The sequence below is a fragment of the Ixodes scapularis genome, unplaced genomic scaffold, assembly GCF_016920785.2.
Source record: "Ixodes scapularis isolate PalLabHiFi unplaced genomic scaffold, ASM1692078v2 PGA_scaffold1__304_contigs__length_218370807, whole genome shotgun sequence".
NCBI classification, from domain to species: Eukaryota; Metazoa; Arthropoda; class Arachnida; order Ixodida; family Ixodidae; genus Ixodes; species Ixodes scapularis.
In genome coordinates, this window is record NW_024609846.1 from 33,451,131 (window position 1) to 33,595,309 (window position 144,179).

Here is a 144,179-nt window from a genome sequence, read left to right on the forward strand (position 1 = left end):
TGTCTACAGCGCTACCGGATTCGTCAGCGACCAGTGGTTTGCGGCGACGGTGACTGCTCCTCGGGCTTTGCCAGCCGCCTTACCGTCATCGACATCACCTGAGATACGAACCCACGCCCCCCGCCGGCTTTTCGTCAGTGGGCAGGGTAGCACGGCAATGAGACGGACGTGCCTGAACCCGCTTCTTTTCCTGCTTCAGGTTGGTGAGCCTTATTGCATTCCCATATTCAAGAGCAATCGTCTATGTCTTGTTGTGCTGCCCTGCCCAAAAGTGTTGTGTGCGAGTGTTACGGGTTGCTTTGACACATTCTGTCTCTTAGTCTTACTCCTAAGTGGTGATGTCGAACTAAACCCCGGTCCCTCAATGCAAGAACAGCTCGCTGCAATTCTGGAGAACCAAAAAGGCATTTCCGCTGATATAAGCTCAATGCAAGCAAAGCTTGAGACGCACATGGCCGATTCCAACAGGCGATTGGAGGTGATTGAATCCAGATTGAACGCGTTAACGGCGACTTCCCAAAAGGCAGAGCAGTGTGATAAGAACGTAAGGCAACTCCAGGATATTGTAGCGGCATTAACGGAAAAAGTTGACGACCTGGAAAACAGAGGAAGGCGAAATAATATAATCATCCACGGAATTGAAGAGTTTCAAGATGAAAATACAGAATCGCTGAAAGGACTGGTGCTTACCGAAATTTTTGAGAACAAGCTAGGACTTAAGGTTACCAGCGTCGAGCGTATTCACAGGATTGGGAGAGCTGATGGTCACAGGCCACGACCTGTGATCTTGCGACTCTATGTCTTTAATGAAAAACTGAACCTGCTCCGCAATTCACGTAGGCTGGAGGGTACGAGAATATTCCTATCCGAGGATTTTTCCCGTAGGGTTCAGCTTGTGCGTAGGCAACTCTGGGACAGTATAAAGGGCACACGTACATCAGATGATAAAGTCTTCTTACGGTACGACAAGTTATTTATAAATGGTGAAGCATTTACGTGGGATGAAACAACACAAACGCCGAATTAAATTACAAAACTCTGCACCCGCACTACAGGGAAGCGCATAACTAGGCTTGCGGAAAAGGCTAAAGTTAAGAGCTAACCAGTCGAACCTCGATGTACTTCTAATCAACTGTCGGAGCATAAAGAACAAAATCGATGAGTTTGCAGAACTTGTATCAACAACAGAACCGTCCATTGTAATAGGTACCGAATCTTGGTTATCAGAGGCTATAAGTGACGCTGAGATCTTTCCTGAGCAGTATGTTGCCTATCGCAAAGATAGAAACACGCATGGAGGCGGCGTCTTTGTTCTGGTCTCCAGTGCCCTTCAGAGCTCGGAATTAAATGTATCCCGCCCAATTTGTGAATCTGTCTGGTGTAAAATTTATCTGTCCTCTGGAGAGACTCTAGCTGTTGGTTCATATTACCGGCCACCTGGATCAAACAATGAGTCACTAAGGTACTTATCCGAAATACTATCCTCTATTGCAAGTGATTACCTAGTATTGGGGGGAGATTTTAACCTACCTGATGTTACCTGGCGTGATGGCCAAGTTAGTGACTGCAACTCTTCAGTATTGTACTCCACATTTTCCCATCTTGTTTCAAGCTTTGGACTGATTCAACACGTTACGGAACCGACCCGAGCTGACTCGAGGCTCTCGAGCACTCTTGACCTTCTTTTTTGTAATTTCCAGACAGCTATATCCTCAGTCACCCACCTTCCAGGAATCAGTGATCATGACATAGTAACTGCAAGAGTGAAGTGCAAGCGTGTTATGGCGGTACGACCATGCCCACGGAAAGTACATTTTTATAACCAGGGAAACTATGCTGATCTTGCAGATGAATTGTTCGACTTTTTTGCCGAATTTGAAATGAGCTCCTACGAGATGGATGTTGACAATTTGTGGAAACTCTTGAGGTTTAAGCTCATAGCTCTAATGGACACTTATATTCCGAACAAAGTAATTAGACCCAAGAAGCGAAACCGCAAACCATGGATAGATAAAAATCTGCGCCGTTTATTACATAAGAAGCAACGTGCATATCTAACACATCGCAGAACGTCTAATGCAGCATCACTGGCAAGGTTACGTAACCTAGGGAAACTATTTAAAGTCAAACTAAAAATCGCTAAGAGGATTTTTCATAGCACTCTAGGTGACCGCCTAAAGAGAAGTCCCAAGGAATTCTGGAAGTTGGTAAAGAGCAACAAGAAGGACCAATTTGGTATCCCGCCGATTGATGTATCTGGTCAGACCCTGCACGATGGCCCGGAGAAGGCAACTTGTTTCAGTAGTTACTTCCAGTCGGTATTTTCTCCATCTCCTGGCTCAAATGATTGTCCCGCTATGGCCCCTACCGCCACCCCGTTACACGATATGAAGGAACTTGTGCTTAACTCTGATGGTCTAGTTAAACTTCTACAATCACTTAACCCCAATAAATCAACTGGTCCTGATGGCATACCAAATAGGGTTCTCAGAGAATGTTCAGGTGTGATTGCAATGTTTTTATATGTCTTGTTCACTAAATCACTCTCTGATTGTACTTTGCCTAGCGCTTGGAAAGAAGCATATGTAGTGCCCGTACATAAAAATGGTCCCAGAAACAAAGTAGAAAATTATAGGCCTATCTCGCTCCTTAGCACGTCCTCCAAACTGATGGAGCACGTCATTTACACCAGCATTGTACAGCATTTAAACGCTAACAATTTCTTCACCCCTTTCCAACATGGATTTCGCCCGGGATTGTCTTGCACAACCCAGATGGTAGAATTTTTTCACGAATTGGCACAAGCATATGACAAGGGCCTTCAGACAGACTGTATTTTTCTTGACTTTCGGAAGGCCTTTGATCTTGTACCACACAAATTTATTCTCCATAAATTATCAGCCCTCAAAATATCTCCTAACGTTTCTGGATGGCTCGTTGACTATCTTAGATCTAGGACTCAAGCAGTGGTAATTAACGGGAAATTGTCCGATTCTACCCCAGTTACCTCCGGTGTGCCCCAGGGCTCCGTGTTGGGACCGCTTCTATTTTTGATATTTATTAATGACATTGTTGAAAACATTTCATCTTCTATACGGTTGTATGCAGATGACTGTGTTATTTATCGCGCGGTACGAGATTCCGATGAATGTGCTGTCCTCCAGGAGGACATCGATCGTATAGCGAGCTGGTGCTTCACTTGGGGAATGGAATTGAATGTAGCGAAATGTCACTTTGTGAGGTTCACGAAGAAACAAAAACCTGTAATTACCACGTACAATATAAACAGCATTGTAATCAACTTGTCACTCAAAGTAAAATACCTGGGCGTCTACTTCTCTCATAATCTTTCGTGGAATCACCACATAGAATATATGACAGCTAAGGCAAACCGGATGTTAGGTTTCATCAGGCGTAACTTTAAAGATTGCCCACGCGAAGTAAAAAATACCCTTTACCTCACGAACATCAGGCCGATTCTTGAATATGCCTCCGAGCTATGGGACCCTTACCAACAGTACCTCATCAACGACATAGAGAGTATTCAGAATAGGTCTGCCAGGTTCGTTCTTAACTCCAATAATTGGCGTCAAAGCGTGACCGCCTTAAAAGAGGAGCTCAAGTGGGAGCTTCTCCAAACTCGCCGTAAATACCTTCGATTAAAACTACTACACGCGATCCATTACGAACTCTCTGGAATTGATAAAGGAACATACTTACTTGAACCACATTTCATTTCCCAAAGACGTGATCACTCGAGGAAAATTAGACCTTTCTCATCCAAAACTGACATTTTTAAACATTCTTTCTTCCCGAGCACTATTCAGAGCTGGAATGAATTACCGGAGGAATTAGTGTTAGAGAAAAACAACTCGAACATTTTTCAAGCTCTGCTTGGCCTTTAGCACTCAATGTATGCTATCTTCGTTATGTGTTATTCCTTGTTACGTGTATATTGGTGCAACAATGAGCGCGTTTCTCTGCGTTACATTTTCGCAGGGCTGGTTTCATGTTGTTCTATGCCTTGCTGCAGGCTGCGAGTGCTTTTACTTAATGTTCTGTGACGCCCTTTGTTTTTCTTCTTTTTGCCCCTCCCCCACTATAATGCCTTCACGGGCGCTGTGGGGTACATGTAATAAATAAATAAAAATCTATCTTTTGCTCCCCTTTTGAAACGTTGCAGTATAATCTTTAAACTTTAAGTGACGGCGCAAGGATTACTTTTTTTAATATATTGTGCAACTACCAATTACAATTAATTCCTGAGTTTCATAACCCACAAAACACACGTTGGTTATTCTAATTGTGCGATGAAAGTCAAAGGAAAAAATGCTTACCGAAGGATTTACAGGAGGAAAGGGTAGCGCTAACGCGGATCCCTTCCTTTTTGTTTGTTTTCTGTTTTGCTTTGTCTATTTTTGCTCCCCCTTTTTAACCTCCTTACGGTGTCAGTGATGGCGTTTTCTAAAGCAGGACGTGTGCGGCGTTTAGAAAGAAGTCATGTTAAAGGGATGCTGAACCGAAATCTGGATTCCACAAAACACGCGGCAAAAGCGTGCAGCGGGATGCTCCAAACGCCAAAACATAACTCATACAGCGATATCTTGAACGGATGACCATATTTTTGAAGAAAAGGAGGCGCGTTCGGCAGAAATGTTCACGTCATGTTTCTCGGAGAAGGAAAGGGAACCGCCTCGCGACTTTTCCGCCTCGCGGCCTTGAGGGAGCGAAGCGAAGAGAGGAGGTAACTAGGTATATACACGCCACGCGCCTCGTCGGCCTGGTTCAATCTCGACCTCTTTTTCCAAAAATACTGCCCTCCATTCGAGATATCGCCTTACGAGTAGTGTTGTAGGAATTGTAGCGTCCCTCCTACATCTCCTGCAGTTTCTTTTTTTTTTTTTTTTGAAATCCAAATTTCGGTTTACCATTCCTTTAAGGCATTCCATAAGAATCTTCCTGAAATATTTTTTCCCTGCTTTTTTGTTCTCGGCTTGCCAGAGTACGTCGACGTCCTTAGATGCGCTCATCCATACCACTCGGGGAAGGAACCGGATCCATAGCTTTAACTACACACACATATAACAGCCCACACACCCCTACTACGGAAACCCAGAGCGAAGAACAACCGGCGACAGCAGAGCGGCAGTTGAGCACGCCTGCATTCTACCGCGCTGCGGCGTCTCCTCCTCTCTGGCACCGCGCCAGCTACACGACGTTCCTTTGATGAAAACGAAAACGCTCGTTTTAACGAAAACCCAACGTAGTCTGTAAGTTTGTCAGCGCCGGGGAGAGAAGGAGAGGTTGACGCGTACTAACGTCAGCGTTTGAGACCCATAGGAGCATAGCACACATCACCCTTACACCTCCTTCTTTCTCTCTCCCCAGCGCTGACAAACAAAAGTCACCGCCGGAGTTTTGTCAAAACGAGCGTTGTAATGTTAACGCATTAAAACCAGCAGCGTTATCCCCCTTAACTCGCAGCCAGAAGAAGCAGCTACGTGATCTGGAGCCGATTGTATCCCTGCCGCCAATGCTTATCATAGCCACCCGCTGCGGTTGGTAAAGCACAGGACACGCGATGAGTTTGAGTTGCTGTTAGGGTTCGACTATTGTCGCCACTGAAGCGATTGGTCACGAGCCACTACCCGAATACTTATCGAGCTATTGGCTAGGTTTATATGAATACGATCGTAGCGCATCGAGTAGAGCAGGGACCAATCGCACGTAGCCTGTCTTCTTACCTCTTCCTCTTCTGCCCATGTACCAATCAAAAGAGTCAAATCTCAATTCGGAGCACTGCGGTCGCATACGTGCAAATGTAGCCAATGACCATCACGAGCCCAAATCGAGTGCACACGTAATGCACGGGTCAAGGTCGCATTCAAATATCGTCACCGGTTGCCTTATATCGTCACTGGCGGACACTGTGACCTCCTAACTACGACCTCAAGTTTTGCTAAAGAGAGATTGAAAGAAAAGACTCGCTTTTATTCTTGGAGATACACCGCAACAAAGAGGTTCCTTGGTCAATGGCGTTGCGTGGGAGTATACTTGCGTCCTTTTAGCGCCAGAAAGCTCGTGTGGACGTAAGAACAAGCCAAGTGAATATCGTTCCACCGCCCCCTAAAAGTTGTTTTTATAGTCAAACATAACGCGCGCGCTTTCGACGTCCTGATGCAGCGTACGCGTCTGGCAGCATTCGGCGCTTACGGGTATCCCCCGGCGCGAAATGGGTTTGTATTCTCTTTTTAACCCCCTGTGGCAATGAAGATAAATTTAAGCAGGTGGAGCCATCAAGTCTGTGTTATTGCCCCAAGTAGTTAGAGACTTTTGGTTCCAGTTATGGTTTCGGCGTGACAGACATGCATTTTCCTACAGTTCATCTCTTCGTACCACGATCGCGGTTGGGTGGGAGTGCTGAACCGCAGTCGCCAAGCGTATACATGCATATCCTCGTCCCTTTCCCTTGTCCAGTTTCGACATACAATCAACGCCGTTACCGAAGCACTCAGATTGACTTACAAGAAAAAATTACACCGTTGTCGATCTCGTCAAGTTCCATTCGTTCTGCGACCGCCGCAGATGTGGCGTCCAAGTAAAAATCGCCGTGAGTTTTATCAGTACTAGAGTTTTTAGGTAATTAATACATAAACTCTTCTGGTGTTGAAAAACGACAGCGAAGTCAAATCTTACTCGGATCCCTGCTAAACACCGTTTCAGCTCACGTACGACAGCAGCGGACGCTACGACCCATATCTTCCAGTCCAGCAATCTTAAATGAAAAAGTAAAATACTGAATAACGACCTAAAACAACTTAACAAGGGAATAAAACTGGAAGGCTACCCTGCTCGAGATTAAACACCTTCTGCTCTTTTCGAGCTAGTAAGACGAGTGAGTTCGCAATACAATATTTAAGCATACGACCTTTATTATTTTTGTAATTTGAACTGACGAATACCACTTGGCGCAAAATTTTGTCCCTGTCTACATAGTGTGCCCCTTGCACATAACACTAGTTTGTAGCTAAAAAAACGCACGAAACAACCAGAAACTTAGTTATCAATTTATGTTTCTTTGTTATTAGAACAATCTAGCTCACACTGCTTTTCATACACTCTTTCAATAAGAATCGGTCTTGCGAAATTACTTCTGGCTTGAAAAACGCGGGTATGCTAGGGCGCCTAAATGTTCTTCTGTTAAGGGTGATAATTAAAATAAGAGCACAAACTTGACACAACACAAAAAAAACTATTTCATTAGACGTTTTGCCTTACATGCGGGAGGCATCTTCAGTAGTTACAAAGCAAATGCAAGGTTCAACCTCAAGTAAACGCTATTTATCAGGAATGTCCGTATAAGCTTCGTGGAGAGTGCCGCGGTTCTTGTTACACACGCATGTGTCCATGCGAACAAACCACGATTCTAGGAGTTTCCGGGGCCCACATCTGTTGTGTCAAGTCGGTGCTCTCATTTTAATTATGACGTCTCCCGGTTTTAGCAGTATTTTTCCGTCTAGGCTGATGCCATCCTTCGCAATACCTGATGTCGACAGTACCATTCACAAAAAAAGTAAACAAATATTGCCGAAAAAAATGGCGAAGTTTCACATTAAATGCGAAGATTGCTTGCATGAAAGCGTGCTTCTAGGCGCTCTAGAAAAAAATAAGAAAAAGAAAAAGAGCGTTCGAAACAAAATTTTTAGATATCATCATTTTAGCGAAATACACATGAAGGCTCCCTGGTCCCTAGGATATACTAGACTGTTTTGAACAATGCATATGCTTTAAATTACTTGAAAAGTTGCCTTACAAGAACCTGTAAATGCTTAACCAGATGGGACTTCTTCAAGCGCTTCGTTCTCGTCAGCGTCACCTCGCGTGAGACGCGGCGACCCATGCCGATATCTGTCCCGTCCAGATTTCGGCATCACATTGTTGTGGGTGGCCTCGAGCGACGCGCGCCGACCTTGATGGGATCTAGGCGCGCAAAAAAAAAGGCTGACAAACGCAACCATGATAATTTTTAACACTTATATTTAATTGTATTTATCTCCACCCCACAAAGCTACACATTTTTGTAGACGGTTCTCGAGTAAAGACATTGCCAATCCATTCATTAAATATCCTATGCTTATTCCGTTGAGAACACCTTATTTACTATTGGTATTCTGTCCAGCACATCCCCAAAGAAGGGAATAAAACTGAAGAACCCCTTCTTTTCTTCTTTAGCGTCTTGGGGCAAGCAGGCCTTTTCACAGCCGTCTGTACCAGGGCTGCAGGTGGACGTCGTACTACACTTCCAGCCGAAAACGTCTTTTGAGCACGATCCGGACTTGTGCTTCTGAGGACAACCTGCATCATAGGGGCAATACATTTATTCTCTTTAAATAAATAAGTGAAAAAATGTAGGGCGATACAACTAACAGCGGTTTTATTCTTTTAAAAAGAATATCCGTATAAAAAAGTATAAAGTCACGGCACCAACGGGGTGTTGCATATTACTAGAATATACAACCCCGATACTGCAAAAACAAAAAGAGGGAAAATCTAACCTTAGTTACCGGAATATCGTGCCACAAAGCCGAGGTTTTTTTATATTTAGTTTTACAGGTAATAAAGTCAAAGCAAGCGAGATTGGATAGAAGTGTTACGTTATTCTTAGAGCGAAGCTCTTAGGGGCCCGTTTCCGGCTTGAGCGGCGTCGGCGTCGCCGTCGGCGTCGGCGTAACCAAGGTCACCCCAAGGTCACGCGGCCCCCAAGGTCATCCCAAGGTCACCCCAAGGTCACGTGACCCTCCCCCAGGGTCACGTGACCCCCAAGGTCACGTGACAGCCAAAGTCACGTGACCCCTCGAGGTCACGTGACCCCCCCCCCCGAAGTCACGTGACACCCCCCGAGGTCACGTGACCACTCCCCAGGGTCACGTGAACCCCCGCCGAGGTCACGTGACCTCCCCGATGACGTCATCGTCACTGATGACGTCACCGGCATCCGCATCGTCATCATCACTGATGACGTCATCAGTGACGTCACTGATGACCTCACCGGCATCCGCATCGTCATCGTCATCATCACTAATGACGTCATCAGTGACGTCACTGATGACGTCACCGGCATCCGCATCGTCATCGTCATCATCACTGATGACGTCACCGACATCCGCACCGTCATCGTCATCATCGCTGATGACGTCAACAGAGTCCGCATCGTCATCGTCACTGATGACGTCATCAGTGACGTCACTGATGACATCATTAACATCGTCACGTGACCCCCCCCCCCCAAGGTCACGTGACCCCCCCCCCAGGTCACTTCCCCCCCCCCCCCAGTACCCTAATTCGTTGTTAAACGAATTAGGGTACTGGCTCTAATTCGTTGTTAAACGGAGTTGTAAACGGCTTTTTGAGTGTAAGACCGACGATATATTTATTCAGATGCGTGGATCAATTCAAGAGCAGGCCTAACTCCAGAACTGAAAGTGATAGAAATGGTGTATGTGTAGGTCCTTTTTCCTTCTTGGTAGTCTCGGGGCTGTGCTATGTCTATTAAAAATAGCCTTGATTTCAGAAAGCCTCACTGGTTCTAAATGGGCCATTTTTAATATTACTAACCTTTTAGTATCTTGCGTGGCAATATCAGAATCTGACCTGCTTAAATACAATAACTTGAGCGCGTATATACCATATTAAAATGTATTGGTTGTCTGGTAGCCCTGTGTGCGTGACCACCTTGGCAGCGTCAAGTTTCTTGAGTTTCGGTTTCTCAGCATTTCCTTGGCAGAGACGCTCTGCCGCTGATTTGGATTTCTGAACTTTATTATTGTCTGAATTCCGAACCCCCAACGTGGACAAAGGACTTGGCTGTCATGCCTTACATCTTTAAGGACGCTCTCAATTCTTTTTTGGACACGAAGGCGCTTGATGCATTATCAGGTTAGAGATAGACTGTTTCACTCCAATACATGCAACCCAATGTTAGTTACTTTTTTAAGCGGTTACTGGCGAAAGATTTGATTGGTATAAAAGCTTTGCGTTCCTGTAAAAAAAAAACTGTTCCCTGGGAAATCTTTTTCAGGCATTGCAGGAAGCTCAAATTTGTTTCAGACAGCATCGACCACACGCATAGTTGATGGTTGTCACGCTGGTTGATGAAAATTTGTTGAGCACTGGCAGATTGACAGCATTGAGTGTTTCAAAACTATACCCGAGTTCCTTTGCGCTGAACGAAATTTTATCCTAGGACGCGACACAAAAAAAAGAAGAAAAAAAGCAGTCGTGAAATAAAGTTAGCATCGCCGGTGTTGCTCAACCCGATGTCTGCAGCGTAGCTTTTTACTGCCGCCGACATCGAAGTTTTAGCCACGGCAATGAAACTAAGCAAGTGATGTAATCAAACGTAGCGACAAAAAAGACAGCGAAATCCGGTATATGTGATCTTTTAAAGCAAAGACATCGTGTGCGTCTATTATGTTTTTTATCGAGTATAACCGTGCTTTAAATTTTCAAGGATATTTCATCTACAAACGCCCCCGCTTAGTTTTAGAGGTATTTCACAAACCTCGCTTACCAACGACAGATCAGGTCTATAGAAATAACTGCTAAGCAATGCGATTGCTTTGTGGCTGTCCAAACTAGTCCCCTACTTCTTTTTTCATGCACGACATTCAAACAAGGGACTCTGTTGTACTATCAGCTTTTGCTGTTCACTGTTAACCCCATGCATCCTCGATGATGGTGTGCGGCGTGGATTATTTAAACTCGTCTTTTTGAGTTGCTTCATAGCCTTGGACTCGTCCGCACATATTAAGCTGCCTTAGTAGAAAAAAAATACAAAACAACGGTGGCCGAGAACGTAACATGCACCAGGAAAACATATCTACAAATTTGAAAATAAATGCGGTAAAATTTCGTGTAAAAGTAGTGCCCAGTTCAATGGTTGTAAACGGTTTCGCCGGTTGCGATAACGTCCGCATAATTTTTCACGTTGTCGGCCATTGTTTTTGTCAAAAGCTGCGTGTGAAATGTGAACCGTGTTCACGCTTGCGTTTACGTCACGCACAAATCGAAGGCATATCGCTGCTTCCACAGCAGAACGCAGCAAGCGTTGGCAACGCATCTCTCGCACGAAGCGCGGTCGCTTCTTTACATGGGTTCTCTGCCGGTTCTGTCACTGGTTTCGTTTTCTCGCCGCTACCAAGATGGCTAAGGTAGTTGTCGGCGCGCTGCTAGATGGCGCTCTACATTTCGCATATCGTTTATTGGACACGAGAGCTGCGTCAACGTTCAGCGAGGACTCGTATCTGATCACACGATTCGTCACCAAGAAATAGCTGCCGATAACGTTCCACGATAGAGTTTTGAAAAGGGTTAATTGACATCGCAACATGCGTTATTCTATACGAGCCTAATTTCTCATTGCTTTTTGGATGCAAATTAGTCAATGACTATTCAAGATACGACAAGAGCAAATATATTTGAGATCAGGTGGCTAGCCTAAATTACTAATTTATTTGAACCTACATAAGTTAGTTGGAATCTGGCTGGGAGGATAAATATTAGGGTCCTACTAAAATTGTATTTCTGAGCCAGCGGATCACCGATGTACTTACTCTCCAGAAAGGCCAGGACGTATTTCCTTCTCCGCAGTTTGAAAAAAAAAACAGTGTACAGCGACCGCTATGCGGGCGCAGCGATGTCAGAAAGCTGAACTATGGGGCCCTATGCTACACGGCGGGACCAAGGGACCAGGACAAAGCCGCCGGCTGCGGTTGGTCAGCGGCGCGGCGCTGACCAATCACAGCAGGCGGCGCAGCAGGTGTAGCATAGGGTCCCTGGTTGAAAATATTAGTAGGTATAGATGCAAAGCTAGCTGCCGCCTTCTCCACTGCATTCGTCGGACGCGCTCGAACATTAACGCCAAACCCCGGATGCCAGTGTTCTGCTTCGTAACGCGTTCGAACGAGGCAATTGGTACAAAAGCTCCTTTTTTTCTACACAGCACTAGTTGAACGAGGTAGAATGCAGGATGTCGACGTCCGGCGTTTGCCATTCGCGTTGATAATGCCTTCGACGAGTGCAGGTTGAGAAATGCAGCTAGCTTTGCCCCTACCCACTAATCATTCTAACCAAAGCTCGGTGTTCCAACGCCCCTCGCGCACTCTCGTCTCCTCCTCCTCTCCCTCCGTTTCGTCCGGCATAGCTGCTCAAGGTTCTCCCACCTGCCCAATCAAACGTGAATGAACTCAAGCACGAAACGTAGCAGCCGTTTGTTGATCACCTCTTTTGTAGTCGGTGGTCCATTCGAACACTTCCATTGGTATATATGTTGCGCCATCAATAAGGCTGTTTTAATACGTTAGCATTAGTACCCTGGTACACCCGTGAACGATATGAAGGTGAACAGCCCTCTTCTTGTTTTTGACGCTCCTGCAAGTTTCGGAACAAGCTCCGTTCCAGAAGAGGGCTAGAACGCAAAGTTTAGACCCCAAGCCACGTACCATTTGAGACGTTGAGAGTTAATATAGCTTTTGGGAGCCGTAAAATAGGCAAGAAACCAGGTCAGGTGTTCACCTTCATATTGCCGGCGGGTGTACATACGCTGACCTTGGGCCGGTTAGGAGCACACGTATTCAAAGTTCGCAACGTCGACACGGGATGGCGCCAGAGTGCAATGAGAAACTGGCTTGGGAACATCTTCTGCAAGGTCCGACAGTTGGCGGCAGAGTGTATTTTTATTGAGGCTATGCGATAGGACGCATATATAGCAACGGAGTCCACATTGAATTGGCTGTTTATAGGAATCGCCATGACGTAACACCTAGCACGTAGCAACCGAGGAGCGCCTGCGACATCCTAAAGTCCATTGATACTTCTTTTACAAGTAACGACAACCAATACAAATGACAAAGCACATTCCATTGGAAGCAAATGGCTGCCTTCAGTTCAAACCTCTGCTGTTCACTGCCATTCGCTTCCTAAAACCTGCACCCTCACGCAGTCGGCCCTTCAAAGAACGTTGTTACTTGTAGGCAGCTCTTATCTAGGGACTTTAGCGACATCCCCCTCCGCCAATTTCAACGCCCCTCATTGAGGACTGAGGGTGTATTACTGGGGTGCGTGTCAAGTTCAATCCCTCACTGCATCCCCCCAAATCGTTCACGTTAGTTCAAGCTGCTTTGCGGCGACAGTCTACGAATGGCTCATTACGAAATATTGCCGCGCTCAGAGCCAAGCAAACAACGTTCGGTCACGGAATTCTAGAAGATTCCAGATTCCAGTTTATTCTCAGTCGGGACGTACCTTTTATCATTTCGCCTTTGTTTCTTCTTCTAGAAAGTGCCTGATCATTCTCACCCCGAGCCCGCGACGCTCGAAGCCTCCCTCTTTGCCGAACATTCCAGATGCCAACGCACTCCAGATAAAGAGAGCCCCGCGACCGCGACCTTGTCGAGTCAGTCTCGCTTTCGCTCTCAGCTAAGCCGCCGCGGCGAATCACCCGCTTTTCGGCTGCCTCAAAGCTCTTTCTTGCTTTCTTTTTTTATTTGGCAAAAGTTCGCCGATTAGACCTTTATTTTCAGTTCACTGTTCATCTCCTCGTCGCCTTCATTCGCGACAGTATTAACGCACCTTGGGCCACCCGTACACTTTTCGTCGCGGCGCCCAGGCGGCGGGCCAAGTACGCTCTAATCCCGCTGTCCTCCACTGTACCTCGGTTGTTAGGTGCTACGTCACGCAGCCAGCGGGCAAATGCGCGCTTCCGACGCCCCAGGAAGCTCCTGCTGCCGGCTTTGGAGACATTCAACATTGTAAAACCCGAGACGTAGGACAAAAGGAGAAGAAAACAAGGGACAACACAGACACAAAAGGCGAAGAAAAAAGGGGACAACACAGACCTGTTTCTGTGTTGTCCCCTTTTTTCTTCTCCTTTTGTCCTAAGTCTCGGGTTTTACAATGTTGAAAGTTCACCAGCTCGCTTGCATCTTCTCTTTATTTTTGGAGACATGTTGACGCACACTGGCTGCTCTTCCGTTCCTCGGCCTGCTACACCGCTCTTGACGTGCAGTCGTCTTACCATGTCAGCGGGCCATAACCGTGCAGTGTCGTCGCCCTTATATGTACTACATGTATGCATGCTCAACAACGAAATGTCTCTGTCGTTTTCTGCACATCGCTCGCACGTCCTTTGTGCGCACGTTAAGTGGCCTCATCTGCTTGCACCAGCGAGAAGAGGGGTTTCGGGAATCTTCACCCCGCGGAAAGGTGCTGAGAGACTGCATTCATCCCGCTTTTTTATATTCCCTCGCTGCGTGAAATGCTGAAACATTTCTTTGAGAATCGGCGTTTCGTCAGAAGCGATTTTTTTTTTTAGTTGAAAGGTTTATATTATAAAGTCTTTTTTTTTACTTGCCTGTGTGCTCGAGTATGCATTTTTTCTCGCAGTTCTTCTCGTCATCTCCACAGACCACATTGGGTACACACTTCTTCCAACCTCGCTGGAAGACGATGCACTTTCCCCAATAGCAGCCTAAAAATAAAATTAAAAAAACAATTACTTACATTTGTTTTGCTTGTGTTTGAAATGTGGGTAGCTTAGGTCGTTTAATATCGATTCTGCTGCGACAAGAAACAAGAAAGAAAGATCAAACAAATAATACAATGCACTCGCATTCCTCTCACGTCATTTCAACTGTTTTCACGTTAAAAAAAAAAAAAAAAGTTTTTTTCTGAACTTCGAGGTTGTGGAGCTTAGCTCTAAAGGCACGTCTGTTTTATATAAAAATCAGCAAGAGTGGCGTTATTCGTAGTATTTTTCAGGAGTGTTGAACCGCGGAAGCCGCCGATAAAGAGCGGTGCGCGACGTTTTGGTAACGTCATCCTCATCAAATTGCAATCTCCTTCGAGTAGTCAGCGAAAGCTTCCCCAGTCAAACTTTTTTGTTCATTTTTATATAGCCTCGTTAATAATAATTGACACATCTGAAAGGAATAACGAATGCGAACGATCCATCACAACCTGAATAATAAAGTCAACCTTCGTCTCAGTGACCCTCATCACCACTACCGGGAGCCATGCGAAAATATTGCGTCCAGAATCGGTAACTGTCGGCTCAGTCATTCTCGAGTTTTGGCAATCGATCCGTTCGTTTAGGTACTGACCATTATCATCAATATGTGTCGCAGCAGCAGACTAATTGACAGCAGCCCTGAAAATGCAGTGAAAATTGTCCCGTTTCAACCGTGCCTTGCATGGTGTATTTATATTCTTCGTTAAGTTTTAATTGAGAGTGGGACGGAGTTGATTTTCATTAAAATGATGACAATATCTATCTAAGCAATTTACTCCGGTTGAACTTTTAAGCAGCAGTTAAACTGTTTTTTTTTCAATTGTACTCGCAAGGTTTAGTGCTGGTAAAATGTTACAATTTGGGTATTTATGTCAATCTTAAAAAAATATATGGGCATATATTAGACGGAAATATTTTTGCTTTGAATTTTAATGGAAGTATTATTAAAAGGTATTTTTATGCTGTTTAGGAGTGTCGCTTTATGAAGAAGAAGGTGTCTTAAAAAAACGAGCTATTATCCCATAAACTTTCTCTTGATATTTTTAATTGCCATAGCAGTTAGTGGGACACATCGCAGGTTTCGCGCCGTCCACAGCGCTCCACAATGACGCATGCAATTTTCGCCAATCCGGCAAAAGATTCCCCATAGACGTGATGCCAGTGACGTCACGTCGCTCGACACAACTCTGACGTCATGCCTGTTACCTACCGTCAGCTGACACCATGAGGTGTCATTGTCATGTCAAGTCACGTTGCAGAGTGACGCCAAGCCATTAAGTGACGTCAGGTGATAGCGTGAGTTAAAGTGATTTCATAACTTTACGTGATATTCTGACGCCATGACCGGACGTAGAGACATAAACATATGACAGCTAATAATGCCAGCAATAAAAACAACGCGTTTGCGCTCATTATGCGAGAAAGGTTCTCGGGCGAGTGAACGAATAAGGCTAGGTGGGTGTTAAGCCGTCGAAACCACGAGCGTGAAATTAGGTGGAGCTACACGCTTGAAACTTGACTGCGCGATTTTTTAAGTGCTCTCCAGTGATTACAAGGCGGTGTTAGTTTGTGTCCAATAACATTGCATAAGACGTACAGGCAGCCACATCAATGACAGAGAACGGTTCATGCATACACATGCGGTTTCGTCGTTCCCTGGATTTCAGGCTTCAGAGCTCAATTTGCAAAGTGTTCTTCAACTACAACAATGCAGTCCTAGTTTGTGTCCAATGAAAGTTTTTAACAGGTTCACAATATGATCTTTACTTAAGACACCCTCATTGGTTTCTAAACGCTATGGAAGTTTCGTCCGGGGTGTTTCTCGGTTTAATACGAAACGCCTAGGCGGACTCATGGTGCGCGCTCGCACCTTTATCGTTCATTTAGTCTCACTGCTTCGAAATGTCACCTTAGTGGATCCGACGTTGCACCTCAGCTGTCACAGTATTTTACCTCATCGGTCGCGTAAATGTTTACCTACTTGTGCTCTTCCAGTACAGATTGACCTCGCGTGAGGTGGAAGATACGTTCTCGCTTCCGGGCTGAAAAGAAACTTACATAACCTGAAACAAAATGATCGACGTGCAGGCGAGCTGCTGCGTAGTAGTTATCATATTTAAACCCTGAGACTGGGAAGAAAACTTGAAGATAGATTAGAAAAAAAAACTAGAAATTTCACAGACAAGCGTCTTAAACTGACGTTATTTTTTTAAGGTCGATCACAACGTAAAGCACACACACACACACACACACACAAACATTTTGTTTTTAAGATGACTCAATTCTAAATCAGTTCGTTCCGAACACACAAAGGCATGAACTTAAACTGTACGCCCAGGAGGAGCGACCAGAACAGTTCAAACCAACCTCAGTCCTTTGGCACACAGATACACCAAGGATAATAAGACCCCTAAAGCAAGCTTACAATTCAAGGGGCCGTAATTTTGGACCCATGTTTCGCATGTATGAAAACTAAAGATTTCTTTTGAACGAAGTAGGTTCGGAGAGCCCTGCAGGTATGAAATCTACTTTACTAAGCTAAGTTTTCACAACATTATATACAGCATAAATAAAGATTTGTACTCACGGATGGTCCTTATCTTATTTTGTCCGGTGACAAAAGCGAGGGCGGATAAAGCGAGCAGCAGAACGGCAAACCTCATGGTTGATACGGACAACGCTGCTGTTCCAACCAATTCAGGGAAGCCAGAGCAAACGCTTGCGCCGGCGGGACGACTCTGAGTCTATCTAAATCTTCCGGCCCCAAACGCAGTAACTCAGGCGGTTTCTTTGAGGGCTGTCTGATTAATAGCGATGGGGGGATGAGCCTGGGCCAACACTCATTTAAGAGCGTGATTTGCAGCCTTCGCGCGATGGGCTACTTCTTGGTCAGTGCGTACGTGGCTTCATGCGCCGTGAGTGCAGCTGAAGCTCTCTTCATGTGATTTGTTTAGTTTCCAAGTGAGATTCAGCATCTATTTAGACATAGGGAAGCCGGTATTGGAGCAAACGTTCGCGTAGAAAATACTCCCATTTTTTACCGTCGCCATTTAGAGTGTAGATTGACCGTTTTCATTTTCGACTCTTCGTAATTCGCTTGAAAACTATTAAACGCATTTCTGACGGCATATAACTCATTTCGTTTTTTAAATGACCAGCAGAATTCCCATGGTCATTACAGGCTATTACATAATATATATATATATGTGAAGTTAAATAATGTAACATTGAATTGTGAGCCTTTGTTTTTATAATTCGGACCGTTTTTACACTTTTCTGAAATGCACAAGCATTACCATGCTGACAAAGAACAGGAAGCACGGATTCTGCCCAACATAAACCATACACAATTTATTTGTATTATTTACTAGGGAAACTGTTATAGTAGTAAATATGTATATCTGAGAGGGACAGGGGCGGGGGAGGAGGGTGATGGCGCCGCTGACTGAGAGGTCTGATTGCTCTTGATAGACGCATACGCTGACGACGGCAATAGTATTATTTACATATGTACGTCCAGCTTCGCCTCGTAGACAAAGTGTTAGAAGATTTTCAGGACCATGTGTTGTTCGTTCGGAAGTTCTGGCGGCCTCGCCAGAATCGTCCAGGATATTGGTTTCTGGTGTTCGCTGGGATTCCCTGACTTCCTGACGAAATTGACTATCCCGCAGAATGTGGTAGGAAGGGGCTTTCTTGTTCAGGGTACATCTTGCGCAGATGTCGGACCTTCGCCCTTTACTACAGGAGGCTACTCGATCTGTGGAGATGGTGGCATCAGTCCTTATGCGTGTGATCATAATTTTCGCCTGTTTTTCGGTGCCCCTGGGAAGGGGGTTGGAGTCTGTGAGAAGGCTATCCCAGTTTCAATTTCTGTAGTTGTGCTTCATCGAAAACTTATCTTCGCACCGGGTCGTTTCACCTTGCATGTCTAGACTAGTCTGTGCCTGATCACAGGTTGTAGTGTAACCGTAGTCGTTTACGGTTGGAGAAACATCCGCGTGATTGAAGAGGAGGGAAAGGCACGCGCTTGCGAGCTGATGCGCTTTTCTCAATTATTAAATTGAGTTTTATTATCCATTGAATTGAATTTATAAAAAATGCAATATGAATCAGTAAATTCATAAATTAATAACAATTCAAAATAATACGGTGAGCCTGATTTACTTTATTGAGTATATCACATCAGGTTATGCGACACAAATTTCTCCCGCTAGATTTTGCGGAAAAACTAAATTGGTGCTGAGGTCACGTAACGTCAAGTCATGACGTCAATTTTCCCGCTAAAATTTAGCAGGGAAACTGGACTGCGTAACGCTCCTACCGTGTCGCTCCTTCATGACACTGGTTCGTGATGCTCGTTCCTGGCGTTACATAAAACACTAGCCATAAAGCACATATTCTGTTAAGATAAAACTTGCTTGAGGGAGATATGATGTTTCCATGCTCCTTATCAATATCTTATACTTCTGAACGTGTAATTGAGTGTGCCAATTAAACATTACTGCTTTCAGACATACATCATCTGTAAAAAGATTACGAACTGTACAACATCGTTCAGGCACCTTAGAGGAGATGACTAATTCGACAAGAGAGGAATCTAAAATTATATGTCATATAAGATCAATATTCTTATTTTGGGGATAAAAGGATAGCTATCGTTTTAATGAGGTTAAAACAAGTGTGCAGACGAGCTGGTTATTTGAGTCCAGACTCAATCGACGCTACGAGGGACCAATCCAGCAGCGTTAAAAGCGCAAGTCACTGTACTTTTCTTGTTCATGATAGGTTCAGAAACATAACGAATGCCATGATGATACGTATTCTTTTGTCGCTGTCTGATTGGTTGCATCAGCCCGTAGCGTCGGTTGCGTTTGGACTTAAGACCAAACGAAGTATATGCCAATATTCTAAGTTTCTTATGATGTAATTATCTATGAGCAAATCGTCGCATTTACTAGACGAAAAAAAAAGAAGGCCATCATCCGCTCAAATAAAAAAACTTTAGCTGCTTTGCTACCTTAGCGATATCATTGATATATATTTTAAAGGGTAAAAACCTTTGTATGCTACCTTGTGGTACTCGAGATTTTATTGTTTTCACATTAAAAAAAATACCCTGCATACCGATTCCGATTATTAGTAGAATTTGATAGGGAGAGTAGCATAACCTATAATGCCGTGTGTATCAAGTTTACGAAGAAGCAATTCCTGATTAATGTAATCAAACGCTTTAGTAAAATCTACAAATATGCGAATTTCTATATATTCTTTTCATTAAAATGGAGCTAAATAAATTAATCTTGGTTTATCAATCACAGGTCTGTTGAACGTTTTCTTTTTTTTTTCTGAACCCGTTTTGAGAATTGGTGATATGATAGCGGCACTTGCAATTTCGCTATGGCAAGCAGAATGTAGCAAGTTAATCTAATCTTACGCAGGTCATCGACGTTTTTTTCAACAACAGCACCCGCACCGTCTTTTCCTCAAACCAGTACCTTTTCCTTTGTGTGCCACACCACGCACCTTCATGTGAGAGTGCACTTCGTCTTATCTAGTTCCTTGTCGCTGTCTGTTAGGCGTACCGAAATGACGTACGAAAACACTCTTCGCTCTTACTCAGACAGCAAAAATGCTCTTAATACAGCCTCATTGGATCCAAAACGTTAAGAAAGTTTCGTTCGGTGAGTTTCTCGGTTTAATATGAAACCCTTATGCAGATTCTATGGTGCGTGCTCGCACCTTTATCGTTCATTGAGTCCAACAGCTTCGAAATAACAAATTAGCGGCTCCGACGGCACACCTCAGCTGTCGCCGTGTTTCAACCAACGCTACTAGAAAAATTCAGTCGGCAAACTGGCATAGAGCTTGCTTTAAAAAAGTGTTTTTTATCCGTACTCGACCACCGAAGTAATGGCGATCGCAACGTAGCCAGCCATTTCTCCCGCAGCAGCCACTCCGGGAGCTGCACGTCTGGATGTATCACTTCAGGTCGAGTCGCGCAAGGGCCAGTCGCGCCATCTTGCATTGCCATTTCGCAGTAGCAATATAAATTAAATTTAATGTTTTGACCAGAGTGTCGAACCGATATTTTTATTGCTTCGGTTCGGGTTCGGGTTCACGGCTTTCGGTTCAGTTCCGGTTCAGTTCCGGGGCGCAAAAAATAACGGTTCAAACCGGTTCGAACCGGTTCGAACCGGTTTGAACCGCTAAATTGAGAATATATTTTCCGCGTTGTTCTGTCAATAGGCGCTATTTAGGCCGTGAAACTAACTGCTGTAAACGATCTGATTTTTGCGAGAACCTATTTTTGAGAATTTCGCGAATCGCCTACAATTCGCGAAAAATGGGTCCCGCGAACAATTTCGGTAAAATGTAAACAGATTGAAATTTATATTGAGATTCCACCGCGTCGAGAAAATTACAACCCGCGAATTATTCCAAAACTTCAGCTTTGACCTAAATCGCGAAATATTGAGCCCACGAAAAATAGTCGTTTACAATATATAGTTTTTTTTTTATTGTTTGTTCAATTCAGTTTTATTCTCAGGTACCAAAATTATAAAATTCTGTTATTTATTCCCACACAACAAGAAAGGAAAATCTACATTAACATACAAAACGTCGTGTTTATACGACTCAACATCCCTTCGTTTACCAGAGTCACATATATTGAACCTGAATCGAAATGTTTTCGGAAGTGAAGTAGGTTGCCTAAAATACCCGTGATTGGTACAACTTTGTATCGCAGTATTAGATGTTGAATCGTGGTTTTGCCCTTGAACTAAGGAATTAATTACAGTGAATACAATCATGAAATGGGCACCTCGTCGCCATATATATCATGACATGTGTTTTACGGAATACGTTTCACAATATATATATGATGACGAGACGACTGAGCTTAAGGGAATACAATTTTCAAAATGTCACGAAAGTCACGGGACAAGTCCTTCCAGTCTATATTTTATAGGAACATTAAGCGACAATCGCAATGCTTGTTTTTCTAACTAGCATATTGTTTGCTCTCAGCACCATGATGCGGACGACGAATCATGCGAAAAGGAGTGGCTGAAATTGTTCACTCTAACCTATGAGCACCTTAGTACTGAGATCGAATCTGACCTGAAACAGTGCTTACCCATGTGAACATTTTCTTATATTGAATAAACTGGCATAGCCCGGATGTTGAGGTTTGCTCTTGACAAAATGCAGGTCAATTTAATTTGCAAATAAGCATCACCCTCGCTAATTGATGATTTTTGTTAAATAGAACAAAGTGGTATTTCATGCTCTACTCAATTCGGAAGCTACCTAATTGGACACTTTCTGAGAGTTTATGTGTGCAATCGTCATAGTTCCACCACTCGTTCCAGTAAAAAAAGGCGATAGTAAAAACACATAAAAACGCGATAATAAACTTCTATATATTTGAGAAGTTATATATGCGTGAGGAACACATATAGTTATTTAAATTAGCTTCAAAATAATAAAAAAAACATTATTTATATCTTTTCAAAATCACCTATAACGTGTCAATAGAGGATAAAAGCGCCGAAAAATATTTGCCGAACATCTTTCAGATAATTTAAAGGCGCATTTACTTATATATCTTGGAGGTGAGAATCTTCTATTTATGCTGCCAAATCTTCAGACAGGAATTAAGTATACTTTTATTATCATCCATAAATTTGACTTTATGAAGTTCACATAAACGCCTGAGACCGTCACGGAAGGACGATACTCGAAAATACGCCAGCTGTTGTGTCTTCGGCAACGTGCTTTTGTTAGCTGTTTTGCAGTGTAAAATAGTGGGTTGCAGGGCATGCCAAAAAACACTGTGGTCACATGATATATCGGAAGGCAAATACACGAAATGTGCACAAATAAGGAGATGACACGCAATTTGTTTCTAAATAATCCCTTACACAACGCTTTACTGCAAAAAGAAATGCATAGAAATGCATAAAATGATATTCCTAATTAAACATAGATTCCGCGCAGGGCAAACAAAGATTTTTTAGAATCCTAATATAAATCACTTTTGGGCATCAGCTTGCCTCAGCTCGAAACGTCGCGGGATACTACCTCGGGAGGCTAATGTTATCTTAGGTTTTACGTGCACTTGTTTTGAGACCTTACTTCATGACTCTGTCCTTTATCAGTCATGTGCTCCAACATTTCATTAGGCTGCCGTATATCATCGCGAGACTACTATAAATACTACACAACTTTACACATTGGACGTCTAGTGCTGGTGTTGCGAACGTCGCACTTCACCAGAAAGCTGAAGTATTTAACATGGTTTGCACGTGACGTAATCGCACTAGATACTGGTTGTCATTGCGAGTTGTTCTTGCTGAGAAAATCAAATCCGGTTTGGCAAAATGCACGCTGCAAAAGTTTCGCGCTCAGTGCAAGCTATGTATTTGAGAGGCACACATTTTTCTTGTTGGTACATCGTCGTTAGGCACGGCGCGAGTATCTGGCACGACGAAAACGTGCTTTCTGGCAAGAGTGTTTTTACAAATAAAAGTTGTACCAACTACCCATCTGTCACTATCGTTTCCAGGCCACGCTTTCTAGTCTGCGCCGAAAATGTGGGGCAGAGGAATCTTTACGACACAGTATGCTTCAAAACTACCCCCCTCCCCACTCCCTTTTTTTTTAGTGTCTCCTCAAGATACTTTTTATTCCTCAGGGATTGCCTGCTCCGTATTGAGTGGTGTTCACTCGACAATTATATTTGTGTCACTTGTTAACAGTAATTCTTCCTTGCTTTAACTTTGCACCAAACTGTGAAGGTTAAACAAAATACAGGGCGGTCGAAACTTGGAGAACTTGAGAGCGACACTCCTGTGACACTTAGAGCGGCTGCCGACGTTCGGCTATCCCCGTGAGGCCACTAGGGTCTTTCTTTTCAGGTGTCCCTCCCGTACACACTAATAGTTCCATGTAACGTCCGACTAATACGTCACATTTAGACCCTTTAACACTTCTATTCTCGGGACAACTTTCTGAGGCAGTTCAGCAATAACGAAAACATGTTTGGGAGCCTCAATGGTGTGCATACATGTAAAATGGGTCGTGCGGCATCTTTTTTTTTTTTTTTTACCTCAAGTTCAATAAATACCGCTAAGTTGTAACCCTTGACGTTGATAACTTGCAAAAGCATCCATTAGTTTGCCCCTCCGCGAAATGGCAGACAGTCGAAAGAAAGAAATGAAACAGCTTTCCCCTCCTCAACTCACAATTAGAACTATCAGCCACGTGATCTGATCCTAATATATACACCGTCAGTGTTTATCATAGTCATACGCAGGGTTGGCAAAGCATAGAGCATGGGCTGATCTTCAGATATAGCTTTAGTTGGGCTATAATGCCCGAGCCCCACTAAAGCGACAAACAGAAACAAACGACAGCGGCTAGCCTTAAACCAGAGTATTTCGCGATTTGACAGGCTTTGTAGAATAAATAAGGCTATGCTCAAACACGAGTATCATGCACACGATGGTACCATTCGCAGGCTTGTAAACACTCGTGCTAACTTCGCGAGCACCGAACAATTCAAAGCCGTATAAAGGTACCATCGCGAACATGCTGCATGTGTCTGAGGCTTGTCGCTTTCGTTTGTTTCTGTTTCTAGCTCTAGTGGGACTCGGGCCCATCATAATCTTTGAGTTGAACACGAGCGTTACCCGAATGTTTGGCGATACTGGTTGTCATGAACCAGAGCATTTGACTCGGGATCATGACAATCGGGTACATCATGGTGTCACGTGACTCTCAGTGTGAAGTTGTGATGTCATGTGACGTCACGGTATCAACAACGTTAATAGATCTAGCGACGTCCTCAATTCGAATCGACTTAACGCGGTGAGTCACGTGACGTCACGGGATCACGTGATGTGACATTACTTGACAGCATGTCTTGACATCATGACGTCACGTGACATTGTGACACATGGCTAATCATAGTGCCAATAAGAAAGCGCCGCAAAAAACCAGGATTTATTATACATTGCAATTCTGTATATGACGATTTGATCAATACGTAGATGAATACACGTGCCAATAATAATAAATTTGTAATACTAACAAAAAAAAATACCGTGAACCGTTTTGAACCGGTTACCGTTATATTTTTTTCCGGTTCAGTTCCGGTTCAGTTCCAAGATGGCGGCGAAGATTTCGGTTCGGTTCAGTTCCGGTTCGGCTAAAAATAACGGTTCTGTTCCGGTTTTCGGTTCGGTTCGGTTCCGGTTCGACACCCTGGTTTTGACTAGTCGATAAAGGGTGGCTCTACTATCGCATTTAGATTAGTCTCGGTGGACAGGACCGGTCCGGGTTTAAAGGGAGAGTTTCCAACTGAGTGTTTTAGTAACGTTGGTTTCACATTACGGGTTGCCTGATTGCTTATCTGTTCATTTTTTTTTCTTGTTTTCTTTGTGCCTCGGCATCCCGTCGTGTTCATTCAAAGCAGTAAAGATGGAAGTCTGGCGTGGGTTGGAAGGACAAGATCTAATCAAGTATGAAAAAAAGCGATTATGCTAGATGACGAGGCAACTTTAGCAGACGCTATACAGCTCGCAGGCAAAGCAAATCGAGACAGTAACCTTACGACGCAGAAGGTAGCTGCATACACGGAGACGAGACAATCCTTTGCGGTGAGGTTTTCTCGTCGACAAGAGTGTTTACAGGGAATCTGAGGGAGGCGCAATAACTTATATTTAGAGAGCCTCTTGGCGAAAGATAAACAGGTGTTCCAAAGAAAGCCGTGCATCATATTAGAATAATAGGGAACGTTTCAAGTGTTGTGTGCCGGGGGTTGCACAAAAATTTCAAAATCACTTCCAAGTTAGGACCTGTTCGAAGGTATGTCACGCGGTTTCGTAACCTTCTGTTATCGCTGCACTTTCATATTGTTGATTTTCTTACCCGCAAGATTTATGTAGTGCTACACCACTCCTCTTTTATAGCATGAAGTGTTATTCTAACGGAACATCCCCCAATATCCAAAATGTTGTCTGTACGTCCGTCTTTACTGCAACATTAAGTGCCAACTGCCGCGCCTTTCAGTGCTGGCAATGTGGCACGGGCATTTCGAATGCACGGGAATGAGAATATTTCATAACTTTTATTAGCCACACATTACTGTGCGAATCGTCATAACACTGTAATGTTCTCTAAAGTTCTTTTTTTTTTTTTCAATATGCCATCAACTGGCATTTGAAACGCGCGTGCGGCATTGCCAATTTCACGATTACCACCAAAAGTGGTGGAAGGGAAGCAAATGGATGCGAAATTAATTTAATCAAAGTGCCGGTCACTGGGCCCCGTTTTAAAGCAACTTTGCATGAGCGCCACCATCTTGGTAGTAAGGTGGCCCTTCCGTGATAGCTGACCTCCAGCTTCTCTGTGCAGTGCTTTTTCCGCTTTGCCCGCCCCCATCGGAGCTTTATTTTCGTCTTTTGTTTTCCTACGCACTTTCAAGTTACCTGGGCCCGTTTGCTCGAAGCCGGTTAACTTTAACCGCGGTTAAAAGTTAACCGCCCTTCCCTACTAGGTACCTACAAGTACCTAGCCAAGTTTGACGAGGGCTGGATGAGCGATAGCTCCGTGTTTTATTATGGGGTGGTAGCTGGTGTCACCTACTGGCTATAGCGAATATACGGGGCTTCCATGGAAAGGTTCCGGAAATGGGGGGACCCAAAAAATGCGCGCTGCCTGGTTTTCGCGACGCAGCGCGGCATACATTTGAGCTTAAGAAACAATTGTTATTGCTTGTGGTACAAATAATCGGAAAGGTAAAACTAAATTAACCCTTGTTTGGAAGTTTTCTAAATATTTGGCTGCATGAAGTGAAGAAAAGCCTCGTTGAAATTTCCTTCCGAGTTCGAAAGAGGACGACGAAGTTGAGTCCTAAAAACAACGAGGAAGAAGTGAGCAGTGAAAGGCGGGCGGTACACTGGCAGCATGGTTGGCCAGCATGTAAGAACTGTATATAACACCGTCATAAATTGAAGAACCTGTAACTCGGCTCCACTGAAAATTGACCTATTAGTAAGTTACCCAAACATCGAGAAGAACGCTGGAAGTGTATTTCTACGGTCCGTGCTCAGTGGCCTTCCACTTATAAACGACTTGAAGTAAATAATCATAATAAATCTTTGACGAACGCGCGTGCGCGGCAAAATTTGTTTTAGGCTTTTTGCTTCAAAATAGTTATTACTGCAGACGCCAGCACGTGCAGCGCGTGTAACTACCCTCGTAGCGGGAACGCTCTCTGCTTTTGTGTGCTATCAATACCCAGCCGATTGAGTAAGGCAATCCACTTTCCAAAGACGTTACCATGCCGACAACTATCGCGTTCATTTAGGCTTAGGAATGGCCAGAGTCCAAAGTCTATCTAAAAAATGCGGCGAGGTCATTGCTCATGCTTTGCGTTTTAATTGAGGTGAGGCAAATCAAAAACCTCCTGAACCATTCATTGCTGACTAACGCGCCCGCTACTGCAGCTACTGCGCCGTATTAGTTCCGAGGCGAGAGGCGCTCACACACAGGGGCACCGCCATGTTTCCCCGCCGTCCTTACTCTGCCGGTCACGTGACCGAAAATTCCTCCTCGTAGGGAAATCCGGTTGACCGCGGTTAGTTAACCATCTTCGAGCAAACGGGCCCTGGTCTTAAGTTTGTTAGATTTCTTAACTTCGGTTAATACTTTTAACTCACTTTTGAACATATTTACTGTAGTTTTTTTTTAATTTATATAAGAAACTTTGTGTGCGATTCAGACGACAACGGAAGAATAGGCCCTGAATAATATGATATTATAAGTTTTCAAAGTTTTGAAAATTCGCGTCTTACCTTAAAGATCAGGCCGTGTAGCGATCCCCAACCTACTTTTTTTTTGGCATAAACTGAAAATAACTTTAGGTGTAAAGTTGGCGCAAATTCCTCAGATTAATGTTTCAGTATGTCGCAGAGTAAGCAAGTTGGCACAAAGATTTGTGACAGCGAGATTGCTGTAATCTGAGCGAATCATATGAGCGCGAGCGATCATTGAGTGTTCGTGCTAAGGCAGACGAGCAGCGTGTTATGCGATGCAACTATGTTTTCAAATCGACAATATTCCGTTGTTCACACTTGCTCGCAACGTTTAAGCAAACTTGAAAACTATTAGGGCCGGTTGCACCAACGCCGCTTACCTTAACTCAAAGCGGCACTTTCCTAAGCCGGCTTAGCGCCCTAAACCGAGCTTAGGTAAAGACGGGTTTAAATTCCGGTTGCACCAACGTTAAGCCGGCTTTACAGACGCGCCCCTAGCTAAACGCTGGATTTGCGTAGGGAATCTAGGGACACACAGAGCAAACTAGGGAACGCTCAGAGCGACGAATACGATTGGCGGAGAGGAATCACGTGATGTAAACAAAAAAAAAAAAAAAAAAAAAAAAAAAACTGCCGTAGTAGTTGTCGTCGGCGTCTGCTTTTCGCTGTATTTCTTCGGTGAGTAACAAATTAAAGGTCTCCAAATTCAATCATTTTTTCGTTTAACTTTCAATAACAGAAGTCAAAGCTTCAAATAAACACGAATGCTCTTTACATCTGTGATTGTGTGTTTAATATCGGTTGATAACAGGATATTTTGACAGTGGTAGTAGTTTCCGTGCTCACATTTTGAGGCGGAGGAGCCATCGGGGGCCCCAAATCTCACCGAACGCGAGAAGGACACTCTACTCGCTACATCGCTGAAGACAAAACATCACGGATATAAGTAGGCAGGTAAGATGACTACTAAAACCAAGTCAAGCCTGAAACCGATGAAGTTCAAAACAGTGACGAACTCGCCACGGCAGCTGCGAAAATGCCCGGAAATCGTCGAATAGAAGTCGTCGAGAGGTCAGGTCACGAGACCTTGCATCGACGGTACTCGTTGCTATCAGCAAGGTGACAGAACTGCACTGTACCGTCGTTGAACATCCGCTGCAGCCTCAAACGGACTTCTGTTTCACACTGTCGAGTTCAGAAAAAAAAAAAAAACTCCCACTAGTACATTACATCGTGCCGATAAGAACGGTCGTCTCTTCGCATCACCTGCCCCAGCCTGCCCCGATACAGCAATGCACGAATCTAACATAGTAGTCGTTACGATTTGTCGTCGCCACGAATGAAAGATATAAAGCAAAATATTCCTAAAAAATCGCGATCACCAAAAACGTTACGGAGGACACAACAAGGCGCAACTTTCAACTGAATTTTATTGAAAACGTGTTCCGGTATATAGTCTCAACCATCGTCACAATGACAACAAACGACAAAAGTAAAGGGAAAACACCATCACAGAGCACAACTCGGAAACAACAGTATCTCGTTCTCGGGAAACGAATGAAAGATATAAAGCAGAGTATATAAAAAAAATGCGATCACCAAAAAAGTTACAGTTATGGAACGATACAGTTTTCTGAAGCCAAGATACTACTCGCGAGATAAGGAAAATTCACTGAAGATTGTCTCAAAAGTCAGAAAACGAAAGAAATTGAATTTTCGCTGTTTTATTACTTAAAATCGCCGCAATCTAATGCAAACGGCAGAGGTGTCGACCATCAGCTGATCGCCGAGATCATGTACTGCCACTATTCAACGCGCTGATCAGATTGAAGGATACGCGCTGCAAGTGTAGATAAACAAGGTGGTAAATAACAATACGTTACATCTATGCGAAAATTAGTAAGTACATACGAATAAGCTCGTTGACAGAAGAACCAACGGGAATAAAGACGTGAGCCCCACAGCTCCGTACGCTTCTCGGTTAGGGCTAACACGCCCTGAAAGTGGAGAGCCAACTTGAAAACAGGGGTCGATCAACACTTCACGCGACAATATTTTGCATCCTTGTCACAATCGAAAGTCATTTTGTCGAAACTTTCACGCTGATGTAGCCTAAAACACTTTGCACAACCAATTTCGTCCACCGCGTCGACCGTGACAAACCAGCCGCCATGTTTTCAATCAAGGATTAAGAAACAACCAGAAGCAAAGCGCCCAATGTTGGGCGCTTAAGTTAAGCGTAGTTTAGTGCTAGGTTTAGCGATAAGCGAGTTTGGTGCAACCGAACGAAACCGAAACTAAGCTTAAGTTCCCGGCTAAGCTCCGCTTTGCGCTAAGCGACGTTGGTGCAACCGGCCCTTAGAGTGCTAAAATAAACGCAAATAGGTCCTAAACCTGCGTGGCATTTACTTGAGTAAAAAATTTTTGGGCTCGTAAAATTCAAGCAAACCGATGCCGTACAGCGTAAGCCGCGGAAATTCACCCCGTTCGCGATTAATAAACGCCTCTGTGCCATCGACGTAGCGGGACTTTGTTGGGATTATTGCGAACAACATCAACTGCAACAGTCCTTTATGGTTTTCTGGATTCTTGAAAATCAATAGTCCCAGTGATGAAACGCAATGTCCAGGTCTCATTTGTTTTACCTCTTTGAGAAATTGAGAGATAATTATAAAGCTAGCGGAGACCGCAAACATAGAAAAAGGCCAGATTGAATGCTGCAGCCTGCAGCTCATATTGTCCGTGAACGTACAGCCATTGAAGTATCAAAGGAGCCATTGTCAACGCCGTTCTTCATTCTTCTTTTAATTGGGCAAGTCAGTACATTAAAAATGGGACTAAACATGAGTAGTCCTGGCGCTAGCAAGACTTGTTTATTGCACACTACATGGTTCCTGACCTTAATGCCGCCATTGAAGCTTTTGCAAGCTACCACTGGGCACGTTTCGCCAGCTGGACACCATTTACGGGCCCAATTGTGGTCATTTATTTTAAGCTACCGGCCGCAAACGACGTATTTTATGGGCTGAGGAACACGCGTGATCAAATTTGGAAGTCAACAATGGCGGCTCGAAGAGCGCGCCGACTGGCGGCGACTTGGGTTACCCATGCACCCAAGTGCGTCTATACTCTCGAAACGCATCACAGTCTGCCCGAGCTTTTCGGCTGGCGACCGTTGAGTGACGCGATGAGAGCGAGAGGCTGTCATTCCGTTGTTCGCGTTTCATTCAAACGAAACTGTACAATTTCATCGATATATTTTTTTTTTATTCTGGAGAGTGGGGAAACAAAAGCACAGGACAACACGAATCTCCAAACACAGCTGAAGTCTCTCTCACAATTGTTAGTTCGCAATCAACTCGCCTGCAACGTTCCATTAACTTCAAGTTAATTTCTGATGTATTATGGACACAGAAGTTTCTTGTTAGAATACAAGGAGTGATGACATTGGTACAAGTCATATATCACGGAAGCGTACATACGGTGGATTTCCCAGAACAAGCGGGGCATATGTTGACAGTATTGGTTGTGGATTTATTGCTCATTCATATCTCCATTCTAATTAAAACGGTAAAAAATTATTGTCTTTTGCAAGTGATCAATTTTTCCGGATAATGTTGGTGGGATAGAATCCAACCCGCTCAATATCTGCCGCAGAAAAATTCTTCAGCATAAGCTCTTTTTTTTTGCGTATTATAATTTTAATATAAAGGTCCTTGTTAAGCACCCTTTTCTATCGAAATAAAACAAACTGAATATGATAAAATAAAAGACATGGCTCGAAACACATAGGGACGGACACACAGAGACAGGACAATTCTTGCAATCAGTCACCCCTTTTATGATGCTTCCTCAATGGGTCAGCCTTTCTCTAACCCAAACCTTAAAAAAAAGAAGAAAACTAGCGATGTCAGTAAAGATAACGCCGTTACAAAAAGAGAAAAATAAAAAGAAACAAGATACTAAAATTAAAATTAAAATAAAATTTTCTTTTAAGGATTTTTTTTTTTTTTTTTGAGGGTTGGGTTAGAGAAGGGCTGACCCGTTGAGGAGGCATCATAAACGTCGGTTACTGAATAAAAAAACTGTCCTGTCTCTGTGTGTCCGTCCCTATGTATTTTATTCTTTTGTGTTTCATGTCATTCGTGCCAACCTGCTCCGTGTTCATGTTCAAAAGGCATGGAGATGCCATTTTAAATCCATTTTCCTAGGTGTTGGTATAATACTTCCAGGAGCCCTCCGTTAAGAAAACTCACAACTGGAATAAAATGACTAGATAGGCCATCGAAGGCTTTTCATATCAGAATATTTGAGACTGCAGACCAGTTTTTCATTTGGTGTCATATACGTAACCATACATTTGCAGCTAGTTTGATATCAAAAATATTTTGCATGACTGTCTTCACTCGCTGTTATTCAACATGCAAAGCCTAGAAGACTGAGTTTTTATTTAAACTCCCAAATATATTTTAAGATAAAAACATTGTTCAGTTCAAAGGTGTACTATGCTGCATAAATTTCAGTAGAACTACATGTGGGTCTAACAAGAAATAAGAGGGTGGTTAGAAATAAGAGTCCGCGCCTTGGCCACTCGTCCGCGATGTGTTGCTTTTGGCAGCTGGAGGTACGTCCACGGGCTCGTGCCGCATGACGATGGCGGGTACGCAAGAAGTGGATACCCATGGCTCGGGTATAAGTGAAGCACGTGACATGATGTCACGGGACCTACAGACCAACTCAGTTTCCTTGCGAAAGTTACCGGAAATTTTGACGTCACATGACCTATACACTAATTCGTTTTCCCCGCTAAAGTTGATGGAAACATTGATGTCATGTGACCCGACGTCACGTCACATATACATTAATTCAGTTTCCCCGCTAAATTTGGCGGAAAGCTGGATGTCAGGTGACCCGCGAAATATATCAGTGAACTAAATTTCTGTATAGTTTCACGTAACGTCGGGTCACGTGACGCCAAATTTACGTCCCGATTGAGCGGGAAACGGAATTAGAATATTCACCAAAGCCAAAATTTCTGATTCACTGCGATGCGGACACGTTCATCATTCATAAAAAAGAGCTGCGGCGCACCTTCAGAACGTGTTCCACAGACCAGGAGACAAAGATGGTTGCAAACAGAAAGCGATTATTCAAAAGGTCTACAGATTCATTCGTTTTTACCCCGACCTGGCCGCGCTAGATGCACAGCAAACTTTGAGGGACGGTTTGAAATACCGTCGCTCGGAAGATACCCACTTAAATACCCGGTGCAAAAGTTTTCGAGCATTTACCAAAGTCACCAGCGTCAACGGGTCTTCGTCAGCCTCATTTTGCTGCATCAAGACAAGCTGCGAAGACGGTAACCTACGGACCTGACCGGTGATAGGAGCTGTTAAACCTCATCTTCATCGTCACCAACCGCCATCACCAATAACACAAAAATCCCGTCAGTGACACAAGTGTAATCACGTCACGGCGCCTATAATATAAGGGGTACTCGCAGACACGCGTGGCGAAATCCACCAAAATCCACCATCAAACTCTCTCACCTAGCCGTGAACATTAAACCTCTTTTTAGAGCCCAAATATGGACTACCACCTGTCCGTCCCCCAGCCAGACCAACACGTTTAATGGTAAACTTGCATGCAGCAAAAAAAAGCAGGCGGTTTCAGCGGGGCAATGACCAAGTCATGCCGATGCATCACTGAAACACGCAACATTGTTTTATTTCCCTTTGAGCAAAACTTCCCGCCAAAGTTGTGACGAATTTTTATACTGATGATTGCATTAGTGTTGATTGATTCTTTTCGAGCTAGTACGTCATAGCTTTGCCGTCGCACCGGTAGTCAGTTCCAGTCCACAGAACGTCACAGTTGTCCACCCGGCCTTGGGAGGCACCGATATCCCACCAGTTTCCCTTAGCAATCACGTGCACTTGGCCCGTGTTTGATCTTCCAAGACGCTTGAGAGTTTCTCCGATGGTGTGACCCTTCTCTGTCAGACTCTCGATTGCTGCTGTACTCATCTCCTCTTCAATCAAAATTGGGTCACTGCATGGCAACACACTGAATTATCTTTCTTAAACAAAATTTAGTCAGGAGGCCAGCTGGTATATACCATAGGGTCGTTACGAAAACCCAAGTCCGAACGAAGATGAAATCTTCTTTGTTTACGCTACGCTCGAACATGCTTGTCTTTAATCTTTCGTTCGAACTCTATATGAATTGCGACCATTCGGCGCCGGAAAATGCTGCGTAAGATAATAAAGGAAGCGTACTTTTTCCCTCTTTCCACACTTCTTTTTGTTTTGCCTTTCCTATTGTGAACACATAGCCGTACCCCTGCTTCAGAGTTCAAACTTAGATGTTACAATGAAACAAATGCATCGTTTGCGATATCACGGTTCCTGTAATAGGGTTCTGTCTCTCTCTACCCCTCTTTCTCTCTCTCTATATCTCTTTTTTTTCGTCTCTCTCTTTCTTAAAAACTATAAGCATAAATAAGCAACTGTATAATGCCTAAACTCACTCTGGATGTGTGCTGCGGGTTCCACCAATCTTTATTCGCGGCACGTCAACAGCTTCCTGGGGATTTAGACCAAGATCGATCATAGCCAACAGCACCTGATGAAATCAAAAGGCCCGTATTAAGTAATATCGTTAATAACACAAATAAGGTGATTAGACTGTTGACCGACTTACAGATAGCAGCGGCGGTCATCTTTGTTACAACAAAAATATTTTGCTTTTATTTAGTAGTTAGTATAAAGTAAAGTTGAATATTTTTTGTTATTCATGCAGGAATAATGTGAAACAAAAAACTATGAGTCCAAAACAAGAATGCACGAAGCGCTTGTTTTCCAAAATGAAGCAATGCACTTGGACCCATGTGCGGTTCAAATACAAATTTGTTTATACGTGGCATGTTTCCACCTTATTTTCGAAGAATCCTCGACTGGTATGAATATGTGTAATAATGAATATCTGTTCGGTGCTCTAGGCGTCTCCAGCTATCTATTCTTCAAACCTTGTTGCAGCCACCAGATTCTTCTCTATATTAAGGAGTCAAAATTGAGGCATATATTACTTTCGTCACTTCGTGGAAACTTTTCACATGATGCTGAAAAATATAATGCACCTGTAAGCGAGCGCCATTCTGTGCTGGCTTTTTTATTTTATTTTGCCAAGCGTATTTCAAGCAAGCTCCATTGTGTTTTGCCTTTTTTTTTTATTTCGCTGGGCGGAAGGCTGAGTTCTCGGAAGATTGTGATTTATTCGAACTCCTCGGCGGCCAGGAATCTCGCACGTGGATGCCCGTGCCATGAAGGCGCGACTGGCTGGCGTCGGGCAGGATGCGGATCGGGTTACAGCCTTGGGCGAGACCAAGCTGCTCAAGAAAACTATGCGGCAGTGTAACAGCGGGACTCAAAGCGAGAGTGTGTGTGCGATGGTGGTACACGACCACCGATAGTGTCCGTCTTGTAAACTAAAATTGTATCGAGAATATTAAATCCAGTGTTTCTCTAATTCCAAAAACCCATTTGTCAAGACCTCATTTATTATCAAGAAAGCTTTTTTTATTCGAAGCACCATACGATTACACACCGAATCCCAAAGATACGAGACTGAGTTGAGTTGTGTTTGGTTTGTTGTCACTTCGGCAAAGTTGCAAACATCCGGCAACCAGGGAAACATTAGATTAAATGTGACCAAAATTCTGAGTTTTTCTTTGTTTTTTTACGTGCCAAATTAACGAGGACATTTTGCAGTAGAGGACTGATGAAGCATTTTGACCACCTGGGGATTGTTTGACGGGCAGCCCAAAAGTCGGTTACATGGCGCCTTCTACGCAATGAGCCTCCGTCAGACTGAGGCCACCACGACCAGGATTTCAACCCGCCATCTGAAAATCCGTTGGACGGCGCTTTGCTTGGATTCACTGAGCCGGCAGTGAAGCGGTGAAGGCAGTGCCGCCGAGAGCAGAGAAAAAGTACCAAATAAATAATAGCAGAAATAGGTTTAGTCACCTGAAGAATTGTTTGGGCCTGAGCTCCTGCCGCGCGCGAACCCATCACGGCCAACAGTTTTCCGGATGCTGTGTCAGTCATGACGACAGGCATTAACGTGTGGTATGGTTTTTTATACGGCCCTGCACAATTTGGATGGCCTGGATTCATGTTGAATCCCTCCGCTCTGGCCTGAAACAAATTTTTCTTCCATACACGCAAGCTGGCACATTCTGAACTGAAATAGAATTGACTTGTGATACTTGAACAAAATCAAAATTATGAATAAAGGCTGTTATAGTATAGCATACTACGGAAGCAAATTTTTTGCAAAAAAATAAAAATAGGTAAAAATGTCAAAACTTTTATTGACAGTCTCGAAAACAACGGCGAAAGCTTTCCTTCCAAATCCCATTTCATTTCATGTACCCTACTATCCCTCCACATATACTGCATACATAACACGGAAACCCCGCACTACTTCTGTTTCGCGACAATCCAGACTATTCTGGACTGTCGCAAAATTTAAAAGATAATAGCAAAAAAAATATTTTTTTAAACAGCTTAAATGGGGCAAACATGTCACAAAAAATTGTAAGGGTGCAGGCGAGCTGGTGGAAGTTAACCATAGTTTTGTTTAAGCCGAGACTGGGGTATTTCGGAAAAGGGACGAGAAGAAAAGAGGCCACAAGGAGGCGACGTCTCAAATTGAGACGTCGCCTCCTTGTGGCCTCTTTTCTTCTCGTCCCTTTTCCGAAATACCCCAGTCTCGGGTTAAACAAAACTATGTCACAAAACACTTTTTCCGCGAAAAAAAAATATTTGCAGCAATATTTATTGCGCGAGACTGATTTTAGTTTGCGGCTATTTCGTCCGTTTTAAATCGCGCGCCACAAAGTTGGCATTATACGTCACGGAGTGGCTGCTATACGTCACGGGGTGACGTGCGATAACAACTCTTTTCATTGGCTAGATATTGATTGACACCTTAGATCTTGGTTGTTAAACCTTAGTGATATGTTGCAATTTCCTTTTGAGCGGCATATTTTTACGTTTAAAATATAACCCATGTAGTGAGAGTTATAATTCTTTACAAAAGGTTTATAAAACGGGCACTTTTGTTTGAATTCATACCATAACAAACAAAAGCTTCGCCATTCTTTCATGGCCGCCAAAGTTTCTGCTCCTGCTTTTTCGCCTACCTCAACCACTCGTTTCGACGAAGTGATCAGTGTTTCGTGCTGACCCAGGTGCTTGAGCGAGACTTCTTGAAGTGAAATAGTGTGTGTTTAGGAGCTGTCGCAGGTGTTAGTGATAGGAAGCGACGCGGGGTTTTGGCTTTCATAGTGCGGTTTGCTACTTTCGTTTTCCTCTTTGCTTTCTTAGTGTGCTTTTCTTTTTTTTTTTTTTTGCTTGCGCGTGGAAATGCTGTTTTTTTTTAGAGGTCAGCTCGTGTAAAGCGGCGCCGTTGCTCTTTAAAGTGCTGCCATATGAGTGATCGCGGGAGCGAGTCTTCTAGCAGCCATGTCGCCCCGAAAGATGACAAGCTGACTGCTATTTTGCTGGAGGCAATCGGGCGTTCGGGTAGCGACGAACGTGTCCAGATATGTTCTGGTCATTTCGCTATGGAGGCTTTCGAGATTCGCACAGGGTGCACCGAACGTCCGTGACTGAGACACAGCTGTTACATAAAAAACCCTGGCACAGCCAGGTTAATACGTAACAGCAACAGAAGTCTTCGGACGTCCGAATTCTGCGTCAGCGGACAGATTTGTCTTCTCGGCATCCAAATCATCTTACGTAAAGTTGTTTGAATGGAATGTGTAGTGTACTGGTCCCTTCCTACCTGTAAAGTGTCAACCTCCCACAACGAGTTGTATTCTTTGTAGCCTGCGACGTCGAATTTATTTTGTTTCCTAGGGAGTTACGGTGCAAAATGAAATTTCCGTCTTTCATTCCTATTCCACCTTTTCTTGGTATAACAAGTTTCTTCTAAAGTTACGGTAGTGGCCTTGTACCTGTGTGCCCAAAATGAGCACCTCGCACAGTCAGGGTATTACAAAAAAAGCTGACCCCCAAGAAAAAGAGAAATTCCTGTTGAGATTTTATGCGATTTTATTTTAGTTGATAACTAAATATTTAAACCACGTGTCTCAAATAAACTCGCCACACTCTTTCCTGGAGCAAAGTTCTCACTGGCATAATCAATATAATCGTCGAAGCAGTCTTAGTTTCCGAATGATAGCCAAGAAACAAGAATCAGCTGATTGCTTTCATTGAGTGAAACCTCCGATTTTATTTTTGTCAATAAAACAAGTTTCACACCAGCTACATGTCTTTTAGCTCTATCGCCCTCATCCGGTAAGCGATCTGGAGCACGACTGGGTTTAGGATACCACCTATGAAGTCGGCGCGATCCGTGATGCAGCGGCTACTAGCCCTGGAGGCTACCTCCGGAATTTCTAGGCAGCAGGCGCACTCGCGGGCCGTCGGAATTAGCTGGTAGTGTCCGCAGCGGCACCTGGTTGCATGCAATGTCGCAAGAGCCAATACCAACGTAAACTAACTTTTTTCTTTCAGTCTCGACAAATCGATGCAGATTGGTAACACCCAAGCCATTCAGTGGCCAATTCGTCGAAGCATGCGGCGTCTCGCACGTTAGGGTAGCAGCGACGCACTCTTTTGTTTGGCCTAACAAAGAACAGTTGGAGTTCAATTGCCAGCGGGTTTTGTCTAACCGTGCCGAAGGCTCGGGAGCCTTAAGGGCTGTCCAAACAGGACACTACAAAACGCTCGACTCCGACAAATCGTGAAAATTGAAGCGGACGCGCCCGCTTCAAGCCCGCTTCAATTTTCACGATTTGTCGGAGTCGTGCGTTTTGTAGTGTCCTGTTTGGACAGCCCTTTCAGCGGTGCGCCGTCTTCGTTTAGTGTTGTTATTGGCAGCCGTTCTCCGCGGCGTATCTTCGATAAGAAGCACCGGAAGTCGAGACGCTGCCTTCGTCGTTCAACTCCGCAGCCAAGTCAATCCAATAGCAAAACGAAGCGGGGGGGGGGGGGGGGGGGGGGGGGGGGTCGTACTTCTTCGCGCGGTTTGAAAAAGCGGGAGTTTCAAATTTGGAGAGATTGTGACTCCGACTAAATTACGTCCTGTGGTTTAAAAATTGCTAAAAAAATGTCTTTGAGGAAGATTTGTTTTGTTACATGTTTGTCCCAATTAGCCTGTTTAAAGAAACATTTTTTTATTTGCAGTTACATTTTGATTTAATATTGAATTTTCATGATTTCAAAATATAAAAATTGACAAACTTTCGGTGTATATTTGGTCAAGCTGAACAGGAATAGAATTACCCTAGACAGTTTAGCAATTGAATGACTCACCTGAACTGCGAATCCGTGCTTCCTGACGATCGTGCTACCGCAAGGGGTTCCAAGGCTACTGATGAAGCAGCACGCGTTCCCCTGAGCGTCGGCTGTTGCCATGGTAACAGTGCCTCTCTGCCTGAGAGTTGGAAGTCCTTCCGGTGCACACGACACCATAGCCCTGTCATCGTACAATTTTACGTTTTTTTGTGTGTCAAAGAATCTCATCGTTTATTCATAAGAAGCAGGTCATGGCTCAATAAAACTCTATAACATAACATTTCCAAAGTTAATAAAAAATCGAGCTGTAATATGCGCTATGCTGCCGGATAATATGCACTGTATTTGATCAATGTTGAATTTGGTACATTGGTGGTTCCCATGTACACATAACGAATAGCAACTTCCTGGCTCGCTAAGGTACATCGAGGATATTTGGAATTTTATAAAAATAATATCCATTCTCAGCACACTGCCAAGAAGGGTACTGAATTGCCGTCCAACTTCTGATGAGAAAAAACGCGTGTTTGAAGCATTAGCACTGCAGTATACGGCGGGCAAGTTCGTTTGCTCGTTGAGCACCGCGCGTGTTTGCTACCGCAAAGTCTGTCCACGTGCCTTTGTTTCTCCCTGACCTCTACCTATGACAAGGCGCGCTTTCTTGCCTCGTCATTGTGCGTTCCGTACGCTTTATCTATGTCGCCCTTTGATTGGCAGACCCCTCCTGGCGTTTCGATGCGCCAAAGACAGGTTCTGGAACACTTGTTTGCCGTATTAAATAAACGTCATATTTACAATGCTATCCCACTTTACTCTGCGGGGCGTCCTCGTTAGAGACAGCGGAGACGAATTCCGTAAACTAATGTCAGTTTAAGTTTATGTGCCTGCATGCTTAACCATAAAACGGAGTACACCGAACTCAAAGAGAGAGCTAACTTGTTTCTTGAACAGCTAGTGATCAATTAGCGTTCATTCAATCCTTCTGACTGTTCCCAGGAAACGTGAAGTACTCACAGCGCCAAATTAAGAAAACGCAGCTTGCTGGAACTTTTTAATTAAACTTATTCGATCGCTTAGCGTACTCACTTGTTCACGTCAATATCACATCTCTTCTTTCTGCCATACTCCTTGTTGATCATTTTATCAGTAGAGGCAAAACCGGGGTCCGAAATGACGGAAAGGCCATCTACGAAAGCGAGCCTCAAAGCTTCAATCAAGAGGTGGTAATACTGTCCAGGATCTGACTTGAAGTCTGAACAAAATATACCACAGTTCAACGCATTCGAATGTCGCGCTCAACAGCTACACGTGGTATTGTTTATATGACCGACACTGGTGAGAGGGAGAGCGCGAGACCGGTTAAAACGTTTCAAAGCTGAGAAAGACAGAAAGACCAGGTAAATGGGAATTCTAAAATAAGGAGTTGTTTGGACAGCGTCACATGCACCTAAGTGCAGCCCTTCTATATCCTTTACGTTTTTCAAATGTAGTTGATGACACCTTAAAGCAAAACAAAAAAAAAACAAAAAAAAAACGAAGGCATGGCGAGCCTCGATTATCAAATCATTGCTCAAAGAGGCGACGAGCTTGCGACATTAGTCTCAGAACGCCAAAAAACGAAATGCAAAGGAAGAAGCGAGGAGATATGCCACGGCCTGCCTTTATTAAGCTCTCTGTTCCGAGATCATATTAGGAACTCTACACGCAGGCACGTCAGGATCTTGTTTCGGGTGGGGGGGGGGGGGGGGGGGCGCTCATGACAGAATGCTGTACTAGGGGGAGGGGGAGAGGAGGTCCAAGCAAAATGGAAGATTTCGAGGGGGGGGGGGGCGGGCCCCATGAGCCCCCCCCCCCTCCCCCCCTGGCTACGTGCCTGCCTACACGTATATGCCCCCGCCCCCGCTATGCACTCCAAGTAACAACCATTTGTTTTCTTCATTCAGGTCAACCAATGCGGAGTTCAAGTACGTGTGCTTCTTGCACAGGGGTTGTGATGATGATAGAACGCCGATCTCTTATTTGCTGATTGAACAAAATAGTGTTTATACCTCAAAGTATCTAGCATTGAGGTCTACCCACTATTCTTCTAATCAAAGCCAATCAGGACTCGGCATCGTTCTGACGTCATTACAACTCACCCGCAAGGAGCAGAAGTTTTGCCCTCCTCATAGGTGACAGTGGAGAAGCACAGTCACATTGACAAGATACTACCCTCCCCCATCTTTTGTCACAAAGACTGCACAAATTCATTGGAGTGTGATAACGATAGTCCTTCTCATTGGAAAAACCGACTAAAGGACGATCAATGTGTACCGGTTGCTGTGCTTGCCACCTAGATTGATAAAAAAACCTAATTTAGGCTAGGTGGCGCAAGCTACCACCCATTATAAAGAGTACGACCCTTAGCGTCCATCCACCATACTATTGACACTCAGAGATCAAGAAACCCAGCGAGTGTCTTACTATATGTTAAGGCTTCTTACTTCCTGATTCGTTCTTCAGCGTTCCTATCGGCAGATGCCGCAATTTTATTGGTTCCTGAACGATGATAAGATGCTCAAAGCTCGGCATGGTCTCCTTTTCTCGAGGTGTCGCTCACTAGATGGTACTTGAATGCGAGTGTTTCAATGAACATCGGTCTTGCACGCGTCCTGTGATCCACTACTGCTTGCTACAAACGAATATTATTTTGAGTTCATTATTGGACAGCACATTGGCACTGCTAAGTGTATGAAACTTGGACGCTATAAATCAAGTAGGAGAGATAGGTAAAGAGGACAGAGAAAACATAATGCTAAGATTGAATAGGGAAAACACACGTAAATAGGTAGAAATGTAGTGACACTAAAAGTTTTTCAAAATCGAGATGACTCCATTAATAGGCTGCAAGAATGACCTTTTTAAGATTACCTTGACTAACAAATCTTCACAATTCTAAACAAATATTTTTGCGAGGCAGCTGCTTTTATCTAATTTCAAGGAAAACCATATAAATTTACATTATATTGATAAGAATAAAGGCCGATATTATGCTCTAGTGGATGATGAAAGATTGTTCAACGATTACATTTTCTTTTAATTTTAAAGCACACTGCAATTTATTCATTTACATTTACTCATACTAACATAGTATGTATGCTAAATGAAATTACATCTACTAGAATATTCTGGATCTTGACATAGATCGCATTTTTACCCTTCTTAAAGACCGCTATCACCATGCAGCTCACTGTTGAATGTCGGCAATTAATATGACGTCACTGAATTAGGAAGAATGTAGGATTGTTTAATAATAAACAGCTATACTGTGTTTCTGTTATACGTAATAAATGAGATTTGAAATTCCAGAATCATGTAAGATGGCACAATATTATTTTGTCTTTACCTAATTATTTTGTCGTCTCTCTCTTTCTTCCAACAATTTAATGTTTCATGATATTTAAGGACTTTGCGTGCTCCCAATATATCTTGCCACTGGATGAAGACGTGGTATGTCCAAATACAAGATAATTAATTGTAATCAAAACGCATACATTGAACGTCGAATCCCTCCATTATGTTAAGTCCTTCCAGAAGTATGGCGCCTTGGCTTGGTAAGGGTGGTGTGTGAACTGTTCTGCCGCGGTACGTCGTTGAAATGGTTGGCACAATAACTGGCTCAGCGGAGTTCATATGCATCTGAAGGTCGTCCAAGGTCATGACGCCTCCCACCGCCGAGACAGCTTCAACAATGCTTTCGGCAATGTCACCAGAATAGAACGCTTCCGGCCCTTCATTTCCTATTCTCTGAAAAAGTCAGTTTTTTTTCCAGAGCAACAGACACATTTTTTTTTACAAATATATTTGCATGCCTGGAAAGTGCCTTAATTGAGAAAGCGGTTATAGCGGTTATAGTCAAACTTAATCATTACTAGTTGAGAAAACAAACAGGTTGTAGCCTCAGAATTGCTACCGACCTTTGCTAAAGGACCCTGATATGGCTGCAGCTATGAGTCATTCAACAGGCTAATTTTAAAATTATTTCAACTAGCATAGACTACCACTATATTTTTATCATCACTAGTGAAGAAGACAGATGAGTCATTTAAAATAGCAATTGTTTGTCAAAAGCTACACTTAGCAAAAAATAAAGAAAAATAGGCATCGGAGCCACCAACCTTAAGTAGTCTCGCTAGTGGAACGTTGCGGAAGACATCTCCTGGTTTGGGAGTTCTCCCGCCCTCCTTTAAGAACGCGCTTCCTTCGTGCATCTGTGCGAGCCTCCGCCTAGCCCCACCCCACCAGGCGGCACTCGACCACCCCACTGGAAATCCCTCTTCGGCGTATCGGATTGCAGGTTCCATCAGTTCCGCCATTGTTAACTACAAGAAAAAAAAACATGATTGCCCTAAGGCTGAGCGATAACATTTAGCGCTCTCTGAAACATTCTATTTCAATAAAACATCAGGACGTTAAGCGTACTACATCCTTGGATAAACAGCGGGTGCCACAACCTTCCAGATGCCTGAATCAGTTGTGTCAGTGACACGTCCGAGGTCTGCACGTACACTCGGCATGAAACCTGTCTAAAGCGCGGGAGCGGTGCGCTCCGGACCGCGCGTGCGACATCTGCCGACGGACGCTGGGCCCGAGACAGTCCATTTGAGCCTCTGAGCATGCGACGCCATTGTGCTGCGCTTAGCAAATAAATCCTTTTTTTTTTTTTTGGGGGGGGGGGGGGGCGTTGTGAGTATGTTTGTTCAGCCTGAACTTTGTCTGCCTTAACATGTGACTTTACTGTTAGCTGTAGATGAGCAATTGAGCCCGGGGTCTTTAACATGCTCCACGCAGTAGCGATACACGACCGCACGCCGGTACGATGCACATCCAGATCGAAACGGGCAGGGGTGGGGAATGAACCCAGGATCCCTGGGTTCTGCAGCGCGAGCTTTCGCTCCACGTGCTCCGAGCTGGTGTGCGCTAGCTCACTCGGGCAACGATCACCCTGGGCGGATATCAACGTTGTGCTGACCCTTCTCCAGGCTCCACCGGCCACCAGAGGAGCGCTCGGCGCCTGTAGGCTGAGAAATCAAGGCGCTCGGTGCGTCGGCACACGGGCCGCCAGCTCCGCGTTATCGGGCGTTCTTCTGAGCGGAATCTAGCCGCTGAACTCGCGCGCTTGCTTTCGTTCTCGCGCTGAACCACTCATGGTATGCGCGGGAAGCTACGCATATTCTTGTCTGCGGCTAATGCGTCCTCACCGCTACGATTACAAGTGCTTGCTATCTCTGCACTTTCGAGATATCACTTTCACAACGATAACACAACCGCGGTTCGTGATTCCGCGGTTATGAACGTGGGTCAAAAGGTAAAATTATTCCGTCCCTCAAAGCTTCCCACTGCTTGTGCAAGAAGCAGCAAACTCGTAATGAATGCCACCAATTTAAGTATTTGATGGCTGAACGATGCTTCCAATCTGTAGCATGTAACAAGACGCATGGGTCTTTATGCAAATATTTTAATGCAGTTGGCTTCCATTGAGTGCAATAATTAAGAAAGCCCGATGAACAACTAAAACAAACAATGTCGTGAGAAAATACTTTCAAGTGTTCATGCTGAAGCATGTGATGTGGCACGTAGACTCAGCAGCGGATAGAGCCGCCTTGAACCGCTTTCAGGCTTACCATCCTCGACGGAAGCAAGTGCGCTAGTTTATTGGCTAAACTCCTTTCAGAGGAACGCGCGATAATGCGGAGCCGGGGGCGCGTGGGTCGCCACATCGAGCGCCTTGATTTCGCAGCCTACAGGCGCCCAGCGCTCGTCCGGCTGTCGGCGGAGTCTGTAGAAGTGCGGATGGGCCAGCACATACTTTGCCATCTGCCCAGCGCTGCACAATGGCGGAGCATGCTCAGAGGCGCGCTATCTCGGGCCCAGCGTCCGCCGGCAGATGTCGCGCGCGCAGTTCGGAGCGCTCCGCTCCCGCACTCTAGATAGGCTTGATGCCGAGTGCAACCGGAACTCTTTGTGAAAGGCTACGGCACTAGATTTCATAGAAGCATAATAAAAGAGCCTATTGGGAGGACAAAGTATGTTCCCGGCTTTTAGAGCCATCTATAAAGGTAGGGCACTTCGAGTAGTTTGCTAAAGGGCCACTGAAAAGGAAAAAAATTGTTCTGTTGTTGCACAGTCTGGTTGGTACAAGCGTGTCAAAAAATACGTTTACGCGAAAAAAATGTTTAGAACATTATTAACGGCAAAATATTTATTTTAAATTCTTCGTCCAAAGTTCATGATGTCACGGAATGGTCATTCGCTCAGCGAAATGGTAATTCGCTCTTTCCACATCAACGTGATGGCCAAGCTGATCCACCTCTTTCACGTGCCCGAAATGCCGTGAGAGAATACAAGTGGAAAGGAGGTGACCACCGACTAAATCGCGTCTAGCGCCATTCGTATAATTTTTTCATCTCGCGAATTTCTCTTTTTCTTTTTAGGCTTGTCCCAACCAGTCTGTTCAAAAACATTTTTTTTCTTTTCAGTAGGCCTTTAGGGTTAGCTTCCGCTAGAACAATTTCAGCAATCTTCAGCCAACACCTGCGTTACTTAAATTATTGTAAAAATGAAGCGACATTTACATTGAACATATGCTGACACCAGACCTGGCCTAGACAAGTACGTAAACTGTAATAAAAAAAACACAGACAAAAAAAAAAAACTCCAATTCTGGTATTTACTGTGTAAGCACACTTAAAAAATATTGTCGTCAGGGCTGCTCACAGTCGTACCATTTTAAGAGTAAATAAATACAACATGATATATTACAAAGGCAGCTGTTACGGGACCGTCCCCCCGGTTTCGCTACGGCGGGAGCGTAAACGAATTCCAATTCCCCGTTCAATTTCGCGGGAAAAATTGATATCAGCTGACCTAAACATCAATTCAATTTCCAAAATAAATTTGGCGGGAAAATTGATGTCATGTGACCTGTGCACCAATTCAGCTTCCATGCTAAATTTAGTGGAAAAATGGACGTCACGGGATTTATCTACCAATTTAGTTTAGCCGCTAAATTTCGCGGAATAATTCTTACATCACGTCACCTATGCACCAATGCACTTACCCCGCTGCCGCTGTGTAAGCGCATCACGCCGTATGATCGTCCCCCAATATTTTTGGCAGCATTTACTTGGCTATAAAAGTCGCATACTGTGCCACTAAAAGGCTGGCAGGTGCGCCTCAACGTATTATATTTAAATTAGAAGGGAACATACACCGATTCGTCCATGATCCGGTCCGGTACAAGCATTATGACAGATCGAAGTTATTATGCGGTCTCATATTCATAAAAGGCTTACACTACAATTATAATCTGTTTGCACGCAAGATAATACCGAATAACCAGAGCAATACACGTATTTATATTTAATGTCACGTCATTTAACTTCGAATAAATTAGAAACTCCTTTATTATCAATTAAGACAGCGAGCACACTGGATTTCTGTAATCACCGTCTATATGAAAGGGAGACTTAGGGATCACAATTTGAATCTTGATTCTGGTATAACAAAGTCATAAATTTTGAACATTTTTACTTACATTTAAATATGTTTTACTGTGCTCTGGCGCTAAGCTCTGGTACGTATTTTTTTTTTCGTTTTTGCTAAATTTTGCATTAGGATCAAAACCACGAGGTTTTGCCGCAATATAAACAGAAAGAAGGTTTCTGTGTGATTTGATATGCACCTCGTTCATGATTTCATCACGAGATTCGGCTTAATGTATTGTTTCAAAAGTTGACATATACTTGAAAATTTCCACACCGACTATATGCAACTTTTCTTTCTGAAACTAAAATATCCGCATTCATCTTGCAATAATGTTAAAATCTCGGCTTACCTTGCCGCTTCCGAAAAAGTTGAGCGTTTCGAACCACGCTTTTACGACTCCAGGAACAGTCGCGAGAACACCCCTGCAGTCGTCCTTCACTGAGTCGCCGCTATGTCCAGACTGGAAACGTTGCAGCGTCAGCGCTTCCGGGCTTCTGCCGCTTCACGGTGAAAAAAGGCATAAGGATGTGATTTCTGGGCAGAAGCTATACTCACCTCAAGTAAATACGCAGCTGACGCTACGAACTGACGGTGGTGATCAGACAGCGTCAGAAGCGAACCGTCATGGCATCTGTTACGTTGATTCACGTGTTCCATCATCGTTGAACCGATCATTCCAAGAAAAAAAGCCTAGTGACTCTCACTTTTGACTCTGCTTGATTGTTCCGTTTACTTGTAGCGTCGGCTGCGTCTGCATTTAGCTTAAACGAAGTATAACGGAGTAGATTGCTCGACATCCTACGTTGTGACAGGCAAGATGCGATCATTTGTTTTAAAAGAGGGTTCCATGTCGGTGCGCAAGATTTTGTACCTCAGTATGAACTTTTGCATCGCTTATCATCGCGGCGAAAAAATGCTGAGTCACTGAGCTGTAGACGGATGCGCAGCGTCTGATATATCGCACAACAGAGCAACATCGCATGCTCAGAAGGCGTTCCTGAGCCCAGGAGACAAAGATGGCGGCCCGCAGAAGGTGAGTTTTGCAAAGGTCTTTAGGGCCGGTTGCACCAACGTCGCTTATCTTAACCCAAGGCGGCACTTTCCTAAGCCGGCTTAGCGCCCCAAACCGAGCTTAGGTAAGCACGGGTTTAAATTCCGGTTGCACCAACGTTAAGCCGGCTTTACAGACGCGCCCCTAGCTAAACGCTGGATTTGCGTAGGGAATGTAGGGACAAACACAGCAAACTAGGGAACGCTCAGAGGGACGAATATGATTGGCGAAGAGGAATCACGTGATGTAAACAAAAAACTGCTGCTGTAGGCGTCGTAGGCGTCTGCCTTTTGCTGTATTTCTTCGGTGAGTAACTAATTTAAGGTCTCCAAATTTAATAATTTTCTCGCTTAACTTTTAAAAACAGGAGTCAGAGCTTTAAATAAACATGTATGCTCTTTACATCTGTGATTGTGTGTTTAATATCGGTTGATAACAGAATATCTTGACAGTAACAGTAGTTTTCGTGCTTACATTTTGATCGGGGCCCCAAATCTCACTGAACGTGAGAAGGACGCTCCACTCGCTACATCGCTGAAGACAAAACATCGTCGAGAATGAGTAGGCAGGTAAGATGACTACTAAAATCAAGTAATGCCTGAGACCAATGAAGTTCAAAACAGTGACGAACTCGCCACGGCAGCTGCGAAAATGCCTAGAAATTGTCGAAAAGAAGTCGTCAAGAGATCGCCGCGAGGTCCTTGCAAAGATCGTACTCGTTTCTATCAGAAAGGTGACAGAACGGCACTGTACCGTCGTTGAACATCCGCTGAAGCCTCAAACAGACTTCAGTTTCACTGTCGAGTTCACAAAAAAACAACAAGTGAATTTTTTACTCGATGTGTCCCGCCGCAGGCACACATTACTTGTCAACTTTATAAATGCCCCAGTACGCCAATATCCTGAAAACGGCAACCACGGTGACCGGTTTGAGCAGCCTTGGGATCCTTAAACCAATAACTCAAACCCTAGTCGTTTAGTTAGGGTATAATCGAAGAATGCACTAGACAAATTACACAAGACTTTCCCTGTAACTTCTTTGTGACCTTGACTGCATTTATTGCAAATTGCAAAAGGTTGAGAGGCGGTAGCTAGGCTGTTGGCGTACACGAAACAAGCTAATACATTCACACTCGGGAAAATTTTGAGCTTTCTCGGTCACTGAAGCTCTTATATTATGAACTGTAAACTCTCCAATGTATGTCATCTCAAAAGGTGGCTTGAACTAGTCGGAATAAAGTTCTTGTTGTTGCTTATTCTTATGGCTTTATACATAAAGAATCGCCCTTTATTGAAAGCTTCATGCTGTGTTTTTTTATTTTAATATTTGTCTTTCTCACTGTTGTCTTTATTTGTGAATTACCAACTAACTCAAGTTACCATTTCATAAAAAACACATTTGTTGAATTATGCAAATATGTACATGTCTAGTGTATATGTAATTAAAGAGATTTGATTCTCCATAAAAATTACACACACTTATATAAACAATTATGTGAGCTTCCTTTGATGGTTTGTCTTATTGCACACTCTTGAAGTGAGTTATACGAACTACACAATTGAAATTCTACTTATCAGGCTACTTTCTAGATAACACTGACTAAATAACACTGACTACAATCTGAGGATGACAACCATCCCGTGTTAATTCTCAGCACTTCAGTGCCGTCTGGAGGCAAGTTGGGTCACCAGATGGAAAACTTTGTTGTAAAAGTACCATCTAAGACCAATGAGTGACTACAATCTGAGGATGACAACCATCCCGTGGTAATTCTCAGCACTTCAGTGCCGTCTGGAGGCAAGTTGGGTCACCAGATAGAAAACTTTGTTGTAAAAGTACCGTCTAAGACCAATGACTGACTACAATCGGAGCATGACAACCATCCCTTGGTAATTCTCAGCACTTCAGTGCCGTCTGGAGGCAAGTTGGGTCACCAGATAGAAAACTTTGTTGTAAAAGTACTCTCTAAGACCAATGACTGACTACAATCAAAGCATGACAACCATCCCGTGGTAATTTTCAGCACTTCAGTGCCGTCTGGAGGTAAGTTGGTCATCAGATAGAAACCTTTGTTGTAAAAGTACCGTCTAAGACCAATGACTGACTACAATCGGAGCATGACAATCATCCCGTGGTAATTCTCAGCACTTCAGTGCCGTCTGGAGGCAAGTTCGGTCATCAGATAGAAACCTTTGTTGTAAAAGTACCGTCTAAGACCAATGACTGACTACAATCGGAGCATGACAACCATCCCGTGGTAATTCTCAGCACTCCAGTGCCGTCTGGAGGTAAGTTGGGTCACTAGATAGAAAACTTTGTTGTAAAAGTACCGTCTCAGACCAATGACTGACTACATTCTGAGGATGACGACCATCCCGTGGTAATTCTCAGCACTTCAGTGCCATCTGGAGGCAAGTTGGGTCACCAGATAGAAAACTTTGTTGCAAAAGTACCGTCTAAGACCAATGAGTAACTACAATCTGAGGATGACAACCATCCCGTGGTAATTCTCAGCACTTCAGTGCCGTCTGGAGGCAAGTTGGGTCACCAGATAGAAAACTTTGTTGTAAACGTACCGTCTAAGACCAATGACTGACTACAATCGGAGCATGACAATCATCCCGTGGTAGTTCTCAGCACTTCAGTACCATCTGGAGACAAGTTGGGTCACCAGATAGAAAACTTTGTTGTAAAAGTACCGTCCAAGACCAATGATTGACTACAATCGGAGCATGACAATCATCCCGTGGTAGTTCTCAGCACTTCAGTGCCATCTGGAGACAAGTTGGGTCACCAGATAGAAAACTTTGTTGCAAAAGTACCGTCTAAGACCAATGAGTAACTACAATCTGAGGATGACAACCATCCCGTGGTAATTCTCAGCACTTCAGTGCCGTCTGGAGGCAAGTTGGGTCACCAGATAGAAAACTTTGTTGTAAACGTACCGTCTAAGACCAATGACTGACTACAATCGGAGCATGACAATCATCCCGTGGTAGTTCTCAGCACTTCAGTACCATCTGGAGACAAGTTGGGTCACCAGATAGAAAACTTTGTTGTAAAACTACCGTCCAAGACCAATGATTGACTACAATCGGAGCATGACAATCATCCCGTGGTAGTTCTCAGCACTTCAGTGCCATCTGGAGACAAGTTGGGTCACCAGATAGAAAACTTTGTTGTAAAAGTACCGTCTAAGACCAATCACTGACTAAAATCGGAGCATGACAATCATCCCGTGGTAGTTCTCAGCACTTCAGTGCCATCTGGAGGCAAGTTGGGTCACCAGATAGAAAACTTTGTTGTAAAAGTACCATCTAAGACCAATGATTGACTACAACCTGAGGATAACGACCATCCCGTGGTAGTTTTTATCACTTCAGTGCTGTCTGGGGGGACGTTGGGTCACCAGATGGAAATCTTTGTCTCAACAGCATTGTCAAAGACCAATGATTGACTATGATTTGGGGACGACGACGATCACGGGATAGTCCTCAGCATTTCAGTGCCCTCTGGAGGTCCCCCAATGCCCTGCGGATGTGTTTCAGCACCTTGCAAAATGAGGCTACAAGAATGGTTCAAGCATGTCCAGCCTCTAGAGGCACTTAACACGACTATACTGATCTTTTCTCTCACTGTGGCAGTTGCAACTATCTATAGAGAAGAGGTTACAGGTTCCGAAAATCACTGGTCTAAAACAAAAACCTGACTCATTGAAAGAGAACACCATTCAGAAATGGCAAAGCACAATCTAGCATCCATGCTCTCTGGTGGGAGCAGTAAATCTGTCAATAATAAACTGAAGAAAAAAGAGGAAAAATCTTAAATACAAGGGTGATTAAGAATGATTCATGCCTGTAGATTTTATTTAGATAAAATGTTTCAAAACCCAAGCCTGCCATGAATTATGACATGCGAAAAGCCTTGGCTGATTCGCAAATTATTTATCATCTTTTACTGACACTCGTCTATCCGGCAGAATGAGCTCACAAGCAGGCTCACTGTCGTCATCAGTCGTCGACATGCACGGGCATAAGCTCCGTTATGGCTGACACTTGTGGATCCTTCATATAACTTCTGTACCCATTCAAACACACTTCTTTTCAACAAAACATTTCCATGATATATATTGTGCACAAAGTTTTTGATAGATATTGGCACCAGACACCCCTTCAGACCACGGAAACAATGACTCCTCCACTTGTAGATAGACACATAGATATTTATTTCGGCAATTTGACGATCAAAAGTTTGAATAAGCAAGGCATGACTCTTGGGCTAGTGCCGAGCTATTAGCCAAGAGTAATTTAAGCAAAAATATCTATTGAAATGCGAACTGCAGCCAAAATACTAAAATACAGCACTCTGTCTGTCTGTCTGAAAAACTTTATTACAGGTATATGAGGGAGGTAGTTTGAGGTGGCCCGGAGGGGGCCACCTCTCACAAGCACTAGGTCGGCTCCTTAGATTAGGTAATCACGTCCTTCACTATATTCCATTGGATATATTCCATATATATTCCATATATATTCCATTATATTCCAGTGGAGTCCGAATTGAGGAGAAACCCAAGAAAACTCTACCGACATGTTCGTTCTCGAGGAGGAAAATTGATACATCCTGATATTATACTTAATGAGGAGAATGTGACCACGTCCAGTGTATGCGATATATTCGCGCGTCATTTCAGTTTTGTATATAAACACAATAGGAGTGGGTACCAACGGCCGCCATCCCCTAGCGTGAACGAATCCATTTCCTCCCTGCCTGTGGATGAGGGAATGATTCAGGAATGCATAAAAAACTGAGGCCTACCATGTCCACAGGTCACGATGGTATTCCAGCAACACTTGTAAAAGCATTTCACGAAATTTTTACGCCCATCCTTTATGATATTTTCAACAACTCCTTAAGAGCAGGAGTGTTCCCTGATATGTGGAGGAAGTCAGTCGTAGTCCCAGTCTACAAGTCTGGAAGTCGTACCACTGCATCAAACTACAGGCCAGTGTCTCTGCTGTGTACATTTTCGAAGCTTTTCGAAATGGTGGTCCACAAAACATTGTCCTTTCGTTTAAAAAATGTATTAAGTTCCAACCAACACGGATTTGTAGCAGGACGCTCGACAACAACAAATTTGATTTCATTTATGTCCATTGCATCCAAAGTTGTGTGCCAAAGAGGCCAGCTCGACGTGGTCTACTTTGATCTGAGTAAGGCGTTTGATGTGGTTGACCATGACATTCTTTTGTCAAAACTTTGTGGTATTGGTGTCTGTGGAAAGCTACACAACTGGTTTCAGAATTATTTGTCTAATAGAACATGGGTTGCTCGTGCGAACGGCGCGTATTCTTTTACGTACACGGCCACGTCTGGGGTACCTCAGGGATCAGTTCTGGGCCCGCTTCTTTTTTCTATTTTTGTGAACGATATGTGTAAGCAGATTGTAAACTCGTCTTTTTTGCAATATGCTGATGATATTAAGATATTTAAGGAGATTAGAACTATCTCAGATTGCAAGTTTCTACAAGAGGACATAAACTCATTTAGCAAATGGTGTTCACTGAACGGTCTCCTACTAAACAGCTCGAAAACCAAGGTCATGTCCTATAGTCGCAAAACGCAAACGACGTGTTTCCCTTACAGTGTTCGCTCAGACGTATTGCGCCGTTCTAGTGAAGTGCGGGACTTGGGAGTGCTTTTTGACTCCTCCTTGAGATTTGATAGCCATCTGGCTCGTATAAGTACCTGCGCCTTGCGCGCGCTCGGTATCGTTTGTCAAACGACTAGAGTATTTAAAAACCCCACAACGTTTGTAACCCTGTACCGCGCTTTGACAAGGTCTCAACTCGAATATGCATCTCCTGTATGGAATGGCAGTTGTAAAACTACCCTCCTAAGGCTGGAGCGAGTGCAAAACAAATTTTATCTATTTATCGATATCGATATCTGCGAGATGAAACATCTCTATCAAAGGGTAAAAATATATTGGACGTCCTACAAATGAACAGCTTATATCACCGTCGAGAAAAGGCAGATCTGGTTTTCCTTTTCAAAGTCCTTCATGGTATGGCCGACTGTTCAGAACTGCTCTCACAGATATTTTTGCGAGTTCCTCGGACAGCGACCCGTTTGACAACGTCTTTTTACTCTCCTCGAACGTTAAATATCTTGGACCCGATGTTTCGTATGTGTCGGGCATATAATGGCATTGGAAGTGATCTTGATATTTTTTGTGTCACTGAATTTGTCAGATCTCTCAGATTCTTGTATGGGTCTCTCTGAACCTGTCGGTGATTGTGATGTTATTATATATTATTTTAAGAAGGTATATTCGTTGTTGTGGTAGTCTTCCTACTCTGCGTTCGGACCCTGTGTTCCGTTCTTTCCTTGTTGTGTATATCGTATCTTTGTGTCAGCATGCGTTATATGTATCATATCTTTTACTCAATGTTTTGAGTTTTTTATGTTTTTTTCCTACTTTTTTGTAGTGTGTAAGTTATGGTGTGCCAGCACCAAGACCGCATGGTCGTTCCTGGACACCTAATAAAAATTATTCTTGATTGATTGATTGATTATAAATATTAAATCGAATTTTTATCTCTGGGGCATGCTTTGTTGCAATGCGCAAGTGTTGTGTGGTGAAGTAGGTATCATGAAAACACTCTATACTCGGCGACAACTTTTCTTGGCAATGCAGTGAAAAGGAGGAGAGCCCGCGCACAGCTTTATTCAGCGCTCAAAATGGGAGCGGGAACGCGTGCCTGTACCCTCAAGTGCATTGCCAAAAAACGTTGTGGGCCAGTGTAGGGTGTTTTCTTCATGCCTACTTCACCACACAACACTTGTGCATTGCAACAAAGCACATTCCATCGGTGAAAATTATATTCAATTTTAATAATGAAAAGGAATATATTGAAGGACCTGATTACCTAACGATTGTTAGCTTCTACGATACTGAACAGCATGTGGGAACATGTGTACCGAGAGGGCCATGGCATATATGCTGTGGCACAGTACACTGACCACAGGGTGAATATCATTCTGATACGGTGTGGTTCTAGGTACACATATGAATGCTGAATTCATTATTGTACCATTCAAGATGGTATCCTACGTTAGCATATTCCCCATACTCGTCACTTTTACTAGAGGTTTGTAGGTATGAGTAAAATATTGTGACTATAGGTTTGGCTTGTGCCACATTGAACTTTGTATATGCAGTTTGGCACTCATGCCATCACCTATTGATAACAATATGTCTTATGTGCTTCTAAGCTCAGTATGAACCCAATTTTCACTTTCACAGCTTTCACATATTTCCTAGTTCCCATAAACTAATGGACTCTTCTAACAGTTGCTGACTACTCTGTTGAAAATACAAAGAAAACACCTATGGTATTTCTAACATTAATTTTACTATATGGTTAGGGAATTATTAACAGCTACAGGAAGAGACCGAGACAAACAACTGATAGCCTAGAGACAAGCAAAACACGAGCAATAGGTGAAACACCAAGAAAAACGGAAGCAAGCACTTACAACGTTGACAATCTAGGGCTCCATCCCAGTTGTTTCCTGTTTTTCTTTAAAGTTCATATTTCCAGTGAAAAACTTATCAATATGCAAAGTAAGTAGTTGTTTATGGCAGCAGTTTAGGTAGAAGCGGGTGGGTGCCAAGTTTTGAAAGTGGCTCTAGGCAAGTATGTGATTCAGATATACGAAACTCCATGTAATCAAAGGAACACGGATCCAGAAGAAAAACCCAGAGAATGGAGGAGACACTGACCAATGATTACTAGAAGATATTGATAGGAGTAGACGCCTTCATAAAGAGAATTGTCGACTTCATCCAGACTGATATGTTTTGTGCTGCTCTGCTTGTCTGTGGGGTACTGCACCAACAAAAAATTTTCATTGTGCTTGAAATGCATCAAAAATTACTTTACTACAACCAAGTTCAAACTTTTGTGCATCTCATCGTTAGACGGCATTGTAGACCATAGTAACTTCAACCTCATACAAGTTGTTACAGAGTGGCTGTTGGTAACCACCATTAAGAATACCCTAGAACTGGCGTGAAACAATCTGTGGGCATGTATGTCTATGCGAGTGTAGGGGGAGGCGGCACTTTTAGACTGCCTATGGTGGCAAAGTGTTAAGTCCACCACTTCCTTATTGCAAATATGAGACTAGTCCAACTTGGACTTCTGGTCTATCAATTACAAAATGAGATTAGGGACAGTGACAACAGTGCAAATGATGTACCAGACCACTCGCACAAATAAATTTTAGGAGAATACGACTGCAGAAGCTGCCCCATTATACATGAGCACAGTAAAATGTATTACTTATAAAAAAGCTAGTTGTGAAATTAATAAAAACTAAAGGTAAACATGATTCTCTACAATACAGAGCATCCACTTGTTGACCAGAAAACTTGTCAAAGGATGGTGTTGCTCATGATACCCATTTAGCATTTTGAAGCCATGCCTAGGAGCACTTAGGCTTGTTGTAAACACACAGTTGATGAGAATGGTCTTAGTGTTGCTCTTATCAGAGCCTGCAAGGCGACTCTTCGGTTGGCATAGCTAGGAAAACACACCAATGCCTTACAGCTTCAGATCCACAGGAAGTACTGCTTCGATCAGTTCAAGCACCATGTTATGAAGAATTGCTGTTGCCACAATGCCAGAAAGGGCAGTGTCCAGTTGACAGGCTGAACTTGAAATCAGGAAAACAGCCATTTCTCTACATCCTACTGCCCTTCCATAAGGTGGATATGTCTATGTATGCATACACACAGCCACTGGTGTAGCAGGCATTATATTTGGGGGGAGGGCTTTGTTTCCTATTTGCGTATAGTAGTCAATGTACTGTACGACTGACGGATACAGGCACAGCCGTCGCAAACCTTCGGGTGGTAGTCCTTCAATATTTGTCTTGGTTTACTAACAAAAGAAGAAAAAGTGATGATTTCAAAGATGGAGTTTGGGAGGGGGGGGGCAGGTTTGACCTTTCAAACTACCCCCTGCCTGTGCCACTGCACACAGCATTTTAAGCAAACAAAAGGGGAGCACATAGTTGAAGGGATGTTGAACAAAACTTTAATGCATGTGGTAGTCACAGCATGCAACTGTTTTCAAGGGGGGTCTTAACCACCAACATTAAGATGCAAACATGAGCCTTGTCTTTCCTCCCTAAGGCAATCGTCTCTGGTGCTGCAACTAGTGTCATGATGTCGTGTAAACAAACGGAGCCTTCATCTCATAGGAAAAGACCAAACCTGATCTTGTTCAACATCTGCCTTAAAAGCCCATTTGTTAAAAACAATGCTCCTATCCAGTGATTTGGATACAGTACCAGAATGCTTCCGATCAACAGCTGGTGGACCAACTTTTTCTGCACAGTGCGCCTACCGCAACTGAGATCGGCATGTTCTACCGTTGGTGACTGCATAGAAAGGGGTGTGCAGTCACCACAGAAATGACACCTTTAAATGGCTTGATTGTGTCAAACCCTTTGGTAATGGAACTACGTATATTTTGTTTTAGTGAAGGGGAAAGAAGGTATAACTACCAATACACCAAAGCGATACTACTGGTAGATAGATCCCTTGATGATCGTACAAACTGTCAATTTTCGAACACGCAAAGGTCACCCAGAACCGTTTTTTCTTTCTTTAATTTTCTGCTGATAGAGAACCAGAAGCTCGTTCGCGAGTGATATAGGCAGATCTGGAGATCATACAAATAGACGGCGGCAGACTCCGAAATACGAAAACTCCCACTAGTACATCACATCATGCCGATGAGAACGGTCATCTCTTCGCATCACCGGCCCCAGCCTGCCCCAATACAGCGCTGAACGAATCTCGTATTGTAGTCGTTACGGTTTGTCGTCGCCAAAATATTCATAAAAAGCGCGATCACCAGAAAAGTTACGGTTATGAAACGATACAGTTTTCTGAAGCCAAGATTCTACTCGCGAGACAAGGAACATTCACTGAAGATTATCTCGAAACTCAGAAAACGACAAAAATTTAATTTTTGCTATTTCATTATTTAAAAGCGCCGCAATCTGATGCAAACGGCAGAGGTGTCGACAATCAGCTGATCGCCGAGATCATGTACTGCCACTATTCAACGCGCTGATCGGATTGAAGGATATGCGTTGCAAGCAGAAATAAACAAAGTGGTAAATAACAATACGTTACAGTTATGCGAAAATAAGAAAGTACATACGAATAAGCTCGTTGACAGAATCAATAGAGTTGGTCGTGGACAGAATAACCAACGCGAAGACAGACGTGAGCCCCACAGCTCCGTACGTATCTTGGTTAGGGCTAACACGCACTGAAAGTGGAGAGCCAACTTGAAAACAGGGGTCGATAAACACTTCACGCGACGATATTTTGCATCCTTGTCACAATCGAAGGTCATTCTGTCGAAACTCTCACGCTGTTGTAGCCTAAAACACTTTGTACAACCAATTTCGTTCACCGCGTCGACCGCCACAAACCAGCCGCCATGTTTTTAATCCAGGATTAAGAAACAACCAAAAACTATGAGCCCAATGTTGAGCGCTTAAGTTAAGCGTAGTTTAGTGCTGGGTTTAGCGATAAGCGAGTTTGGTGCAACCGAACGAAACCAAAACTTAGCTTAAGTTCCCGGCTAAGCTCCGCTTTGCGCTAAGCGGCGTTGGTGCAACCGGCCCTTAGTCAGTGACTTCAGTAGTGAGACATGGGCTAGTTGGTACATCGTTCCTTCAGACAAAAGCGCAACAAGGAAAGGACAGAAAGTAAGCGACACAGTACAAGCGCTTGGGCTTTGTCTTACTTTCTGCCATTGTCTTCTGTCGCTGTTGTAAAAAAAAAAAAAAGAACTACTGACAGCTTAAGGACGACGGGGCGTCGTGAGGCAGGGTGAACGGGTGACCAAATATAGGTTAATAACTAGTATGGAGGCATCCCCAGACTGCCGCCGCGAAGCGTCGTGAACAGGAAGGGGGGGGGGGGGGGTAGAAGATATGCAAAAAACGACGGGATATAAAAAAATGTTTAAAACATATATTTTTTTTAGATATTTAGGTTCAACAAGATCAAGTGAATGAAAAATATTAAAATAAAAAAAAAATATATCGTCAGTTAAACTTGGAAGTTTTAGACTTGTTCCCTCTAAGCAACACCCGATAAAAGTCCGCAAGTTACTCCCCTGCGTAACCTCTACGTATTACTATGGAAGTTTAATAATTTATTCGCATACGATAGCCTCAAGTAATACGGTCACCAATCGCAAAATATCAGTAGCAAGAGAAAAACACTCTTTTCAAAGAAATGTGGGGAAACGTCCCTCTAGATCGCACCGTACTTGCGCGCCAAACTTATTTTTGTCTCGTCAAATGTTTTCGTATATGTTTGCTAGGTGGCGCTGTAGTTTCGATCTTCACAGAGCCATTTATTGAGAGAGTTTGGCCATACATTGGTTTGAATAGGCGAGCATCTCGGGGTCAACCACAGGCCTCGAAACAGCCCCTAGCGGTGGTCGTGAGCTCTGGATTTGTGACACGACTAATTTAAGCCGTTTTAGCGTCGCTAGAGTGATAAGGTTTAACTCTCGGTGACTGAAAACTTTGTGCACGTGAGGTTTTCGTCACGCCAATATTCAAGTGTAGAATAAACGAACGTGCGCTCCAAACCAGGGCCGACTTGCTAGAAACAGCGTCTCAGCTGAGACGGGGAAAGAAAGCACTGCGAAAGCCGGCGCACGAGCCGAGCGGGACTTCGCGTCTCAAGACGCTCGCACGTCCCACCTTTTAATAATAATAATAATAATAATAATAATAATCTTTATTTTTCGGGTGCCCTAAAACGGCCGAGCGGCCTTCTCTTAGGTACACTAACTCGTACAATAAAAACTGGTAAACAAAAATCCTACTCATTAAAAATAAATAGATATGCATATACACTGACGCGCTATGAAGTGACGAAAAGTTCGTCCAACTGACAGCGAAATGTAGGCAGGGGTGTGGTGATGTCAACTTGAGGTGGCACAATGCTGTTATACAATGTCTGTAAACAAGAAAGAGGTGACACACGGCATGGTGAGCAAATATCAAAACAGGTGAGCTGTCTCGTCGCACGGAAAGGAACATGGAAATGGATTTTACTAATGAGCCATGAAGAATCAATGGCACCATTAATGATCTTATGCAGGAATACCAAGTCAAGGACTGTTCTTCTGTGTGATAAAAGCTTCAGCGAAAATATATTCAGTAAGCATTCATAGTCATAATACACCCGTCGTCCAATCCATCTATCACAAACAATTCGAGCAAATCTTTTTTTGCACACGTTCTATGATCAAAGCCTGTGTTACAGAAATTGAATTCCAAATCACAGAAGCAAACTCAAGCCTTGAAACCACTAAGGATTGAAAAAGATGTATTGAAAAATGGGGCTTTTTAAAATGCTTGGTCAAACGCGATATAACTCCTAGAACTTTCATTGCAGAGCTGACAACAAAAGAGACATGATTTTTAAAAGTTAATCCGCAGTCAATGAACACACCAAGATCCCTTACAATTGACACTCGTTCAATCGGATTTCCCTCAAGATGATAATTGTTATTTATGATCGTGCGGCGTCTGCACAAAGATATCACTTTTGTTTTTAAAGGATTAAGAAATAACTGATTTTGTTTACACCACTGTGCTATATTAGACACATCATGTTGTATCAGATCACAATCTAAATGACAGTGAACACTCTTAAACAACTTGATATCGTCAGCAAATAAAAGCAGTTCAACGTTCTTTACACATGACGCTATATCATTTATAAAAATTGAAATTTTGCACTGTGTTCTTTCAGCCAGTCTCAGGACGCTGTTCTGTCAAGCCGGCCAGAGCGAACAAACATCAGCAGTGCAGACAAGGGCATGGGCACGAGCGCGTGGCTTTGGAAAGTGCCTCCTATGCACGAGCTCTCGTACAAACAAGAGTGTTTTGCTGAGCTAGGCTCACGCGCCTGTGCTTTTGTCTTCACTGCAGACATTTGTGAGATGGATATCAGAGAGGCCGAGATTGAATGCTTCTATTTCACGCTTTAAATGTCGTTTGCAATATTGTGACGTCGCGGTCTCCTGATTGGTTGACGCTGTGTCACAAATTTAGTTTAGGCTCTAAGCGTGGGGGGAATATCCGGCGCTGGCGGCAGCCTTTGCTCCGCCTATTGGCCAAACTCTCTCAATATACGGCTCTGGATCTTCAAAACTGTTGCCAGGCTAAAAAATAGGAAGGACGTGCCGAAGCCGAAACTACTGAATAAAAAAATATTATTCTGTGGGTTTGTCGCTATAATGATGCACCCGCCGTCCCCCACTGCGTGCGCCGGAAATAGCGTAGGGAGTTGTCACCTGCGATCTTCGGTTGCTAGGTGTTATGTCACGGCGTCGCTTCCTATAATCAGCCAATCCAGTACGTCCTCCGTTGCTATGCGTCGTATCGCCAAGCCTCTCGAAATATGCACCCCGCCGCCATCTGTCGGCGCTTGCAAAAGGTGATTCTTAGCCAGTTTCCAGCCAATGGCTGTGGCGCCATCCCGTGGTGATGTTGCAAACTTGCTATACGTATGCGCCAAACCAGTCCAAGGTCAGCGCGTGTACTAGAACATTAATACTAACGCATTAAAGAGAAACAGGAGGGGTTATTGGTGACGTGGGCCACCAAAACCGCAGTTTTGGTGGGCATTCAAAGGCTGGCCAAACGCTCAATATATCTTTATTTTGAATAATTTTGCTTTCATCGACAGAAATAAGAACATTGTCAGACTGTCAACTTTCATAGTGTTATTTTTAAAATGTGATGACTCCAAGCTTCCATTGTGCTTTTTACACACACATCGAACTTCGTTCGCCACTGATAATAGTTAGCCAAAATTACAGCTCGTGAGGTCAAAGTTCGGCCAATTATGGCAGTGAGGTCAAGAGCTATACGGTTGTCCATTCTAAATGACGCATTAAAAAATAACAGTTTAAGTGGGACAAAGGACAATCACAAATTTCTAAAGGCAGCTAGGTAACTGGTGCGCGACTGAAATACTCCGCCTGGTCCTGCTATCGAACCAGAGACCGTTCCATTTCCTGTGGAGCGCCCTACCAACTGAGCCAACCAGGAGTTAAACGGCCGTAGAGCATGCAAGTTTTAACAGTTGTCACTAATATAAGACCTATAAGCGGGAAGAGGCTGCATTGCAATGCTATGATAATAATACCTAATGAAAAGGTGCAAGCAAGCTGGACAAGGACAACGACAATAATTTCTGGTAAAGAGAAGCAAAGGGGACAAAGGACAAACGCAAATCTCCAAACACAGCTTGGTAACTGGTGGGTTCTCGTTACTCTTGTCCGGCTCGCTTGCACCCTTACATTAACTGCGCTATTTTCACCATCTTAAAATGTAGGCCGTCCACCCTTCTTAGTGTTATAGTGTGGCAGCTGTTAAAACCCGTTTGCTCTACGGACGTCTAACTCCTGTGTTAGCGATCAGGCAATTGAAGTCCGAAGACCAGCCAAAAGCTTGTAGGTGGGCTTGACCCCGGCTGCTCCAGACAGAAGTTTGTATACGGTACCCAGCGAAGACCCGAGTCTCCATGACGGGGAGGGGCCTCCCTGCCATGAATCCCGAGCCGCACGCGCAAGCCAGCCGTAATAGCTCCGGAGCCGACCGCCCTCGCCCGTAGACAAGAAGAAGCGAGGCGGACATTCCATCTGACGACGCCGAGCGAGATGCAGCACCACTCTGTAACCTCAATCTTTATATAATCCCCCATTTAGTGTAACCTTCAAAGTTTCAATTAAGCAAATAGTTTGATGCAACCATATCGTTAATTGGTTCGCCCCAAACGCAATCACCGGGATAGCTCAGTTGGTAGAGCACTCCACTCGAGATGGACGGGACCCTGCTTTGATACCAGGACCACGCGGATTTTTTTAGCCGCGCGCCAGTCTCCTAGCTGTGTTAAGATACTTGTTCTTGACATTTTCCCACCTTGCTCCCCTTCTCAGGGGATTATTATCATTATTCTTGCCCGGCTCGTTTGCACCTTTGCACTTATTGCATCATATCATAATTTTAAAATGCAGGCTGTTCACCCTTGTTGGTGTTAGACTAGTGGCAGCAGTTAAAACTCGTTTGGTTTACTGATGTCTGACTCCTGGTTAGCTCAGTTGGTAGAACGATTCTCTAGAAACGGAGAGGTCCCTGGTTCGATACCAGGACCAAAGGGACTTCTTTTAGTCGCGAACCAGTCACCTAGCAGTGCGTGGAGATTTCGGTTTGTCTTTTAGCTTCCTTGTTCCCCTTCTCCAGGGAATAAGATCAATATTTCTGTCCAGCTCGCTTGCGCGTTTGCATTAATTGCATTCTCATCATAACGCTTTACTTTTCGGGGGGAGGGGGGGGGGGCAGTTGTTGTGGCTTACAAGTTAAGAAGTACAAGGCGCGACTTATCATGTTGGAGCATCTAGCTTCCTGAATCGTTCTTCGGCGTTCTAATTGGCTAATGCGACTATCTCGTTGGCTGCTTCCTGAAAATGATATGCACGACGCTCACTACGCCCGGCGTTTCGTAAGCTGTGAACGGCTATAGAAACCGTAAACGCGATACAAAAGTTTAATCAGAAAGGGAGACGTCCCTACGAATTGGTGGGTATTATTACGGTGCCTTACCTGCCATCAACGCAGTGCACAGTACCGGTGCGGGCGTCGTACACAACACCGAAGCAATCTCCTCCAACTCCACATGCCACAGGCTGAATCACGTGTAGAGCTGCAGCCATGGACACAATTGCGTCCGCTGCGTTCCCACCTCTTCTGATGGTTTCTGTGGAGAATAGCCGTGTATATATTCTTGCTGAGGATAATGCTTGGCAATCAGCCCTATCTATAAAATATTTCAGGTTGATTTTTGACAATAAAAAATAGAATTGGATTCGTACGATGAAGACTTTTTGGGTGTATTAGCTGCTGACACTACGCTGATCGCTAGTTTGGATAATTTCTATAGTATAACATTTTTTTATGGTCACATTGTTGTAATGTTTTACCCATGTATTACGGAAATTGTTGTTTTCAGGGCTAGTCCTTCCATAATTCCGCAGGGTAGCGCTACGTAACAGAACTTTAAAGCAACAGTGACATAACCTCTGTTTCACTGCCTACAACTTTCGTCACGAAAAAAACTCTCGTCTTTCGAAACACATTGATTGGACTTGATACGTGCGGTGTGATAGGCACATAGAAGTGCAATTAATTTGGCTCTAACACTATAAGTTTAACAGCCCGAACGTTGCTCGCAGGTTCAAGATATAAAGACATGTTTCGTAACGTGTTTTCACAATTCCGATAAGAAACATTTTTACACCTTTGTCGTACCTCGTCTTTAGTGTTTATTATTTCCCTTATTTCCTGACTCCCCCAACACACTTATCTGTCTCTATTATTTCTCAAGAAACAGCGCTCTCCATTCTTGAACTTTACGTGAGACCTAACAAACGAAAAAGACTCTGTACAGCATCAGGAAATTGTATACACGTAACCCATTTTTGTTAGTTACGGACAGTTAGCTTGATATCACAAAGCAGTGAAGCAACCCAGGTTAGTATGAAAAGATTGTTTTGTACTGTATCAACTTGATGAAATGCTTACTGTACTACATTACGCTCCCTATGCTCTTAAAGTCGACATTGTAACAACGTTTTACGCGCTTCATCTTTACGGTTCTCGCCCCCCCCCCCCCCACCCCTGCTCGTGTAGGTGAAATTCGTCACAAAAATCAAATACGAATTTTTCACAAGTCTCTCCTACCTTGACAAAAAAAACTGGGTCAGCTAGGTCACCCTGTTGATCAATTTAATTAAACACACTTGCTCGCTCCTTCAAAAAAGATCCGCTGTGTATTGTTTTGCCTTCTTGCGAAAGCAATACGGGTTGTACAACTTTATTATATTATTTTATCAACACCAAATATGGTTATCAGACTATGATAAATCTTTATTAATTACACTTTGAGCAGCGAAGGTGGTTGCGAAGTGCATTAAATTTGTATAAAACTAATTCTTACCTCGCGTCGAGTACAGATCAAGTTGTCCATAGCAAGTGAACCTAGCAAGCGTTTTTGAAGGTTGGGGTGCATTGTTTGGAATTGATTCCGGGCAAAAGTATTCCTGACGAAACACTCCGGGTCACAATTATGCCGGTAACATTTGTTCCGACAGAATGGTAAAAAATATGGTTCGAACTGAATTTTACGTTGTTGTTTTGGAAGTTCATTTTTTTACTCACTGAAAATTAACCATGCAGCAAAAAAGATTATTTTTCATTCAAATTACGGGTTATAAAAAAGTAACAATATTAAAGTGTATCCCTTCAATTTAAGACATAATGTTGTTCAGTTTATGAACCAAAAGAAAAGTGAACCATTGGCTGCATGCTTGGTCATTCTGCCAAACGCATTTAAATGTGGCCTTTATAAAGGGGGGGGGGGAGGGTGCTCTTAGTTCGGAGGATGCCTAGGGCAAGGTGACCCTTACTCCTTCAGCGTCCTAGGGCAGTGTCTTTGAAGGAGTAAAGGGCCGTTCACACACTTGCGATGTCTTAGAACCGTGTACCTTGGAACCTCTTAATGTATCTTACAACGGGAGGACTCACTGGCGCCATCTATTGGGTAGCAGTGTAAACTTGGCGGTCCGGCATATTTTCTATTTCTCTCGCGCATTATCCTTTCTTTCTTCACTAGAAAAACTTTTCTCAACGTTATAAACGCGCCTTTCTAATATGTATTACGCACATTTGACCTCGGAAATCCCTCAAAACCTTTGCTCTTCTGAAATGCAGTTCCAGGGTCAACGCATAGATGGCGCCAGAGTGCCAGCGTGTTCCCTCGTCCTAAGAAAGTTTAAGTGGTTTCAACAGGTCTCGTCTCTTTCGGTCGCACTCGGTTGCAAGAGTGTGAACAGGCCTTAAGGGTCACCCTAGGGCAGGGTGACCCTTACACCTTCAGTGCCCTAGGGCAGGGTGACCTAGGGCAGTGTCTTTGGAGGAGTAAGGGTCAGCCTAGATCAAGGTGACTCTCACTCCTTCAGTGCCCTAAAGCAAGGTGACCTAGGGCAGTGTATTTGAAGAAGTAAAGGTAACCTAGGGCAGGGTGACCCTTACTCCTTCAACGACACCATTGCATCGTTGCAACGTCACTTGATTATCTCAGTTGTGGAACTTTCGCGAAGGGAGGCATCCGCCCTCATTCCCTTCAATCCGCCTTCCGTCGGATCAGTGGCAATCTAGATGTTCGTTTGAAAACTCTGTTTCATAGAGTGCGGTGAAACGCCACGTAGATGATGTGCTTTGAAATATACGTATCCCATATAATATGCGCAGTTGCCATAACAACCGTCACCCCTTAACGGTGGGGCATCGAACGACTGGAGGCGAGCTATTGCAGGAGAATGGGGGAGAGGGGGGGGGGGGCGTACTGCGTAGTGGTGAAAAACTATCGATAGTACTATCGATAGTATCGATAGTCGCCAGAAATCTGACTATCGATAGTAAAAAACTATCGATAGTACTATCGATAGTCGACTATCGAAAAACTATCGATAGTACTATCAATAGTTGACTATCGAAAAACTATCAATAGTACTATCGATAGTCGACTATCGAAAAACTATCGACAGTTCTATCGATAGTCTACTATCGAAAAACTATGGATAGTACTATCGATTGTTGACTATCGAAAAACTATTGATAGTACTATCAATAGTCGACTATCGAAAAACAATCAATAGTACTATCGATAGTCGACTATCGAAAAACTATCAATAGTACTATCGATAGTCGACTATCGAAAAACTATCGACAGTACTATCGATTGTCGACTATCGAAAAACTATCGATAGTACTATCAATAGTCGACTATCGAAAATCTATCGACAGTACTATCGATTGTCGACTATCGAAAAACTATCGATAGTACTATCAATAGTCGACTATTGAAAAACTATCGATAGTACTATCGATATTCGACTATCGAAAAACTATCAATAGTACTATCGATTGTCGACTATCGAAAAACTATCGATAGCACTATCGATAGTCGACTATTGAAAAACTATCGATAGTACTATCGATAGTCGACTATCGAAAAACTATCGACAGTACTATCGATAGTCGACTATCGAAAAACTGTCGATAGTACTATCAATAGTCGACTATCGAAAAACTATCGATAGTACTATCAATAGTCGACTATCGAAAAACTATCAATAGTACTATCGATAGTCGACTATCGAAAAACTATCGACAGTACTATCGATTGTCGACTATCGAAAAACTATCGATAGTACTATCAATAGTCGACTATCGAAAAACTATCAATAGTACTATCGATAGTCGACTATCAAAGAACTATCAATAGTACTATCGAAAGTCGACTATCGAAAAACTATCGACAGTACTATCGGTTGTCGACTATCGAAAAACTATCGATAATACTATCAATAGTCGACTATTGAAAAACTATCAATAGTACTATCGATAGTCGACTATGGAAAAACTATCGATAGTACTATCAATAGTCGACTATCGAAAAACTATCGACAGTACTATCGATTGTCGACTATCAAAAAACTATCGATAGTCGACTATCGAAAAACTACCGACAGTACTATCGATTGTCGACTATCGAAAAGCTATCGACAGTACTATCGATTGTCGACTATCGAAAAACTATCAATAGTACTATCGATAGTCGACTATCGAAAAACTATCAATAGTACTATCGATAGTCGACTATCGAAGAACTATCACTAGTACTATCGATAGTCGACTATCGAAAAACTATCGACAGTACTATCGATTGTCGACTATCGAAAAACTATCGATAGTACTATCAATAGTCGACTATCGAAAAACTATCGACAGTACTATCGATTGTCGACTATCGAAAAACTATCGATAGTACTATCAATAGTCGACTATCAAAAAACTATGGATAGTACTATCGATTGTCGACTATCGAAAAACTATCGATAGTACTATCAATAGTCGACTATCGAAAAACTATCAATAGTACTATCGATAGTCGACTATCGAAAAACTATCGACAGTACTATCGATTGTCGACTATCGAAAAACTATCGACAGTACTATCGATTGTCGACTATCGAAAAACTATCAATAGTACTATCGATAGTCGACTATCGAAAAAATATCAATAGTACTATCGATAGTCGACTATCGAAGAACTATCAATAGTACTATCGATAGTCGACTATCGAAAAACTATCGACAGTACATCGATTGTCGACTATCGAAAAACTATCGATAGTACTATCAATAGTCGACTATCGAAAAACTATCAATAGTACTATCGATAGTCGACTATCGAAAAACTATCGACAGTACTATCGATAGTCGACTATCAAAAAACTATCGATAGTGCTATCAATAGTCGACTATCGAAAAACTATCGATAGTACTATCAATAGTCGACTATCGAAAAACTATCAATAGTACTATCGATAGTCGACTATCGAAAAGCTATCGACAGTACTATCGATTGTCGACTATCGAAAAACTATCGATAGTACTATCAATAGTCGACTATCGAAAAACTATCAATAGTACTATCGATAGTCGACTATCGAAAAACTATCGACAGTACTATCGATAGTCGACTATCGAAAAACTATCGATAGTACTATCAATAGTCGACTATCGAAAAACTATCGATAGTACTATCAATAGTCGACTATCGAAAAACTATAATAGTACTATCGATAGTCGACTATCGAAAAACTATCGACAGTACTATCGATTGTCGACTATCGAAAAACTATCGATAGTACTATCAATAGTCGACTATCAAAAAACTATCAATAGTACTATCTATAGTCGACTATCGAAAAACTATCGACAGTACTATCGATAGTCGACTATCGAAAAACTATCGATAGTACTATCAATAGTCGACTATCGAAAAACTATCAATAGCACTATCGATAGTCGACTATCGAAAAACTATCGACAGTACTATCGATTGTCGACTATCGAAAAACTATCGATAGCACTATCGATAGTCGACTATTGAAAAACTATCGATAGTACTATCGATATTCGACTATCGAAAAACTATCAATAGTACTATCGATTGTCGACTATCGAAAAACTATCGATAGCACTATCGATAGTCGACTATTGAAAAACTATCGATAGTACTATCGATAGTCGACTATCGAAAAACTATCGACAGTACTATCGATAGTCGACTATCGAAAAACTGTCGATAGTACTATCAATAGTCGACTATCGAAAAACTATCGATAGTACTATCGATAGTCGACTATCGAAAAACTATCGATAGTACTATCAATAGTCGACTATCGAAAAACTATCAATAGTACTATCGATAGTCGACTGTCGAAGAACTATCGACAGTACTATCGATTGTCGACTATCGAAAAACTATCGATAGCACTATCGATAGTCGACTAGTCGACCAGCCTTAGGTGGGAGGCTGAGTTCGTTCATTATAGACGCCTATGTAAGCAACATCAGAGGATTGATCATAAGATATATGTGGAGTCAGTGGAGTCCGAATTGAGGAGAAACCCAAGAAAACTCTACCGACATGTTCGTTCTCGAGGAGGAAAATTGATACATCCTGATATTATACTTAATGAGGAGAATGTGACCACGTCCAGTGTATGCGATATATTCGCGCGTCATTTCAGTTCTGTATATAAACACAATAGGAGTGGGTACCAACAGCCGCCATCCCCTAGCGTGAACGAATCCATTTCCTACATGCCTGGGGATGAGGGAATGATTCAGGAATGCATAAAAAAACTGAGGCCTACCATGTCCACAGGTCACGATGGTATTCCAGCAACACTTGTAAAAGCATTTCACGAAATTTTTACGCCCATCCTTTATGATATTTTCAACAACTCCTTAAGAGCAGGAGTGTTCCCTGATATGTGGAGGAAGTCAGTCGTAGTCCCAGTCTACAAGTCTGGAAGTCGTACCACTGCATCAAACTACAGGCCAGTGTCTCTGCTGTGTACATTTTCGAAGCTTTTCGAAATGGTGGTCCACAAAACATTGTCCTTTCGTTTAAAAAATGCATTAAGTTCCAACCAACACGGATTTGTAGCAGGACGCTCGACAACAACAAATTTGATTTCATTTATGTCCATTGCATCCAAAGTTGTGTGCCAAAGAGGCCAGCTCGACGTGGTCTACTTTGATCTGAGTAAGGCGTTTGATGTGGTTGACCATGACATTCTTTTATCAAAACTTTGTGGTATTGGTGTCTGTGGAAAGCTACACAACTGGTTTCAGAATTATTTGTCTAATAGAACATGTGTTGCTCGTGCGAACGGCGCGTATTCTTTTACGTACACGGCCACGTCTGGGGTACCTCAGGGATCAGTTCTGGGCCCGCTTCTTTTTTCTATTTTTGTGAACGATGTGTGTAAGCAGATTGTAAACTCGTCTTTTTTGCAATATGCTGATGATATTAAGATATTTAAGGAGATTAGAACTATCTCAGATTGCAGGTTTCTACAAGAGGACATAAACTCATTTAGCAAATGGTGTTCACTGAACGGTCTCCTACTAAACAGCTCGAAAACCAAGGTCATGTCCTATAGTCGCAAAACGCAAACGACGTGTTTCCCTTACAGTGTTCGCTCAGACGTATTGTGCCGTTCTAGTGAAGTGCGGGACTTGGGAGTGCTTTTTGACTCCTCCTTGAGATTTGATAGCCATGTGGCTCGTATAAGTACCTGCGCCTTGCGGGCGCTCGGTATCGTTTGTCGAACGACTAGAGTATTTAAAAACCCCACAGCGTTTGTAACCCTGTACCGCTCTTTGACAAGGTCTCAACTCGAATATGCATCTCCTGTATGGAATGGCAGTTGTAAAACTACCCTCCTAAGGCTGGAGCGAGTGCAAAACAAATTTTTATCTATTTATCGATATCGATATCTGCGAGATGAAACATCTCTATCAAAGGGTAACAATGTATTGGACGTCCTACAAATGAACAGCTTATATCACCGTCGAGAAAAGGCAGATCTGGTTTTCCTTTTCAAAGTCCTTCATGGTATGGCCGACTGTTCAGAACTGCTCTCACAGATATCTTTGCGAGTTCCTCGGACAGCGACCCGTTTGACAACGTCTTTTTACTCTCCTCGAACGTTAAATATCTTGGACCCGATGTTTCGTATGTGTCGGGCATATAATGGCATTGGAAGTGATCTTGATATTTTTTGTGTGACTGAATTTGTCAGATCTCTCAGATTCTTGTATGGGTCTCTCTGAACCTGTCGGTGATTGTGATGTTATTATATATTATTTTAAGAAGGTATATTCGTTGTTGTGGTAGTCTTCCTACTCTGCGTTCGGACCCTGTGTTCCGTTCTTTCCTTGTTGTGTATATCGTATCTTTGTGTCAGCATGCGTTATATGTATCATATCTTTTACTCAATGTTTTGAGTTTTTTATGTTTTTTTCCTACTTTTTTGTAGTGTGTAAGTTTCGGTGTGCCAGCACCAAGACCGCATGGTCGTTCCTGGACACCTAATAAAAATTATTCTTGATTCTTGATTCTTGATTCTTGATTCTATTGAAAAACTATCGATAGTACTATCGATATTCGACTATCGAAAAACTATCAATAGTACTATCGATTGTCGACCATCGAAAAACTATCGATAGCGCTATCGATAGTCGACTATTGAAAAACTATAGATAGTACTATCGATATTCGACTAGCGAAAAACTATCGATAGTCGACTATCGAAAAACTATCGATAGCACTATCGATAGTCGACTATTGAAAAACTATCGATAGTACTATCGATATTCGACTATCGAAAAACTATCGATAGTACTATCAATAGTCGACTATCGAAAAATTATCGTTAATCAACTATCGGAAAACTATTGATAGTCGACAATCGTAAACCTATCGATAGTGCTGTCGACAGTTTACTATCGATAGTGTTCCGACACTAGTAGCTTACGTCGCTCCCTCTTCTCTTTTTCTCACTTTATTTTTTCAAATGGGACACCAACTAGCCCAAGCACTTAAAATCCCAACATTGGTTCAGCTTTCAGTGATGACGAAGACGGGAGTTTGGGCGAAGGGACGAGGAAGGGAGCCGAGCGGCAGTGTGGCAACTGTGTTCGCTCTAGTTTTTCAAAACTATCGATAGTCTCCATAGCCGAAAGAACTCTGACTATCGATAGCAAAAAAACTATCGATAGTACTATCGATAGTCGACTATCGAAAAACTATCGATAGTACTATCAATAGTCGACTATCGAAAAATTATCGTTAATCAACTATCGGAAAACTATTGATAGTCGACAATCGTAAACCTATCGATAGTGCTGTCGACAGTTTACTATCGATAGTTTTCCGACACTAGTAGCTTACGTCGCTCCCTCTTCTCTTTTTCTCACTTTATTTTTTCAAATGGGACACCAACTAGCCCAAGCACTTAAAATCCCAACATTGGTTCAGCTTTCAGTGATGACGAAGACGGGAGTTTGGGCGAAGGGACGAGGAAGGGAGCCGAGCGGCAGTGTGGCAACTGTGTTCGCTCTAGTTTTTCAAAACTATCGATAGTCTCCATAGCCGAAAGAACTCTGACTATCGATAGCAAAAAAACTATCGATAGTACTATCGATAGTCGACTATCGAAAAACTATCGGTAGTCGACTATCGGAAAATTATCGTTAACCGACTATCGGAGAACTATCGATAGTCAACAATCGTAGACTTATCGATAGAGCTGTCGACAGCTTACTATTGATAGTTTCCCACTCTAGCAGTTTACGTCGCTCTCTCTTTCTCTTTTCTCGCATTATTTTTTTTTCATATGGGACACCAACTAGCCCAAGCACTTACCATTAGTAGTGCAAAACTATCGATAGTACTATCGATAGTCTCCATAGCCGCCAAAAATCTGACTATCGATTGTAAAAAAAAAAACTATCGATAGTACTGTCGATAGACGTATCGAAAACTATCGATACTCGACTATAAAAAAACTATCGATAGTACTATCGATAGTCGGCTATCGACAGTACTATCGATAGTTGACTATCGATAGTTGTGCCACAATATCGATAGTTTTTCCAAAACTATCGATAGTATCGATAGTCGATTTACCGATAGTTTTGCATCACTAGTACTGCGCGTACAAGCAGCGTCTATGGGCGGTTTCATAACTGAGCTCATTGAGTAACGTGGTCTCTTTGTGACGCTGCACCCGCTTCGCTTCAGCACCGCCCGGATGCAAAGCATTTGCGCTGAATTGTCTGGGTCACCAAGATAGGGAAAACGGGCTTTCCTGCCCTTTCAACTGCGCTTCGTTCCAGGCACACTACCTGTTTCTGCTTCTTTCTTTCTCGCCCTTTCCTCCCTTCTACGCTCCCCGCGCTTTCTTATACCACCTTAATTCGCACCTCCCGTTCTTGCTTGCTGGGTCTTTAGCTCAGTCACCAGTGCAGTCGGCTTGCGAGTCGGTGACCGGGGTTCGATCCGGTTGCCTTTTGTTTCAAGATATTTTTAGCTGTTACGGACTGACCGTGCTTACGCGGCTCCCAAGGTCTGTTGACCGTATAAAGCTACTTTAATAACTACACATCTATCCGCACTTGTCCCGTTATTAACGCGAAAATATAAAATATTATCTAGCGTGATTTCACTATACCTTATCAGACGCTTGTGGTGCGTGCATCATTAAGATGAAACCCGCCCTTTGTTTGTATTATTCTGAACCAACAGATGGCGATGGGATCGACCTCCAGACCGGCGCATGAACGCAATAAATCGTGTGTGGTGGCGCTTTCATGAAGTGTAGTATTTTTCTTCCTCCTGAAATCGACACATCCCCGACTGTTCCCTTTCTCGATGTTTCTCGATGCGCGAGCTTTCCATGGAACGCGGCCCGGCTGCACTAGCTCTCTTGCAAAGGAAGCGGTTGCCTACGCTATGTGCTTGCGTATCCTGCAAATCTGATAAAAAAAAAAAAAAATCTCATGAGCTAAGGGCGAGGTGATGCAAGACAATAAAACTCAGGCTTCTAAAAATTAAGATGGTGGTGCACATTTATCACCCCAGAGATCTCTAAGGTCAATTGCAGATATTTCAACGTGGTGTTTTATGTTTTCACGTGCACGTGTTTCGCGCTTTACAGGCTTGCACAAAAACGTGATGATGTAGGATACGTGGGTTTCCGGAATTTCAGCTTGAGGAATTGAATACCTCTAGAAGTAAAAAAGAGGGACGATGTGGTTTTTATCAGCTGTATCATTTTAGGTAATTGCGATTTTTGATTTTGACCGTGAGACTTGAGAACACACTCACAAAAAAATTAACTTCAGCCTTTGTAAGCATTCAGTTTGCCAAACACAAAGTATGACTGTCACAAATGTCCTATGCTTAGAGCATGACAAGAGCATTGCCAAAGTTGAAGAGTTTCATAATTATTTGACCAAATTAATTTTAAGACTGAGTACAGGGACACCTGAAATGGCTGCATCCCATCAATTATTTCAATTGTATGTATAGCTTTCTCTGAGTTTAGGCGATGTAGCAATATTAATTTGGTGATTTGTGTGGACCAGTTAGTGGTGTGGAAAAAGTATAAAAAAATATTTAAAGGCTGGAGTGTGACGTTATACCAAATATTGAGTACGTACGCACATCGCGCGCGCTGATGAAGACTGGAAAAGCGCTACATTTTACACTTTTGAGAGCTTCGAAAGTTAGAAAAGTGCTTGTACACGCACTGCTCAGACTGTAATGTCCGCATTTTCATAGTAAATTTTTATATTCAGACGGGGCATAAGCTGTGTTCCTGGTTGCTTTTAATAGAGCAAGTTGAATCATTTGGACGATAGTTGTTGAAAAAAGTCCACGTTCTGACGGTTGGCAATATACTCGGTCAAGGGCTTTCGACAAAGCGCCCGCTGACAGCGAACGCTCGCCACGTTGTTTTAGAGTGTCACGATTGTTTTTGCCAGACAGCAACGTTTACCACACGAGCGGCCACATGTGAAGATCATGTGTTGAATGTGGCACATATGGCCAGTAGCGTAGGTTTGTCTCTATTTGAGCTGAATCGCAGTGTAATCTACAAAACAAATCAGTATCAATAAACAAGCGTGTGATCACGTTAAAAGAGGTTGGCATTTCGGATATGCAGAAGGAAAACTCTGTTACAACGTAAGTGCAAGCGAAGCGGAAATGACACGTGCGAGCATGCTGCCTCGAAGTACTCGTTCACTGCACAAACGCCTGCGCTCGGCAAGGGGTCCATTTAGTTTCGTCGAAACACGTTTCATGGACCACTTTTCATGGACACACGTTTCATTCAAATATTTCATGGAAATTGTGTGCACTGGGATGTTTCGTTGAAAGTCGTTTTGCAAACACATGCAACTGCAACGTATTATTTATTGCTAAGTGTATTTCATTGAATTACTGGCTTCAATTGGTTCGCTGAAGGATACCTGAACAAACGCGAACTCACCCGGGCGGATCGAATGCAAAAAATCAAATTCGCTAGCCCTAATCCTGGGCTTCCAAGCACTCGACACAACTAGCGAAAACCCCTCAGACCGCTGGCGGAAACTTATTCATCGCACTCCCGAATTTGCAGCAGTTTTCATCGAAACTGCCAAGGGTTCGGCAACCTAGGCCCATCGGGTTGCCGGCGACAGAGGCGACGTGCGCGAAAAAAAACTTTTGACGAAAGTTGTGTTCATAAAACGATCAAAACGAACTTTGATCAAAATGAACTTTCGATAAAATGTCGTAGTATACCAAATAATCTGTCGATGAAACGTCATTTGACGAACTGATGACCACCGCTGTGCAGGCCCGTTTGAAGCACAAGACTCGCTCTTGTATCTTTTGCTGTGCTGAGATGCCCACCATTTGCCCGTGAAACGTCGAAATAGGCTCAATGCGCCAAAATGCTATGAATATGACTCTTATTGACTCGTGTTCGCTATTCAATGCTATTAATTGGATTGGTTGCCACGCGGTGCACGAAACGTCGATGTACGAGTTTCCTATAATTCTACGGTGTTGGTTTATCGCAGTGAACGAAGCCGACGAGTCAGCGTGCGTTCAAAACGGCCCAGCACCCTAAACTGGTCGTTTTGTGAACTTGTGGTTATACTTTATATTTAAACCTTTTTGCAGGATCGTGCAAAGCACGGTAGAAAATTGAAATCAAAGGATTTTCAATCGAGTTTTTAAGCAGACCTTAAATGGAGATTGAAAGTACTCCAGTTTTAATGGGATGATTTAAATCCTACTTTTTCTAAAAATAAAATGTCAAATATGTAGTTTCATTTATCTTTTGTTCGGGACCTAATGCCAATTCAATATGTGTTTAAATGAAATAATAGTCAAACATGAAATATATGTATCAGGGTGAGCACTGGCTAAATACGGTATTGTAGTGAGCAAATAGGTAAGGAGCTTCGCTTCAGTCTTCCACTACACTCGCTCAATTCCATGGTATGTTATGCAGGCAAAGGGAAACGCAAAGGAAGAAAAAACAAACACAAGAGTTTCACGTCCGCACAAAAGCGCACAGGCTGTCATAGAGAAAAATAGAGAGAGGGAAAGAGAGAGGATGACAGATGGGCAGCCACACAGAGAAAGACCGGGTTAGAAATGTACGGTAGATGTTGCATTGGCCAGTGTAATCGGTTTGCCTTACACGCGCTTGCTGCTTCACTTTTGAAACAATACCACCACCTTAAGCTCTTTCAACCGAAATGAAAAAGCCATTGTTGTTTCGCCACGATCCGACTGTCCGCGAGTTCAAATCAGGAATCATTGTTTTAACGCAAAGTGATTGAAATCATTAAACCCTCATTTATTTCAGAGAAATCCCCCTGAAATCAAATCTATCTGGTTTATATTATTTCTTTTTTTATTTATGATGTTTCCCATCTTCCTCTGAAGTACGGGCGTGAGCGCACGACTTTAGAAGGTGCTTCACTAGAACGAGAAATTTCGCGCTGAGCCGAAGTCCATAACGTTCGCGTACTTTTGTTAACACTGCAAAGATGTTGCTATGTTAAGTACATAAAATAATTGAGTGAAAATTCTTAAGGAACAACAAATTTACGCATAAAGAAATTTACATACACTAAAATAGAGCACACTTCTCGCCTTTAAGGCGACTTGTTGCTGCTCAGAATATCCGCCAGCTTGAAGAACCGACCCTGGACCTCTACAAGACATGCGATCCGCTCTACCAACAGAACTTACCCGGCGCTAGCTGTAAGTAGAGCAAAAATATGGTTACCAGTTTCTACCACTCTTCATCGTAACTGCCACAAAGGTGACGTCAGGTGTGCAATTATTAACTATAATCACCGAAAGTCCGCGGATCCGTAATACTGGGTGGGGATGTGTAGGCCAGTGCTTCGCCTCGTTGCCTTCGAGGCGGCTATGAAACGAAATAAAGTCGTATAATTGCGATATACAGCTTGGTGTTTATTTTAGGCTTTAAAAATTCCCTTAAAAAATGAAACCTATGCTTATGCGGTTTGTGCAGGTGAGTTGTGCGGAGAGGGGGACATAGTGTATGGGGCTAATTGTAATGGTCACTCGGCTAATTAAGTACAGTTTGTCAATTTACTTTTTAATTGGTGAACTTAGGAATATATTTTAAATTAAAAAACTTGCTAAGTGCCATTATATCAATATTTTTTTTTAAATACGTCGAGCTCGTGGGAAGCGTAGTGAGTGCTAAAGGTAGCATTCGTGCACCAGGTACAAGGATGGGGGCCATGATAAGAGACGAAAAAATCGCGCGGGCGCCTTATCGCACCGGTCACCTCGCTCCTTCTGCACGACTGTTAAATTTAGCGCAGTACTGCACTCCTCACGCGCTCCAAATCTCCTGGAATGACTGATTTAGCGTTGTTTGATGATGCTAGACGATTTCCAATTGGAATCATGTCTCTTTTCATTCATTAAAAACTTAATTAACAAATTCTGCTTAATTAGCCGATTGATCGCTAGGACTATTATTCTATACTAGGTCCCCCTGCCGTATAACTCAGCTGCTTAAACCGCGTAATTGTAACATGCACAGCTTTATTTAACAAATCTGTACCGTATTTACTCGAGTAATTGCCGCACTATTTAGGAACGAGGCCCTTGTTTCCACCTTCCCACAGAACACATATACAGCCAATCATTGCGTTGTGCATAAATAACATAGCGAATAACCAGATCGAAAACACGATTCTCAATACAAATGCAATCTTCACATATAGCATCTTCGCACGAAGACGTTATTTCTGTCCTGTAAACAGCTGTAATTATGCCGTCGTTCACGGTGATTTGCAATCTGAGTGTTCCGCAGAGAAGCGATCCCTCAGGTTTTCTTTATAAGCAGCGCGGCTATTAATCGAGTAAATACGGTAAATCTTAAAAAGAACACCCCGTGGAGTACAACAAATAAAACGCGAACACACACGCTAAAGATACGATGTTACGGCTCATTCACAAGATTTAGGTTTAGCCGATGATCGCACAAATAGAAAAACGAACGAACCGCATGACCGTGTAAACTTTCCGCTGCTCGATTGGCCGAGGTAAAGCAAAGTCAAAATTCATATCTAGAGGTTGGTTCAAACATCTGCATCGAGTACGTTATCTACGACTGCATCCGTTGCGACCAGAGCGACCGGAATGACCGATCTGCGCCGCGCGTACACACACCTGTACCAAACACTGCAACAAGCGCAGCGGGTCGTCAGCACAGCGACCGCTTCTACGCCGCCGTCAGCTGTTTCAGCGGTGCCTCTAAAAAGAAGGGCACGCACTGCCACTCAATACCGTAACAGAAAATAAACAGACAGTTTTCTATAGCACACAGCTTTATTATTTTTTTTTTGCAGGATAGGCTTGCAGGGGGAGGCACTCACTTGATCGAATGACGTTTCAGCGAACGCCCACGTTTCAGCGAATGACACTTTAGCGAAAAATCGGACGCCGCGAAGCGGCGTTTACTGGTGGGCGAAGTGGGTTCATATTTTTGTAATGAGCCGCCACAGACTGTCGCCGCGAAGCGGCGTAAGCGCAGCGCGGGGGATGGGTTAACGCGCGCCCCCGCTATTCGCTAAAACGTCGATTCGCTCAAATGTCACTGCTCGCTAAAACGTCATTCGCTCATGTGATATGGTAGAGTGAATGAAAAGAAGAAAAGAAAAAGATGCAGTACGCCGTCTTGGACGATCGCGACTTTAATATACCACTTTGCAAATAGTATAAATCTCGCCACACGCCTTTTCTACGATTATAAAAGATGATGTAACCTTGGCAGCGATATAGCAACATGGAAATATGATTTTGTGATCAGATAGACGTTGCGAGCGTTCAGGATTGCTAACAGTAATCACTTTTCTTGAGTGATGAAAACGAGTACAAATTCGCATCCTTTATACGGTACGCACCAGTAACATCTTGAACTTGAGCACACGCATGGAATGCGCCAAATAAGAAATCCGGGCGATGTTCGAGGACACAAATGCTTAGAAAGCACCACTGTAGTCGAACTAAACAAACACGACGGCACGGGTGTTTTTGCTGTCTTTAGAGTGCCAGCACGACATCGCCGCACGAGTAGGTGGGTCTACCCTTCTAGTACGTGCCGGGTTATCATACACTCTAAATCTCTCTTGCGAATATACAGCGAATAAAAGCGCTCGTAGCGAATATATTCGCTACAATAGCGATGAAAAGTTGGTTTTCACAGTTCTGCATTCGCTACAAACACGAAAAATGAAAACAGCAGCAAGATGTCGAGCAACCTAACATACAGAAATAGGTACGTAGCGAATGAATCCGTCCAAAACTATACAATTTTTTCGTAGCGAATATTTTTTCCCCGCGATGTAGCGGAAAGCATTTTTCAAGGTTAAGGGTCCTTGTCTTTTCTACATTTTGCGTTTTGGTTAAAAGGGATCGGTAGCGGATGAAGCTCAGAGCGCATAGCACAAAGCCTAACTTGTGCTCGAAAACGAAGAACCAAAGAAGTAAAGTCTGCGGCCAATCGTTCTTTCTTTTTGCTTTTTCTTTTTTTGCTTTTGTTTTTGAATTTATCACCGTACCGTCGAGAGAGGGGGGAGGGAGAAGGATGGAAACGAAGGGTTGGCTATAAAGGGGTCCATATCACATGAGCGAATGACATTTTAGCGAAAAGCGACATTTGAGCGAATCGACGTTTTAGCGAATAACCGAGGCGCGCGTTTCCCCATCCCCCGCGCTGCGCTTACGCCGCTTCGCGGCGACAGTCTGCGGCGGCTCATTACAAAAATGTGAACCCGTTTGGCCCACCCGAAAACGCCGCTTCGCGGCATCCGACTGTTCGCTAAAGTGTCATTCGGTAAAACGTGGACGTTCGCTAAAACGTCATTCGATCAAGTGAGCGCCTCTCGCTGTAAAGAGAGAGCCTCAAGCCTACATTAAAAACAAAACCACACTACAACGCGACGCCGGACCCGGGAAAACGCCTGCCAATAGGAAGCCACGAATTTTCAAAAGCGCGGGAAATGTACCAGAAGTGAGAAGCGATATTCAGACGAAAGGAGCTATAATGGAGGTAACAAGTGTTGACCTCCGCGGCGCTTTGCGCCGTGATTGTGCGGAGTGTCCGTGTAACCGCTTCGTTAGAACGGTGGAGTTAGTTCAGCTTGCCCTGGACATTCCAGTTGGCGCTTGGATTGATTGCTGGCATCGTCCGGTTTCGCACAGCGGATTGGGTAAGTTTTCGGAACTCATTCCTTTACTTCTCGTTTTGCAAGTATGTTTGTGGAAATGAACTGTGTTCTCACCTAACGAAGGTCTGGGGGTATAAGTAATTTAACTCTGAACATATTTATTAAGCAATAACTTGTTAAGTGTTCTGGATTCCGTTCGCGCTTGTGGAAATGAAGTGAACTAGCTGAACTTGTTTTAAAGTGGTGTCAATCAGTCATCGATCGCCAAGTCGTTGAAGTGCGACGTTTTTTTCGATAGATTGTTTTATCGAAAAGCTTTCCGCGTTTATTTTGTCGACACTCCTCGCGACGGTTCGTCGCAAGGTGTGTGGACGAACCGTCGCATTTCGTGAACAGATATCCTTCTGCGACGAAACGTCGCAGCAGGATATGTGTTCTCGAAACCATGCAGCATCGACGAAACGTGTGACTATGAAAAGTGTGTCAATGAAAAGTTGTCAACGAAACGCAGTCCCACGAAACGAGTTTTGATAAAACGATAGGGACCCGTTCTAAAGTGTTTCCAGAGGTCCGCTTTGCCATAATGACTGCCTAAATCCATGCGATGATTATATGACAAAGTGGCTAAAGCATATATCTGCAATCTGCATATACAACTATTTTTAACGCTTCTATTTTCTTCACATATTTTATCAGAAATAAAAAAAAAAAAAACAGCCCTGGTACGAAAAATTGCTGATGTACCCGTGCTCACAGTCTCTCGGAGTTTACATACAGCAACATATTGTGTCTGAGATGACATAGAACGATCCGATGCGCTCACTGACAGCAACCGCATGTTAAGTGACATAATATATTAAAGAGGCATGTCCTCCTCTCATAATGTTAGATGCAAAAATAGAGCACCGTATGTGAAACACCGTACCATTTATTTTTTTGCTTCTCTCGTATTCTTGAAGCTTTCAAATATTCCGTGCATAGGAGGAAGAAAAGTTCAAGCTGTAAATATATTCAGCTTCAATCATTTTTACCGTCACTAGTGTCGTCCTCAACACTTAAACGCCTGCTTTCATTGGTGCCGATTGTATCGCAATATTGAAAACATATGTTTAAGGTTGAGCAGATGACGTCAGTAGCGCTAAAAAAGGGTTCACTTTGCATCGAATAAGGTTCGTAGCGGTGAACTATTATGCGATTCAACCCAGATAAAAAAAGCATCTAATGTGACCCAAATAAAACGTGTTCGAGGTGACCGAGATAAAAATATATCCGGGGTGACCCATTAAAAAGATTTTCAAGGTGACCCAGGTAAAACATTTTCGAGGTGACCCAGATAAAAGTTTTCCAAAGTGACCCAGATAAAGCATTTTCAAGCGGACCCAGATATATTCATCAAAATATATCCACCACGAGTTTGCAAATAGTGATGGATAAATAGCGGATACATCCGCTACCGGGTTTAGAGTGTAGCGACACACGACGAAAATTCAAAGTCAAGGATTGCGCTTTTACGGGGAACAATGAGCTTCCACCACGCCATCCACATCAACGATCACCACCGACGCCATGATTGCAGATAGAAGGAGCCCGGCACGACCGGCATGCAACGCGCGCGACCGAGCTCTCCTCGACCTGTGATTGATCTGTCGTTGAGGTCGCTCCCGTCGTTCCCGAACGTAACGAAAACGTTCAGCCCGGCCCAACTCCTTGCGCTGCGAACGAACACGAACGAAACGACCGTTTGGCGTTTCGTTGCTATGGTAACTCGTCGTTCTAACCGGTTGCAATCGTTCGTAAGCGTAGTGGTCGCTCCAAACGCAGGTATGTGAACGGGCCTTTAAGGTCGAACCAACAGAGGGAATCCGGCACGCCCCAGCCAATAAACAGCGTGTTAATTTCTTGACCAACTGGAGATCTTTTGTCGTGCAAGCTAAGTTTCGATAGCCCTCTCAGTAATAGGACTTCGTCAGATTGTGGGCACCTCGGACGGGATTGAAACCCGCCAAATGGGGGCCCGTAGGCCTGCGCTTCTCCCTAGAGCCGCCGATACTTTTTATATCTATTATTCTGGTTAAAAGTCACGAAACGGCTATGAAACAAGATATAGTCGCACCATTCGGACAAAATAGTGGGATTGCGAAAATAATTCCTGCAATTGGTAAAGAGAAAGTATTGAATTTGCAAACGTGTTGGAATTGCAACCGTCGGAATCCCTTTCGCGAAAAATTCATTTGGGTATGCCGAGGCACACCGAATCGCGCGCAAAAGAAGCTGTGGTCCACTCGCGGCCTCGTGCTTGTTGTTTTTATATCTCTAGCTCACTCACTGCGGCCATGCAGCCATCTGACACTCACTCGTCTGTCGCCATTTCTGCCTCTCACGGGGCGTTTCAAGCGGTGCATGACGACGTTGCAAATCGAGCAATTCTCAAACACGTGTCGCCATCTCTATTATATATTAGAAAACTGCAACTTGCCATAACTGATGGCAACAATTTGTGGTTGAATGTATAATGTCTCAATATGTAGTTTCTGGAAAATGCAAATATCAAAAGTTGCTTCGTATTTTAATGCCTCGTGGTTTTCGTTATTTGTCGTGATTCTCTTTTATAGAACTTGGAAATAACACTATTTTGACTTAATTTTTTTATTGAAATTCACATTCCCTCTAAAATAGACTTCTTACTGTTTTAATTCACTATATCCAACGGACCATTGGTGTAGATTATCGTGGACAATGGAACGTTATAAGTCGAGAAAACAATTCTTACTGATTAGAAACTGTGGTAATTTAAGATGTTAATAAAAAGCGAGCAACTAAGAATAACCGTAATATTGAGACATTAAAGTAGATTTTAAAAACAATGATTCAATTTAACATATTTTATGACTGCAGAATACATTCAAAGAAAGTTATAGACAGTCAAATTTAAAGCAGAACGTCCTGCAAGGTGGGGTTGCACTCGTAAAGCATTTTATTCTGAAGGTCTTCTTTTAGCATCGATGCACGCGCTTGAGACTTCTAAAAACAAACAAAATGATTCTCGTAGGATGTGATTTCAGTGTATATCTCACCTCGCTGGCACAGCTATTGCCAGATTTTGATCGCCTAAGTGCCTTGAAGTTGCCTGACAAAAATATAGAGATAAAATAATTTTTTTCTTTTTGGCAGCAGGACTTTGGACTGGGTGTTTCTTAAAAATGTATCACACATTTACCAAATTACTGATGCAATATATCTTGAATTAACCCCATAATGGCAGTGGACGGAACACAGCAATGAACGTTCAAAGTGTTAAAAACGCCCCTTTGTACGATTATTTCTGGGAACGATTTTGTCTGTTCAGGGTTTGCCTGGAGAACCATTTTGTCTGGAGTAATTTCGACTGGAACCATTTTGTCAAGGATAATGTTCTCCTGGACCACATTAATCTCCATTCGCTGTAATAGGATTAATTACGGACTCTCTTTTCGTCGTGCTGCTTGTTGAAACCTGACGTTGTAGAGCAAAACAACATGGAAAGATGTCCTTATCCCCGTAATTAAAAATGAGAAACATCCCGACAGCGCACCTGCAACTCTTGTAAAAACATGGCAATGTGCACGACGCGGACTGTCGCCACATGTGAAAATGATCGAATCACGATGGATTAGTTGCCAGGGATACGACTAAAACTATGTCTACATTTTTAGTGCAATCTTCAAATGTCTTCGGGTGATGAAAAAAAAAAGCGGTTACTATTTAAATCTTGGAACACATGTGCAAGCTAATGAACCCAAAATAACACAAAAATTAAAAAACAAATGCATCTTACCAAAATATTGTGTAGTGCACCTATGCCATATGGCTTTTGTGAAAGCTTAGTTGCCTTGCACTAAAACCACATAACCGCGCAGATGCTATTTAAAAAAAAATTAAGTGGAACTATCTTCTTGTTGGTTTAAGTTACAATTTTTTGCGATTTCTTGGTCGTTTTTTGGTTATGTGTTCAAGACTAAACTCCGCATTGAACCATGCCAGAAGGAAAAATAATCGATCGCCTGCCCGAGAGTTCAGATACAAGCAATCATTGGGGTCGAGTAGAAGCCTAGCGCAGCAGTTTCATGCTGAGGCACAGCGCGCTAGTCATATCTCGCATTGCGAAACGCTCGACTACCGATATCGGTCGAAGCCTTTTTACTAAAAAAAACATCTTACCCAGCGCGGCTGCTGTTGCCAAACCTTCATCGGAAGTGGCCGATGCCCTCATTCCCAGGGCAGGAAAACGCCCCGACGCACGCCGTACTGTAGCAAAACATCGCCCGATGCGGGATTCGAACGACACGCCAGCGTTGCTCGTAAACTGGGACAAGACCGGACACCGCCGAAGCGACAGCATCATTCTTCGGCTGGCAGGATCAGTTGGATATTGCACCTCCGGAATGGTAGCGCAGGGCATATCCTGCCGTATGTATTGTTCAAACCGCAGAGCAAGCCACACCTGCTTTCAAATGCTTCAACACCTGCATTGCCATTTGCAATGGAGGTCGCCTTGCTATTGTTCGCGCGTAAAACCATTTCAGATACCGGAAGAAGGTTCATCTCCCAGTTCCACAAGTGCGGTAGTTGGGGAGAATGGTTTAGCGTATTAAAAGTTATCATGAATCGGAGAAATCGCTTATTTGGTAGAGTAACTGAAACCTCAGGAAACCCGGGGCGTATCTTCAAAGTTTAAGCTTCTTGCTTCGGGATTCGTTCTTCCTCGTTCTTTGGCTAATGCTGCAATCTGATGGGATGAGGAGGAATACTGAGATATGCTTGGGAGTCACCCCATCCTGCGTTTCTTAAACTTTCGGTGTCTACACTCTAAAAAAAAAAAAACCTGTGCGTCTACTTTCACGCACAACACTCGGAGAGCCAATCAGCGCAAATTACGGAGGCAGCTCAGCGAATGACGACGCCGAAACATATATTTCGACCAAAAAACGCAGTCTGAGTTGTGACATTAAGGAATGCAAGCGTGGCGTTTTGTATTGCTTAATGTCACAACTCAGACTGCGTTTTTTGGTCTAAGCATATGTTTCGGCATTGTCATTCGCTGAGCTGCCTCCGTAAGTTGCGCTGATTGGCTTTCCGACAGTTGTGCGTGAAAGTAGACGCACAGCCTTTTTTTAGAGTGTATATTGGTAGATACTGAGGCAGAGAAGAAGATGGGTGCTGGAGGGGATTTCAGACCACTGAGCCGGCGTTGGAGTGATTAAAGGGTTGACGGTGACCTATCTGTCTTTGTCTCTATTCACTGCTCGAACTCGTTCGAAAACGAACGCCGCAATCCGAACGCCTCTGTTCGGCCTCCGAGCGCGTTCAAAGTTTGGTATTTTTCTTACCTCGTGCGTATGTTCACCGGCCAATCCGACACCCACCTGCTTTTGTTCCTCCCCTATCTCTACCATTGCCGACGCGCTCTTGGCTGCTTCTTCATCGAGGGTTCCCTGCGCGTTCCCTCTGTTGTCCTTTCGTTGCCGTGACGCTCCTTGGGTTCTGACACGCCAAAGACGGACATAGACCTTTTCCGCATAACCACATGCCAGCGCTTAACTGACGTACCCCCGTCTCGATGCATTTTTGGATTGCCCGCTGACACAGGGTATGTAACCGCCAAGGGTTTGGGCGAAAAGGCTTAGAAAGGGACGTCGTGCGTGAGTTAGTTTGGAGTGCTTCTTTTTTCCGTGTTACAATTCGCAAAATCTACGGTTGTCTGGCTATTCATGTGTCGTCGTCGAGTGCGCAATTAATTTTAATAAGAATAAAAGCAATTCCGGAAAATCTGCGATGAGCAGAAGCTGCAGCGCGAATGTGACGGCAATGTTATTGAGCTTCACGTTCTACAAGGATCCTTATTAATAAAGTCAGTCGATTCCGAGTGTGAATCGCGAGGGTTTTGTATCAGACTCATTGTCACGTTTATGCTCACGGCTACTTCGTCTGCTGCAAGATGACGGACACCAATTCGGTGCGGGTGCTCCGATTAACTTGGCACTGCAAGGTGTGCAATCGCAACATGGCATATGGAGGGTATGGAAATGTCTACATGCCATTGCTCAAGATGCAGCTATCAAAGGCAGAGAGCTTGCCTGCCTAGACTACATTAAACTGCTCATATATACCTTTCTCGTGGAAACTCAATGAAAGCACCCCACCGTCGTCGTCCTCATTGTTTCGAGGAGGCATGTTAATGGCATAATGGCATGTCATTAGCCAGCTCGATTCAACCGGCCAACTAACGGCCAAGTTATTGCAGCCCACAAGAGCCAAGTCTAGCCAAGTTTCCCCCATACACACACCGTTGGCTAACCAGACAGCTCTGCTGCCAGAACCAGCTGGTATTTCAAGCTTTAAGCCGCTAGACGGCGTCGTCGGCGTCGCGATCTTCAAGATGGTGGTGCCCTTATAAAAAGGGTATATAGGAATGCTCTCTCGCCATTACAGAAAATAAGGAAAACCACGGTACTCACCTTTCCTCCTTGCCAAGTCCCTCATCCTCAAATATTCTTTTTTCCTTTCCCCTCCCGGCAGTCAACACCATTTTTCTAGCGCGCTGGTCGGGGATGCAATGCAAAACGTTACACTTGCTTTGCGTAATGTCACATCTCAGTGCGTTTTTTGGTCTAAACAGATGTTTCGGTATCGTCATTCACTGAGCTGCCTCCGTAAGTGGCGCTGATTGGTTCTCAGAGTGTTGTGTGTGTAAGTAGACGCACATACGTTTTTTAGAGTGTAAACGTTAGTTTACCCACATAGAAAGGTTTTGACCGTTCTTGCCCACACTGAGAATCAAAATGGTTTGCCGAGGACGTCGCCACCGTTCCATCAGCCTCGCGTGTTAACACACTTTGGCGCCACCGACTTTTGAGCTGTTTTGGCCTGAGCGAATTAAAATATGGTGCGCTGAATTTCGTGGCTACTACTTGTTCCCTGAGTAGTCCGAACCACTAACGAAATATTAAAATAAACATGGCTAAAGCTAAAATATAAATGAAGGGCCCTTTTAAGCTGTTAATTACAGGAGCCGTACTCTATGTACCACTTTAATAAAAATTTAAAAAAAAAGCTTAGAAAGAGGACGACTTCATAGCTCATGGGGCTTGCACCATACTGGGGCAGTTTTACCTGAAGATTTCCGGAGCCTAATTTCATAAATTGTGCGAACGAGTTCCATAACGGTGCTTACATGCTTGCCTCATCAAGACCAGAAACAAATTCTCAGAAATAGAAATTTCGATTAATGGACACAATACATAAAAAAAATAAACAGAACGAACTGAAAACAAAAAGACGGGAACAAAACTGGGTGACACAAGAGAATCAGTAAGCATATATAGGATTTAATGATTGTGACGAATTCTGCAACATGTACTTTTCTTTCTCGCCGTCTGCCCTTCTTATAAAGAACCAGGTTGGTAGAGCCGTGCCACTGATAATATTTCTTGATTTCTTTTTTGTGGAACTAAACCCTGCCTTTCTGAAAGAGCAACTCAATTTTAAGAGCAAGCTTCCGAAATGCACACACTAAGTAGTTGTCCCAAAACTCTCGTTTGATATGAGATCACTCTGAATATAAATTTTGACGCGGTTTTTTTGTGTTCCTGCCAAGAGTATATTCAATCATATGTCAACTTAGAAAGAAAGCAGGTAAACTTTGTTGATTGTTTCAATTCACGCTTTCCTCCTGTATGGATTCCCACATAAACTGTAGCGACACCTACCTTTGACACGCACAGCAGCTGTGCACAGATTTGGACAACGAAGAGTTGCAAGGGCGTCCTATTCCTCTGTGCGCAAACAATTTTTCAAGCTAAATAACGGCGTTGATGTTGCGCTGTTTGCCAACAGCTTGGGTGTATACAAACGAAATCAAAACAAATATACACGTTTATTGCATGAAATGTATGTTAGGATACCATAAAGAATAAAGGAAAAAATGACTCTCCCTAAAGGGATGCAAATTTAAGAACAATAAAATTGCGCGTCCTCTGCGTAAGAATTTCCTATCGTTCCCGTTTGGTAATGATGTCGAATCACGGCATATTTCAGTGTCATCACCCGAACGGCACAAAACGACAAAAAGAAATCAGCTTGGTATGATGGGTGGTTCTCACTCGGCTAGAAGACAAGTATTTTAGTAGGTCATAGCAGAACTATCGCAGCGAGGGTCGGCGGTAGTACGCACCATAATACACTCCAGGGGGGTCTATCTCTATGTGGTTCTTTGTTTCCTCCATTCTCGCACTCATCTGTAGCGATCGCACTAACGTGGCCCCAATATAATCCTGCCGCGCCGCTCAGGTCGCACCGTAATCGCTGGACCCTGCTTTTGAGTGACTCGATCAGCACAAGGTCGATGCCTTCTTCAGCAGTAAGTGGGTCGCTGAAACAAAATAGACACAGGGTTTCTTTGAATGGCGTGTCATGAACAGTCTCTACCTCTAAACAACGAATTCCGCACTAAACATTTTATTTTAGACCCTAGTTATACGGGCACCTTTAATCGCAGTTAAGTCTAACCTCAGTCACACATAGCTGCGGTTAAGGTGCTCGTGTAACTCGGGTGTTAAATGTCAGCATACTGTGCTCAGTTTAAACAAAACACAGCAGCTTCAGGCAAATATGGTGTACATTATTTTTTTTTAGAGCGGAGCTCTCAGTCGCCCGTTTCCGGCTTGAGCGGCGTCGCCGTCGGCGTCGGAGTCGCCGTGGGTGCCGCCGTCTCCGTCGGCGTAACAGCCCGCCTTGCATCACGGGATGTTTTCCCGCTGAATTTAGCGGGAAAAATTGTCTGCCGAATTGAGCTGGTAATTTTTTCCGTAAAATTTAGCAGAACAACTCCCCAGCTAAGTTTAGCGGGGAAATGTTCGCTAATTTTAGTGGGACATTTAAAGGAAATTTCCCGCTAAATGGGAGGGTGCATTAGAGGAGGAGGGGAAGGTACGGAGGGGGAGAACGGGCATACCCTTCCCCTCCTGAACAGCTGCGTTTTAATTCGGCACAACGGGGAATTGTAGACGTCTCTCATTTTTTTTTTTATTTAATATACTCGTCGAAGGGTGGGCTCTTACTTTCAGACTTCAAATATTCTGCAAATTCAGGAAATCACTAAACAAAAATTATTTACTGACGTGGGCCATCCACTTTACTTTAAACGTTCAATGAATATGACACGGGCAACTTGTATTATTTAATTATATAGTTTCTTCCACTCAAATGAATTATTAATATCTTACTATTAAAAATGTAGAAACCAATTCAGCGATCTATTTAGAATGCACTCTTTTTAAAATTTAAATTTCTTAAAAAGTGTGCATTAATTCATATTGCCTAAATTGTAATTTATTTAAATTCTAAAGTAAATACCAAGGCAGGAAACGTGCAGAATATGAGACGTCCAAGAACAACTGGACACTGATCATTTTCTATTCATTTGGCTTCGCAATGCCTCCGACCATAAAATATAGTCGCGATTTATCGAGATGAACTGAATTTCTAAAGATAACACGAACATGAATTTAAAAAAAAGAACTCAATTCTAACATTGCGATATTCGGGGAAGTAATTACATATTGGTTTGTTTAAACTGACATATATAGGGAGGTTTTAAATAATATATATTTGTTTATTTATTTATTCGATTACCCGCATCGTCCTGGAGGCATTATTGCAGGGAGAGGTTAAAAAATATTTCAGGTGAAAATACAGAGGGAAAAACATTTTCATTATACATCTTCCATTTTAATATTTTTCGAATAAAAATTATCTACAAGAGTTAATAGTTGCAAATTTGTATTGACGGTAAACTCTTTCTGACACGTAATAGGATATCGGATGTAATTTTTTATTGATACAAGTTCTATCATTATATTGAAAATAAATAAGTTTTAATCTTAAAATTTTCCGTCGGCGTGAGAGCAGTTGCCAGGGTAACTGTTCGCTCAGAGCCGTTACGCTCGCTTTGAGCGTATACTCATTCAGGACAAATCTGGCGCAGCGACTTTATACTCGTTCGAATTTATGCAATAGACTATTTATTACTTTGGGTGTCCAAAACTATGAATGCATATTCCGGAACTGACCGAACACAAGAAAATATAAAGCTTCCTTCAGTTCTTTGGGGCAATGACGGAAATTACCACATACAACTTTTAACAGGCCGTTTGCCTTATTCGTTATAAAATTAATATGTCTATATTCCAGAGTAAGTTGTTGGAAAAACTAACACCGAGATGAGGGATTGAATCTGTTGTACCAAGTTCTTGATAGGGAATGGCATAGCCCAAGCTTTCTCTATCTTCTTTTTTTCTCGAAAATCTAACTATTTTTCATACAGCTCCGATCGCATTCAGCTACGATCATTAAGGAAAGATTTGACAATTTTACTTTTTTTTTCAATTTCACTCATCTTGAAAACATTCAAGAACCGAAGACAGTACAAAAAAAGAAAAGAAACAACAGTAAAAAGTTATATTTTTCTTTTTGAGTCAAGCTCTTACTCGGGGCGTGAGGCAACTTCTATAGATCCAATTTAGATTCGTAGCCTAGAAACGGCTTCTTGAGGATAGACAAACACAGAGACAAACGAAGAGAAATCGTCACACGTAACAAATCTGCCGCATTGGGTTCTGAAGATTACATCTTAAATATCGGTTCAAAGAAGACAGGGGCCCGTCCGTCGTCTTATTCAAGACATCGGCGCGATACACTCAATTACTCAATTACTCAATTGCTAAGTGAGAGATAAAAAAAAGGAAATAAACTGTTCCTCTCGACCTGCACCACCTGACGGTATAACAGGTTTGATCCAATATAATATAAAAAATGAGGGCCGTAATTGACCAAACGTTTCATTAGTCCTTAAAGCCAATTAAAAAGAAAAAAATCGGCGCGATACACTGGAATCAAATGACGAATTTAGACGCCCTCATCGCCTGGAGCTTAAGGATTCTGCTCCTGACATAGCCAGATAGTGTCCGCTGACGGCCACCGTCGTATGTAAGAGCGATCATCTTTTAAGCATTGATTACCTTACCCCTACCCATGGTCATCTTCAGTGCTATGGCTGATCATGTCATCGCAGATACAACCGAACCTAATTCTGCAGCCCCCCAAGTCGCGTTGTGGGTCTTTATGTGTAGGTAGTTGTTACGTGGTTAATATGTATTTGTTACGTGGTTAATATATATGTATCAGTTAATTCAATCAGCTTCTTCCATTTCGGTTGTTGTTATTACTATAGAGTTGTTTTGTAAAACATATGCGTGATGTTTCTCTTAAGCTGAATGTAAGTGTTTTTCTTCCTTTTTTAAATAAAACTTGACAGTAAGAAGGGAGGTGTCCTAATCAGCATTATCAATTGTCGGGGACTTGAGGTCACGAGAATGAGTGACAATTTGCAGATGTATTACGTAACATTTATACGATACCTACGCGTTCTTTGATTACAACACGCGGTAGTAAATCAGGCGGATGAGAGATGTGTTATATTCTAGACTTTTAAGCGTTTTATTGTGAATGAAGTCTGGCTGTCCAGTGGATCATGTAAATTATCAAATCATTTGGTTTTGTTTTTTGTTTCTTCAACAACACACATTTCCTTATTGGCACAAAAAATACACAAAAGTTCCTCTGAGCAGGAATATAAAATTCTTAATTCGCATGTAGTGTTAGTGAAAATAAAGCTAGAACACCACGCCCCCTTTCCAAACAATACATGTGCGCCCAAAACTTGCACCACTAAACAAAGGAAGGGCGGTTTAATACGAAACACTTCCATTGGGATTCTGTATTAGTTCAATTCAGTTTATTATTCCTCAAGGACACTTTAAATTATATCAAATTCACGAGAAAGGATACAGTCAACATGATTAAACAGTAAGAGTTGCCGAAAAGCATTTTGAATATATATTATCTAGATACACATTATGCACAGATACGGAAACACAAGTAAACAATAAAGAAACCGTAAATGCGCGCCTTTGAACATTTACAAAGAAAAGTAATCCTTAAGGTGTGCTTTTTGAGTTATTCTTGTTTCCGTGTTTCTTTTTAGAGAATTGATATAAAACCTGCTACCTCGATGGCACTTGTTCATTTGAAGTATACGTGACCTACTTTTTGTACATACGAGAAACGTTTGACTGCTTAAATGTTATATCATGTTATTTTTATTCTATTGCGGTACAGAATAATATTGAATATTTAAATCTGTGGTGATTAATGTTTTGCCAACGACTTACATGTACTGGAAACCCGTACTCGCTCACAACCCTTCAACCAAATGAGTAGCCAGTGCTTCCCATGAGGCAGCAGGTGTTTCCTTGCGTGTTGACTACTGTCGCTAAAACGGTGCCTGCCTGATAGAAGGAAGGAGGCGCTTCCCGAGCGGATGATTTGATTGCCCTGCTAAACGAACAGCTAGAGGTAAGTTCAAAATCCTATGTTAGATAATTTAAAAGACTTAAAATGCAACTAACTCTATACAATGGTCGTCCAATGAGAACAGCATTCGAGACTACCATGCTTTCTTATTAAGAGTCAGACCCAGACTCGTTATTCTCCAGATCTGTTATGTTTATTTATAATATACGGTTTGGTACGGTTAAACTTAAAATTGAATATGGCTACCTGATAACCTTTCCGCACAATTTATATGCCCGATATTCAGTATTGTGCAGAGTCAGCAATGGCAATGGGCAAACATTAACTCGCGTAAAAATAGCCTGCATCACGAAGACGGCAAACGGGAAACATTGTAAAAAAAGGGAATTAAACTATAAATTAGATATGTATCTGTCGTCACCTGTAGTTTTAAAAAAATACAAAAAACTAAGACTACAAAACATTTTAAACTATTTCAGCAGCGCGTTTCTACGCTAATTTCATACTACTTCTGACGAGCATGCGCCTTGTTCAAAGCGATCATTTGACAACTCATTAATTTCAATATTCGTGGAGGCCAGTGGGAGGAAAAAAGTGCTTGTATCACAGCAAAAATAAACTAGGTAACGCCGTGCATTCAGTCTTTGCCCACATGTAGCGCTAGCTATCCTGGCCATGGAGGTGTCAACGTTTCAGGACAGAAGGATCTGGTATACTCCGACGTTGAGCGTAGCGCAGAACGAGGGCCTCTGATTGGACGGCGAGCAGTAACTGAACATCCGCGACAAATCAGTATAGGTGTCCGCTGCGCTACTTCGCGTTAACTCCGCTTGACGTCGGAGTATAAGAGATACTTAACTCTTATTTTTTACAAGATATAATATGTCTAATGCAATATACAGGGTGTCACAAAAGAAAATTCACACGGTCTTTTTCACCGCAAAAATAAACTAGGCATCGCCGAACGCTCATTCGCTGCCAAAAGGTTGAGCTAGAGGTCACAACCAGAGGCCAAAGTTTCAGCCCGATCCGATAACTTACCGTATTTACTCGCATATTGGTCGATACGTCGTATAGGTCGACCCCCTAACTTCGGGACCCCCGAAAAAAAAAAAAAGTTGGAACGGCGTATAGGTCGACCCCCGCAAGCTCTGAGCCGCCGTTACGCGGTGCCTGGCACCGCGTGACTAATCGGCCACTCGAACGCCCGCAGTATCGCCGATGTGTTACGCGAACATATCAAGCACGGAAGCAATGATCGTACAGGGCTAAAAGAAATGTTTATTTTGCACTTTCGCAATCACTCATCGGACGACGATGCGCACGAATCACTGTCCTCTTTGTCACTGTCCTCGTATACGGCGTCGTCCTCGGTGCCATCCATGGCATTTGAAAGACCGCACTTCTTGAAAGATCTTGCGACAAGCGCGTCTGGAAGATTGTACCAGGCGGCCGCGACCCATGATGCAACCTCGGCGAGGGATGCCCGCTTAGTAACTCGGCCCGTTGGAGTGAGTGGGTTGTCGGTCTTCCCCATCCACTCCGTGTACAGCTTTCGCACACGGTCTTTAAACGGCTTGTTTAACATCACGTCCAGCGGTTGTAGTTGCGACGTCATTCCTCCGGGGATCACGACGAGGTCGGTTCCTGATGAGCGCAGCTTTTCCTTGACCTTGGCTGTCAGATGTCCGCGGAAGGAATCCAGAACGAGCATGTTCGGAAGACCAAGTAAAGCACCCGGACGACGGTCCCACACCAGCCTTAGCCATTCCAAAACCAAATCGTCGTTGAAAAATCCCTTCTCATTTGTTCTGACAATGACGTTGTGTGGGAACCGCTCTTTCGGGAGTGTCTTCCTTTTGAACACCAAGAACGGCGGCAGCTTCCACCCATCCGCCGTCGCCGCAAGCATCACTGTGAATCGGCTTCGTTCATTTCCAGTCGAGAGGATGTTGACCTGGCGGGACCCGCGCTTGGTGACGGTGGTACTCCGCGTCATGTCGAAGTATACAGGGGTTTGGTCGGCATTCCCGATTTGTCCGATGGCGTATCCCTGTTCCCTCCGTAGGCTAAGGACGTAGCGCCGAAAAGCAAACAGCTTTTCTTCGTACGCGTCCGGAAGGCGCTGGCAGATGCTTGTCCGGCGACGAAGCCACAGCCCGGATCTTCGCATAAAGCGAGTCGCCCACCCGCGACTCGCCGAAAACTCGCTGCGGGGTATTGCGTCCCTTATGGCGATGGCACGCGCTTTCTCTTGTAGCGCCTCCGCAGTCACTGCCAATGACCTGTCTCGAAGCCCGATGACAAAGGCGCTCACCTCCGCTTCCAGCGCTGCATATTTTCCAGACGCCGGTCCACGAAACGCTTGGCGGTTGTTTGCGCACGCAAAAAGGCGCTCTCGCTGGTTTCGCCAGTATCTGACGCACTTTTCTGCAACGTCGAACTCCCGTGCAGCCACGCAGTTGTTTGACGCTTCCGCACGTAAAATCACTTTTTTCTTGAAAGCTGCCGAGAACGGTCGCCGACGTTCGGGAGGCATTGCGTGACTGGCTCCAAGCGTGGTGATCATGTGACTGGGTATCATCGTCTTTTCATCTTTTGTTTGCCGTGGGGCCGCTTTAATGTTCCCGGTAGGGGGCGCTGCAAGCACCGCGCTAGTAAAGTCCCTAGATAAGACCTTCCTACAAGTAGCGACATTCTTTGAAGCGCCGACTGCGTGACGGTGCAGGTTTTAGGAAGCGAATGGCGGCGCACAGCAGAGGTTTGAACTGAATGCCGCCATTCGCTTCCAGTGGAATCTGCTTTGTCATTTGTATGGGTTGTCGTTACTTGTATAAGAAGTATCAAGGGACTTTACGCGCTAGAAGAAAGAGTGATAGTACAGGCGAGCTGTCGCTGAGTCAGCTGAGTGCCGACGCGCGCGATGAGAACGGACCGGGATTCGCGTATTGCTCGACCCCCCAGTTTTGATGAGGCGATTTTTGAAAAACAGGTCGACCTATACGCGAGTAAATACGGTAACCAAAAGTTATAAGTGATTTTCTCAATATTTCAATTTGAAAATTGCGGCCGACGGAGTTTTCAAACACATAGGGCTATATGGCACCAAAAACCGAAAACGGGCAAAAATGGGCTCCATTTTCTCATTTAAATTATCAGAAAATCATTTATAACTTTTGATTAAGCTATCGGATCGGGCTGAAACTTTGGCATCTGGTTGTGACCTCTAGCTCTATCTTTGGGCAGAGAATGAGCGTTCGGCGATGCCTAGTTTATTTTTGCGGTAAAAAAGACCGTGTAAATTTTCTTTTGTGACACCCTGTACATTGAAACTGTCCACAATTCGATGGAGACAGTCCAGCGGCGCCAAAAGTGTTTAGTCACGGCCCTCCTTGTCTTTGTGAGTTCTCCTTCCCCTGGCTAAACCAATCACGGCATGTGATCGGTTTCGCAAGGGATATTAAATTCACAAAGGTTACGAGGGCCGTGGCGATGCACCTTAGCCCTGCTTGATTGGCTTCATCGGATCGTAGCTTCGGCTGAGCTCCAGCTTCAAAGGGTGCGTTTCCGGTAGCCTCAATCTTCATGCACGCACGGGCCCCGTTGGCCTCATTTTCTTCACTGACAGTTTCCGAAAATCACTTGCAACTTGTGACATAGATAGCGGTAGACCCTGAAACATTCGCATCCCGTCGCAACTGCTCTGGATGCGTTATTTCTGTTTTTGCTGTGAGATAAAAACGGCTCTCGTTTCTCCCAAACAGGCTGCAGTGTATGTAGATGTGAGGTTTACAGCATCTGGCGTGTCGCAAACTTAATTACTTTTATCCGGTCGTTTCGAGCATCCGTTAGCGAAACCACTGGGCAATATATACAGTTTATCGCTATAAGGCCGGGCATCTGGTCATTAATATGCCTTGTCGTCGACCCCGTGAGGCGTTAGCTTCGTGTATATATATATATATATATATATATACGAAGGTAACGCTTATATATATATATATCGTAAAAAGGAGGTAGATGCTTTAAAACATATTTATTGGACGACGTTCCGAGCGGGGACCGCACTTCATCAGGTCCTAATGTTGCAGTGAAAGCTGGAAGCCCGCCATTTTGACACGGCGGCAAAAAAAAAAAAAAAAAATTATTGAGGAAAGGCGGAAAAGCAACTTCTCAGGACCGACCATGGGTAGACGAAGGCCGCGGCCAGGGAAGGGGCCCCGCATGCATCCCCAAACAATCCCCCACTAGGCGACGTTGGGGCTCGGCAGTGTCCAGAACAAAACAAGGGAATAAAACAAAATCAAGTTGGCCCAAAAGCGCGCCCGGGTGGCCGAGAAGAGCCAGCAGAGACACAGGAGCAGCGCTGGCGCGAACCGAGACGCGCGATGGTTCAAGTTACACACCCAAACACCCCTCTCCACCCCCCCCCCCCCCCCCCCCCCACACACAGCCACACACTCACGTGCAAGCATGTCCCTCCCCCCCCCCCCCCCTCCCCCCCCCTCCCCTTTTTTCTTTTCTTCTTTTTCTCACCACCCGCCTCCCCATTTCGCACCCGAGAGGGAAGACACTCCTCGAGGTCGTAATGATGTCCAGCGCAGGGAAAACTCTAAGCAGGGGACTCCGTCTGTTCGTTTTCCCGTCGACGTGGGGATTCCGAGGAGGTGAACCGTTCAAGATGTAAGCAGCTACGCAGGCCGACGCTCTCGTTAATGCCCACTCGAAGCGTGTTAAACTTTTTAATTAGGTACGATTCCCTGTGCTCCCTTTCGCGTGCTGTACTAAATCCCGATTGAAGTATAGTTTCAAATTTTTTGTTTATGTGGTGTTGATCGAGACGCATATGTTTGGAGAGCGGGAGTTTGGGGAGTGTGTTAAGGTGGGACTTGTGATTGTTAAATCTTTGACGGAAGGGGAGATCGGTCTGTCCAATATACTGCATGTTGCATACGCGGCAGTGCAACAGATAGACTACATTAGCTAAGTTACAGTTATAATTTCCGTTTATCCTAAAGGTGAAGTCCGAATTTGTACTTTTTGCCTCCACGGATTCCGTCATGTGGCTACACACTTTGCACCGCGGCACCCGGCATGGCCGAGATCCCAGAAACTCCTCATGTGTGGTTTTGGATCGTACTAGCATGTCTTTAAGGCTTTTTCCTCGACGGTAGTCGACGCGTGGAGCCTGCGGAAAGACAGATTGGAGGCGCTGGTTTTGTAAGAGAATATTAAAATTTTTTCGTAAGATGTTGTTGATGTTGGGAAGGTTACTTGCGTAGGTTAGCACTAAATTATACTGATTATTCTCTGTGCTTTGAACGCTTGTTTTGTTGATGGCTGTCGTGCGGTCTAGTTTACGAGCCTTTTCTATAGCATTGTTTTTGACGCCTGGCGGATAATTTTGCCTAATGAGTGCTTTCGTTAGATTATCTGCGTTTTGTTTGAAGTCTTTCTCGTTGCTGCATATTCGTTTGTACCTATGCGCCTGAGAATAGGGCAAACTATTTTTGCAGTGGCGGGGGTGGCAGCTATCGTAGTTAAGATATTGTTGCCTGTCCGTGGGTTTTCTGTAGAGTTTAGTGGAAAGTTTGTTATCCTGAATTTGGACGGTAACGTCCAAGAAACTAATTGTCCGCTGCGAGACGTTGTGGGTGGACCGAATTGAGGAATGAGCCGAATTGTATTCCGAAATAAATGTGTTGAGTTCGTCCTCGGTGCCTGTCCATATCATAAAAATATCGTCAATACACCTTTTATAGAAATATGGCTGAATCGAACGATCTGCGAGGAACCGACCCTCCAATTCCGCATGAAAACGTTGGCATAATTTGGGGCCATTTTTGTGCCCAAGGCGGTTCCGCTAATTTGGAGGCAATGTTCATCTTCGAATTCAAAATGGTTGCATTCAAGTACGAGTCGTAACAATTTTCTTAAGGACTGACAATCGAGTATTGAAGAGTTTCGGGTGTTCACATACGCTCCAATTACCGCTGCGATGCCGTCATCGTGCGGAATGTTGGTGTACAGCGCAGTTACGTCCAATGTTACCAGAAATGATCCTGTGGGTATGTTTAGCTGGGATATATCCTGGATGAAATGGTTCGTGCCCCTCAAGAAGAACGGAAAGGTTGGGGGGATTTCCTTAATTATAGTGTCAAGAAAACTTGATATTCTTTCGGTTACTGTTCCTATGACAGACACTATTGGCCTTCCAGGGTTATTCTCCTTGTGTATCTTAGGTAGCGTGTAGAATCGCCCAGGCCTGGGGTGCCAGGGCTTAATGCAGTGGAACATTTCCCTAGTTATGCCACCATTGTCTTTCAAGTGGGACAGTGTTCTGAGAACAACGGACTTGATTCGCAATGTTGGGTCACTTGAAAGTTTTTTGTAAAATATTGGATCATTTAGTTGTCGGAGTCCTTCATTAATGTAGTCCTGCGTATTGAGAACAACTACGGCACCACCTTTGTTGGCTGGCTTAATAACAATGTCAGTCCTGGAGCCAAGGAGTTTAATGCACTTGTTTTTGGAGACTGAAAGATTGTATTTCGGAACCCGTTTTTTCTGAAATGGCTCTATAATTTCCCGCTGTACCACCTCTATGCACGTATCCAAATATTTGTTCCTTTGGTTGCTTGGTGTCCACTGATTTTTCGGATTTGTGGGAAGGAGGCAGCCGCCATCACTAGGGCGCTGGTGAAAATATTCTCGGAGACGTAGACTACGGGAGAAGTTGTCCACGTCCTGGTATAACTGGAATTCGTCACACCCTCGCGTTGCAGGGGAGAAGCTGAGGCCCTTCGAAAGAATTGCTACCTCTTCTTGTGAAAGTGTCGTGCTTGACAAATTTACAATATTGCTTCCAATTTCATTCTGTTGAGAGGATGTTTTTCGGCCGGCGAAAGAGATGGGAGACGTCTGTGCAGCAATGCGTGGGCCCCGAGCACAGGGGTTTATTGTCCTGAGGTGCGAATGCGAAGTTACCTCTGGCAGTGTGGGATCACCTGATATTCCTGATGGGATGCGACCTTTGTTAATAGAACTATGTATCCGGGAGTCCCGCTGTAAGCCGGTGTCACGCTGTGAATGCTGAGAGGAAATGTTGTCGAGAACAAATTTTTTTCCTTTAACAGCCCGAATTTCGCGGATCCGTTTTTGTTCATACCGTTCGAGCTCATCTTTCTCTGAAGTTGCAAGCAAGCCGTATGCCCTCCTTCCCTGCTCCTCCAGCTCCTTCTCCGACGTCATCCTAGTGTGGTGTTGGGTTGTAATATCCATAAGTTTTAGCGAAGCCTCAGAAAGGGTGTCTTCCCACCTCTGGCGCTCGTTTGCATTGAAGGTGTTTAGACACGGCTGAATCGATAACTGAAAGCCCTTCGGGATGTTTTTCTTTTCCATGTAAATTTGAAGTGTCTCCGCATGCATTGCGTGTCGAATCCGTTTATTTATGGTTTTGCGAATCTCGAGGAATGTCCTAGATCTAGGATGAACAGGAGGGACGGTACCTTTCTTTTCTCCGAGTCATTTCCCCCTCCCGGGAAGCGTGACGGCTGTACTGGCGAGAGTTCTCCTGAGGTAGTAGGGGCTCCGTGCAAGTGGAGCGCTGGAACTCGGAGAGGCGATGGACGTCGACGGCGAACACGTTGAACGGACGTCTCCGGCGGCGCCGGAGGGAGCGGAATCTTGCTCACCAGGTGCACAAGGCCGTGTCACTGAAGGCGAAGCGCTCCGTGCAGGTGGGGGAGCACTGGAACTTGGGGAGGCGGCGGATGCCCGCGGTGAGCCCGCCGAACGGAACTCCTCACTGGAGGCGGAGGTAGTGGAACTCCGCCCGCCAGGCGGACAAGATCGTGCCAAAGAAGGCGAAGCGCCAGGCCTGACAAGCTGGCCCCCTCTCACAGGACGCACCCCCGCCGCCGCCCGTATGTCCTCCCGTTGCGGCAGAGACGGCCACAGCCGCAGGTTGTCCGCAGAAGCGTCAGTCGAAGGTGGCTGGTGGGCCTGGTCAGTCTGCGTCTGAGCGTGGCAGGTACAAACCAACGGCGCAACGTGGTCCAGCCACCCCGGGTGATCCCGGCGTCCTCCCCGGAGCAGCACCTGATGGAGGTTCCCCAGCGAGCAGAACTACTCCGCAGAAACTTGGGTGCTGTCCATCAGCCGCCAAGACCCGGGTGGGTGAAATATATACCCCCAAAATCACGTGACCCCCCAAGGTCACGTGACCCCCCCCCCCCCCCCGAAGTCACGTGACCCCCCCCCCCCCCCCCCGAGGTCAGGTGGCCCCCTCGGAGCATATTCAAAAATGAGGGGAGAAGGAGAAGGAGGAGGAGGAGGAAGGGTCTACCCTCCCCTCAGCACCCTTCCCTCCTCCTCCTCAAGAGCTGTGATCCAATTCGGCGTCACAGGGAGTTGTAAACGGCTTTCACTTTTTTCTTCAAAAGTTTTTTGAAATTTAATACGAACACAACTTTCAGACAGATGTGTGACATTATGGCCTCGGTTCATCGAAACTTACGAGAAACGAATATATGTATACAGTATATATCCGGTTTTCGTAAGTTTTGATGAACCGATACCATGCTCCTTGCTGATCATTATGTCTGCTGACCCGTATTCCGGGTCCGCAACGATTGGCAGTCCGTCGACAAGGCCCAACCTCAGCGCTTCAATCATCAGATGATAAAACTCGATTGGCTTCAACTTGAAACCTGCTTCAAGACGCCTCAGCAAATTTTTCAACAGGAACCAGACAAGCCCGTCGATTTTAACTGATTCTACCAATTATGATGCCTCTACATTCCCGAAAATGACTTGTAAGAGCTACTTGCTTCAATCTAAAGAGGGAGCTTTGTAAATGCGAGTGGTTGAAATTCTGTTTAAACCTAAGACACAACCTGCGCTGCAGCACCGAGCATGACGTAAGAACGTGAAGCGTTACTGCCAAAACTCAATACTATCGCAGCAGATCCTGTACAAGAAAAAAAATATATCATTGGTTGCCAATATTGGGGAAGACTTGTATGTAACAGGATAATTAGAAATGTGTTTGTGATTAGATTACAATACTGGAAAACCCGGAATATAATTCATTAACATGGCACTAAGTGGTATTTCATTGGATACCAATAGAGGAAATCGTGGCATAATATTTTATAACAATATCGGAAATCGCGGCACCAAGTTTGATACCAATGTCGGAAAACGTGGCCTATCATTGGACACCGACGGTGCGAATCCTGGATTTATATTGAAGTCCAATATTGAACATTATGGTGTAATACTGCTTAGATATATTGCTATCTAATTTCATAAATTTGAATGCTAATATTGAAATATTAATGGCAGTAGCCCCGAATCGTCATTGGCCCAATAGTGGAAATTTCCTTGGTCCAAACATGGAGCGGGTTGCGCGCCAATATTCGGTCCAATATTAGAATCCATTAAAACAAATATTGTGCTAACTTTGGGCCAACACTGGTGTGCTGCCTGGGCTAGTTAAACAGTGATCATAAACCGAAGTTATGTGTGACTAAGGTTAGACTTTACTGCATTAAGGGTGCCCGTGTAGTTAGGGTATTAGCTGTCGACAAAGAGACTATGCTTCGTTTCAGCTTAGTTCCGAGCGTGGTCAAAGCTACAGGTGGCCGGGGCTAATCAAACTCTGGAGATAGGACGCGACTTCGCCTGCACTTCGTTTGCACTCCGCGCGGAATCTGCGCAGAGGTGCAGAGGAGTCGAAGTAAGACATTTCGCCTGCTACGGGATTAACGTCGGCATCGTCCGTTACACAAATAAAAATGCCATTTCGCGTCCTGGAATAAAACTCAGCTTCAGCACGCTGGCTGCTGGCCTTCGCGGAGGGCCGTCGCACTGCCGGCAGAGGAAGGCCAGTGCTGGAACACGGAAGTTGGTAACGTTCGGTGCACAGACGGGTCTTCCTCTCTGCCGCGGTGCCGCCCGGAGCCCACGGAAAAAGCGGCTCCGGTTGCCTCCGTTTCCGGTAGCACCCTGTCCCTGGAGTTTAGACCGCGACTGGTGACCAGCGAGCGTTGAATAGTTTTCCCCTTGGTTGGGTGTCAGGTTGGCCTGGGACGCTGCTTGTTGGTTATTTTTAATCAGCTGGAACTTGCCATTCCGGCTGCCTGTGTTGTGGCCCCCCGTTGCAGACGATGCGGGCGGGTTGACAGGTGGGCTGTTCTCCTTGTACCGGGGATGGGTGATTTTTTCTGCAACGGCGGCAGGGGAGCGTTTTGGGTTTGTAGCCGACATCGGCCCGGTGTCCTGCTCTCCTGCAGTTGAAGCAAACTTCATGCTGCTCCCCGAATAAGGGGTGGACCCAAAGACGCCGCACGGGTAGAGGATTTGGCTGGGTAGCTTCTTTCCAATAACGTGATCTGTATCGTTTTGAACTGTCCGATCCTTCGGACATCAACAACTTCTATTCCTGGGTTTTTTGTTTCGAAGCCTTGGCGGACCGATTCAGGCGAGTCTCCCGCGTAGGCGTTGTATATGACCCCTTTTACCGAGTCTTCGGGCGCCGCCACACTCTAAGAAAAAGTGAGCACCCCCCTTCGTCATCGTGCGTTTTGACGGCTGTAACTACACCACAGGCTTACTTAACTACCCACTGGGCTCGAGCCATTGAGAGTTAGCACCCTGTTGGCTGGTGACAAGCATGGGGTAGTCACGTTTTATAAACTCTTGAATTGAACATTCAAGTGCATGCAGTCGTTCAATAGTAAAAGTCACTTCAAAAATCTCAAAAAGTACTTGAAACTTGTTTTCTTTGTGCGTTGGTTATCATTTATTCAAATAGCTAAAGTCAGTCTGGATATGTAAAAAGAGAAGAGAAAATGCATCAGTGTTTTCAGAAAGTTGTGATTGCAGAAATTGGTTTCGATAATTAATACAGTTAATTAAACAGGCTTCTGTATACTTGAAGTGTAGGCAAGCGAGAAAACAAAACTGTTCAAAATGTGACGTGTAGCAACTATACAAATTTATTTATAACCTGCAGTTCACTTTTGCAATGGCCCTACATTAGAGATACGAGCGCTTTCCTAAGGGCAGTAGAGGAAAAGAATATATACGGCTAAAGCTTGCACAGTCTTTTCGTATTTATGCAAAATATGACAGTGGTCACCATCCTAATCGGTCACATAAAATACAGCAGTATATAAGCTGGTGGTGTCGACTAGACACGTGTATAGGAATGTAGAGTGTCAATATGTGATGTTGTATCTTGTGCTGTTTCTGAATGCGTTGATGTATAAAATGCTGTAATGTCTGTATGTCGCGCATGCGTGAAGTGTGGCGTGGGATATGTACATACGTCATTGTCTGGCGAGGTGCTCAGAGCAAGAATTGCTGGTTTCTTTTTTTTCCTTAGTTTGAGCGCTGTCCGTTAGGTGGCGCGTGTCGCCGCCCAATTCAAGGAGTCGCGCGCTTTTGTGTCTACTTACCTGAGTGAAAAACATGGAGGCGTTCCATAGCTCCACGCAGCAGCCACAAAGGGTTCGGTCTGGTTTGGTTCTCGCCCTCTCGTCCAAATGGAATCAGTCCCGTTATCCATAGCCAGTTGAATGGGTGTTCCGTGCGGTGAATAGCGCCAAGTGCGTGCACAGACGCGGTGAGGACTACCAGGGACTTGAAAGTGGATAAGGAATGCTAACAGGTGAGCAGGAGCGCTGAACGATCAGAACCGACGCCGCTTAAATCGGTGATGCTTCGCCTCGCCGCTGTCAATTGAAAACGCCGGATCACTTGCGGCAAGCACAGCAAGCAGATGCTCTGTTCAATAAAGACATAATTCTATTTGTCGCTATTTTGTTTCCTTATTTGAATGTTTTCTGGCCGCGATGTAAATGCAGCCGGCCTCGTGAAAGCAATCGCGGACAAACCCCCTCAAATGCGCCGCCGCCGCCCCCCCCCCCCCCCCCCCCCCCCCCCTCCTCACGTCGTCGCCCTTACTCGTATTAGGTGCGGTGCCGGTGCTTCGAGGCGCGTTTCGGAGTGCTTTGTGCGCACGGAAGGCAGTGAACGGGCGTACGCACTTGAGAATATTATTTTAGCAAAAAGCAGTCCAGCTCGCTAGGCCTTACTCGTATTGCTCCACTGTCGCTTGCCAGCCGCCATGTTGCTTTTGGGTGTGCTCACTGTGATTACCTGCTGATTGCGTGCCGTGTGACTGCCCATGGGGTTGTTAGTATAACGAAGAGGGGGTAGCGATATCTGTGACGGCTTCTGACTACCCCAAGTGTAGTACTCTACGACAACCCTTTTGTTGAGAGTGCACATACGACGTCACGTTGTAGGTTTGACCTTGTAGATTCAATGCTGCAATGTTGGCCTATGCTGTCGCCCGCTGACGATCAGGTGTGCCTAGCGTGAGGGTGTTGTTGGCCGAATTAACTCGGATTATGTCTTCATTTTCCCCCGTTTGGTACGGCAGCCTGGCTGCTTTGCAGGCGCAGAAGAGTAGTAGTCCGGGCGCAAAGTCACTCAGATTCCGACCTTGCGGTCGGCAGACGATTTCGTAGACCCCGGTCGGTAAGCGCGGGAGATTGGCTTTCTTGCCGAGGGCAAGTAGCTTTTTCCCGTTCTTTCGCGCTGAAAGGTTCAAGTTCGACTTGTCTTGGCTGTGCCGCTGCTCAGGCTCGTCGTCGGTGGATGCGGGCCCTTTAGCCTTCAGGTCTCGCAGTCGGTCGTGGTTCCGAAGAACAGTTTCCCATTTTCCGTCCGCCAGCTCCGATGGTGATATTGTCTCGCCTTCCACGGCGTACACCGACATTGCTGGTCCCTGGCGCTCGTACTCGACGAGCTCAGTCACCCGCGACGCGGCAGCAAGCTAGGCCTAGCTCGTTGGCTAAGCCAACAGTTGGTCAGCAAATGGCCGAGGTGTCCGTAGTTCATCTAAGCCCTCAATCGCCAGGCACAGGGCGATGGTCCAAAAGTGTTCCAAAAGATCCAAGCCCAAGGACTTACACTTTCCGCCGAAAAGTGGCTTCGAGACGGGAGCCCACGCGATGCAGTCCGCACAGCTCCCCCGGCCGGTACGGCCCTCATAGTAAATAAAGCTATTGCTATGGACAACATTCAAATTTCCGCGCACCCTGGAGTGTTGTGACGTCGTAAATGATGCAGAATTTCAGGGCGTGCAGGTAGTTTGAAACAGAGTGAGTCGAGCGTTTCCTCGTGTTTCTCATTGAATGAGCTTCCAAACATTTTTTCCACCCTCAAACGTCTTGTAATCATTTGGGAACGTGAGCTACTGCCCACTTTGTACCATTTCTGTTGTCAGACTTCAGCGTGGCTAGTAGTGGCTCTTGAATTGAGAAACACGATGAGATCAAAACTCAAAAAATGTAATTACTTCGACATTTTTTTTTATTCCACACTATATTTGAGAGATTGGTACAGCCGTGTATATAGGTGTGCTGAGCCAATTTCGATGCAAATTAACGACCATAAAGAAATCGCTGGAGTAAATCTGACGCCTCTGTACCTGCCCTGTTTCCTGAGAAAATTCCCGCTTTCCTTATTGTTTTTGTTTTTTGCTCAGTATTGGGTTTTTCTTGATATCGTGCAAGGAGATAGAATAATTAACTTCCTCCTCTGCTTCCCCCCTTCCCACCGATGGGTTTCCCCTCTTTTGACGTGACCGTTAAAACGTATTATAATCTTTTTATTTCTTTTGAAATCTTCAAATAACTTTTGTAAATAAACAACAAACAAGGGTTGTGACGATTAATTGGTGGTAATCCGTTACTGAAGAAGTAATTACATTTCATAATCAACTGGATCTGAGAAAAGTAGTAGATTCATTACAAAATGGCTACAAAGGTAAAGGGTTACCAGTAATTTTATTACCTGTAACTGATTAGTTCCAAGTCCGCAGTTCAAACGTGCACAGCCATCACCTCGGTATTGCGTGCTCGGTCTTACATACACAGGTCGCCTGGCGTTCCCGGCCCAGACTTCCTCTGAGGAATGTGCATGGTGCCGGCTAGCTGTATGCACCTCGAATAGACCGGACAGGGCACCGACAAACGTATGAAATAATCTCTACAGGAGCTGTTCCGGGGAGCAAGACCCCCCAAAATATAGCGAATGAACGAAACCGCGCAATAAAAACCTTCAAAGAAAAGAAACCTTTATTTCTTGCTGAGTCACGTGCACTCTGCAAACCTTTCTCGCTTCATCTGACTCTTCTTCCCCTAACCTAAATAGCCATTCACTCTTCCCCATCACTGTTGTCAAAGTATCAGTCCTGATTTTACTCATTAACTAAACGCTTACTGATCAGATTTTGAGGAGAGGAGAGGTAGCCCCCAATTCCCTCCACGGGAGAACGCCTCCCCTCCCCTCTAGGTTTCTTTAGATAGATTTATTCGAAATGTTGATTGAAACTCACTTCTGAAGTCGTCAATTAGTCGTGGACACTAGGGTGTTAAATTTTGTGCCGATGTATTAGGGGCACGAGGCATGCATCGTATAAGCTTGTAAAGACTATGAGCATAGTTGTCGGCAGAAGAGCAAGAAATTTCAGCTTAGCAGGGCCGAACGTTCCATCCCACTTCTGACACCATGTGTCAGCTGGAACGAGACTGACCTCGTTTTTTAATGCCCGCGAGCCCACATCTTGGCTCGGGCCAACAGTGTTGCCAGCCTTAGTACCGGTAGAACTAGGTTGATTCAATAAATATCGATATATTTGGCGCAGAAGGCATGATTTATATAATCTGGTAAAGAAAATTAACATGTTTGCAAACCTGAGACTGGAGACAGGGACAAGGTACTAAAACATAAAACGACAACGAAAAAAGGATAGTAAGTTAATATCACATGAATTAAAATCTCATTGAATATAGGCGTGAAACAACCATAACAAATATATCACACAAAAACACCACATTTATTAACATAGAAGTTTTACAGCCATTTATGAATCGTACATTTATATATATATGTTTTTGAGACACTTAAATTTGAACCATTCCTACAAAATGTTAAATTTTGATTGAAAAAAAATTATGAAGACAATCGCTTTCTAAAGAAAATGTGTGGATCATTTAAAACGCATTCAATGCCCATCATTGACGTCACTTTTTCAGTGGCGAAAGGTTTATTGCATAGTACGGTTTATTCAATTGTGACACACATCTCGAAAGAAGCTTCCACTAGCGCTCGACCACTCAAATTAAGGTACGACAGCGAGAAATATTTCCATTCGAAAGGAGATTATTGCCCATACATACGGGGACATAACATTTTTTTTATAATAAAGTATAGGAACCAATTGAGACTTATGTATCGGTTATAACAACTCTCTGTGTATTACGGTGCCAAGTATGTTTTTAAACGTTGTTGAATATATCCTACTATTAGTTCTTGCTCTCCCGTTTTATGAGATACAGGTTTCGCAGTCAGTGACTCAGTACGCAGAATACTTCACTTTCAATAGAAAACGGAGGAGGGTTGACAGCCTAACATATTTCAACATAAGCTTTGCACACAAACGGAAGAAATTTGTGTACAAATATTATAAAAATAACCGTCACACAATCGGGAAACTCCGAAGAAATCACCGTTCGGGGTTCTTAGGCAGAGATATTGTGTTCCACATTATTTCGGTTACATCGGAGTCGTAGGATACACGTTATAGAATTACAGTGAAAAGGTCATGTACACACAAATCAAAAATACATTGCGAGTTACAAGTATGAATACTAAATAACATTTAATAGTTCTACTTATATTTAGGGAAAGAATTTAAAATAGTACTGTAAATATTAAATTATTTTAAACAATGACCTTAAATAATTCGTAAAAGTATAAGCGCCATCTAGTTCAACCATGTTAGAGTTTATCTTCAATTCATTGTAAGAACGCGACCACGATTCTTTTTTTTAAGGCGTATGATTCGTATCCCGTGCTTTGAAGGTTGATTCCGAATAATTCTCGCAAAATATGACCGATTTCGACGCTCCAGACGAGATAAAGTCGCCTCACCAATCAGCACAAGCAGTGAGAAGGATATACCCAAGAACCAAGCCATAAAAAAAGGTCTGACATCACTGAACTTCAGAACCAGTTCCTCGGCGTGCTCCGAAATACTCTCGTGAAAGTACCTGCTCTTGTACTCCGCAAGGGCAGCATACCTTTCGTATAGGCCCGCCTCTATCGCCCGACTCAATGTTTTAACGAAATCCTGTCGGTATACCGAAGATGACCTCATTTCCGGTCCAACGGGGTACGAAAACACAGTGCCTTCGGTCTCGACGTATCCCCTTCTGAGCAGCTCTCGCCTCAAAGCCTCACTTCGACCTGTTCGCAAGTTGTAGGTGAAGAAAGTGTCCCTTCCGTCAGCGGAAATTTTAATCGAGTCAGGACCACGGAATGACCACTTCCTAGTTTGGTAGCATTTATCTTCTCCCCGGATTGGGCCATTTCCCTTAAAGACATTTAGTGTTCCAGATGCACGTAGGATGCCCGCATCTTCAAGGAAACAGAGTCGATGTCCTGTTTCAACAAGATGCTCAAACGAAACAAACTGAGTGGCCTCTCCTTTGAGAGGCAGGTCGTTTAAAAGCGAAGTGAGACGGCCTTTGAATGCTGTCGACATAACGACAAACATTAAGGCCATTGTGCCGTACACAAACCTGGACAGAGAAGTGCTCAGCAGGCTTCTGTGGAGCTGAAAGCTTTGCTGAACGAACGCTGCCACCATGGGAAATATATAGTGGAAAATATTCACTTTCTCCTTCAGCATAACCTTCGCAATTAGGGCATACGTCAAAACGAGTAACAGACAAGACGCGAGAAGTGCTACCCATACCTCCCAACAAAATGGCAAGATAAATATTGCCTCCCTGGGAACCGGATCACGCTTGCGAACATAAAATGAGAAGCCAGCCGATCCGAAATGATGAGACGCGTCAAATAAACTCGCCGTGTCTCTATTTGCACGATTGTTTAAACTACTTATAAATGAGCTAGACAACGGCTCATTACTGTTGAAGTTACGATCAACGCTAATCAAAGCGTTCCGGTGCATTAAGATATTTAATGTAACGTTAAAGCTTGGATGCTGGCAGGCGTAAATGCCTAAACATACGAGGTGTATAAAGCTCCCATTTAGCGTCCGTTGCCGTTCTAACAACGGACCCCTCTCAAGAGTCTGGGGTTCAATTAATTTTCTTGCGAATTCGCTAGTCAAATAGAGACTGCCGTTGTCGAAGCTCATTACATATCTTCCGCTGGCTCTGGGATAAGGTGGCTGAAATGGCATTGTAAACAACTTCCGATAATTTTCATTGGGATATTTCACGTATTCTGCCACGACGAAAGCAGACATGAAGTAGTTTGTTTGGAGGCTATCAAATAGACTATCAATATCGTATTGGCCGCATATGAAGTAAATTATCTTATAAAACGACGTTCTAAATGCGTAGCAGATGTTGTAGTCGCAAAGATTTAAGTGCATCTTGCCATCAGTCCACAACGTGACCGGTTTCGCTCGGGACGAAGACGTCCATGAAGTCGTTCCCAGACTCAAAAACAAGGGTGAACTCCTTAGGTATGTCTTCGATGGTCTTGAGGACAGTCCCAGTGTCTTCAAACTTCAAACTCGTCGAGGATGTCGGTTTCTCCAAAACCAGAAGCAGGAAAAGGATGCCTTGTATTACTGGCAGCATTTTTGACGGTCCGTGAGAGATATATTAGGTAACCGAAAATCACTATTATCTTTCGTCCTTCTAAAGCGACTAACGAAGTTATACTTTTTGCACTGACTTTGAAACAATTGTTTTCTGTGGAAGGTCTTTGCACGGAAAGAACGCACTTGTACGCGGTTCCGGTTGTTTTGCTGGATATCTGCCTATTCGAATGACATAGGTGATGCGCTCTGGCACTAGGATCGTTAAAACCCATGAGTCTACCGCTGTACCAATGTGTGATGGGTTTCTGCTTCTACGGTCTCGATGTAATTACAGCAGTTTATCGCAGTACTGTAATACTCAGCGCTAAGAGACCTTTCTGCCATAAAACAGTGGATGAATTCAATATTATACAATAAATTGTGAAACTTCAGATGTTTTAAATTGGACATAATTACATTTGTGCTGTGTGATTATGTGATCTAACCGAGATACTGTTCATATAGCGCGAAGGTAGAAGAGCGATAATATCCAAATATGCAGAGTAGGTGAATCGTTTTTCAGACCATATTTATTGGCAGGTAGTGGTGCAATTTTAATATATTAATTTTTATATGAATCATTCTTTTTACTTAAGCTTAGCTATTATGTACCCTCCATGAACGTCGAAGTTGCTTCCTGAGCTGCTAGGTCGTGTTATGTTACTTCGCAAGGTGTTTTTTTATAAAACGGCAAATGGTTAAAAATGGGCCACGAAATAGAAAACAGATTACTTCGGGATAAGGTTTGCTCACCACTATGAACGCCAGGCAGGAAGTGTAAAGAGTAATTAGAAAATTAATTATGTAAAATTCGCATATTCACTTCCTTATTGTTCGCTTTGAATGGCAAATTCCTGTTATAAATTCCGTACCCGATGTCAAAAAATGTCAAGTCCTTTGTTGAAATTAAAAAAAAATCCGCTTACACTTTTTTGGGGGCAAATTTAAGCCATGATCAGACAAGATACCGAAACAAGATGCAACAACAAGACTGGAAACTCCACCAGGAAAGGAAGTGAGACTAGAGGGGACACGGGTAGCGAGTCATCGCAGGTGGATAAGTGTCGCATCCGATTTGGGTGTAGCAAGTGTCTCTTTTGCAACCCCCTGACGACGGCCGAAAAAATAAATTGCTACCCATCGGAGAGGATGGAAGACAGTTCCTTAGCCATAACTGCTCATTCATTCCGCCCAACGACAAGTACTCGGCGTAGAATTTTTCGAGTTCAAACCTAGCTCCCCCGCAATAGACTCAACGCTGTCGCTTCCGAATAAACAATGCAAATGTCGTACAGATGCGCTAAGACACGCGAGGCATGTTTCGCTTTTTCCTATCCGACTTGCAGAGCGAAAGCTCATATTCTATTAAAAACATACTATATTTCTCATAACTTAACACAGACGCGTAGAAGACAAATTTGACGTTCACCGACATGACACACAACAGCTCCGGGCCAAAATAGAAAAAGATTGATTTAATAAAAAAAGTTCATTTTCACACTGAGCGCTACGTGTGTTTAAAAGGGGGGTGCAATATTTTCCGAACATTGGTCCAACACAGGGATGGGCAGTATTTCAAACACAAGTATTTGAAATACGTATTTCAAATACTTTGTGTATTTTGCATTTGTATTTAATTACAAATTGGAAAATGTATTTGACGTGTGTATTTAAATACGAAAACTTGGGTATTTCAAATACAATTGTAATTAAATACAATTTTGTGGGCGAAAATACATCCCTCAAATTTATTGTCACGATAATTCTTGTTTTTATGTATGTGGTTGAAAGATATAGTCTCCATCCTTTATTCGGCCATTGGGCTTTTTTCTTTTTCTCCTCCGGCTTTAAGGCACTGTCCAGAGCAGGAAGAAAACTACCTTCTGCACCGAATGCAGTATCTCTCAATCAAGCACCAGCGTTTAGTGACTTTGTGATTACGGTGCTAGTCCAGGGCAAGAATAGCGACGAAATCGACATTCACAGGCGAAATAAGTGCCTGTGACAACTCGTGATGCTCTCCAGCCTGACTTCTATCCATATTATTGCATGGAACATTCTAAATGAGCGGGTCGTCCAGATTTTCATAACTGGTGCGAGTTGCAACAATAAAAAATTCTATAGCTAGTGCTGCATGTCTTGGTCGTCTCGGTTCTTTGTTTGTCTATACCAGAATGTAATCGACAAAACAAGCTGCTTGAAGCTCTGTACTTTTTTCACCTATTACGTCCAAGCTGATTACATTTTTTTGTGATTATATTTCTATTACGTTACTAGAGCCTCGCACACTACCTCCCGAGTGTGCGATGCAAGATTAAAATGAGATACCCAGAAACCCGTTGCAGGTGGTCTGAAGTTGCTGACGCAAATTTTGAGGAATGTATTCGGACAAGTATTTGGAGGAGACCAAATACATTTGGTTGTATTTGTATCTTGTATTTAAATTCTTTTTTTGGAAATGTAATTAGATTTGTAATTAAATACATTTTTGACGAAGTATTTTGTATTTGTATTTCGATACATAATTGCCTGTATTTTGCCCATCCCTGGTCCAACATTTGTGGAAGCTGCCCTCTGACCCTTCTAGAGTAAAGGACAGAAAACAGATTTGCCTGCACGTCCTAGTTGTCGTATAAAGAAAAAAAAAAAGTTAAATATTGGCATTTCTTGCACCCCTCAACTGACTCCCAGTCTTCGGGGTCACACCTTGTCCACCTCCTAGTGACGTAATTCGGGGTGCCATGTAGCTTCCCGTGTGCTCTCTCGGGGGACGCTTCCTCTCCCTTTTCTGCTGACATTAGCGGGCTTTATGCTGCAGCTTCGAGTCGACCGAGGTCACGCAATCCTTCCGCCGTAGTTCCTTCGGCTGCCACTCGCGGCTGCAGGTGAGGGAAAGAGCTCGACTTTTGCGTTGCGATTACGCAGCGGAATCGCGACATATTTCAATGAAGGAAATGTTTTCTCTATCCTCCGGGACAAGATAAACAACGTAAATATGACAAGATGCAAATTCTTTTAATCTTAAAATCGTTGCACCCCCCCCCCCCCCCTTTAAAGTACATTTTTTCCATGACACCTGCCTAATGCTGAAAAGGTTGTGCTATAATTTATTCAGCTGTCACGTAATTGAAAAAATAAAATAAAAAAATAAATAAAAATTTTTTTCACAGGAGCTAGATTAGACAAATTAAGGTACGGAAACGGTAATATTTTTCTTAATAACAAATATGGATTCTATGTGCGCAAAATATGTGGAAAGAACGATATTTTATTGTAGATTATAAGTGCCGATCGGAACCACATGATTTATCGGGATTTCAAATGTTTTAAAAAGTTGCTAAGGTATGATTTGCTCATACTTTGTTGGTTATGTCCTGCAATTATCCCCCTTCTCCCTTATTTTATGCCTCGCAGTGAGTGCCTCACAATGCAGTAAATACTTTAAGTGAACATCAGCTTTCAATGACAAAAAGACAGAATAAACGGCTGCATGAATGGCCATTTGGCGAAACACGTTTAAATGGGAATGCGATAGCATTTTAGGGTTTCTTTTAGTTCTGCACAGAAAGCAGGATTCTCAGTGCCTGAGTGGTTGGTGCTTTTAAATCAGGTGGTACGTAAAGCAGGGTTTTTATGAAAATAGTTATTACGCCACACCATTGTCTCTTTCTGACGCTGCACGTGCTTCCCTTGGACGTAACCCGGATACAGAGTCTTAGCGCTGAATATTGTGAATCACCAAGAGAGGGGAAGCGCGATATCCTGCTCTTTTCACTCCTCATCATTCCGCGCGATCTTTCTACACAACCTGTTTCTGCTCCTCTGTTTCCTGCCGTTTCCTCACCCCTCCACTCCGAGCTCTTTCTCGCACCACCTGCTTCTGCTCTTCCCGTTCCTGAGTGCTGGATCCGTAGCTCAATCATCAGCGCAATCGGCTCCCACGCCGGTCACAGGTGTTAGATCCCGGACACCGGTTGCCGTTTTCTTCAAGATCGTCTACCGGTTACAACCTGAACGGGCATACACATTACGTGCTTACACGGCTCCCGAGGTCGTTTTACCCTATGAAGCTTTCCTGTGGAGGTTTTGGAAATTTAGTCACGACTTAAGGCTTCTTAACACAGCGCCCTTGACTTACGTTACGAAGCATATATTAACGTACTACCGCAACTCACCGCTCGATCCGTGCTTCGTAGGAAGCAGTGAGACCAGTTAAGATAGCAGCAAGGCACGCGCATTACGAAGCAGAGATGCGCCTGTGGGGTGGTACCTGATTGTAAGTGTACGTACTTGGTGACGTTAAGAAAAACATTGCTGTGCGAATTATCGTTTAAGCGGAATCTGAAGTTGATTCGTATTTGAGGAAAAACGTTTAACTAATGTTAATTTGGCCTCCAGGAACACCATTATCGATATTATTCTTCAATTTGGTGCACGGAGGCTGCAGGAAGTCGTTTTCATGGTACCGCTGATCTCCATCCTTCCAGGAGCTTTCAGTCATAAAAGGGTTTTTCAGAATCTGCGCTCTCGCGAATCTTCAGTGCCTACCACAGCTATGCACGCGCACTCTTGCTATTTTCAAGAAAACTAAGAAAAAGTTGTCACGACCCTACGGGGGAATATGCCTGGCAAGCTTCCGATATTACACGCTGCCCACACGACCGACACGGCCTTGGTGGAAGAAAGTTAATTTTATGACCTAACAACTGCTCAGTTGTTTTTCGTGTTTTCGCGTTGATTTATATCCTCGGAGAGAACCTTCATGAGTCTCAGATTCACGGGACAAAATACTTTAAAATTCACCTCTAACTCGTTTCTTTTCAAGAACCACTTCAGCTTCTTTTTTCATCCTCACAGAAGAGCGTTTGCTTGCGAGTTTTTTCGTTACGTAAAAGTTATCGCAACATCCGTGCCTCGCATGTCGCGTACAAGCCAACTTCTCGAATTGGTTGTCACGCTTCATACAAAACACATAGGTCTCGGTGACTTTCGAAGTGAGACGATGTAAGCTTTTGGAACCTAACTTAGCGTAAGGAAACGGTTCGGTGTGAACTAGCCTTAAAAAGTCATTCCACTACATTTTCACGATTTTAGGATTTTGACTGTTTCTGCTAAAAAGTGTCACAAAATTTCAAGGTGGCTCTTTTCTTTAATGCCTTGTCTAGTTTTGTAGCTATCTTATCTCAAAGTTTTGTTTCGGGTGTCTACGGCGAGACCGAATTACTACCCGCTCGAGCACGACGTCAACCATCGTGATCAGCTGCATGACCATCCTGTGACGCAATGCTCGTGCTGCGGTGCAGCAAAACAAACGACTGGCCCATGACGCAAGAGCAGTTCCGATCAGCCACGTAAGATGCTGCGGCTGTTTTACTGCTTTGCTTCGTAGATATCACACATCTGTAGCAAATGTGAATTCATAAAGTTACAGGCCAAAATGCCAGTTCCTCACGATGAACCCAGGCTCAGAACAAGCTTCATTATATTCTGGAAACACCTACAATCTTGGTGGTGTGAAATGTACGTTGGAAAAGCGTTGTGAATGCTAATCGTAAAATGGCGCTGAGGAGCAAGGAACCATACCGGCCACCAGTCAATGCCACTGTCGGCATCAAAACGCGTTTGAGCCGAGCAGGGAGTTAATAATCTTCGTACGCGATTGCTAGGAGCACTTACAAACTACGGCCGGTGAAACATAACATAACTGGCAGAAATAGTCCACTGGGACGACTTAAACGCAGCAGAAAGACACGGCGAAAGATGCAGCAATACAAAGATGACGTCGGGGCACAAGGTTGCTTCGGAAACAGCCAACCCGCTGAATGCCCACTGAGACATTGGTGGTAGTATTTTTAATATCAGTTTACGCCGCGCTCAAGCCGGTGGCTGAACCACAATCTCAAAACGGCTTCGAACGCAGTTACTTAAAGAAGCAGACAAATTCATGCGCATTTGATGATGAAAGCAAGCGGATTCGCTTCGCGGTAGCGATTTGAAGTCCAGTGTGAATGTAGCATTATAGTGGATCGCGGCTTCCAATTAGTGTAATAGTTGAGCAGTGTCGTGCAATAATTTGGGAGCACTGGGCCTCCGCCACGACGACTCTTCGGCTGAGGGGCAGCGTTATTCCATTTCAAGTGGTTCCATACCCCGTAACTAGGGGAAAACATTTCTTTCATTATTTACTTTGACTAAATGCAATTTTCGCGATTCGGGCTTGATCTCATTTTTATATGTCTATCGCGATGTCTAACAACCAGAATTTCTTTTTTTTGGGGGGCGGGGGGGGGGGGGGGCGCAACGCACAAGTGTGGGAAACATGATCTTGGGCACGCATGGGACATAGCAACACACTTAAAAGAGCCTAGTAAAATATGCTAGTTTGGTTCTTTAAAACAATGTTGAGAGAAAGGAATAACGAAAATAATCTACGCGAAACGTACTTTTTTTTGTAAAAAAACTAATATGAAATCATAAAAATGCCAACGTCTAAGGAAGAAAAAAGTTTATTGAATTTTTCCTAAATAGGAAAACCGTTAATGCTAACCAAACCACAGTAAATGCATCCTAGATATCCTAAAAATATCCATGTGAAATTTGATTGCGACAGGAAAGTATGAAATAGTAAAACTGCTTTTGTGCAAATTGTAAAGTTGCACTCAAATACAGGAGGAGAAAAATGCGTTCGAATATTAATCGAGAGCTTGTATTGGACAAAGTTTCCGACTGGTCGATCTGGGTCAGGCGGTTTACGGGACGCGATTGCAATACGCTCTGCGAGCAGGTGACAAACGTGTTGGTCGTCTGCCAATATCCCCGCCGTTCCGTCTGCTTTCCTCCTTGTCAAGCGAAAATCCCGTCGATGCGCACTCGCTACCAATCTCCGCGGGAGCCTTCCGCCATTAAATTGCAAACTCTCCTCATTGTTTCAGGTGAACCTTCTCTACAATCTAGAATATCAATAGTACAAGAGAGGGGTACCGGCACTCTTTCGTAGAGGGAAAAATTATTTTTGTTTCATGATTTTTAGTAAAAAATATAAGCTACAAGAATGCGATAAAAAAAAAAATCTGCGATGGCAGGCGATTTAAGTATTTGAAGAACCGCGCACAAACAAAGATGGCCCAAATATACGCCTCTGGGTCGCCGGGAATTCTCCAATGCGCATTTGACTAATGCCGTGACCATAGCGGGTCCTTGTTATATTTGTGTATAGAATATCAAGCGTTAAAATATTAAAACACTATAAAACATGAAATCATACTTTTAGCAAAATACTACCGTGTTTCGACCCGTATTCCCTTTTAAGTCTAGGCGTAGCCGACGCTACAAGCTGACGGGACCCATCAGAAGGCGTCAAAAGGTGTGCGATTATTTTTTTTGCCATGATTCTCTGCATATTCTATCATCGCTGAACCAACAAAACAGAAAATGTCAGGTGACTTGCGTTTTCGACGCATCTGGATGTCCCATTAGCTCCTAGCGTTGCGTGCGCCTGGACTTAAGATGAAGCGAAGTGTGTACACCATTCACCCCTAAGCTGACAATGGAGTGGGAGCTATGCGCTCTTGGGACCAATCAGCGACTTCCGTTTTATCACCTGGCCCCGTTTTGTGCGCCTGGATAAGTGCGGGTGCGGGATCACGTGGGGAAAGATAGACGAATGTCGCGTTGAGCAAGCACATCGCTTCCAGTGCACTGTCCGCTTAGAAGCGAAGTACAGTAACGGAAGCATTTCCGGCAGCCCTCTATTCTGATATGAGACCCAAGGTCATGATTGCATTTGGTTGCTCTTAAAGGGACACTAAACCACTTCCTCCGATAATCTATATGTGGTCATAACTCAATATGTGAAATCTAAGCATAGTACAATTTATGAAATCTAAGCATGATAAATTTAAGCAGAAGAATCCTACGAGTTTGCAATGGGCTTCAAACGACACTCTGCAGTAGTCTATTTATGGGCATAACTTAATATATGGGACTCTAAGCATTCTAACGAACCAAACACTGCATTCCTTTGTGTCCGATTTGACCGATAAATTTGATTTAAAAATATCGACTACCTCGGAGTTAGCGCAGACACGAGAGGTCGCCGTTGCACAAGAAAGAGTAAGGCTAGCCATTACTTTGTCCGTAGCGCAATCTGTCGTTTTAACGGAGGAATCGGCCACCCCTGAATTTAACGTTTTTTTTCAGTTTTTAGAATGCTTAGAACCCATATATTGATTTGTGACCGTAAATAGACTATTGCAGAAAGTCGTTAAGTGCACAATTCAGAACCTGGTGGTTTGTTTTCATGGGCTATGTAACCATCTGTTCGGACAAATGTTATTTGGGTCTACGTAATATTAATATTAATATTATTATTATTATTATTAATGAAAATAATAGTAATAATGATACCTTTATTTAGAATGTATAATTATGGCGGGGGCTGAGGAAAAAAGCTGTCCAACCAGCTTGAGTAGACCTTAGCCCCACCACTGTTACAAGGAACCGTGAGCCATCGTGCATATCCAATTTCATTCGCGTGACCGAGTTGACATATGCCCTCTTTAGTAACTCACAGGATTAGAACTGTACGGCGTGTCGTTGAAATAGCCCGCCTCTAGCACACGTTTCATGACTTCCGCCGTGGTTTGGATGTGCGTGCATCAGAAAGGCTCAGGAGCTTTGAAGCCCAATTGAAGGTAGGAATTTCTCGTGCTGGAGGCGTTGCAGCCGGAAGACCTTCCCACCATTCTTGTCCTGCCCTTGATTCTAGGCTCCTCGACATCTATAGTTGGTGATAAGTTAGGAGTTCGGGGAAGTCCCTCCCACCCCTTTCCACTTTAGCAGAGCGAACGCTAGAGGTGGGGTCGCCCCACCTCCAGCGGTCGCTCTGCTAAAGTGGAAAGAGGTGGGAGGAGCTTCTCCTCAACTCCTATGAACCCTTAACCTTTCACCGAAAATATCTGTCAAGCTATCAGTGCATGGAGCGTCTCTGCGACTATCTCCACGTAAAATCTAAATATAATTGCAGCATCCTACCGCTGCCTTTCAAACCATCCCGTTCTGAAGAATACTGTCGATCCGAGTATTCTAATGTTGGAGTCTAGATACACGTGCAAGCCACTTTTCAGGACCAAGGCAGAAAATATTTCGGAATGAAAGATAGAAATTAAATTGGCCGCGTAGAGGAATCGATATATCGAACCCTCTTTCTTTGGAGGTACGGTCACAGTTTACAAATTCAGGAGGCCTTTTTTATAAATACAATATTCTTTTTGCTTAGGCGGGGCTCTTTTGTGTGCCCCACTGAACACGTGTGAATATTTTTTATGCTACTGTATTGTGCTTCCTACGTATACAGGGTGTTTTTTCATGCTTAAAATATTTCCTTAAAAAAAAAGCCGTGAACGCTACATTTTTTAGTATTGAGCGGGTCAGTTATAAGGACCGGGGACATAGTATAGGAGGTTTATCGTATGGATTAGTTGACTAATTAGGTAAAATTTGTGAATTACCTTTTTAATTAATTAGATGTTACACACGTTTCCAATTAGGAACTTGCTAAGTCTCATCGAAAACCGCTAAACTATTCATTTTTAAAAAAAAATCCGTTGAGCCCCTGTGAAGCGCAGTAGTGCGCTTAAGGTACCACTCGTGCAAAAACAGCGGGTCTGCCGCTGTTCTTGCCATTTCATATGTGGAGAAGCGGTTCGATAACCAGTGTGCTGAAATTCGTAATACCTTCAAGTCTGCAATGAAGGCCCACTACGGCTATGCTTCTAAAAATCAAACACTATCAAGAAACCGGCACTTCAATGTCACCAAAGGCAACAACTAGAGTCGTTGCCTTTAGTGGCATTGAAGTGCCGGTTATGGATGGATGGCGTCCTATGGGACGCCAACCACCCATAACATCAATTTACTATGGACGGGCATGACTTCCCTTTCGCTTAGGAGATGACTGACCACACGAAGAATGATATCATTTTTTTCTGAAAGACACGGACGCTTTCTTTGACGATCAATACGTGTTTGGCGGCGGCAGCCACAATTACTATTGGATAGAACTTCACAACTCTGGGCAGCTGTATACACTTCACGCCATCGTCAATAGGGAAGCCCATCCAGTTATTTACGCCCTTTTGATTTCCTGCCACATACGTGCCTACGAAACCTTGCTCGAGGTGGTCATGGATCAAATGGAGAGCAAGTGTGTCAATGTTGAAACACTCTCGCCTGCCACCACCGGGATGTTTGATCTTGTGTGCGCAGTCGTACTAACAACAACACAAATTCCCGGCACCACAGAAGGACCACCGTGTGTGAGCGACACTTCTTAATATGGTTCGTAATACTAAAAACTAAATGGCCTCTAAGTTGTCAAAATTTAAGAAATGTTCACGGAATCCGCAATTCTACCATACTATAAGACAATTATCATACGTTCCCATTTTCTAGCGAATTGTATTACTTGATAATAAGTTCTGAAGAGTTGTAGTTTTGCGTATATGAGGTAAATAAAAGAAAAATTCAAGTTTTCGTTCTTTTTTATGAGGCAATCGTTTTCATTTTCATAGAATGGGACTTATGCTATTACAATGTATAAAATATACCTACCGGGTATCTTTTTTAATTGGTCCAAACGTAAAATAAAAATGAGTTCGCTTTAGACAAATATTGTTTTCACTCCGTGTCATCGAGCTTGGCCGACGTAATATAGCTAAGTAATCGTTACGATCAGTCAACTAATTAACAAACATGCGCTAATTAACTTTTCAATTACAGGTTCTTTGGCTTATAGAGTTTTCATGGTAAAACTACAATTTGGAAGCCAAGAACCGTGGAAGGCTATAACAATTAATTCAGTTAAAATAAAACAACCGTCTTGAAGACGTTCGTCGTAAAATTTGGCCCTTTTTCTACTAGTATGTAGGGTAAGGAGGGGTAGAATGAGACGCAGGGCAAAAATCGACAGTTTTTGTTCAGCGACATCTAACTCCTAGCCAAGCAATGGGAATACGTTCAAGGTTCACTTAGTGGTGCCGTGACCTGTCTATTTTGCAGGTGTAAAAATTGAGAGCAGTCAGCGAGCACATTCAAGAGAAAATAAATGCGGAGTTGAGGTTGTCATGCTTACCCCCGGCTAAAAAGGCGAACAATTCTACACGAGGTTTCGCTTCGGGACGTGTACACCGTTTGGCACCCGCTATTCTGCCAAGGTAAGCTTTCGTTTGAATTGTATGCTTCATTAGCTCCATGCGGACCCAATTTGAGCATTCTGCAGTTGCGTTTTTTGCCGAAGTAATTATTTACGTAACAGGATGCACGTGGGGGAAAACGCGACAATCGGACATTTTATGACGCTCATGTCTATAACGCAGGAGAATTTTGTTTCCTCCTGAACGCTATTACTGTTCTTCCGGTGCCTAGGATGGTTCGAACATATAATAGAGAACAACAACACGGGCTTTATAGCGCCAAAGTGATATGAAAAAAGCCCTTGAAAGTGTCAAGCGACAAGGTCACTTCCATCGCACTGCTGCAACACATTTTGGCGTCCGCTTCAAACGCGAGCCAAACCACTCCGTGAATGTGAAGAGCAGCGGCTCTACAAAAAAAGGCTGGGCTATAGAAGGCGCGTTCTATTCGATGTTTTAAATTTATTTTAAATTTAAATTTATACGTAAGTGAACGTAAAAGTTTTTTTTTGTAAAGTTTAGGAACCGATTAAACCTTATGTATCTTTGTTTACAACTCTCTGTGTATTGGGGCGCTAAATACTTTTCTAAACGTTGATGCAAATATCCTACTATTAGTTCTTCCTCTCCCCTTTTTTGACATATACATTTCGCAGTCAACATGGTTTTTGCGGACTCTGACCAACGTTTTATTAAAAACACATTCCGTTTTATTAAAAACACATTAAAAACACACAACCTCGTGCGCTATGCTTTCTGCAAACTGAGAGTTTTCCCAGCAAGATATTTAGATTTGATTTGTTTATATGACTACTTTGGGCGGGCCTGACCTGATGTGATCACCAGAACTAAAATGACATCACACCGCCAACGTGTTGGCATTTTGAATGGAACAAGAGCGCAAGCACACTGTCATTCGCGTTACTCAATAGACGATTTGCAATTTTCGCAAGCGCCCCGGCCCGCGCGCGAGGAATTGTGGGAGAGACTGTCCCTCGCCTAGCTGCTCCGCCTTGAGATCGCATTGCCTTGTCGCTTGCCCCCTCTTAATCCTCTGTTTGTCGATTCCATTACCTATTTTATCTATTTTTTATTGCTTCTAAGTGTTCCTATTCTCTTCTGCGCGCGATATTTCTTGTATATATATATAGCCTTTGTGTCTTTATTTCGGCTTTTTCGACGGGAGTGCCAACGGACAACACGCCACTTCACGCGTCGTTCCCCGGGTAAGTACACCGTTGCTACCAATTCCTATCGCGCTGTTAGCTGTTCATTTTGGTTCATTTGACCCTCGTGCAGTCGAGAGGAGCCGTTTATGAATACCCGCGCACATGTCATAGGGGTAGGTAGAGCTCTGAATCAACAATCGCGACGGGAGAGCCGAGTGCGCTGTGGTTTTGCCGCCCGTGCTCGCTCCGTTGACTCGCACTGTAGCGTATGCTTTCGAGTGCCGCTTAACTTGAGCAAAAAAATACTATATATATACAAGAAATATCGCGCGCAGAAGAGAATAGGAACGCTTGGAAGCAATGTAATGGAAGCAAGGTAATGAAATCGAAAAACAGAGGATTAAGAGGAGGCAAGCGACAAGGCAATGCGATCTCAAGGCAGAGCGGCCAGGCGAGGGACAGTCTCTCCCACAATTCCTGGCGCGCGGGTCGGGGCGCTTGGGGGATTTCGCGCAAGGTCTATTCACGCAGGCATTAACAAATTTCTACATGTCTTTAAAAACAGTCGCTTCATTTGACAGTTGTTGCTTTCCTGACGATTTTTATTAACACTCTGAACGAATACTTGTATTTTAATTCTCTTCTCCAGCGTCTCTTCTCCAGCAGAACGCTGGAGAAGAGAGGGGGAAACCTTCTTCTCTCTTTAGCGTTCCGTCCGCTTCCTTCTCCCCAGCCCGTCTTACCCTCGGCCTTCGGTCTTAGGTTGCAACGGACTATAGATAGAAAAGCTTAGGGACTACAATAACCTCTGGACCTCGTCCACCATCCGTCAGCTCTGAGCTGAGGAGCAATGTAGAACAATGTAGAACAGTGTACAGTGCTCAGCAAACTTATCTGGAACACATTCTAAGCCTACTCTTGATTTGTCCTATTTATTTTTTTCTATGTGTGCCTGCATAGCTGGCACTAGCCCTAAGCTATTTCTCTTTCTGTCCCACTATATCCCTAGCATACCTTCAGTTCACATAAATATGCGCAGTTCTCTCGTATTTTGTCTTTTTTCTGCATTCAATATTCCACAAGTATTCCGTATAAGTTTGACGAGCACTGAACGATGTGTAGAGAGATATGGATTGTTTTCGGAGAAATCCTAATATGTGTGTTCTTGTCAGCGATCCGCAGTGACCTGGAATCTTTGTTGAATGAGATGCTGGCCGCCACGAATGAGGATGATGCCTCATCCAAAGTTGCCAAGGTAAATATATATTGTTTTCTTGACATCTCATCGCATTTATGGTATATTAATTTTTTTGTATATGTTTCCATATTTTTTACCACTATTGTCACGAACGACGAGGTAAACGAATAACTGGGGAAACTGAAACGTTTAATTGGGCGAACTTGTGCCCAATAATAAAACGGGAACAAGGTAACAGCAGTGCGTCGAAGTCAGCGTAACAGCAGAGTCGAAAGCTGGGGCGAGACTGCCTCTGCTCGCCATGCAGAGTCCTTAATGTATACCGTCGTGGCTTTCTGGAACATTTGCGTAGAACTTTCAGTGCGTAGGACACTCCTAACCGAATCAGACGAGAATGTTCTTGAACTTACGAGAACGCCAAGTTGAAAGAATAAATAAAAGGACAGTCTACTGACTGAGAATCGAACCTACACCTTCCGGGCGACTGTCAAGCGCGATGACCACTCGGCCAGGCACGCGCTTGCTCGCCGACGCACTATTAACAAAGAGATTGACTATCTTGATGCCTGACCTTGATAGTCTGAATTTGTATTGCACTATTTTCCTTATGTTTACTGTGTACAAAATAGATATGCCACAAACCTCCCAAGATTTGAGTTCGAAACATTTTAGACATTTTGAATATCGCCGAGATTCAGATATGCAAAATTTGCAGCTTTCAATTTCTGCGACAGCTTGAGTTTCAATTTGCAAAATTTGAAGCTTGAGCTTTTTCAAGGTTTGCGTTTGGCAGTCTCAAACTTTGCTTAGGTTAGAAAAAATAAAATATTTTCTATATTTTTTATTAATTTCAAGTTTGTGAAGTGTAAAGTTTCAGACTTTAGGTGAAATTTAAATTTTACGAGGACAGCAAAAGCATGATGCGCAAAGGAGCAGCTCACCCGCAAAACAAGTACTCAGAAGTCTAACACACACAAAAGTTGTTAGACGGCGCTGTGTAAGTATTTCTTTCTTTTGTGTGCGTCACACTACTGAGTGCTTGTTTTGGGGGTGTGCTGTTCCCTTGTATATCATGAACAACCAACCCGCCTGAACCTCTGTTTTAGCAGCGAGTGCAGGTTCATTGATAGTTTGTAAATTATCAAAGGGAAACTTGTCTCGCTTGAAAGTTGCAAATTGAAACCCAAAGTTTTCTGTGAACCAACCTCGTGTTAAGCTTTCTAGGCTTATTTTTTACTTTGATTTAAAGTGGGTAATGTTCATTGCACTTACGCTGTATAATTACTCCACTGCACAGGAGGCCTTTGTAGCTGCTTGGGCGGTGCTGATCTGAGAGTGTCATTTACATCGGTCTAACCTAAAAGAACAAACAACATGCAGCTCACCTTGCACACGACCAATCAAATGCCTTCCATGCATCACGACATGTGCGTCATGCGCTGAGCTAGGATTGCTAGCAGATTCGCCCATTGCCCGAATGACATTCCATGGATTGCTCATGTCCAAGGGGTATAGTAGCATGCATGGCTTAGATGCTCAAAGGAGGCTGGTGGTTCACTATCCACTGAATTCCATAGCTGAAGGGAGTAATTTATTTTGACTTGTTTCAGGCAATATCACCACATTAGGACAACCTTGTTTAATACATTTTTCTACTAATGATTGGTTGAATGTGGTATGTTTATTTGTCTACGACATGGTTACAAGCATGAATGTCTGCTTCCTAAGTGTTTTTTTTTCTGTGTTTCTAAGCGATCTGTAATATTCCTTGCTCCATTTTAGAAGACCGGAAAGAGGAAAAGAAGTACCCTCGAGGACCGCGTACTACAGCGGCTGAGGTTGGAGTTTCTCAAGGTGATAAACAACTTTTACTAAAATGGGATTCAGTTCTATCAGAGCAGTTGCTTGAGCTGACTGTGTATGCATAACACACTCTTCTTGCTGAAAACTTTGTTTCAAAAGCTGCATTTTCAAGACTATTTGTAGATCTGGGAAAGCATAGTTCTAGGATGATTTTCAGATGCTTTTAGAGCGTTGCTCTTAGACGCCCGTTCCTGTGTTTCACGGTGTCGGCGTCACCAGACGAGGAGGGGGCAGGGTATAGAGGAGGAGGAGGAGAAGAAGGGAGGGGGCATGGAGAAAGAGAAGGGGAGGGTACGAAGGAAGAGGATGGTGCAGAAAGAAGGTTACGTGATCATGTGACGTTACATAATCACGTAACATTGCGTGATTGCGCAAAGTCTCATGATTATGTAACCTGACGTTACGTAAAGTAACCTTCTGTGATAATGTAACTTTATGTTACTATGTAAGGTTATATGATCATGTAACTTCACGTAATTACGTATAGTCACGTAATCACGGAACCTTGCGTGGTTAGGTAAAGTAATATTATCACGTAAAGCTATGTGTTCATGTGATTTTGCATGACCTTGTGTTTCCACATGATTACCTGCTTTAAATAATTGGTTTATAATTATGCAGCACCTACCCTATGGGTGTAACAGAAATATATATAACGAAATTCATTACCACTGTATATCGCAAATTCAAAACACCTCAAGAGCTGCGCTCTAATTTCGCATTATAGAGAAGCGTAAACGTCTTTCAAGTCTTTGTCTTGAACACTAAAAAAAATAATTTCTTTAACCCAGGAAACCCCACGACCAGGTGGCGAGGGTCCTGCTTCTGCCAGTGATGGCATGGAAGATGGTGGCGATGTAGGTGAGGCTGAGGCCAGGGCTGCCGCAGCTGAGGCAAGCTCAGTGAAAGCCGAGGCCGAGGCTGCCGCGGCAGAAAGAAGGGCAGCACAAGCCGAGGAAAGAGCGGTGCTGCTGGAGAAGAACCTCGAAGACCTGCAAACCCAGCTATATGACACCGAGGCACGAGCGGTGGCAGCGGAGGGCAAGGCAATGTTTGCTGTCAACACACTCTTCCCTTTGCTGGAAGGTATGAATCGTAAATGTCAGAAGGAGGTCTAAACGTTTGTTCTCCTTATCCTCAGATGATGATAAAGTACCAGGGAGTGATTTTTACTGCTCAGTGTAGTAGGCTTATGATGCTAGATATTTAATTTGAACAGGACCACCTGAGATCTACAAATGTTCCCCCCTCAGTACTTTGTGGAGAGAACATTTTTGTAGCGAATGATTTATAGACAGGTATGGTGTCGGGTGTCTTCTGTCTACATAGAGTAGGTTGCAAGGTTACATCAGAGAACTTCATAGATTAAAACTAAGAAAGAGATAGCATGAGCCAGGAGGCAATTGCAACACTTCTCCGACACAGGTCTCTCTTCTTTTTGGTATTTGGTGGGAGGGGGGGACTCGTTCCTTAATTGAGGCTGACCATCCTTCCTAAGCCACAAGGAGACTTCCATCGCTACCCAGTTTGCCCAATCCTCCTTTGCTGTGCACACGCACCATTGCACAACTGAGAGGGGAAAGCACACCCCAGGTAAGGAGGAGAATGTTTGGTTTCGAAAAATAGCTAGAGCTGACTGAATGGCCTTTGCTACCTCCTTCCTGCCAGTCAGTTTAATTTTCTGCTCCTGAACTTGCAGGCTCACCCAGTAGTATAGACTATGGATACCCTTTCTTGCTCATTGAAATAGCTAGGTCATAGGAACCATGGCCAAGAGTTCTGAGGCACGAGCATAGTCTGCTGCCAAGCTTCCAATGCAAATAGAAAGTGACATTTTTTATGTGCCATCCCAAGTGCATAAAACAAATATGTATGGGCACCATTGAAGCAGTGCTAACATGTTCACTTCATATAGAGTGCTTTTGTTTTGTAGGGCTTCCAGGCATTGTGGAAAAAATGCTAACCGGTATGGCGGCTGGTGCGACCAATAGTACCCATTTTGGATACGTTTTTTGAACATGATAAAATGGAAAGTATAACGATAAATTCATCTGGTGTTGTAAAACTAATTGATAACTTGAAGGTTTCTTCTTCGAGTGGTGTAGACGAAATTAATTCGAAGGCTTTAATGAATACTAAAACAGTTTCCGGTGTCATATTGTCCGCAATTTTTTCCCAATCTTTGCTTTCTTATTCAGTTCCTAGTGACCGGAAGGTCGGTAAAATTGTCCCGTTGTTTAAATCAGGTGAACGCAGCTCCCCCTTGAATTATCGGCCCATATCCATTACAAGCATAGCCTCAAAAATGTTTGAACATATATTGCATTCGAACATCATCCGCTTTTTAGAGGGAAATCAACTAATCTTTAATAACCAGCATGGGTTCCGGAAGGGTCATTCCTGCGAGACTCAACTCGCAGGATTCATTCATGATATCCATCTTTCTATTGACTTCGGTTACGAAATTGATGTTATTTTTCTTGATTTCGCCAAAGCGTTCGACCGGGTCCCACATAAACGTCTGTTACAAAAACTTACCCATCTAAAACTAGATGATAACATCATCCTGTGGATCAAAAACTGGCTTTCTGACCGAAGTCAGTACACGGTCGTGACTCTTACAGTTCAACTTCTATTCCTGTGGCTTCGGGTGTTCCTCAAGGCTCCGTCCTTGGACCCTTGCTTTTCTTAATATATATTAATGACTTACCTTCATGTATTTCCTCGCGCATCCGTATTTTTGCAGACTGCGTTATATATAGGCAAATTTCTAACAAAGAAGACAGCATGGAACTACAACATGACCTCACTAACCTATCATTGTGGTGCTCGTCTTGGCTCATGGAGCTTAACCCTTCTAAATGCAAACTTATCTCATTTGTTAGGAAAGAGACCTTTTTTTCTCATAACTATTTTATTGATTCTAACGTTGTTGACTCTGTTTCCTCTTATAAATACTTAGGTGTTCACGTCGACTCGCATCTCTCCTGGAAGGTACATATTCGGTCATTGTTATCATCGTGTAATCGTTCTTTGGGCTACCTAAAACATACACTTCGTTGTGCTCCTCCTGATTTAAAACAAACTGCATACCTTTCATTGATTCGGCCGAAACTTGAGTACGTATCGAGCATCTGGTATCCTCACCAAGCATATTTGATCACCGAAATAGAAGCCTTTCAAAACCGTGTTGCGGGCTTTATTTTTTCCGAATATTCTCGACATTCAAGCGTCACCTTATTAAAACAGAAAGCCGACCTTCCAGAACTGGCCTTGAGACGCAAAGTTTATTGCTTATGTCTTTTTCATCGCATTTACTATGCACCATCTCTGAGCCAAGGCACCCTAACTCAGTCGCATTTCGTTATACCTCGTCTTAATCACTCATGTAAGATTGACCGTTTCACCTGCCGCACTTCTACTTTTTTGTATTCCTTCTTTCCCAAAACAGCAGTGTGGTGGAATGATCTAACAGAGCGCATCGTCACCGAGATTAACCCTGATAGCTTTCGTTCGCTTATCAGCAGCCATTTAGGCTTTGAATGACGCGACTTCTTGTATGTTGGCAATACTGTGGAAGAGATTATTTTTTGTTGCTTGATTTACGATGTTTTATATGTTTGCAATGCTGTGCCTGTTTTTATTTTATTATTTTTGTGTGTTTCATATATGATGTACTTATCCCCCCTTATGTAATGTCCTTCCCAGAAGGACCCTTAAGGTATTTCAATAAATAAATAAATAAATAAATAAATAATGGAGCTGCCAATAATGGACCAGCCGAGACTGTAAGTCTAGATTGACTTTACTACTGTGGTATTTAGATCTATTATAGTGAAATTCCAGATTTAGCTTCTTTTTAGTTTTAGTAGAACCTCATTAATATGTTTCTCGGAAACTGGAAAAAAGAAGAAGAGAACAAATTCGGGAAAACGCAAATCACAAGAGTGCCCTTCAGGGGCTATGAAGGACCCAGAAAGCTACTATTATGAAACGGTTTTTTTCAAGTGGGTTTTTGTGGGTGGGGGAAGTGAAATAGGTTCAGGAAAAATTAATCTCCGCATAGTACTTTGAATTAGTCTTTAACAAATAAGATTCCTAGAAGATCGTTTACGAGAGCCCACTAACCACACGGGCTCGTGCCAGAAAGTCTGGTTTAAATAGGCAGTGTGAGCTTCCGATACCAATTGTTTGCCTCAAAAAACTATCTACTAAACTTTGTAATAAAAGTTCCTCTTCAAGCGCTGCAACCTTTTTTCGGTGTTCGTGCAGCCATGAACACGAAACCTGGGAACATAACAACGAGGTTCTACTGTATTTAATTGAAACATTACCACCTTTGCGGTATGTCACATAGTATAGCATGGCAACAAGCATTTTTAGGAAACATAAGTGGTATAGCAATACAACATAGAAGACAAGGCTTGCGCCTTCCTCCTCTAATGTCATCACTAGTGGATTCACGCAGTTCTGCCTAGACTGCATCCAATGAGCACATCTGGCAGTGTCTCACAAGTGCAATGTTAGCAGATGGTAACTCCAAAAACCCTTTTCCCGCATATTGCCGTCAAGCTTTAGCACGTTTTCCACTTGCGGCAGGTCAGGGATCCACTGACGATAACGTGATCACAGCTCTCGTCTTTGAGCTGGTATCGGCAAGACAGCTGACTCTGTAATTTACAATGGCTTTATTCAAATGTTGGTTCGTACGAAGCATGGTTTTGGTCCTGGCAATTGCAAGAACAGTGCCCCCAACTTTTGTAAAGGGACACCATGCTAGCGACAATCGTTTCAACTACTCAGTCACATGCTGTGCAATACCCAGCCTCCGTACAGGGTAGGGACAGGTAGTTAGATTGCTCAGGTAGCTGGTAGAGTATTGGACTGAAAATCGCAGACTCAACTTGTCAGCATGGTTTTTTTGTGTTCATTTTGACATTGTCTCCTCAGATTACACGTAGAGAGGTCAACTGTACAAAGATGCAATCTGGACAAAATTATATTAGAAAAGGTCATGGATGTCGCCAAGCATATCGTGCCTTTTGATTAGGAAAATCAAAGCATGAGAGTAAATGCAAATAAGCTCTCAGCTCAGCCTAAGTTCAATCTTGCTCCTTCGAACTATGTGCACTGGCAAACCTCTAAATAGACAAGGCCAGAGGTAGAGACAAGATTAAATCTCTGACACTTATAGTAGAACCTTGTTAGTTTAAAATCTGTGGGATTACGAAAAATGTATGTATTAAGCAGGTTTTTGAATTACGAAAAGCAGAAAGAAAATGCTAAAATTAAATCACAAAGCTTTCTCGCACAAGTTAAAAAAAACCTTATCATGAGACAGTGACATGATTCCAGAAAGTAGTCTTTAGAATCATGTTCTCGAGAAGGCCAACTAAGCACAGCATCTTGTCATCCCAACTTTTGCACTCAATGATGCTCCACAAGACATGTAATGATTCATTAACTTCTCTTAGAACCAGTGTGTCGAACCGAAAAAAATACGGGTTCGGTTGCGGTTCAGGTTCAGGTAAATTTATTTTGTTCCGGTTCAGTTCCGGTTGGATTAATTCGATCCGCGAACCGGTTCGCGAACCTGTTCGGGGCGCTGAACCGGTTTGCGAACCGGTTCGGAAATTATAAATGACAAATTGCAACATCAAAATAAATTACAAATAAAACACCTGAAATCAGCACATACGAAACGGGATACATCGTAGTGTAAGGCTCAGGGATTTCTACCAGGAATGGTTTCTTTATGTGCACTCAAAGGTTACCTCACCGACGTTTACGCATTCGGACTTCATCTAATTGGGTCCGACGCAGTAGCTGTAAAATCCGCGACCTCCTTACAAACCCACTTACAAGTAGAACTCGCTAACTATCCCGCCACCTGGGCGTGTAAGCAATTGAAGGAACAGTGGGGAGAAAATACAGCCTTCTTTATTTGAACGAGCCTTCGGTAACTCAAATTAGACCCTTAAACAAATTTTCATTAAACAAGATACGGAATATGAAAAACATTTCACCGAACGCAACGCCAGAAGGACGTAATAGGATAAATATTAAAATAGAAGAGTTCGCTGTCTCATAAATATGTTAGCTTCTAAGTGCCTATACGAAACCGGATGAATTATTATCAAACTCCACAGCCTTTTCTTTTCTCATTCCGATAGAAGCAAGCTTCAAGAACTCGCGCGTTCTAGAAACGTGTTATGAAATGAGCACACAGCAGCATTTAGAATTTACGAGATTGTAAAAAAAAGAAATCCCGTGACGCGATTTTTTTTTTTTTTTTTTGCACAGCCTTTTAATATTTTTTTTTTTTGCGTGCAAGCCGCGACCAGCGCAATACTGGTTCCTGTGTCAAGATTCATGGATGCAGCGTTTGTCAAGATTCATGGATGCAGTGTTTATATTCCTAAGACTGCCCTATTGAAAAAACCAGCTTAAGCTGGTCCCAGCTTCAAGCTGGGTTATTGCCCCAGCATGCCCAGCTTGGCATGCTGGTCATGCTGGTTGATCTGGTCATACTGGTCATGATGGTTGATCTGGTCCCAGCTTCAAGCTGGGTTATTGCCCCAGCATGCCCAGTTTGGCATGCTGGTCATGCTGTTAAACTGGTCATGCTGGTGAACTTCCCAACCAGTTTAACCTGTTTAAATTAATACACAGAATAAAAAAGCCGAGCTCGTCAGAAAAGCCAATTCGGCATCCAATTTATTATTTTCGTACTTGCGGCAGCCTCACATGAACTCAAATGCTACACATCCTCGGCGCTGACACAGTACTAACCGACGCACAGATTCTCGGTGCAAATTGTCTACAATGTTAATAAAACCAGATTGCTTATCTCTCAACACGAAAAAAATACTAGACACAGGCCAAAAACAGGCAATAGCAGACGAAAATACTACACGGACGAGAGAAGCGAACCTGGGTCCCGCCAGCGATGGGGGCGAAGCGGCAACTTGCGTGGTCGGCAGAGGCGAGGAAATCCGTGTGGCTTGGATGGCATTGGCGATACTCCTCGGCACCGCCGTCATTCTTGGGCACACACACGTTCGAAGACACGAAGCGACGCCGCAGTCGGGACGTCTGACATCTTCCCGCACTGAACGGACTGCCGCTCGCTGTCTTCTCAAAACCCGCTTCGCTTGCACCGTCGTTCAACTAGTCTCCAAACAACGCGCACACAGCCGTCCCTTCGATCTGCCCTCTGCCCAAGCTATCCAAACGCGTCTTCGATTCTCCGTTTCTACCACTCTCTCTCTCTCTCTCTCTTTTCTCGCACACAAAGGTAGCTTGCAGCGCGCCTGACGCGCCCGGTGGTCTACCAAAAACGAGAGGACAAAGAACAGGACGTGGCCTCGTTCCAGCAGCCGACCTTGTCGCGCGCGCTCCCAGCAATGCCAGTTCGGCTATCTCTAGCCGACCTTGGCGTGCGCGCTCCCAGCATGACCAGCTTGACCACCACGATTATTATTTCGACCAGATTCACCAGCTTGTCTCCCAGCATGACCAGCTCGTCTCCCAGCTTGACCACATTGGCTCCATGGAAAACCAGTTTGACCAGTTAAGACCAGACTGGCTCCCAGCTACACCAGATTGAATCTAAAACCAGATTCGAGTGAGACCATGCTGGTTTTTACTTAGACCAGACTGACCAGCTTAAATTCCAGCTTGCCCAGCTTAAACCAGCTTGATTGCCAGCTAAACCAGTTTAATTACCACATTGACCAGTTTGACCACCTTGATTACCAGCTTGACCACCTTAATTACCAGCTTGACCAGTTTGATTTTCATGCTGGTTTTTCCAATAGGGTGAGTGGAGAAGAAAAATATGTAAGCGAGGTGTGTGTCAGTTGACGGCACTTAAAAAACAAATGGCATTGATAGCACATTCATTGTCAACAGCGCGTGGCCGAACCGTTTTGACATGAGCCGGTAACCGTTATTTTTTCCGGTTCACTTCCGAATCGGGTTCATCGCGATAACAATATAACGGTTCGGGTTCGGGTTCAGTCACGGAAAAAATACCGGTTCGGTTCCGGTTTTCGGTTCGGTTCGGTTCCGGTTCGACACCCTGCTTAGAACAGGCTTGGGGAGGTCGCTGCAATCGTCAACAGTCACAATTTTTGTTATGTCGCTTTCACCGTTAGCCTAAGAAGTCTGCTCATTGCTCCTGATGCTTAAGAAGTTGGAGAAGTCAATTTCACCAGACTCGCCATTCACAGTGAGGCATATTTTTTTTTATTAAACATTCTACTCTGCACCTTTCTTGGTGGAACCTGCATGTAAGGGACTCTTGGGCCACAATAAAAAAAGGCAGTTTTCAGATCACGACAGCAGTCTGAGAAAGCAAAGGCTATTGAAAGAGCGTGAGCAAACGACCAAGGAGACGAAAGAGATAAAATAATTTTGCTAAGTGCGTGGATTAGCAGAGGAGAAGTGTAACTGAAGGCCCGCCATGTTTGTTTTGCAGAAGTTGTGTGTCAGCTGGTGCCACCTAGCATGTAAAAAGTGAACCGAACCTGCAAAACATCGAATTAATAAGAGAAATGCGCGCCTGGTGTTTGTGTTATCCAATCACCTTTTTGTGGAAAAAGATGTGCACTGGAAGCTCATATTATGTAATCACATTGCTACAGAGAAATACGGGGAACATGAGAATTCTATTCATTCATAATGATTTTGTATAACAACACAAATAATTTATTGTTCGCATAAAAACTAAAGGAGGTAAAATGAAAAAAAGTTCTACTTGACCACAGAGAGCTTACTGCAAGTGAAGATATGTCCTGATATGTCCATAAGATATGTCCATAGTAATAGTTGCTAGGGCTGAACATAGGGTGAGAGCATATTTGTATTTGCTTACTGGCTCTGCTTTGTTTAAGTCAGAGGCACAAAATACTTAACTGTGACCTTTCATAATATTATTTTGTTTAGATCTCAGTTGTTGTGTGCATATGACCACACATTGCATTCAAGAACACAATCTCCATAATGAAACAGCAATTTCAAGTCCGTTACTTCGCCCCCCGCTTGAGTTGTTCGGCTGCCTGTTGCCATCTTGGTCCGGAGGTTGTGCAACGTACCCCCAAGACCAGGCAGCTTTAGTGATTGCTGCTAAGACAGCACAATATAATGCAATGTGAAAACTAACACTGTAATTTAAGGGCGGTTGATTTGAAATATTGTTTTCTGCACTTCACAAGTCAGTTAACTTGGAAAATGGGAAAAGATCTCCACGAATGTAAGCATCCAGTCATGCATGCTGTTATCTAAAGTGGCTGTGTGCGCACCGCACCGTCATTCATTGACATCTATGGGAAGAGCATGAAGTGCGGTGGCGTGACCGAACCAAGCAAGAACGGCCTCATGCACACTATCATCTGCCGCATTATTTCTTGGCAAGAGATACTAACAGCATGATCGTAAAATGCTCAGTCTGTCAAACTGGGCCTGTTGAATTTGCCCAACTTTTTATTGAGGGTGTCCTTGTTTTTTTTTTCTTCAGGAATTAATTGATGTTGACGTATATGTCATGGTCTGGAGACTTCTGCTCAAACAGGAAAATCGTGCAAGCGGTTAGACCCATAGCCACTGACAACACAAGAAGCACAGGGCGTTTTTTTTTCGTTGTCCTGCCTCCAGCATGCGCTCGTTGTCTTACGTTTAAATTTGGCTGCTTGTGTATACAGGAAGAGTGCTGCATCATGAAGGCAGGAAGCGTGCACAGGAGGTGGGACAAGTGAAGGTCCTCCCTGTTCTTCTGATCCTGTCCCCGACTATAGTTTATTGCAGAGGTCTCTAAACGTGGGATTTTTGCCGGCAGCCGACTTGTCTTAGAGATTTTTAAGATTCGAATTCAAAACTTCTTTTAAATTTGTTTCTCGTCTCGGAGCTATTCCTTTTTTTCTCATTCCTTTGTAACGTAACGGTGTCCCAATCAAGGCGCCTTTCCATGAAATAGGATGCTGCTGCAAGACAAATTTGGTGTGAATAGGATTCAACTGAAAGCAGTTTAAAGAAAGCTTCAAGCGACACCAGAGGCTTTCAAATAGCAAACTCGGGTGTGTCGCTTGTTCTCTTATTTCGGGAGTAAACACACTGAATTACTTTTTTTTTATTCACCTCTCATAAATCTGATTTATAGTATGGAACGATTTAAGTCTAAAACTTGTCATGTGTCTTTTCTCTCCGTCGGAGTTGAAATTTGGCAACACACTTTTGCCTGCCATAAAAATGGTAAGGTTGCAAAACGCTGGGCCCTCAATCTTCACGCAAGAGCTGGCAGAGATGGTTTTTGGCCAGACCACCATGGGTACCCAAAGCCTGAGGGGCTCGACCTTCGGAGAAGGAAAAGAACCCCTCCACAAAGAAACTGTGGACGACATTGTCGGTGAGGATGTCTGTACTTGGCCTTGTTAACTTATCCGCGTGTGACGACTATCTGAAATATGCTTAGACGCTGAAGTCTTAATGTAGTCCAAACTCCGCAGACAAAGCTATATCAGCTTATGTGATTGCTGTGCCATTTGCCCCAAAATATTAACTCTGGTACATCATGCTACATTTTATCAACATTTGGAAATTTTTAGCCAGAACTACACAGAAGCTTATTATGCTTTAAAGATACCACAAGCTCAGAACCCTTGCACTGCTGCGTTGTTACGGTGGGTTTGTGTAAATTTACAAAAACCTTTCATTTAGTGCTTCAAATAATATGCTATCCAAATTATTTTTCTGTCAGAGCTGGCATACTCTTTGCAGTTTCGTACAAAATTTGGTTGGCAGTACAGTCGGCGACGAATTTTTTGGACTTCGATTATTCAGACGTTTTTGCCGACTCGTTACTTACCCCATAGAGTTAATGTATAGCATTGACAGAAAATTTTGGACGCCGTAAACCTTATTTATTGCTCAATATTTCTGACATAATCTGCATGATTTCCTCAGTTTACAGCCACAAAACATGCCAACGTGATAGCGCCGCGAGCTGAGTCGTGGCCATTTTGGTTGTTTTGATTTTGTCCTGTAGCCTCGATACCACGTCCTACGAAATAAACAAGCTGAGTTGAGGCTATAGTCGGGTTTTCCGGTTCCGCTATAGCCAACATGACCGCCGTCTCCATTCTTACGTGTCTTCCAGTTCTCATCGTGGTCCGTGTTTTTCGATTGCGACCGCGAGAAGACCGGCCGTCTCCGTTCTAGTGGCCTTTGAGCGCGAAGGATTTTTGCCGATAGGCTTAGTATTGAAGCAAGCTTGGTGGACTAAATGTTGTCTTCAACTAGTGCCAAGTGGCGCCATTTTCAACTTCTCTGTTTGTGCCAACGAAGGTGCCAACAAAGCGCAGCACCGTGATCAAACGGATCAACAAACAAGTGAGAAGTGAACAACACAAAGCGGAAGTTGCACGATAACTTAAATTCACATCAAGCAAATCGAGAGTGGCCAATATGCGCGGATATTTGGTATTTTGGACTGCTTGATTATTCGGACAATCTCGGGGTCCCCTCCCGGTCCAAAAAATCGGTCACCGACTGTATTTATTGTTGTTTGTGGTCTGTTTGGGAGTGTTAGCAAGCTCTGTTGAGTGAGGTTTTTATTATGCACCACCTTTGAAGTACATAGAAACTACAATTTTGGCATTTCTTGCTCCTCACTCACAGCTGCCGCATGCAGAAAGAAAAAGCACACCTTAAAGAAGGGGTACAAAAACGTGATGTCAGTGGAAGGCATGCACTCTTAGAAAAAAGCGTATGAATAGTCCTCCCTTAGGGGAGGAACGGTCTTGTAACCTATTTTCCTTTAGAAAGGGAGAAACTTTCGCCCCTGAAGCAGGGGAGCAAAGTTCCTCCGTCGCTTGCATCTCAATATGGCGGCCCCGAATCGAGCAAATCGAGCCCAATAAGGCTTAACGAGGACGCTACGTCTCTTGTACGGGACGAGAGCAGCAGCAAATAAAAGCGCCACACGAGCTTTCCGCAAACTGTGTTTATTTCCGAAGCCAGATTCCCCCCACAGGTACAGAAACTTGCGTTCCGAAAGCAGTTACTCAGTCTTCTCGTCGACAGCACCGCGATGTTAAACGGAGACACCCGATACCAAGTTACTTCGCGCACTTTGCGTCTTACCTTTGGTGCTCCTCGAGTCACAATTCCTTCGTCAACCGCACATCACGGAGAAGGGCTAACTCAATCCGCGAACCAAAAGCCGCTCTCGAAAGAACAAACTCGAAGGCGCTGTTTATCGCGTAGCCTGAAAGGTTAAATCGCTAGCCACCAGATGGCGGGGTCAAGCAGAGTAACAACAAATTTCAACGAATAGTTGTTGAATGAATAGAGGCAGCAGTTTCAGGGCAACGGCATACAGATTGGACCTATGAGAGCCTAACTAGGCTTTTTGCTCTAGAACTAGACAAAGTTAAGAGTAAACGAAAGGGGAAGCAAGGACATAGACCAAAAAGCTGGTGGGACAAAGAAGTGAAGCAAGCGATACAAAACCGTCAGGAAGCCTCTAGAGAACACAGGTATTCCAAGCGTAGTGGGGAGTCCGAAACGGAAGTAAAAAGAAAATGGGACAATTTTATAACATGTCGCCGAGAGGCATCCACTTTGATCAATGCGAAAATTCAGAGAAAGGGTGAGGAATGGATGAGTAATGTAAGTAAGAAAGATAGAAACGCTGCCAAAAAGTTTTGGGAGCACTTGAACTCACTCGGTGAAACAACGCAAGCTAGACAGAGGTTCATACTCTCGCATCAGGGAGATCAATTAGAGGGAGATGATGCGATACAATATATAGGAGCAGTGATGGAGGAGAAATTTCGGGAACGGTTACATCTGGAAGATAGGAGAACCGAAGGAAGTAGCAGTCCAGTTTGTGACATCGCGGATTTTGGACAAAGAGAATGGGAAAAGGCGGAACGAAGAGTCCCTAGTGGCACGTCGACAGGCACAGATGGTATACCTATCAAGCTGGTGAAGAATTTGGGTCCTAAATCTAACTCAAAACTAAGGGAGGTAGTGAGTACCGTGATAACAAAAGGAAATATTCCAGATGAATGGAGGCTTAGTAGGATGAGTATGATATATAAGGGAAAGGGAGATAAGTCTGATATTAGGAATTATCGTCCTATAACCGTGACACCGGTTATTTACAGGTTGGTAATGCAGATTATAAAGAACAGACTGGAGGAATGGGTAGATTGCGAGGGCATACTGGGCGAGTTACAGAACGGGTTTCGAAAACAAAGAAGGTTGGAGGACAATTTATTTTCTCTAACGCAGTGTATAGAAATAGCGCAAAAAGAAAACAGACAGCTCTGGCTGGCATTTCTGGATATCAAGGGTGCCTATGACAATGTGAACCAAAGAAACCTGTGGGACATAATGGAGAACTTAAACCTAGATGAAGGACTAACAGCACTATTAAGGAACATTTACAAAGATAACAAGGTGATTATAACATGGGAAGGAAAGGCGACAGGGAAAATAGAGATAAGACGAGGCCTTAGGCAGGGGTGCCCGTTATCGCCTTTGCTGTTTATGTTGTATCTGAGAGGATTGGAGGATAGACTAGAGAAGAGTAAGCTTGGGTTCAACCTTTCTTACAGTAAGTTAGGCCAAAAAATTCAGCAATCCTTACCGGGATTGATGTATGCGGATGATATAATACTAATGGCTAACAACAGGACAGAGTTGCAGGAATTAATGAGCATCTGTGGTAGGGAAGGAGAAGAATTAGGTTTAGAATTCAGTAGCGAAAAATCGGCAGTCATGATTTTTAACGAGGATGAAGTTGAGAGGCTGAAGATACAGAATATTCCAGTTGAGAGAGCTAGTAAATACAAGTATCTAGGAGTATGGATATGTGATGGTGCAGAATATCTCAGAGACCATGAAAAGTATATAATAGGTAAGGGCAACAGAAATGCAGCTGTAATGAAAAATAGAGCACTTTGGAATTACAACAGGTATGAGGTGGTGAGAGAGATTTGGAAAGGGGTCATGGTGCCTGGCTTGACTTTTGGAAACGCAGTGCTATGCATGAAATCCGAAGTGCATGCGAGACTAGAAATAAAACAGCGCGGAGTAGGTAGACTGGCTTTGGGGGCACATTGCAAAACGCCAAACCAGGGAGTACAAGGAGACATGGGATGGGCATCATTTGAGAGCAGGGAAGCGGTGAGCAAGGTAGAATTTGAGGATAGGTTGAGGCAAATGGACGGGGAGCAATGGGCACGAAAGGTTTTCAGCTATTTATACATGAGGAGTGTAGACACAAAGTGGAGACAGCGCACTAGGAAATTAAGAGGAAAGTTTTTGGGCTATAGCGAAGATACGGAAGAGCAAGTCTCAGTTAAGAAGAAAGTTAAGGCCACAGAAAGAGATTGGTGGCTAGAGGGAATGCAGACAAAGACGGCTCTGGAAAGCTATAGATTAAACAAAAGAGTTATTGCCAAAGAAAGCATTTATGACAATTCTAGGGGAAGCTCATTGCTGTTTGAGGCAAGAACGGGTGTTCTGCGAACCAGAACATACAGAGTGAAGTACCAGGAAATTGATACAGTGTGCACTGCTTGTGGAGAGGAGGACGAGACGGCTGAGCACTTGATACTCTACTGTAAAGGGCTTCACCCTATGCCTACCGAAGACAACATAGATTTAATAAAGTCATTGGGTTTTAGAGACAGCGAAGGGAGAGTGGATTTCAAGACTGTAGAGATTACCAAGCAAAGATTAAGTGAATGGTGGCAGAAATCGAGAGAAAACTAGGTATTTTCTTATCCACTGATGGCAAGGGGGTTTCATAGCCTCACTTTCTTGGCACTGCGGAGTGAATATAGATTTCACATTTAAATATTCTAAGCTTAAATGGTAAAACAAAATGGCTAGGTGGAGTAAGCTACCGCCCGATCCAAAGGGCTCAGCCGTATTCATCCATCCATCCATCCATCGCAAGTAGCTAGGCTAGGTGGCGCTAGGTACTACCCAATTCATGTTCTACAAAAAATAATTTGCTCTTCTTAGACCACCACTGCGCTTCAAGAGCCCCTCTCCTGCGCTTGGGGATCCTCTACTATACATACATTACGCCTATTACAAGTATCAGGTGAACATACATTAAGCACATACACGGCACACACAAATATCAATACAACGTTTCCGTCTTTTATACTAGTCGTTTTGAACGTGCGTAACTTTTCGGTGACTCCCTAAGCAATAAAAAAAATTTCCAGCATGTTGATTTTTTTCCAGCAATGTCATATCTCCGAGAGTATTTTAGATGGCTCAGGAGATGAATCTCTTATTAAAAAGTAAACGCTGGATCATGCCGGAATTATTTGAAAGCCAATAAATCACGCCGCTGCAATGCGGTTCCAAGCCATGAGTTTGTTTCCCCACACGGCACGTCGTAGCCTGCACAGCCTGTATTTCTGTTGGTTTTTCTATTTGTACTGCTCGCGCAAAGCTGCAATTACCGTCTTGAATTAATCTCTGTAGAGCGGATATTCACTCAGCTGGAAGTGATGCTTCACATGCTGAGAAGTCGCTTTTCGATCAACTTGAATGCAGACAAAGCCGCGACTTGCGGCAGGTGTTAAGGGTACGGAGCTACGCCGTGGCGAGCCCGAAAACTTCTAGCGCTCATCCCAGCGCGCCACTTGGAGGGCAGTTTCTCCAGGAACCGTAGTATATTTAAACAGCAAAATAAAGGGCAGCTTTTTTTTCGATTTTACCTACTATAGTTTTTTAATGCCGAAATTCCATACTGTAAATATACGTACTTTCCGTCACGATTTCGTACTGCTCAGTCCTTGCCCCAGAGCGCAATCGCCCTCGGGGACGAGACAAATCCGACAGTCACATTGGCCACTTTAAGATAGAGATAGGAGCTTCTATCCACACGTTGATTGATTGCACGTAATCCCTCAAGTGGTATTAAACTTTTTTAATGTAAAGCGGAATGTCAACCTGCGACACCCCGCCCCCTCATCACGGCCCGACCAACGGCATCAATGCCCGACACTTTACTATCTCATGTTGTTGTTACACCACTGACACGCGAACACACGGTGACATCGGCGATAATTCGTCTTCTGTTCATAACCCACAACACTCCCATCACGATGTTGCTGACACACACAAATACAGAACCACGTTGAACGCCGGTTGCACTCGGCATCGGAAACCAGAATCGAACTCAGCACGGAAGGCACCCTTGCAGCCGGCAGGAAAACCTGCCTGCCTTGGACGCAGTTCCCGCGATTTCCATAACGTCGAAAACGTCGACACAGTTCCTCGTGGTTTCGCTGCTGTAGTTCCCCGCGTGTGTCCCGCAAATCGGAGACGGCCGTCTTACCCAGTGTATGTAGCGCTGCTGGCACTGCTCCGGAACTTCGCTGTTTCTAGCGCCTTCGTTAGCTCGTTTAATAAAATTAGTGGTAAAAACGTGAATGCAACCGAAATGTCCTGCACGTTTAACTAAAAGACGGAATTACAGGCGGCCTTCGCTGCCGCTGAAGCTCAATCAACTCAACAGCTATTTATTAAACAACGTGCGCGACCTGCTCGAAAAACGAAACCGAAAGAAGATGAGTCGGGAGGGCGAAAGCTTTCTCCCGTCGACCTGGAGAAGGAGAAAAACGTTTCGTTCCTCCCCTTTTCTCGTGTCCGCTTGGGGGCGCGTCAGTAGAAGGGAGGAAGACGCGCCGTTGCTACTTTTTTCCTCCATTTTTTCTTAGAGTGTGGGTTCAGTTTTTGGACTGTAGAATTTGTTCCCAACTGATTCGAAGCAGTTTCATGGTGTCAAATGAATGCTTTGGAAGCTCGCTCCAGTACCCGCACTCCAGTACGGAACGAATGATTGGCATATTCTATGTCTTAGACCGCTTGCTCGACTGGCAAGCCTGCCCTCCACTGAGGTCATGGTACTGAAGAGTGCGGGTATATTTGAATGTTGGTTTTCGCATCATTTTCATTTTCTGATTTCACAATAACTATTATGAATTTCGCGATACTCAATAACTATTATGAATTTCGCGATACTAGGTTCTAAAGGAATGAAAATGTGGCAGCAATGCTGCAAATTATGTATTCCCAATCCTTCCTTTGGGTTAATGTTCTGGAATAACAAGAAAATCAATGACTATTTTCTTAATGATTACCACTTATACAATATCAAAACCCCTTAACCAGCTTGCTTGATCTGGTGTCTCAGCTGAGGCTAGGTGTCCTACGGGGTAAAAGGTGAAGTGGAACACTAAGTCGTGACTATAGCGTTCTACTTCACTCATACACTAGATGTGGGTTGTGTTCTCTTTCACACAGTCTCAGCTGGGATGTTGGTTCTAGTAAGGTGGCCGGCCCTGAAACACTGTTATTTACTGTACCATAGAGACTAATGATTGATTAGATTGTTTCGGAATCTTAAAAAGCCTCATGTAATTTTTTGACTTGTTTCTTTTTCAGTCTACGTCATGAACATATTTCCTGGAGAATATGAAGGGAATGTGAGGAGGTACTTAAGACGGAAGTGCAACAATGCGGCCTCCTCACTCAAGAAGCCCGCCTATTTCTGAATTGTATCAATGAGAAATAAAAAAAATTGACAATTGTAACTGAGCTCTGGGTTATTTTGCAATCCTGCTTTGCATGATGAGACACTTGGCAGGGACATCTTTTGTTGAGCTGTCCCAACTGGGCACCTTGACTTTCTCAAGTGTGTTGGTTGAGCAAACCGTGTATCATTTCTATTCACAGCATGTGTGCAGCCGAACACCACTACAACCAGGAAGGCTTGGAGCAGTAGTTTACACGTATTAATATCGTATTATCTAGATGCATGCAAAATAGATTTGGTTAGTATTTTAATACATACATCCAAGTCACTTTTAGTATATTTGAAGGTAATGTTTGACCTACTTAAAATGCTCTTCTACCATACAATCTATTAATTCTTGATGTATTTCAAATATGATTTTAACATATTTTTATTTCATTTTTAGCCTATTTAGCATTACATTTCTGACAACTTTTAAATTCTTTAGCTGTAAGTTGTAAATGTGTTTTTTGTCATTTTTTAATACACCGATTGCATTTTCACATTGAAGTAATTATATTTTTGTTGTATTTGAAACAGTTTCTGAATGATATTTATGATTAACTTTAAATAATTTACGTGCTTATTTTGAGTGCGGACAAAATAATACAGAATGAATACAAAATTAATACTCATATTCAATATATTTCAACTTCGTTTGAAGTACGGCATCTTTTTGCTAAGGGACTACTGCGTGATGCACGTTAAACCCCCCCCCCCCCCCCCCCCCCCGCCGGCTGACGGCCACAATTAGTGATCTGCACACGTCACTCTGCACTGGCAAATAATCCAGCACATCCGGGACACTCGTCGTCTCATTTAATTGCCTGACCAACTTCGCACGATTTCAATATCACACCCGAACATTTA

At 43.6% G+C, this 144,179-nt stretch overlaps 1 protein-coding gene across 1 annotated transcript; it reads right to left on the minus strand.

Annotated features, from left to right (window-relative positions):
* Positions 1–33,203: 33,203 nt before the first annotated feature.
* Positions 33,204–101,067, minus strand: LOC115313440 (glutathione hydrolase-like YwrD proenzyme). Its single transcript, XM_040206659.1, has 9 exons — positions 101,005–101,067; positions 46,636–46,746; positions 42,917–43,120; positions 42,293–42,545; positions 39,846–40,011; positions 38,778–38,940; positions 35,418–35,588; positions 33,920–34,014; positions 33,204–33,441 (listed from the first exon to the last, which is right to left on the minus strand). Exons 1-9 carry the CDS (start codon positions 101,065–101,067, stop codon positions 33,204–33,206), a joined length of 1,464 nt encoding a protein of 487 aa, XP_040062593.1.
* Positions 101,068–144,179: the final 43,112 nt, after the last annotated feature.

Excerpts from the sequence above, each read along its gene's own strand:
- LOC115313440 (XM_040206659.1), bottom strand. The coding sequence starts at position 101,067 with ATGTCACACATCTGTCTGAAAGTTGTGTTCGTATTAAATTTCAAAAAA. Across the intron at positions 34,015-35,417 it reads AGGCCCAAACAATTCTTCAG|GTGCTGTTGGCTATGATCGA; the intron begins GTGACTAAACCT and ends TGATTTCATCAG. Across the intron at positions 33,442-33,919 it reads ACCCGCAGCACACATCCAGA|TGACCCAATTTTGATTGAAG; the intron begins GTGAGTTTAGGC and ends GTTGCCATGCAG.